General features: G+C 43.0%; 1 protein-coding gene across 1 annotated transcript; it reads left to right on the top strand.

Moving 5' to 3' along the window:
• The first annotated feature begins 57,499 nt into the window (after positions 1-57,499).
• trpv4 (transient receptor potential cation channel, subfamily V, member 4) lies at positions 57,500-134,013 on the top strand. The gene is made up of 15 exons (XM_080208105.1): positions 57,500-57,876; positions 74,879-75,051; positions 79,462-79,614; positions 88,447-88,587; positions 110,288-110,586; positions 111,788-111,967; positions 114,336-114,494; positions 116,076-116,168; positions 119,737-119,810; positions 123,359-123,524; positions 125,807-125,873; positions 126,916-127,250; positions 130,085-130,212; positions 131,695-131,819; positions 133,732-134,013. The coding sequence occupies exons 1-15, from the start codon at positions 57,500-57,502 to the stop codon at positions 133,890-133,892; spliced, it is 2,631 nt and encodes an 876-aa protein (XP_080064231.1). The 3' UTR covers positions 133,893-134,013.
• Positions 134,014-144,179: the final 10,166 nt, after the last annotated feature.

The following is a 144,179-nucleotide window of genomic DNA, read 5'->3' as shown; positions in this document are numbered from 1 at the left end:
AGGTGGAGCCTGTACTAGAAAGATGGGATACATCTGAACTGGAGGGATACCAATATCCTGGCTAGGGAGGTTTGCTAGTGTGGTTCGGGTGGGTTGAAACTAGTGTGGCAGGGGGATGGGAATTAGATCAGTAGGTCAGCAAGTGTAGAGCCTGGGAATGAACATGGGAACCAAGGCCAGGCTAGCTAAGAGGAAGAGCAGGTTGGGGGAGGTTGAACTCAATGAGCCTGGAGGTCTGGAGTGCTTCTGCTTTATTGCAAGGAGATACCGGTCAGACAGATGAACTTAGAGCTTTGATTCATGCATGGAACTTGGATGTGTTTGCGATAGCAAAGACTTGGTAAAAGGAAGGACAGGACTGGCAGTTAAATGTTCCGGGATATTGGTGTTTTCGGCGAGACAGAAGGGAAGACAAAAGCGATGGGGGAGTTGCAATACTGGTTAGCGAACATATTATATCTATACAGAGGGAGGACACCTTGGAAGAATCATGTAACAAGAAACTGTGTGTAGAATTCAGAAACAGGAAAGGGGCAGTCACTATGATGGGAGTGTACTATATGGCCTCCCAGCAGCCCACAGGAAATTGAAGAACGGATATGTAAGCAGATTCTGCAGAAAAAAAAGGATTGTTGCAGAGGGCTTCTTTAATTTTCCTCACATTGACTGGAAATCCCTTAGGGCTGGGGGTCTAGATGGTGAGGTATTTGATAAGTGTGTCCAGGAAGTTTTCTAGACCAATATGTAAATAATCCGACTAGAGAGGGGGCTATTCTGGACGTGGTACGAGGAAATGAGCCTGGCCAGGTCATCAAAGTTGCAGTGGTGGACCATGTGGTGAACAGTGACCACAATTCTGTACGTTTTCGGATACTCATGGAAAAGGACAAGTGTTGTCCTAGGATTAAAGTGGTAAATTGGGGGAAGGCTAACTACAACCAGATTATGCAGGATTTAGAGGCTGTTGTTTTGGAGAAGCTGTTTGAGGATAAATTCACATCTGACATGTGGGAGTCTTTTAAGGAACAGTTTTTCGCAGTGTAGGACAGGCATGTACCAGTGAAAAGGAAAGACAGGAAAGGCAGGATTTGGGAACCATGGATGACCAGGGAAATTGTAAATCCAGTCAAAAAGAAAATTGATGCATACATAAGGTCTAGGAAACCAAAAACAGATGAAGGACTTGGAGAATACAGGGAAAGTAGAGAAGAGTTCAAACAGGGAGTTAAGAGGGCAAAAAGGGGTCACAAAATGTCTTTGGTGAGCAGTATTAAGGAGGATCCCAAGGCATTTTATACATATAGTAGGAACAAGAGAGTAGCTGGAGAAAGAGTTGGTTCACTCACGGACAAAGGAGGGAAGTTATGAGTAGAACCAAAGAAGGTGGGTGTGATCCTTAATGAGTACTTTGCATTCGTATTCACAAAGGAAAGGGACATGTTGATTGATGGTGTCTTGGAGAGGTATATAAACCATCTAGAGTAAATCATTATGAGGGAGGAAGTGTTAAGTGTATTAAAAAATATTAAGGTAAACAAATCCCCAGGGCCAGATGGCATCTATCCCAGACTACTGAGGGAGACAAGAGAAGTAATTGCTGGGCCTCTAACAGAAATCTTTGTTTCCTCATTAGCCACAGGTGAAGTTCCAGAGGATTGGAGGATAGCCAATGCCGTCCCATTATTTAAGAAGGGTGGCAAGGATAACCCAGGTAATTATAGGGCAATGAACTTGATGTCAATGATAGTGAATTTGTTGGAGAAGATCTTAGGGATAGGATCTATACACATTTGGAACTAAATGGCCTTATTAGCGACAGACAGCATAGTTTTATATGTGGGCAGTCATGGTCTCACTAATCTGATTGAGTTTTCACAGGAGGTGATGACGATGATTGATGAGGGAAGGGCTGTGGATGTTATTATCATGGACTTTAAAGATTCAACAAGATCCCTCATGGCAGACTGGTGCAAAAGATTAAATCACATGGATCAACGGGGAACCAGCTAGATGGATTCAGAATTGACTTGGCCATAGAAGACAGAAGATAGTAGTGGGTGTTTTTCTGAATGGAGGTCGGTAACTAGTGGATTTCTGCAGGGATCAGCGCTGGGATTTCTGTTGTTTGTAATATATATGAATGACTTGGAAGAAAACATAACTGGTCTGATTACCAAGTTTGCGGATGATACCAAGATTGCTGGAATTGCGGATAGTGATGAAGATTGTCAGAGAATACAGCAGGATATAGATAAACTGGAACATTGGGTGGAGAAAAGGCAGATGGAATTTAATCCAGTCAAATGCAAAGTGATGCATTTTGGTAGATCCAATTCAGGTGGGAGTTATAAAGTAAATGGCAGAACCATCAGGAGCACAGACACACAGAGAGATCTGGGAGTACAGGTCCACAGATCCTTAAGATTTGCAGCACAGGCGGAAAAGGTGGTGAAGAAAGCATATGGCATGCTTACCTTCATTGGCCAAGGCATCGAGTATAAAAGTTGGCAAATTATGTTACAGTTATATAAAATGTTGTTTAGGCCACATTTGGAATTCTGGTTGCCACATTACCAGAAAGATGTGAAGGCTTTGGAAGGAGTACAGAAAATATTACCAGGATGCTGCCTGGTATGGAGATTGAATAAACTGGGATTGTTCCCCTGGAAAGATGGAGGCTGAGGAGCAACCTAATAGAAGTTTATAAATTATAAGGGACATAGATAAGATAAACAGTTGGAAGCTTTTTCCCAGGGCAGAAATGATAACTACAGGGGGCACAAGTTCAAGATAAGGGGGGGAAAGGTTCAGTAGAGATGTGCGGGGGAAATTTTTACATAGAGGGTAGTGAAGACCTGGAATGCACTGCCGAGTGAGGTGGTTGAGGCAGATATGTTAGCGACATTTAAGACTTGTCTTGATAGACACATGAACAGGCGGGGAATAGAAGGACCAACACTTCGTGTTGGTCTAGATAGGACAACGTGATCGGCGCAAGCTTGGTCAGCCAAAGGGCCTGTTCCTGTGCTGTACTGTTCTTTGGTTTGATCTTTGATAAGTTAAGGCCAAAGGACTGCTAAATGTTGTGTAGAATTAAAGCAATAGGATACTTTGTGTTGCAGTTATGAAAAAAGAAATGTTTGACAAAACAATCACTTGGCCTCCCCATGGTAGAGAAGATTCTATCTTCTCTGTTCCCTCTACATATGCTCACTGATCTGCTAAATATTTCCAGCATTATTTTCTTTTGCTTCTTAATTATAATTTTGTGAACACTGACTAGCAAGAAATAATTAAGTAAATCATCAGTTCTAGGCAAAATCTTTGAGATAAAAATAACAACTCAATGATGATCAGTGACTTTGCTGGTTCTGAGATGTTACATAGCAGCAAGACTTCCGATCAGTGTAATGTCAGGTTAGATTATGATGAAACCTTTATTCATCTTCCCCTTGTTTATTTGTCTGATTTCCATGGGTATTGGAATCCAATTATTGAGATTTCAACGAAAGGCTGGCACTAGACATATAGAACACAATTTTAGCTCTAAAGATTTAAGACTTAATAGATGGGCTTTGAATGAGATAAAATCTCACCCATCGATATTCAGAAACAGTCTAGAGCAGTGGTGGCCAATCTGTGGCCCAGGGGCCAGATGTGACCTATCTCAGTTCTGAGTGTGACCCACAGGAGGTTTGGTTGACTGTTGCCCATGTCCAGGGATGCCACATTCTGCTGATTTCCATGCGCGTAACTTTATGTTAAGTAAAGTGAGGTGCGTGCTGATCGCTCACAACCTTGACTGTGACAGCCGTGCGCTCCCTCTGTGTCCAAAGTGTAAATATTTTGTTTTTAGCATTTGAAGTTGATGACGATTCTCTTAATATATGAATGATTAAACATTTTCTAAAACTCGTTATGAAATATTTGACATGTATTAAATGTAACCAACCTTATCCAGGGTGGGTGGGGTCACGGTTAGTCAACCAGTCCGATTTCAATCTTGTGGCCCACTGAGATGAAGGAGGGCCACTCATGTGGCCCACTCAATACCCTAGGTTGCCATCACTGATCCAGAATGTCAGCTAAGATGCTCCAACTTGAGTTGGCTGCATTAGTCATTTGCAGTTTCATTTGGTCTTACTGTTCATTTGCTGTGTGAATGTTAGAACACTGCAGCTCACCTTAAGTAAATCAGCAGAGACAAGACTGACACGTGGAATTCCTCACTCACAGCTGCTTTGTAGAATCATTCATTTAATTTCCTGTCTATAGCACTACACTAATCCTCTCACTGATGAAGAGTCCTATTATTTCTCTACAATTATTTCCAATGTCACCCTCAGGGCTCCTTTGAAAACGCCAAGTAATTAAAGATTAATCTAACATCCTTTGGTTTATTTCAGTCAGTCACAGATAACCTTGTAATTCAGCCAAATGGCACCAACTGACAGGCTGCAGTGGGAAATGAAAAATGCTGTGTTGGTCCACTGGGGGCACTCCGTTAAATGTTAGATACAAGCACAACAGGATATTGTTGTGGCTTTTGCTCCTGGCACCTTTCAAGATCAATCAGTGCACAACTAGACGCGGGAGCTCATTAACATGGCAACTGTTCTTTATTGCTGCCTCAGTCGAACCAACGAGAAAACATGGATCCTGTGATCCCACAATGCATTGATTTGCAAAGAACAGCAAGCCAGGAGAAACATACAAAACGTACAAAACAATACATATTCCTCCCCACCTCCCCCCCCACCCCATTTAAACACATGCTTTTAAATTGACTTAAAGGGCTCCAACTTTACCAGCACTTTACCACTGCATTCGTCCATCCAGAATCAGCACATGTGTGATTGAAGGTGCCAATTGGAACTGCAGGGTTTCGGGCATGTTAAGCCACATCCACAGTCTTGTCAGAATTGCTGTAATTTTTGCAGGTAGTTTGCATATGGGGGTGCCTCAGAACGGATCTGAAACTCAGATCTGAAACACTCCCAGTTTCAAATCTGCCCAGCATTTAGAATCAAAATGGTAAAATAGGGCCCATTGTCACTCTCATCCTCCCATTCCTGCTGTATGACAGGCATCTTCTTCTTGTTACCTCAGACTGCAGGCGGCTTTTCCCCTGGTTTGCTTTTCAGATTCACAATTTTTCTTTAAGTATTGCAACATACAGCCCAATTGTTTCTCCCTCTTCCTGGTTTCTTGTGTGAAAGTTAACTCTTTTACTATAACAAGTGACCGAGGGGAAAGATGCATCTCCAGAACTTTGACGATGTCCTTGTGTTCCAGGTTTGACAGGCGGGAGATTTGCAATCCTGACTGCATTTATAAACATTTTTTCATATATTTTTCCACTGCAGGCTTTCTTCCATTTTTCAAGCACAGTGGAGGCTGTCTGCAGCCTGAATGTCTCTACGTTATTGACTTCCTGTGTTTTTTTGGGATTTTTTTTCAAACTTAAAGTTGTTTCTTGTGCCAGCCGCTTTTTCACTGCTGATTTCTTTTTAATAGCTCTTTGCTGTTATTCTTTTATGTCCCAGGTTTTAACTTTAACCTAAAGTAAACAGCACTTTTGTCTTTTTTAAAGATCTTTTGAACAGCTGCAACTCCTTTTTCTTTAACTATACTCTCCAGTTTCCTCTTTTCAAATATCTGCAGGTTTCTCTTTGCTCCAACTCTGCAGTCCCTATATTTAGTTGCCAACACTTTTCTATCTTGCAGCAGAGATTCAACATGCAGTTCAGGTTAAAATTAAAATCACCTTACTTTGGTTTCATTTTACCAGTAGTGTTACACGAAGGTCCATCACCCAATCAGTGCACAAGTAGACACGGTGGTTTTGGTGGGGGGGCAGGGGAATTAACATTGCAACTATTCTTTATTGCTCAACATTTGAACCAATGAACAACATGGATCTTGTGACCCCACAATGTATTGGCTTGCAAAACATGGCAAGCCAGACAAAATATCCAATAGATAACAAAAATGAAAGCAGGGAAGTTATACTGCGCTATAAAGCCCTGGATGGGCCACAACAATATTATTGTGCCTTATTTCAGTAAGGTGTTTGCATTGTGTTTTCTCATTTAAAAGCAGACAAAGCTGGAAATACTTAGCAGGTTAGTGAGCATCTGTAAAGAGAACAAATAGGAGTAGAGTCTCATCTACATCGGGGAGACCAAACAGAAACCAAAGCTCATAACCTCCTGGTTCCCCAGCATTGCATTTATGGGCTATACTAGTGGCATGCTGGGGAATCCCTCCAGGAAGTTTCCAAGTAAGGTTTTACCCAACAATTGTCCAAAAGGGCTAAGTTCCCTGGACAATTGCACTGGGCTGAGAACCATCCAACAGAATGATTTAGTCACTCACTTTGGATGGTTTTGTCAGTCTTACCCTGATAGTTACCCTGAAAGAGTTTGTAGGAATAAAATCACTTCTAACTACTTACAAAAACTCAGACCTAGCCTCATGCACATATTACCACCCACACCACACACAACCCTGACCCGATCTGCTCCCCTACCTCTGACCTTCCCAGTCAGAAACCCATACCCCCATCTGACATAATCTACACCTCCGCCCCCTCCTTCTCTTCTGCTGTGTGTCTTATTTCAGTGAGATATCTGCAGTGTCTTACATAGAAAATAGAAGCAGGAGTAGGCCATTCAGCCCCTTGAGTTTGCTCCACCATTCATTTTGATCATGGCTGATCATCAAATCCAATATCCTGATCCCCCTTTCCCCTTTCTCCCTCGATCCCTTTAGCCCCAAGAGCTATATGTAAATTATTCTTGAAATCACAACGTTTTGGCCTCAACTACGTTCTGTGGTAGTGAATTCCACACATTCACCACCCCTGGGTGAAGAAGTTTCTCCTCACCTCAGTCCCTTATCTTCAAACTATGACTCTCCAGTTCTGGACTGTCCCACTATTGGGTACATTCTTTCTGAATCCAACCTCTCTAATCCTGTTAGAATTTTAAAATTGATGAGATCACTCCTCATCCTTCTAAATTCCAATGAAGACAATCCTAACCGACTTAGTCTCTCTTCATATGACAGACCTGCCATCCAAGGGATCAGCCTAGTAAGCCTTCGCTGTACTCCCTCTATAGCAAGTACATCCTTCCTCAGATAAAGGTACCAAAATTGCACACAATACTCCAGATGTGGTCTCACCAACACCCTGTACAATTGCAGTAAAACAACTCTATTCCTATACTCAAAGCCTCTAGTTATGAAGGCCAACATACCATTTGCCTTCTTTATTGGCTGTTGTTCCTCCGCGCTTACTTTCAGCCACTGATGCACAAGGACACCAAGGTCTCACTGAGTACCCACCTCTCTGAATTTACACCCATTCAAATAATAATCTGTCTTTCTATTTTTGCTACCAAAGTGGATAACCTCACATTTATCCACATTATACTCCTTCTGCCACGCAGATGCCCACGCACTCAGCCTGTCTTATTTCAGTGAGATATCTGCTGTGTATCTTATTTGCGGCAATGAGAAACTTCAGTTAGGAGGATAGATTGGAGAGGTTGGGATTGTTCTCCTTGAAGAGAAGAAGGCAGAGAGGAGATTTGATAGAAATGTTCAAAATCATGAGGGGGCTAGACAGTGCAAATAGGGAGAAACAGTTCCTGCTTATAAAATAATCAAGAATAAGAGGGCACAGATTTAAGGCAATTTCCAAAAAAAGTAAATGTGATGTGAGAAATGTTTTTCAAACAGCGGTTTGGAATGCGTTTCCTGGAAGTGTGGTGGAGGCAGATTCAGTTGAGACATTCAAGGGAACATTAGATGATTACTTCAATAGAAACAATGTGCAGGGTATGGATTAAAGACAGGGAATGGTACTAAGTCATAATGCTCATTTGGAAAGCTGGTGCAGACATGATGGGCCAAATGGCCTCCTTCTGCAGTGTGACAGTTCTATGATTGTTTCATAAATTCACTAATTAAACAAATGGAGACATTTAACAACACTCCAGTAACATAATATAATATTTTCAGGAACTGTTTCAGTTCACCACTAAAAACCCAAGTACACCTGATTGAACAAGGTGTAATTTTTTGATGGAGTTTCTTACAGTGATTTGGGAGTTGAAGAGTTGATATTCTTGCTGGGTTGCACAGCTCAGCCTTTGTCAGTGCCCTGTGTGACAGAACACAACTTCAACATTTGCTCTGTGAATGGCCAGTGTCCCAAACTTGTGATCAGTTTCACAGCTGACATGATGGCCAATGGTCACATCAACCTATCCCTGTGAAAATCAGTCCATCATTGTCACTTCTTCCAATCCCAATTTGGATTACAAAGGTACCTGAAATGATTTAATAACACAATAAATTTTACTTAAAACACCAGCGTTGATCCTGTATCTTTTTGCCATTAAAAGTTTCACTCCTATATTTTTCCTTTGGTGTGATTGTAAAAATTGGGTGTTTGGGCCAATTTGGATATCCCAAACTAATATCAGACAATGCTGAATTTGTGTGAATCCAGCATTTCTCATGTATCGTAAGGATGTTGTGGCTGGTCCCTGAGTGGATTTGAAGATGGAACAGTTCTGTCCCTTTTCCTCTTTATAAGCGGGACACATGCGCGCGCACACACACACACACACACACACACGGACACAGACACACACACAGACAACACACACACACACAAATACACACACACACATACACAGACAACACATCCACACAGACATATGCACCCACACAGACAACATACACACACATACACAGACAACACACACATTCACACACAGAGACAACACACACACGTGCATACACACACATGCACACACATACAGACAACATACACAGACATGCACACACATGCAGACAACACACACACAACACAGACAACAAATTCACACAGACATACACACACACAGACAACACACACACATACACACACACAGACAGACACACATACACATAGATGCACACAGACAACACATACACATATGTGGACAACACACACACATATACACGTACAGACAACACACACACGTGCATACACACACACACACACACACACACATTATAGACCAGAAAGAATCAACAGTAGATGACAGGATGGCACAGACAACACTCTGATACCATGGTAGCCCCAAAGATTTCACGCCCGAATGATCAATTCAGGGATATGTTGCTCTGCTGGTGATACACAGTCGACTGTCTGTCCAGTTCACCATAGTAACTGACACGTGATTAAAATAATTTGGATGGAATTTTTTGGCCAAGCTTGCCCCAAGACCGGAAAATCCTGCCCAAGATCAACGGCCTTTTGAATGATCTGTGTCCTATGTCGGGCAGGACAGGAAGGTTCTGCCCTTTGTGTCTGACACAGCAATTTCTGAAATGGGCCCTTTCTGTGCCATTTGTGGGAAAGTTTCATAAACATTCTGTTGGTGGGGAGTGGGGCGGAGGATGGGGGGAGGTGGTGAGGGGGAGACTCACTTGGTGCGGGGAGACACACCAAATAAACGGAAAGCACATTAACAGCACCAAGAACATGTTTAGTATACAGAAATTTGGAGCCACCAATATGAGTAACAGGCAATTGGTCACAGCAATGGCAGGCTCTGTGTGCCAGTGGAACTATGCCCCACCAGGAAGGAGGGAGGAGAGATTAAAAAAAACAAAAAAATTCAAGTATGCTCGTTCTATTGCCATTTACTTTCTCCATTCCATTCTGTCTCAGTATTTACAGCAGCGGTAGGCAACCTATGGCCCAAGGGGTACGTGTGGCCCAGGTGGGTTCTGAGTGCAGCCTACAAAGCATTTTGTTGACTGTTGCCTATCAACAGATTTGCCTCATTTTCCTGGTATCCACCCATGTAATGTTTTTCCTACTGGTATGACTGAAGTGATATACACGTAAAGCAAGGACACATGAAGTGAGGTATGTGCTGATTACACACAACATTGACTTAGGGTGGCATGGTGGCACAGTGGTTAACACTGCTGCCTCACAGTGCCAGGGACCCAAGTTCAATTCCAGCCTTGGTCACTGTCTGTGTGCAGTTTGCATGTTCTCCCCATGTCTGTGTGGGTTTCCTCCAGGCGCTCCGGTTTTTTGTCACAGTCCAAAGATGTGCAGGTTAGGTTGATTGACCATGCTAAAATTGACCCTAGGGTCAGGGGGATTAGTAGGGTAAATGTGTGGGGTTACGAGAAAAGGGCCTGGGTAGGATTGTGGTCGGTACAGACTTGATGGGCCAAAAGGCCTCCTTCTGTACTGTAGGGATTCTATATGATTCTACGATATTATCATAGAATTGCCCATAGTTTCAGGGGGATTAATAAGATAAATATGTAGGGTTAGGGATTGTGGTCGGTGCAGCATGAAACAGACAGTCAGAGCTACCTCTGTGTCCGAACTGTAAATATATCTCTTGTTTTTGCCAGCTTTTATCAAGTTGATGATATTTCTATTAGTATATAAATAATTAAACATTTTCTATAACTCCTTATGAAATATTCGGAGTGTATTAAATGTCTTTAATCTGAATGATGGGGTCATGGTTCGTGAACAAGCCCAATTTCAATCTTGCAGCCCACTGAGATGAAGGGGCAGGGGGTGCGGGTGGGGGCATTTATGCGGTACACTCACTGGCTTAGGTTCCCCATCACTGATTTAGAGGTATTGTACTTTAAAAACCAAAGCATGATTAGCTTGAGTTTCATGTCAAGTTGAATCTTACCATTGATATCCTTTTCATCAGTTCATTCCCTTAGACTGTTCACTTTCTGCTTTGAGTGCTGTTTTCCTGTGGATGCTATTGTTTTGAGCTTAATTCCTCAGGACTTGACCTCCACACACACTCTTTTGAGCATGATCCAGTCATTTGGAGGGGGCAAAATTAGATGGTTTTCCCCTGCCTATCCCCGGCTGAAACTCATGTTTTTTTTCATTCGTCGAATCCCTACAGTGCAGAAGGAGGCCATTCAGCCCATCGAGTCTGCACTGACCACAATTCCACCCAAGCCCATTCCCATAACCCCACATATTTACCTTATTAATCCCCCTGACAGTATGGGCAATTTAGTGTGGCTGATCAACTTAAACTGCACATCTTTGGAGTGTGGGAGGAAACTGGAGCACCCGAAGGAAACCCATGCAGACACTAGGACAATGTGCAAACTCCATACAGATAGTGACCCAAGCCGGGAATCAAACCCGGGTCCCTGGCACTATGAAGCAGCAGTGTTAACCACTGTGCCACCATGCTGCTCTGAGATTATCCAAAGCAGAGAGGGCCAGCCAGGAACATTCCAGTATTTAAGGCCTAGCTAGACAATGCCTTTGTCCATACAGTAATTGTTCACCTATCAGAGCATATTAATATTCAAAGAACAAAGGTGTTAGTGGATATCCCTGAAGTTACTGCTGCAACAGTGGATTGATAATTTGGGACAAGATTTTGGGTGGAATTTTCCTGAAATTGCATAGAGTGTTGGATCAGGTGGGAAAAGTGATATGAAACTTTCCAGCTTCAAAGGCACCTTTTCCCACCTGATTTCATGGCACTCTGTGCAATTTCAGAGTGCTGGTAAGGGTCACACAGCCAGCTGGAGGGATGGGGCCTAAGCACACTGGCAACACAGAGATTCTGAAAAATGTCACCCCAATCTCCAAGTTAAATTCAAGCGCCTCCCCCATACCCTCAAGGACATTGGGACCCTCCTACAATGCTAAGATCGGGATACTGCCTCCCCTCACTTCACTGTTGTTATAACACTAAAATTCAAAGCATAAAGCTACTGGGATGGATTGGCCATTTAACTCATCTTAAAGCATGGTAACACAAAGCTTTTGGGCTTCAGTTTCAACAAATTTGCTCATTTTACTCCTTTTCATGTCTTACTCTTATCTTTTTGCTTCTGCATGCTATTTAAGTTGTAAATAAATTGATCAGGTAGTTTTAACCTGAACACAAAGATCTGAAAGGATGTTATTTTCTGTCTCCATAGATACGAGTTGGCAGTACGTATCTCCAATATTACTTTATCATGACAAACAGGGGTTTGGTCTTCACACCGTGGCCAGCAGGTACTCCTCAAGAGCTCTTCAAGACACTCCATTGTGAGTAATATTAACAATAAGTACCATTAATAATACCACCATTAAAATAAACTTGCAGCAAATTATCTTTAGTATAGATGAATGTGAGGTAATATGTTTCAAAAGGAAGAATAAGAAGGTCATATACCCCTTGGAAAATAAGTGTCTAAATTGGGTTGAGCAGCAGAGGCTTCTGAGTGGATGGATAAACAGGGGACAACCATCATCAAGTTTCATCGGTTATCCCCTTGAGTCAAAATGAATGGCTTGTAGTCAGTTGTCAGTCAACAATACATCTGTGAAATAGAATGTCACAATACTTTTAGAAACTCTGAGACATTGCACACGATTCTCCCAGCGCACTACACTGCTCGAGTAGTGCAGCAGGCCAGAAGGTATCAACAGGGGAGGGCCCGAAGCGGGATTGCGACTGGTGTCCAGCTGATCTCAAGTCTTCCAGGCCATCTCTTATAACGTAATCAGCTTCATGCTGGAAATCAGTGCCAGAAAAGGTTCCCATGAGATTAAAATTGGTCTCATAAACAGGGAAAAGGTGTGATCACCCCGCTGTTGGAGACAAAGACAATTGAGGCAGGGGCAAGGGAGTGCCCCTTGGGCAGTATTGGCCTGGCACTACCAGTTTGGCACCCTGGCAGTGCCCACTGAGCACACTGGCACAGCCCATTGGGTACTGGGCAGTGCCAAGGGAGCAAGACCAGAGCGGGCGTGGCCTACTGGGGGTGGGGCCGATCAATAGTGGCGGGGAGGGGCGCTGCACACTCTGTATTACGGTTCGGTGGGGTTGGGAGGGAAGGGGCAATCGGGGCTGGACGTGAGGAGAGGGGATCCGGATGGCCATGGGGGAGAGGGTCAGGCTGGTCATGGTGAGGTGGGTTGGGCTGGTCATAGGGGGAGGATGGTTGGGCTTGCCAGGGGAGGGGGTTACAGTTGGCCATGGTGGCTGGCAATTGTGGCTGGCCTTGGGGAGAGGGGGAGTGGTTTGGAGAGGCCAGTGATTGGGGAGATGGGTCACGGAGGTCAATGATCATGGGGTGGTTTGGGAAGCCAGTGATCATGAGGGGCAGAGTTGGGGGAGTAATTGGGAGGTTAACGATTGGGAGGCCGGTGATGGAAGGGCCAGTATGCATCATCTCCATACTGACAGATTGGCACATGCACAGTAGCCTGCTCAGCGCGTTGATGCAAGTCTTTCCAGTGGCTTCAGGCGCCACCTCTCCTTTACCAGAGTGAACCGCATTAGGGACTCTGTGATGCACAGAGTGGTGAAGATTTATTCCCCTCAGTTCACGCAAAAAAACTCTAATTTTCCGGCCCTTTGGGCACTTAGTTTTCTTTTGGGAGAATCACACCCCCCATATCCTTAACAATGTCATCAAAAGAAATCCCAAATTAAATGACTTTGAATTAAATATGTGATGTTTTCGCCTGATATCAATGAGAGGGAAGGTTGTATTTTGATTATAGGCTAACTCTTTATTATTTTTATTGATTCCATGCATTATCAGAAAAAACAAAACTGAGATCTTCAAAGCTGATGAGACCAGGGACAGGCTTTCCTTTGAGCTGTGGTACAGTGAGCCAGTCAGTGCATGAGTAAGCTTCTCCCTTCATTCCTGAGACCCTTTTTTGAATTCAACATGGATTGATGGAAGGGGATGTGTTGGCGCAGTGGTACTGTCACTAGACTTGTAATCCAGCGACACAGGATAATGCTCTGGGGACTCAGGTTTGAATCTTAAATTCTGATTCAATAAAAAGAAATCTGGAATTGAAAGTAAATGATGACCCAGGGAACTATTGTTGATGGTTGTAAAGACCCATCTAGTTCACTAATGTCGCTTGAGGGAGGGAATCTGCCATCTGCCGCCGGGGCAGCACGGTGGTACAGTGGTTGGCACTGCTGCCTCACAGCTCCAGGGGCCTGGATTTGATTCCCAGCTTGGGTGACTGTCTGTGTGGAGTTTGCACAGTCTCCCTGTATCTGTGTGGGTTTCCTCCAGGTGCTCCAGTTTCCTCCCACAGTCCAAAGATGTGTGGGTTAGGTGAATTGGCCATGCTAAATTGCCCCTTGATATCAGGGGACTAGCTAATGTAAATGCATGGGGTGAAATGGGTAGGGCTTGGGTGGGATTGTGGTCAGTGCAGATTCGATGGGCCAAATGGCCACATGCACTGTAGGATTCTATGATTCTATCCTTACTTGGTCCAGCCTACACATGATTCCAGATCCACAGCAGCAATGTGGTGGTTGACTCTTACCTGCCGTCTGAAATGGCCTAGCAAACCATTTAGTTCAAGGGCAATCAGGGATGAGCAGCAAATGCTGGCCTAGCCAGCAATGCCCACATCACATGAATAAAGGGGACATAGAATTTAGGGTAGAAATTGTGTAAAAGAGGCACTAAAAGGGGCACTAATGAAGCAGTGAGATGCCCTGTGCCTAAATGGGTAGGTGTTGGCCATTTTTTGGACATCCCAGGCCGACACTTAAGAAAGCCCTTTAAATACATAAATTTAATACATGCCTAAGACCTATTGAACTTCACCATCAAGAAATTAATTCAGATTGAAGGAGGCCTGCATGAGGCCTGTCTCGCTTAGAGTTCTTCAGCATCTGTCAACTTCAGGTATACATTTTTCTAATGAAGAAAATCATCTTGTGGAGCCAGGAGTTGTGATTGCCTCTAATCCCTCCAATGCCTCCCCCACCCCCCCTCCCCCCCAAAAAAAACATTAAATCCTCACTCTGGCTGAGAATGTTAATGAGACCCAAGGATCAATTTCTATCCATCAGTGCTTCTGAGTTCAGGTTTATACTGAATGTAATGACTCTGTGTGAAATCTTAACTCAGCACTATCAGGAGGGAAATAAAATTGCATTTATATTGCACCTAATTGCAACTCTCAAAAATACTTCAAAACACTTTGCAGGAGAATAATGTGGGTTACTGTGATCCCCCAGTAAGATAAATGATCATGTCATCTGTATTGGATATAGTTGATTGAAGGAGCTTTTTTTGTTAACTACTGCAAAAATTAGGGTGGCACAGTAGTTAGCACTGCTGCCTCACTGCGTCAGAGGCCTAGGTTTAATCTCAGGCTTGGGTGACTGTATGGAATTTCCATGTTGTCTGTGTGGATTTCCTCCGGGTGTTCCAGTTTCCTCCCACACTCCAAAGATGTGCTGGTTAGATGCATTGGCCATGCTAAATTCTCCCTCAGTTAACGCAAACAGGCGCTGGAATGTGGCAACTAGGGGATTTTCACAGTAACTTCACTGCAGTGTTAATGTAAGCCTACTTGTGACTATAGAATCATAGAATCATAGAAACCCTACAGTGCAGAAAGAGGCCATTCGGCCCATTGAGTCCACAGTGACCACAATCTCACCCAGTGCCTACCCCCAGATCCCTACATATTTACCCATTAATCCCTCTAACCTACACATCTCAGAACTCTAAGGGGCAATTTTAGGCATAGCCAATCAACCTAACCCGCACATCTTTGGACTGTGGGAAGAAACCGGAGCACCCGGAGGAAACCCACTAACAAATAAATAAACTTTAAATTCTCTTTTATTGAGTAATGTCGTCTGACCTTTAATGGTTAGGTAAGGCACTGCAACAGATAGGTGTGTTTTCAATTGAACTGCTAGTGTCCAATAATTCAGTACTGTCTCAGAACTGTAATGTCCACCTAAATGATGTGTTCAGATCCCAGAAATCTAACTTAATCTAACAATGTTGTGATTCAGAGGTGAGAACGTAACCAACTGAGAAGGGAAAAAAACAGACAAGGTGAATGTTGTAGTTAGACCAACTGATCTTTGCCATCATTAACTTTGTTAAACATCAAGGGCCATTTATAGCAAAGAAAATTCAATAGCTGTTTCATGCTCCAGGGATATTGGCTCATGAAAGCTCACTTGAGTCATGCTTCCTGCTTGCACAGTGCCATTCATTTAAAGACAAGGTTTGTTTGGAGGTTTGCGGGGAAGCCAGAGCCCAGACCATTCTACACTTTGTACCGTAGCTTAATCAAGAGGCTGGACAGTGAGATTCCAGAACTCTCACGTTGATAACGGAAATTTCAATTCCCACTCCAAGGATTTTAGAATATGATTGAGGCTGAGGGAACACTGCACTGTTGGAGGTGTGGTCTTTTGGATGGGATTTTAAACTGAGGCTTCTGCCTCTCAAGTTAATGTGAAAGATCCCATGGCACGAAGAATAAGGGTGACCTGACCAATATTTAACCTTCACCTAATATCTAAAACCCAGTCAGCTTGTCATTATTGTATATGGAGCCAGACTGTGTTTAAGTTGGTTTTGTGCTTTCTATAGTACCTTAGTGACTAACTTCATTAAAAAGTATTTCATTAGTCGTGAGGCACTTTGAACACCCTGAGGTCAAGAAATACTCTACATAAATACAGGAAATCCAATAGAATTCAGGAAAAAACATCTTTACTCTGAGTGATGAGAATGTGAAACTTGCTACCGCAATATTGAGACAAATAGCAAGGCTGCAATTAAGGAAAAGCTAGATAAGTACACGAGGGAGAAGGGAAGAGAATACGATGAGAGGGTGAGATGAGGCTCATGAAAAGTGCAAAGACTGACAAAGATTCCTGTTGGTCTCTTTCTATGCTGTAAATTCAATCTTTTTTTCTCTTTTCTCTTCAACTTTAGCCTGTTTAGCACGCTGCAGGAAAGATCGTCAAAAGCCCTCCATGATTGCCAAAGGTAATCAGATTAATTTATTGAATACTCACGTCTCCACTAGATAATCTGTTGCCCTGCCCAGGTAAGCACAGTAAGAAGTCTCACAACACCGGGTTAAAGTCCAACAAGTTTATTTGGTAGCACAAGCCACAAGCTTTTGGAGCGTTGCCCCTTCATCAGGTGAGTGGGCGTTCTGTTCACAAACAGGACATATAAAGACACAAACTCAATTTACAAAATAATGGTTGAAATGCAAGTCTTTACAGGTAATCAAGTCTTAAAGGTACAGTTCGTGATCTGTAGTCCTTTCGATATTTTATCTGCTTTCCTGCATCTTTGTAGAAACTTGATGTCTGTGTCGATATGCACGACCTTCTTGGAGACCCTGCCTACTTGGAGCCGGCAGTTTGCGGTGTGGTAGCCATGAAGTGGAGAGGACCTCCAAGAAGATTGTGCATATCGATGTAGACATCAAGTTTCTACAAAGATGCAAGAAAGCAGACAAGATGCCGAAAGGACAACAGATCATAAACTGCACCTTTAAGACTTGACGACCTATAAAGACTCGCATTTCAACCATTATTTTGTAAATTGAGTTTGTGTCTTTATATGCCCTGTTTGTGAACAGAACTCCCACTCACCTGATGAAGGGAAAGCGCTCCAAAAGCTTGTGGCTTGTGCTACCAAATAAACCTGTTGGACTTTAACCTGGTGTTGTGAGACTTCTTACTATGCTTATTCCAGTCCAACACCTTCATGTCCACACCCTGCCCAGGTCATACAGTCAATGAAATTCTCTAGATGGGAAATAGATCTGTGTGGATACTGGATGAGGAGAGGACTTAGACCAAGATTCAAACTACAGTTGAGTATATTTCTGAAGTTCTAGTTAGGCGCACAAATGAAGAATAGGATTACTTGATTATTTGATCTATTCAATTCATTATTGTCACATGTGTTAACATACAGTGAAAAGTATTGTTTCTTGCGTGCTATACAGAAAAAACATACCGTTCATAGAGAAGGAAATGAGAGAGTGCAGAATGTAGTGTTACAGTCATAGTGTAGAGAAAGATCAACTTAATGCAAGGCTTTGCAGGTTCCCTGCTGCTGTCAGACTTTTGCATTCAAAAGTCTGACAGCAGCAGGGAAGGAGCTGTTCTTGAGTCAGTTGGTACATGACCTCAGACTTTTGTATCATTTTCCTGAAGGAAGAAGGTGGTGATTAAGGTATTGAGTTACGATGGAACTGTTCACCAGCAGAATCTCTCACTGCCTTTGGGAGAGGAGGAAGAAAATTGAAATGGATTTATCTAGTAGTTGCGAAGTAAATGGGCGAGAATGATAATCACCCAAATCCATTAATATATTTAATAAAAGTAAATTACTGCGGATGCTGGAATCTGAAACCAAAAGAAAAAATGCTGGAAAATCTCAGCAGGTCTGGCAGCATCTGTAAGGAGAGTAAAGAGCTGACATTTCAGGATGACCCTTTGTCAAAGCTAAAAGGCTTAGAAAGTGGGAGATGTTTATACTGCAGGGGTGAGGGAATGAAAGATGAGTCACAGCCACAAAAACAAGGGGAAAGCCCCCCCACCACCCCACCACATCTTCATCTGTCACAGCTTACCCTCTGATTTCAGCTTCTCTGCTCTTTGGCCATTCACACCTTTTATTCTCTCTATGGACTGCCATTCGCAGCTTTTCTCCTTGTTTTTGTGGCTATGACTAATCTTTCATTCCCTCGCCCTGCAGTATAAATATCTCCTACTTTCTATGCCTTTGAATTTTGACAAAGGGCCATCTAGACTCGAAACATCAGCTCTTTTCAGTCCTTACAGATGCTGCCAGACCTGCTGAGATTTTCCAGCATTTTCTCTTTTGTTATCAGTATATTTGTTTTATTAATATACCCCACATTGGTTTCAATTTGCATTAGATTGGTGCTATGGGAATAATCCACCAAATAATGCTAATTATGGAATTTTATATTAGCGCTCTATTAAAGGGCTCTAGTGCCTAAGGGTCCTTTTATTTTGGCGGCAGCACTCCCTAACCCATGTTCCCTATGTTCTAAACACTTTTTGGATCATGTGAGAATCACATTCTACGATGATGACAACTTCAACCTTCATGACTCAAAATTCAACTACCAAATGAACAGCGACAATGAAGATTGGCTGAGGGATAGAAAGCAGAGAGTCGTGATGAGTGGTTGTTTTTCAGATTGGAAGTTTAGAAGAGGGAAGTTTAACCTGTGTTCCCTAGTAGTCAGTATTAGGATATTACAAGGCAACCTCTCCAAATTTTCCTGTCTGGCTTGCAAGGATGCCCATCGGTGTTGGGGGTGAAAAAATCTCAACCATAGGGGATGATTTAGAGCTTGCACTATTTGTCCGCAGGAATGGCAACACTCAAACTCTGGAGAGGTTTGGAAAGCACGATTTTTGCCAGCATGCTTCTGAGTTCCGATCTTCCAGCCCCCTCACTGAAGGAGTAGCATGAAATATGCTGTGGGACCACAGGTAGCTCATTAATAGCAGGTTGCTTTGCTCGAATGATGTCAAACATCTTGATTGTTTTTGGAGATGCACTCATCCAGGCAAGTGGAGAGTATCTCGTCATGTTCCTGACTTGTGTCTTGTAGATGGTGGACAGACGTGGGGAGCCAGGAGGTGAGTTACTCGTCACCCGACTCCCAGCCTCTGACCTTCTCTTGTAACCACACTCTTTATGTGGTTGGTCCAGTTTCTGGTCAATGTTAACTCCAGGATGTTGTTAGTGAGGGATTCAGCAATTGTAATATCATTGAATGTCAAGGAGAGATGGCTAGATTCTCCCTTACTGGGGATGTCATTGCCTGACATTGTGTGGCATGAATGTTACTTAACACTTACCAGCCCAAGCCTAAATATTGTTTGAGTCTTGCTGCATTTGGACATGGACTTCTTCAGTGGCTGAGGAGTTGCGAAGGTACTGAACATTGTGCAATCATCAGTGGATATCTTCTCTTTTGACCTTCATGATGGAAGGAACATCAATGATGAAGCAGCTGAAGATGGTTGGGCCTAGAATACTACCCTGAGGAACTTTTGCAGTGATGTCCTGGGACTGACATATTTGACCTCCAACAACTAAAACCATCTTCCTTTCTGCTACTAAAAGTGTTATGTACTTACACTTACAATGTATACTTATATAGTGCCTTTACTGTAATAAATGTCCCGAGGCACTTCACAGGAGCATCGTTAAACAAAATATGACATTGAGCTGAATGCATAAGAACATGTTAGGTAAGATGACAGTAAGGGGCGGCACGGTAGCACAGTGGTTAGCATTGCTGTTTCACAGCTCCAGGGGTCTGGGTTCGATTCCCAGCTTGGGTCACTGTCTGTGTGGAGTTTGCACATTCTCTTTGTGTCTGTGTGGGTTTCTTCCGGGTGCTCCGATTTCCTCCCACAGTCCAAAGATGTGCGAAGTAGATTGATTGGCCATGCTAAAATTGCCCTTAGTGTCCTGAGATGCATAAGTTAGCGGGATTAGTGGATAAATATATAGGGAAAAGGGGCTACAGTCTAGGTGAGATTGTGGTCCGTGCAGACACGATGAATTGAATGGCTTCTTTCTGTGCTGTAGGATTTCTATGATATTCTATTTCTATGACCAAAAGCTGGACCAAATAGATAAGTTTTAAGGAGCGTATTAAAGGAAGAAAGTAAGGTAGAGAAATGCACAAAGGGAGTTTCAGAGCTTAGGACCTAAGCAACTGAAAGTATGACCAACAATGGAAAATAAGGGAAATGCATAAAACCAGAATCAAAGGGGTGTGGTATTTGGGAGGATGTGCGACTGGAGGAGTGAGGCTAAAGAGGAATTTGAAAATAGGATGAAAATTTTAAAATCAGGAGACCATACAAGTCACAAAGCACAGGGTTGTTAGGTGAATGAGACTTGGTGCAAGTTAGAGTTGGTAGCTGAATTTTAGATGACCCCAAGTTTCTTTTTCTTTATTCTCTCATGGGATGTCTATATCACTGGCAAGACCAGCATTTGTTGCCCACTGCTAATTGCCATTGAACTGAATAGTTTGCTAGGCCTTTTCATAAGGCAGTTATGAATCAACCATATTTCTGTGGGTCTGGGACCACATGTGGTAGAGCATTGAAACAACCACTTTAGTTCTGTCTTTACAGAGGAAGACAAATAACTTCTCGGAAATGCTAGGGAACCAATGGTATGGTGAGAAGGGAGAACTGAAGGAAATTAGTATTACTAAAAAAAACAGTGCTGGAGAAATTGGAGATACACTTCCTGAGGGAGCATCTGGAATACACTCTGAGAGAGCATCTGGAGTACAGTTCCTGCGAAAGTATCTGGGATATAGCTACTGAGAGAACATCTGGGATACAGTTCCTGAGAGAGCACCTGGAATACAGTCTGAGAGAACATCTGGAGTACAGTTCCTGTGAGAACATCTGAAATACAGTGTGAGAGAACATCTGGGATACAGCTTCTGAGAGATCATCTGGAATACACTTGCTGAAAGAGCATCTGGGACACACTTCCTGAGAGAGTGCCTGGGATACAGTTCCTGAGAGAACATCTGGAAAACACTTCCTGAGAGAGCACCTAGGATACTGCTCCTAAAGTAGCTTCAGTAGTAATATTCAAAAGAGAATTGGATGAATATTGGAAGAAAAGAATTGACAGGATTAAAGAGAAAGAGTAGGGAATGAGATATGAAATTAACTGGATAGTTTCACTAAAAAAGCCTTGGAAGATATGCTGAACCTAACTGACCTCTTTCCATGTATACTCTCTCCTTCATCATTCCATGATTCTGACAGCACCATTGTTGTTATGCATTAAGCTTAGACCAATTATTACGAAGGAAAATTAAAAGATAGTAGAGAGCTAATGATAGGAGTGTAATTTTAAGACATCTACAAACTTAGTCTAATGAAGGCTTTTTGACTGAAGAACACACGAAAATGTTGATCCTTTATAATTTCTGGCAATGGCAGTTATTTTTAGCACAACATTACATCCTTCAGCAGGTCCTGTGAGTTTCTACGTTTACCTTGTGTAGGTTAGCTGGCTGAACAATTGACATGATTTTTGCAATAAAAATATTACAAGTCAATGAAGAAACTGAGCAACATTATATCAGTTATTACATCTCAACATAACATCTGAATCACCTACATACTTTCTAATGGATTGCTAAGGTTGGACAATAACTGTGGTCCATATCATAACTCCCACACCCAGATAATAGTTTAAAAAATGTTGTTGTACCAATGACCTGTACTTATTCTGATCAGCGTTGTTCTTTTTGAGGCTTTCATTGTTGTTGTTTTGTGTCACACTTCAGGATTTGTTCACCAATTCTCAATAGAACGGAATTTTTTAAGTCGTGTAAGATAACCTACTGATGTGAGGAAACTGTGCACCATAAGACCATAAGACATAGGAGCAGAATTAGGCTACTCGGCCCATTGAGACTGCTCCACCATTCAATCATGGCTGAAATTTTTCTCATCCCCATTCTCCTGCCTTTTCCCCATAACCCTTGATCCCCTTATTAATCAAGAACCTATCTTCATTTCTATGTTATGTTTCTTTATCAATCAACATTTCTTTAGTTTTCATTTTTAAGCCCTGCTGCTAAAAATTAGAAAGGGTAAACATTCCAGTGTGTTCTTTAGTCTTTCAAATAAGACATTAAACTGAGGCAGTGCCTGTCCTCACAGCTGGGTGTAAAAAATCCCACGGCACTATTTCAAAGAAGAAAAGTGGATTTATCTCTGGTGTTCTGGCTAATATTCATCCCTCAAACAACATCACAAAAACAGATTATCAGGTGATTTTCACATTGCTGTTTGTGGGAATTTGCTGTGTACAAATTGGTTCCTGAGATTCCCACAACAATGATTACCCTTCAAAAGTATCTCACTGGGTGTAAACTGCTTTGATTACATTTGGTGGTCATGAAGAGCTGTCTATAAAAGTTTTTGTAAATCCTTCAGTTTGCTTCATACCGACTCTACACCAGTGCATTATCGATAACAAAGAAGAGTTTCACAATTGGAGAATTATATATTTTTTCTTGATTTTAAATGATTCTTTTTAGATTCATTATGCAAGGGTACATTTCACTGATTGAATTAAGTGAATCTGATCGTAACTCTTGCTGTGTAGTTTCACCTGTTACAGATAAGAGAGAGTTTAATTTAAACAACACTAATTTCTCCTCTCACCACCTATTTGTAAGCAGAAAGGTGTTTTGATTTATTTTCCTCTTTATAAGGAGTCATGTATTTCTCTGCCCCCTTTTGGTGCAATCTAATTTTCTATTAACAAGCCCATGGCAAACCCGACTCAGGATGAAGGCAAAGGGTTAGTTTATTTGTACACATTATAAAACAGGGTTTGCAACATACGCCTCACATTTGGGTAGTAAGGACAGGTATAGAGAGAGGAACGATTTACAGTAGAGACCACAGAGAAAAGAAACTATGGTTTCATGTGGGTTCCAGTGTCCAAAGTCAAAGTTCAATGAGGTATTCCTTCATAGAGGTCAGCAGGTTGAAAACTGATGCTGGATAATTTACTTTTCCAGTGGTGTTGATTTTACAGGATGAGATAGGCACACAGAGATAAGTCTTAAATGTGATGGTACAGAATTTCCAGCAGAAGGTGGGTAGATGGGTCCAGGTGTCCAACCTGCATCAGAGCTCCTTCAGTGTAGGCTAAGCTTTTCACTTTAGCAAGACAATATTACTTGTTCCACAAGCCAAAGGCCCATGTCACATGATTTCCACCACTCCACCATCTTTGACAAGGGATACATATACATCTTCTGGATTCCACAGACTGTTAAACGTCCCAGCCATTAGGAACTGAAAGGATGATTGGAGGGGCTTTGTTTTAGCAGATGGTCCATTTATAAGAATCCTCCTCAACACAGTCCTAAATTTTCTTCCCCTTATTTTGAGGCTATGCCCCCTCGTTCTAGTTTCACCTGCCAGTGGAAATGACTTCTCTGCTTCTGACTTATCTATTCCCTTCATAATCTTATATGTTTTAGCAAATGGTCCATCTATAAGATCTCCCTTCATTCTTCTGAATTCCAATGAGCATAGTCCCAGTCTACTCAGTCTCTCCTCATAAGCCAACCCCAAATCCGAAATCAATTTAGTGAATCTCCTCTGCACCCATTCCAGTGCCAGTATATCCTTTCTCAAGTAAGGAGACCAAAACTGTACACAGTACTCACGTGTGGCCTCACCAGCACCTTATATAGCTGCAACATAACTTTGCTGTTTTTAAACTCAATCTCTCTAGCAATGAAGGACAAAATTCCATTTGCCTTCTTAATTACATGCTGCACCTGCAAACCAACTTTTTGTGATTCATACACAAGGACACCCAGGTCCCTCTGCACAGCAGCATGCTGCAGTTATTTACCATATAAATAATATCCATTTTGCTGTTATTGTTATCAAAATGGATGACCTCACATTTACCAACATTGTACCCCATCTGCCAGACCCTTGCCCACTCACTTAGACTATCTATATCCCTTTTCAGACTTTCAATGTCCTCTGCATACTTTGTTCTGCCACTCTTAGTGTCATCTGCGAATTTTGACACACTACACTTGGTTCCCAACTCCAAATCATCTATGTAAATCGTAAACAATTGCAGGCCCAACACTGATCCCTGAGGCACACTGCTAGTCACTGATTGCCAACTATAAAAACACCCATTTATCTTCATGCTTTGCTTTCGGTTAGTTAACCAATCTTCTATCCATGCTAATATATTACCCGTAACACCGTGCCCCTCTATCTTATGCAGCAGCCTTTGGTGTGGCACCTTGTCAAATGCCTTCTGGAAATCCAGATCATCACATCCACAGGTTCCCCATTGTCCACTGCACATGTAATGTTCTCAAAGAATTCCATGAAATTAGTCAAACATGACCTGCCCTTCATGAACCCATGCTGTGTCTTTCCAATGGGACAGTTAATATCCAGATGTCTCACTATTTCTTCCTTGTTGACAGATTCAAGCATTTTCCCAACTACAGAAGTTAAGCTAACTGGCCTATAGTTGCCCGTTTTTTGTCTACCTACTTTTTTAAACAGTGGCATCACATTTGCTGTTTTTCAATCTGCAGGAATCACCCCAGAGTCCAGTGAATTTTGGTAAATTACCACTAGTGCATTTGCTATTTCTCCCACCTTTTTCTATACCCTGGGATGCGTTCCATCAGGGCCAGGAGACTTGTCTACCTTTAGCCCCATTAACTTGCCCAACACTACCTCTTTTGTGATAATGATAGTTTCTAAGTCCTCACCTGCCATAGCCTTCCTGTCATCAATTTTTGACATGTTATTTGTGTCTTCCACTGTGAAGACTGACACAAAATACTTGTTCAATGCCTCAGCTGTTTTCTCATTACCAGTTATTACATCCCCCTTTTCATCCCCTAAAGGACCAATGTTTACTTTAGCCACTTTTTTTCATTTTATATATTTGTAAAAACTTTTGCTATCTGTTTTCTTATTCTGAGCTAGTTTATTCTCATAATCCATCTTACTTTTCTTTATAGCTTTTTTCGTGGCTTTCTATTGATCTTTAAAGATTTTCCAATCCTCTAGTTTCTCACTAATCTTTGCCACTTTGTATGCATTTTCTTTCAATTTGATACCCTCCTTTATTTCCTTAGATATCCATGGCTGATTATCTCTTTTTCTACAGTTCTTCCTTATCACTGGTATATACTTTTGCTGAGCAGTGTGAAAAATCACTCTGAAAGTCCTCCACTGTTCCTCAATTGTCCCACCATAAAATCTTTGGTCCCAATCTACCTAAGCTAACTCCTCCCTCATCCCATTGGAGTCTACTTTGTTTAAGCACAAGACACTGGTATTGGATTTTACTTCTCACGCTCCATCTGTATTTTAAATTCAACCATACTGTGATTGCTTCTTTCAAGAGGATCCCTAGCTGTGAGATCATTAATTATTCCTGTCCATTACACAGGACCAGATCTAGGATAGCTTGCTCCCTCGTAGGTTCCATTACATACTGTTCAAGGAAACTATCATGGATACATTCTATGAAATCCTCCTCAAGGTTGCCTTGACCGACTTGGTTTGACCAATTGACATGTAGCTTAAAATCCCCCATAATAATTGCTGTACCAGTTTTAAATTAATCAGTTATTTCTTTGTTTATTTCTCACCCCACCATGATGTTATTATTTGGTGGCCTATAGATTATGCCTATCAATGACCTTTCCTCTTTACTATTTCTAATTTTTAATTTCCACTCAAATGGATTCAACCAATTGACCCCCCCCCGCGCCCCCCGCTCCTTCTGCACAAGTTCAGTTTCATTTAGTCTATAGATGATGGTTTTTGCTCCCATTAACTTTCTTTGTCTAACTGGTTAATTAATCAATTTGGGGATGTTCTGTTTTATATGATAATGAGCTGTATCCATCATTATATATGTTTTATTAATTGTTGGGATGTGTGCGGCACTGGCTAGACCAGAATTTATTGCCCATCAATAATTGCCCTTGAGAAGGTAATGGTGAGCTGCCTTCTTGAACCGCTACAGTTATCTGGTGTGGTACACCAAAGGTCCTGTTAGGGAAGGAGTTGAAGGATTTTGACCCTGCGACAGTGAAGGAAGATGATATAAGTCCAAGTAAGGATGGTTTGTGGTTTGGAGGGAAAATTGCTGGGGTAGGGGGGAGGTTTGGGAGGCCGGGAGGGGGGAGGGGGGGTTGGGGGCGGTGGGGAGTGATTCCGTGCGTCTGCTCTCCTTGTTCTTCTAGGTGGTAGAGGTTGCAGGTTTGGGTGGTGCTGTCAAAGGCAAGTCCCTGCAATGCATATTGTAGATGATATGCTCCGCTGCCACTTTACACTGGGAGTGGAGAGGGTGAACGTTTGTGGATTGGGTGCTAATCAAATGGACTACTTTGTCTTGGGCAGTGTAAAACTTTTGGAGCGTCATTGGAGCTGCACCCATCCAAGCAAATGGAAAGTATTTCATCACAATTCATTATGGTTTGTAGATAGCAGACAGACCTTGGGGAGTCAGGAGATGAGTTACTTGCTGCAGAATTTCTAATGTATGACCTGCTTTTGAAGCCACAGAGTTATGTAATTGACCATTCTTCATGCTTTAATTCAGACTGTGAACTTGAACACCCCTTTCAACCATGGAGGAGCATCAGCGAGAAGAAACATGGCAATTTCAGAACTGCTACTGAGGCTATCCTACATTGTGCAATTGAAGTAAAATGTGAGTTAAGGCTTATTTTGTAGTAGAACAAGTAGAAAGGTACACAACATGGTTTGAGCATCAACATTCAAATCCTTCCAACACACACCAATGGCAGGCAGTAAGAGTGGGAGAAATTCCTCGTCAACCAAATGATGAAAAGAAAGTTGAAGCTTCTACCATAGCTTCAGACTATAGTGTACAATGTTGCCATAGCAACTTGGAACCCCTACATGAACTTTACTCTGGCACCAACACTGGGATCACAGGGGACAGGATAATTCTTGGGTTTGATCCCTGATCACAGGTGTGATGGAGGAATTTTCTTTTATTCGTTCATGGGATGTGGGGGTTGCTGGCTGAGCCAACAATTATTGCCCATCCCTAATTGCCCTTGAACTGAGTGGCTTGCTTAGTTTCAGAGGGCAGCTAAGAGTCAACCACATTGCTGCAGGTTTGGATCATATGTAGGCCAGACCAGGAAAAGATGGGAGATTCCCTTCCCCAAAGATCATTAGTGAACTAGGTGTGTTTTTACGACAATCAGCAATGGTTTCATGGTCATCAGTAGATTCTTAATTCCAGATATTTTTATTGGATTATTATGTTAAAAGTGCTATGCAAATGTAATTTGTCGTTAATATTTTATTATCAGGCAGAGAGAAAGAAGCATTTAGGAAGTGAAGCTTGAGGGCAGGATTTTCCAGCTGTACTTGCCCCAAACTCAAAGAATGGTGAGCCTGTGGAATTCATCACCACGGGAAATAGTTGATGCCAAAACATTGAATGTATTCAAGAGGCAGCTAGATATAGCACTTGAGGTGAATGGGATCAAAGGTTATGGGGAAAAAGCAGGATTAGGCTACTGAATTGGATAATCAGCCATGATCATGATGAATGACGGAGCAGGCTCAAAGGGCCAAATGGCCTCCGCCTGCTCCTATCTTTTATGTTTCTGTGTAAAACTGGAAAATCCCGCCCAAGGGCAACAGATCTTTGCATGATCTGTCCCCGCCCTCTATGATTCCCGTGGTGGGCAAGATAGGAAAATTCCCCTGGAATGTTGCCTATCCAGCCATATGGGGGAAAATATAACAGTACAAAATACAAAGGGAAAGGCTGGAAACACTCAGCAGGTCAGGCAGTATCTGTGGAGAGAGTGTGATGTTAGTGTACCGTTAAGAAATGTTTTTTTAAAAATCATGTTCTCTACAGCTCTCCCAGCCTCATCTGATGTCATTGTTGCTGAATTGGCTAGAGAAGTCCTTTTATTGCTCCTTACATGGCTTAAATGGGGTTTGTTTATTTTTACTTTGGGATCTTTTATGACCCTGCATTGTTAGGAGGAAGAATGAAGGCAGGTCATGTGTTTTCCTTCATAGTGAATTCAAGATTTCATTTTCTGTTTTAGCTGGCAGCAGTTTGAGTCTAGAAGGGACATCAAGCTGAAAAGAAGTGTTTCTCTCCCTCTCCCCGGTTTTTGGAAATTCAGCTCGTTAGCTGAAAACAGCTTCTTGCCCTCCTGGAATAGAAAACCTGCTGTTCTAGCTTGCCTTGAGAGTCACTGTCTCCCTGGTGTTCTGGGAAGCTGTTCTGGCTTCAAATTGTTCTGAGTGTATCCAGATGGCTGCTAGAAGTTTCAAGGCTGAAAGGTCAGGATTTCAATTCTCCAACTGAAGGACTTAATTCCAGTATCACATGAGCATTATTCTTTGCTGTGTTAAACCTGTGAAAATGGTTTTTTGTCTAAAGGAAGTTTTGTTTGATTGAAACAATTTAGATATATTTGTTAAGGGTTATACATTATTGTAGTTGTTTTGTTTTTTGTTAATAATTGATAAAAGTTATTGCTTTTTTTTACTATACATATTAGCTATATTCTTAAATAAACTTTGTTTGATAAAAGCTCTCTAATAGATCATTTGAATCATACCTGAGGTGAACCATATCATGCTTATCCTTGCCAAATTCAAAGTGCAAAATATATGATCCAGGCAGGCTACATAAAACTGTTGAGTTTCTGACCTGAACTATAACAGGAGGAACAAGAGTTAATGTTTCAGATTTCCAGCATCCTGAGCGTTTTGCTTTTCTATTACAATAGAAATGAAACAATAATCTCTCCCTCAATGTCAACAAAGTGGAGGAGCTAATCATCGACTGCAGGAAGCGTAGTGGAGAACATGCCCCTGTCAACATCAGTGGGGACGAAGTAGAAATGTTCGAGAGCTTCAAGTTTTTAGGTGTCCAGATCATCAACAACCTGTCCTGGTCCCCCATGCTGACACTATTGTTAAGAGAGCCCACCAACATATAACAAATATATCTAAATTGTTTCAATCAGTGACTCTCAAGGCAAGCTAGAACAGCAGGTTTTCTACTCCAGGAAGGCAAGAAGCTGTTTTCAGCTAACCAGCTAAATTTCCAAAAACCAGGGAGAGGGAGAGAAACACTTCTTTTCAGCTTGATGTCCCTTCTAGACTCAAACTGCTGCCAGCCAAAACAGAAAATGAAATCTCGAATTCACTATGAAGGAAAAAAATACTGTCCAAAACACATGGCCTGCCTTCAATCTTCCTCCTAACAATGCAGGGTCATAAAAGATCCCAAAGTAAAAATAAACAAACCCCATTTAAGCCATGTAAGGAGCAATAAAAGGACTTCTCTAGCCAATTCAGCAACAATGACATCAGATGAGGCTGGGAGATATGCAGAGAACATGATTTAAAAAAAAATTCTTAAAGGTACACTAACATCACACTCTTCACAGATCCTGCCTGACCTGCTGAGTATTTCCAGCTTTCCCTGTGTATTTTGTATTGTTGTATTTTCCCCCATATGGCTGGATAGGCAACATTCCAGGGGAATTTTCCTATCTTGCCCACCATGGGAATCTTAGAGGGCAGGGAGCAGATTATGCAAAGATCTACTTTCTCAGGAGACTAAGGAAATTTGGCATATCAGCTATGACTCTCACCATCTTTTACAGATGCACCATAGAAAGCATTCTTTCTAGTTGTATCACAGCTTGGTATGGCTCCTGCTCTACCCAAGACCGCGAGAAACTACAAAAGGTCGTGAATGGAGCCTAATCCATCACGCAAACCAGCCTCCCACCCATTGCTTCCTGCAGTCTAATTTCCCACTGCCTAGGCAAAGCAGCAGCATAATTAAGGATCCGATGCACCCAGGACATGCTCTCTTCCACCTTCTTCTGTTGGGAAAAAGATACAAAAGTCTGCGGTCACGTACAAACCGACTCAAGAACAGCTTCTTTTCTGCTGCCATCAGACTTTTGAATGGACTTACCTCACATTAAGTTGATCTTTCTCTACACCCTAGTTATGACTGTAACTCTACATTCTGCATGCTCTCATTTCCTTCTCTATGTACGGTATGCTTTGTCTGTAAGAAACAGTACTTTTCACTGTATACTAATACATGTGACAATAATAAATCAAATCAAAATGTGGGCTAGTTCGAAATCTACAATGGAATGCAACATGTAATTCTTTCTCAGAAGAAATGCATTCCAAATAGGGAGGGGGGTGTGGTGGTGGTAAGGGGCCAAATATTAAGTGGAGTGAGCCAATCCGGGAACGTATTGAGGAGGTTCTGACGGAACTTCTCAGTAATTTCGATCCCAGGACTGCAAGCTGGGCAATGTGCCTTTAAGAGTTAGTCAGAAACCGAGGTTTGGGATTGGGAGGTGGGAGAAAGGGAAGAAAAGGCAAAGTGAAGTGAGAAGTGGGGACAGTATCAGTTGAGGAAATAACGTGGAGTAAACGGTGGCGGGTCGGAAATGGTCGGAGATGTTTTATCATTAAATTGAAATTGGATGGGTCCAGCGCTGGCTCTATTTCTGTAGACAGGACCTGGAGTGTCAGAAATCCGCACCAAAAGTCTGAATCACCCCCTCCCTTACGGTCAAGTACAACGATCGACGAGGTAAGTTTCAGCTACAACTAAACTTTCCCCTTTTGTTTATGTCTCTTAACTCTCTCCAATTCCTATCCTCATCTGTCTCTTTCCTCTTTTCTCTTTGTCTCTCCGATTGTGTCCCTGTCCTTCCCTCTCTCGGGGTACAGACTTCTTTCTCTGGAATTGTCCTAACGCTTGCGATATAAATGCACCCTTTTGCTGTCGGTGTGTGAGGCTGGTCGGGTGCTTGAGCAGCTGGAGGATGAATGTCAGATGCTGCCTGTGCTTAAACAACCCCGGGACCTAACTTTCCGATTCGTTCCCTGCCTGTGTTCGGGGAACAGAAAGAAAATAAAACTCACAAAGTTAACATTTACATAGGGGCACCGCGCTGAGCTCCGGGAGTGGAATATAATCGACTGTGGAGGGAAATGTGTCAGTGAAAACGTTCAAGATTATCAGAGATTTTTTGCAGATCTTTCAAACAGATTGATTTCATTCATTGTCACATGTTTTAAAATACAGTGAAAAATTTTGTTTCTTGCGCACTCTGCGGATAAGGCATACCGTTCATAGGGAAGGAAAAGAGAGGGTGCAGAGTGTAGTGTTACAGTCATTGCCTATCTGTCCATTGCTCTCTATCCATTCCTTGTGTTCTGTTCTAGAGCAGGGACAAACTCAATTTAGGATGTGGAGCCCAGACGGGTAAATGGAGTTGATATACAGATCAGCCATGAACTCATTAACTAACTGCTAGCTCAAGCTTAGATGGGCTGAATGGCCTGTTTTTTACTCCCTAAGTTTCAGGGAATAAAAAAGGATCCCTAAGAGATCCTTCAGTTGCTTGTTGGGGAAGAAAGCAGAGTTGATTCACTTTGCTTCCTTATGGTTTTTAATCTTTGAAATGACACTACCAGGTAACTGGGGGGTGAGAGGGTGGGGAGGGGGAGTTGGAGCAGTGGGGATGTGGGGGGCACTGGGGGTGGGGGACCCCCATGCTGATAGATGCCAACTGGGGTTGTCCACAATGGGGCTTAGACCCTGCTGACTCGGAGATGGGAATACCACCCGTACATCAAAGGCTGGCATTTGTATTGATCAATACTTCAATCAAAGTCTTAATTACATTTTGAATAAAGTAGATATTAAGATTGACATAACTTGAGATCTGAAACAGTAGTGGTCACTTTGAAGAGAGAAGCCTTTATGGGAGTGAGTTATGGTTTGTGGACCTGGAATATAGAGGCACATTATCCTTACAAACTGCCAGGGTGGACAGTATAATTAAGTCTCTATTGCCCCCAATTTTTTGTCTTCCTTTTCTGATGGTCTGAACTTCAGATCCCACATATAAGTGTTTATTTTCTGTAAGGTGTTGCTGGGCTATTCAACTAAGGAGCAGTTTCAGAGCTGAGCTCAGCCCTGTCTTTGCCTGAGCATTTCCCAGTAGAAATCATCAGATTGCAACCAGGAGCGGGAAGTATAAGTGGTTACTCTTCTTCCTACTCCGTGGCAGCAGAGATCAATCCAGCAGCCTCTCAAAGGTCAAGATTAGCAAGGAGTTGGAATTGAACTTCTAACTTTCTTGATCTTTGAGGCTCATTTTGGCATTGAATAGTTTGTTAACCAGCTGAACCATCAGAAGAGAATTGTGGAGTTTTGCTTGCAGTCAGGAAAAGGCTAGTTCGTGGCAAGCTGGAGGATTGGGAGAACTTTAAGGTTTAGCAAAAGGCTACTAAAAATAGAATTAAAAGAAATAATTTGACTACGAAAGGAAACTAGCAGGAAATATAAACACAGATACCAAAGGCGTCTGTAAGTTTATAAGGAGGAAGAGAGTAGCCAAAGTAAATGTTAGCTCTTTAGAGGACAATACTGCTGAGGTATTAATGGGGAATACAGAGTTGGTAGAGATACTAAACCAATATTTTGCCTCTGTTTTCACGGTAGAAAATAATGAAGATTTTCCAAAAACTGTAGTTAATACAGAGGAACTTGATGCAATAACCTTCATAGGGAGAAGGTAGTGAATAAACTAAAGGCAGATAAGTGTCCAGAACTTGACGGTCTGCACCCTAGAGTATTAAAGAAGGTAGCAATAGAGATGGTGGATGCATTGGTTGTGATATTTCAAAATTCCTTGGATTCTGGTAAGGTCCCAGTAGATTGGAAACACGCTAATATGATGCCTCTAGTCAAAAAGAGGGATAGGCAAAAAGTAGGAAACTATAGGCCAGTTAGTTTGACCTCTGTGGGGGGGAAGTTGCTGGAATCAATCATTAAGAAGGAGAAGACTGACTATTTGGAATGACAGAGCTCAATCCGCTAGTGTCAACGTGGTTTTATGAAGAGTAAATCATGCTTTATAAACTTGCTTGAGTTCTTTGAGCATGTAACCAGCAAGATGGATAGTGGGGAACCTATTGATGTGGTATATCTGGATAACCAGAAGGCATTTGATAAGATGCCGCATAAAAGACAGATCCAGGAGGTGAGAACACACAGAATTGGGGGTAGAGTACAGGATTGGATTGAGGATTGGCTGACTGACAAAGCAGAAAGTTGGGATAAAGGGGTCCTTCTCTGGCTGGTGAAATGTAACTAGTAGGTGCCACAGGGATCAGTCCCTGGGTCTCAGCTGTTCACAATTTGTGTGAATGATCTGCAAGCAGGGGCAGAATATTACAGCAAATTTGCAGATAATACCAAAATAAGTGGGAAAACAGGCAGTGAAGAGGATATAAAGGTTTTACAGACAGATATAGGTAGACTCGGAAAAAAGGCCAAAATTTGGCAAATGAAATTTAATATGGGTAAGTGTGAGGTTATTAATTTTGGCAAAAAAAAATAGAAAGGCAAATTGTTACCTAAATTGAAAGCAGATTCAAAACGCATCCGGGCAGAGGGATCTGGGTGTCATTGTTCATGCATCGCAGGAAATCGGTATGCAGGTGCAGCATGTGACAAAAAAGGCAAATGGGGTGTTAGCATTTATTGCAAAAGTACTGGAGTATAAAAGTTATAAAAATAGAGAAGTGTTGTTGCAATTGTATTGGGGATTGGTGAGACCACATTTAGAACATTGTGTCCAGTTTTGGTCTCCTTATTTGAGGAAGGATGTGGTGGCATTGGAGACAGTTCAGAGCAGGTTCACCTGATTGATTCTGGGGATGTAGGGGTTGATTCCGGGGATGAAGGGGCTGATATGTGAGGAGAGATTCAACAGTTTGGGCTAGTACTTGCTGGAGATTAGAAGGATGAGAGGGGATGTGAGATATATAAAATTATGAAAGGGATTAATAAAGAAAATGTAGACCAAGGGCGGAATTTTACCGGCATGTCTGCCCAAGTTTCACACAATCCCACCCGAGGCCAACGTAGAATGCCGTTTTCTGAGCTGAATCCACCCCCGGAATCAGGGCTGGCACGCTGGTAAAATGGGTGAGATTTTACGGCTATGCTCACCCCGAGGTCAGTGGACCTTTGCAAGATCCTGTCTTGCCATCACAAGAAACATTTGGGAAAAGTACACTTCAAATATTCCACTTCTGAGGCAATCTAGAACAAGAGGTCACTGGTATAGGTTGAGAGGCAGTAGATTTAAAACTGAGATGAGGAGGAACTACTTCTCACAGAGGGCGGTGAATTTGTGAAACTCGCTGCCCCATGGCACAGTGGAGTCTGCATTGTTGAATAGTTTCAAGAAGGAGATAGATATATTTTTAATAAAAAACAGGTTGAAGAGACATGGGGAACAGGTGCGGAGGTGGATTTGAGACCAGTGAGAGATCAGCCGTGATCTGATTGAATGGCGGAGCAGGTTCAAAGGACTGAATTTACCTACTTGTGCTCCTAATTCCCGTTCCTAAACTTAGTTAAAACCGGAAGTTTTCACAGAGCAGATGGTTACTAAGTACATTTAGAGAGAGAAAGATAGCCAAGTACAGGCATTGGAAATTAAGACCTAACAACCTTTGCCTGCAACAATTGAAAGATAATTTGAGGGTTAAAATGGGGTTAAAAATGAGGAAAAATAAAAATGGATGGGTGGATAACATTTGAGATGTGGATGAGGAGAAGCTTGTTAAAAACCAGAGGAGAAGCAAGGCAATGCTGTCAGGCCCACTAAGGCCTGATGGGAAGAGACCCTTAATGTAGTAGAGGATTCCTTTTGTCTTTGCAAAGGAAGGATCTACATTTATATAGTGCCTATTATAACTTTTGGACAACCCAAAGCATTTTACAGCCAATGAAGAACTTTTGAAGTGTAGTCACTGTTATAATGTAAGAAATGCAGCAAGTTCCCACAAATAGCAATTTGATGATGACCATACATATGATTTTAGTGATGGTGATTGAGCAGTAAATATTGTCCAGTATACAGGAGAGAACTCATCTGCTCTTCATTCACATCCATCTGAGAGGACATATCCTGCAGTTATACAGGGCTTTGGTGAGACCACACCCGGAATATAGTGTGCACTTTTGGTCTCCTTATCTAAGGATGTTCTTGGTACAGAGGAAGTGCTGCTAAGGTTTACCAGACTGAATCCTGGGATGGCGGAGGACAGATCGAGTCAGTTAGGATTATATTTGCTGGAGTTTAGAAGAATAAGGGGGGAATCTTGTAGAAACCTATAAATTTCTAACAGGATTAGACAGGGTAGGTTCAAGCATGATGTTCCCGATAATGGGGGTGTCCAGAACCAAAGGTCACAGTCTGAGGATACAGGGTAAACCATTTAGGACTGAGATGAAGAGAAATTTCTTCACCCAGAGAGTGGTAAGCCTATGGAATAGTCTACCACTGAAAGTAGTTGTGGCCAAAACTTTGTAAGTTTTCAAGGAGTTAGATAGAGCTCTTGGGCTAAATGAATCAAAGGATATGAGGGGAAAACAGGAATAAGTTACTGAGTGGGATGATCAGACATCCCGCAGTGTGGGTTTGAGGGACTGAATGGCCGACTCCTGTCCCATTTTCTATGTTTCTGTGTGCTGTCAACTGAGCAGTTCAGAGCAATAGCGTGTTACTTGTGTCAATAATTACATCCTTTGTCAGTGCAGGCTCAATGGGCTGAATGGCCTCCTTCTACATTGAAGGGATTCTATGATTCTACTTCAACTGAAGTATTGTCAGTGTCCATTTTCGTTTCTTCATGTTCCTGTGAAGCACATTAGCATGTTTTACTACATGAAAAGGATGCTTTGTTACTGTTTGCTGCAATTTTGTAAATGAAATCTGCCAGTAAAAACTAAGCATGGACAGGCAGGGTTAAGCCAAATGTATTTGCCAGACATTCCCCACTGGGAATAGAGGCTGTGTGAATTGTAACACGTACAGTAGCCTCAGTCTTTACATTGGTGTTGTTCAATGTAAATGTTGGAAAATACAGCTGGAGCCTAATGAACTCCTGCTGTATGTGGAGCTTGGTTAGAACGGAGAATATTATAATTGGGGATTGCATTGGTGAAGTTTGCAAAGGATCGATCTGGCTTCTTCAAGTAATAAGGCTAGATTTTATATGACAGAAACATCCCCCTGACAGAAAAGTCATTGAGCCCACAGACCTAGAGTATGTCTGTTCCATAGTGGTAATTCATGGAGAGAAGCCTTAATAGATTCAGAGTGGGACTTCTGTCCCCGTTGGGAAGAAGCCCTGCCCTAGAAGGCAACCTGCAAATCTGATTGGTTGCCAGCCCTATAGACCCAGCACTGGCCAGCTTGATCCTGGCGTTGCTGGGTCTATAGGGCTGGTAACCAATCAGATTTGCAGGTTGCCTTCTAGGGCAGGGCTTCTTCCCAACGGGGACAGAAGTCCCACTCTGAATCTATTAAGGCTTCTCTCCGTGAATTACCACTATGGAACAGGCATACTCTAGGTCTGTGGGCTCAACAATGACTTTTCTATCAGGGGGATGTTTCTGTCATATAAAATCTAGCCTTATAACTTGAAGAAGCCAGATTGATCCTTTGTAAACTTCACCAAGGAAGGGGGAATATAGGCAGGAAGCTAGGTTTTAGATGGCAGAGAATGAGGGTTAGAGGGAATAGGACCTTGGGACGTGTGCCTCCAATGGGCATAAGAACCCCCTCAAAGAAATATCCTTGCCCACTTTCTGCCTGATTAACAGCTCATGCAGCGAAAGCTGCCGGTTGCTCATTTTGCCCGTGCTTTCCCTTGTCACACATGGCAGAGGTGGAATAAGGCCCTTAACTAACCATTAAGTGGTCAGTTAAGGGCTTCAGTAGGCCTAAGGATGCTTGACACCTTTCCCACCCATCATAATATGAGAGACAGGTCAGGGTTGATGAGAAATAAGTGGGAAGGCCACCTGTTTAATTTTACCAGCCTCATCCCAGCTACAAGTGTGCTGGTGGGAGACCGTAAAATTCAACCTACAGAGTCATTACAGCACAGAAGGAGGTCATATTGGTTCTCTGTTAAGCAATCCAATCAGTCCTATTCTCCTGCTTTATCTCCATAGTTCTGTAAGTTTATTTTCCTCAAGTGACCAACCAATTTTCAATTGAAATCATTGATTGTTTCCGTTTTGACCACGTTTGTAGGCAGCGAGTTCAAGATCATTCTCACTCGCTACATGAAAGATTCTTCCTCACGACCCTCTTCTATCCCTTGCCCAAAACTTTGAATCTGTGTCCCTTGCTGGTTGTACATTAGTTAATGGGAGCAATTTTTCTTTGCCTATCTTATCTAAACATATTGTGATATTCTACATCACTGTCAGACCTCCCCTCAAGCTCCTTTGCTTCAGGGAGAACAATTTCAACTTCTCCAGTCTAGCCTCTTAGCCAACGTATCTCATCTGGAGAAATATTCTAGTAAATCACCTCTGCTCCCTGACCAGAACTGGACAAATGCTTTAATTATGACTTTTATAAAAGTTTGGCATAACTTCCTTGCTTTTGTACTTAATATCTCAATAACCAAGGTGCCCTATACTCTCTCAAAATGTCCCATTCCTGCTAATTGCCTGGAATTAATTTGTGCCGTACCCTCTTATCCACTTCAATTGTATAGAATTCCTCATTCAAATGTTTAGTTTTGTAAATAATATACTTTAAAAGATGTAAAAATATACTTTATTTGTAAAATATCTGGAAGTACATGACAAACATTGCAAAGTGGTCATCCCACAAAGTGCAATAATATTCAGGTTTTCTATATGCACCATGTTGCACTCTGAGCTGCTTCAGTACAAACAAAGAAACATTTCAAACATTTCAAAATGATCATTATAAATGGTGCAAAGGCATTTAGGTTTCTGATTGTCTATTTGCCTAGTCAGAGCACTGAATTTGTTGAGTTAACCAGCAAATTTAACACAAAAGTGAGCCACATCTTTGTAAACCTAATGACACCTGTGTAGATGCAAGTACATAATTGAGCCTTTCTGTTTTGTTTCCTCCAAGTTGATGAACAGCAGGTTAAAAACAGCTACAACTTAACTTTGTATGGCATCTTTAATGTAGTAAGATGTCCCAGTCTACTTAAATAATCTCCTGGATGCCAACTGACTTTTTAAAATAAGACATTTATAGAAACCCTAACATCCTTTGGCTGGCAAACTGCGTGTTTATCAGCTTTGGATGGTATTTGATTGTGGTGCAAACATGTTGCTTATGCTGTTTAGAAGGTTGTTCTGCAATGTTAGCTGCAAGGCTACCTTTATTCATTTTTCTGCAGTGTGGAAACTTTGTTGTTGTGATGGCTGAAGATTGTGGTTTCCTTGGAAGTTTTCTAAGACTATGATTGTTGGTCAAAAATTGAAACTATACGGTCACTTAAAAACTGTTATTAACTGGACTAATCATACAGTGGTATCCATGACTGTATTACGTTACCGCGTGTACCAAAACAAACGATTCCATTCTTGGTAAGAGCATTCCATGGGCATCTTATCCTGAACAGATCTATGGTGCAAGAAGAGGTGTCAGAAAAGAGTGAAAGGATGACTCGGAGTTGAAGCTCTAAGTTATGAGGAGAAATTCACCCAAGTTTACTTACTTGCAATTGACCAAAGAAAATCAAGAGAGCATGTGATCTTGATTTTTAAAGAGCTGAGTGCATTGAAAAGAATTGAGTGATTTGGGAAGGTTAGGTGATTGACAGTTGCAAATGTGGAGTATTCCCCATCCCTCACAATATGGGATAAAGGTATCTCACAGGGTGCATTCCTGACTTCAACCTGAGAGTTCATGGTTTTTTTTTAATTCATTCATGGGACTTGGGTGTCACTGGCTGGCCAGCATTTATTTCACATCCCTAGTTGCTCTTGGGAAGGTGGTGGTGAGCTGCCGTTTTGAATCGCTGCAGTTCATGTTCTGTGGGTTGACCCACAATGCCGTTAGGGAGGGAATGCCAGGATTTTGACCCAGCGACTACAAGGGAATGGCGATATATTTCCAAGTCAGGATGGTGAGTGGCTTGGAGGGGAACTTGCAGGTGGTGGTGTTCCCATTTATCTGCTGCCCTTGTCCTTCTAGATGGAAGTGGTCGTGGGTTTGGAAGGTGCAGTCTAAGGATCTTTGGTGAATTGCTGCAGTGCATCTTGTAGATAGTACACACTGATGCTACTGAGTGTCGGTGGAGGAGGGATTGAATGTTTGTAGATGTGGTGCCAATCAAGCATGCTGTTTTGTCCCTGCATGGTGTCAAGCTTCTTGAGTGTTGTTGGAGCTGCACCCATCAAGGCAAGTGGGGAGTATTCCATCACACTCCTGACTAGTGCCTTGTAGATGGTGGATGGGCTCTGGGGAGCCAGGAGATGAGTTACTTGCTGCAGTATTCCTAGCTTCTGATCTGTTGTAGCCACTGTGTTTATGTGGTAAACCCAGTTGAGTTTCTGGCTAATGGTAACTCCAAGGATGTTGACAGTGGGGGATTCAGTGATGGTTACGCCATTGAATGTTAAGGGGCAGTGGTTAGCGTTCTCACACATTCAAACAACTGGTTACAAATAGCGTGGAGGAATGGGTATCCTCCTGATCGGGTTTTATAACTCCTGTCGGTCTGAGGTTTCAACTTTCATTGAAATTACATCGACTGATCAGGGAAATCCCCAAGGAAGTCCTGGGCATGAATGTACTTTTTAAAAAAGCTTTAATGGTAGGTCTTTACTCCTAAAGAGGCAACCTCTTGGTAAGATTCCCTCTTCTATATACAGAAAGGATTGGCAGACTGGGTCTTTTGAAAAAAAAGGCTGAGGTGGTGACCTAATAAGGGTCTTTAAAATGATGAAATATTTTGATAGAGTGGATTGAGAGAGAATTTCTCCTCTTATGGAGAAAAGCATAACTAGAGGCCATTAGTATAAAGTAGTCACCAAGAAATCCAACAAGGAATTCAGGAGAAAGTTATTTACCCAAAGAGTGGGGTGGCACGGTGGCACAGTGGTTAGCACTGCTGCCTCACAGTGCCAGGGACCTGGGTTCAATTCCCAGCTTGGGTCACTGTCTATCTGGAGTTTGCAAATTCTCCTCATGTCTGCATGGGTTTCCTCCAGCCGCTCCAGTTTCTTCCCACCGTCCAAAGATGTGCCGGTTCGGTGGATTGGCCATGCTAAATTGCCCCTTGGTGTCAGGGGGACTAGCGAGGGTAAATGCTGGGGTTATGGGGATAGGGCCTGGGTGGGATTGTGTTCAGTGCAAACTTGATGGGCTGAATGGCCTCCTTCTGCACTGTAGGATGCTATGATTCTTTCTATGAGTGGTGTAAATGTGGAACTTGCTACCACAGAAAGTGTTTGAAGTGAATAATACAAATGCATTGAATGTGAAGCTAGGTAAGCATACACGGGAGAAGGAAACTAGAAGATTACAATGATAGATTTAGATAAGAAAAGATGGGAGGAAGCTCTAGTGGAGCATAAACACTGACATGGATTGGTTCTGGCTGAATGGCCTGTTTCTTTGCCTTATATCCTATGTTAAAAGAAATGCTGTCATATGCCTGCTGCTAGACTCCTAAATCTGATAGGATTTATAATCATCTGGAGGGAAATAAATCGATTAGGGATGGTCAACACGGTTTTGTGAAGGGTAGGTCGTGCCTCACAAACCTTATCGACCTTTTTGAAAAGGTGACCAAAGAGGTGGATAAGGGTAAGGCAGTTGATGTGGTGTATATGGATTTTAGCAAAGCGTTTGATAAGGTTCCCCATGGAAGGCTATTGCAGAAAATGCAGATGCGTGGGATCGAGGGTGATTTGGCAGTTTGGATCAGGAATTGGCTAGCTGATAGAAGACGGAGGGTGGTGGTTGATGGGAAATACTCAATCTGGAGTTCAGTTACAAGTGGTGTACCTCAAGGATCTGTCTTGGGGCCACTGCTGTTTGTCATTTTTATAAATGACCTAGATGAGGGTGTAGAAGGATGGATTAGTAAATTTGCTGATGACACCAAAGTTGGAGGAGTTATAGACAGTGAGGATGGATGTTACAGTTTGCAGAGGGACATAGATAAGCTGCAGAGCTGGGCCAAGAGGTGGCAGATGGAGTTTAATACGGAAAAGTGTGAGGTGATTCACTTTGGTAAGAGTAACAAGAGTACAAAATATAGGGCTAATGGAAGGACTCTTAGTAGTGTTGACGAGCAGAGAGATCTCGGGGTACGTGTGCATAGCTCCCTGAAAGTTGGCACCCAGGTTGATAAGGTTGTTAAGAAGGCGTATGGTGTGTTGCCTTTTATTGGTAGAGGGATTAAATTTCAGAGCTGTGAGGTCATGTTACAACTGTACAAAACTCTGGTGCTGCCGCACTTGGAGTATTGCGTACAGTTCTGGTTGCCGCATTATAAGAAAGATGTGGAGGCATTGGAAAGGGTGCAGAGGAGGTTTACCAGGATGTTGCCTTGTATGGTGGGAAGGTCTTATGAGGAAAGGCTGAGGGACTTGAGGTTATTTTCATTAGAGAGAAGAAGGTAACGAGGTGACCTGATTGAGGCATACAAAATGATCAAAGGATTGGATAGGGTGGACAGTGAGAGCCTTTTACCTCGGATGGTGATGGCTAACACAAGGGGACATAGTTTTAAATTAAGGGGTGGTAATTATAGGACGGATGTCGGAGGTAGGTTCTTTACTCAGAGGGTAGTAGGGTCGTGGAATGCCCTGCCTGCAGCAGTTGCGGACTCGCCAACTTTAAGGGCGTTCAAATGGTCAGTGGATAGGCATATGGATAACACTGGAATAGTTAAGGTTAGAGGGTCATTAGATTGGTTCCACTGGTCGGTGCAGCATGGAGGGCCGAAGGGCCTGTACTGCGCTGTAATGTTCTATGTTCTATGTAACTGCTCTACTTAGAACTTGGACTCAGCAGGAGATCCCAAGAAGACAATGGAAATGCTTTAGGGATGTCTTCCCATGTCTCTGAAGAGGTCAAATGTCCCCGCCAACTCATAGATGTCCCTGGCTTTGGAGAAGGAGAAGGAGAATGGAGAAGGTTCATTTTGGGAGGCAGCGGACACACAAGATACTTTGTCAGGAACATGCAGAGGTGAAATTGAGGCACTGGCAGGAGCACACAAACCTCTCAACCACCCATCTACTCAACCTTTCAAGCACTACCTGCCACGCATTGGGCTCATTGGCCTTCTCAGGACCCATCAAACCACGGTGGAAACAAGTCATCCTCAATCTCAAGGACTTGCCTCAGAGAAGAAGATGATAAAGGAAGTTCTTATTGTGACGTTCTCACTTTGTGGTGGGCTCTCATGGAGAGATTGTGAAGATATTGATGTGAGTTTTAAAAATGCTCAAATCTCATCATTGTTACTGTTTAGGTTGATGAATGAAGAATAGAAGAGGCAGCATAGAGGTGCAGGACAGGGAGGAAGAACATGGCTCCAGTAATGTGTTTCTCTTTCTAAGCATGTTACTGACAATGTAACTTGCGTGTCCGATGCCTCTTAAAATGAATTTTCTCCATTTTGGTCAGTCACAAGCCAGGGGCATCTATGAGTTAGCGGTTACATTTGACCTCTTTAGAGATATTGTAAAGACATCCCTAAAGCATTTCCAGTGTTTTCGTGGGTATCTCCTGTTGCGACCAAGTTCGAAGTAGAGAAGTTACTCCAGGAGTCTGGCATCAGGCATGTGACAGCATTTCTTTTAACATAGAATTACATAGGATATAAGGCACATGAAGTTGAAATTCTCTCTTTAGGAGATTCCTGATGCTGAGGCTTTGTATTTAAAGTTCAGGTTAGCTATGAAGCTGAAGGAGAATAAGTCAAAGGTTCTAGTTGCAGAGAGGAGAGAGATTCTGCAGCTTCTGCTGTGTGTACCCATTACAGGGTTGGCCTGAAGTAACTATGTGGAGTCTAGATGATAGGTCTCGCACTGTTGTGTTACTCTCAAAGAAAGTGCACACTTAAACCCTAATGAGTAGCTCTGGGAGGCTGCTTGTGCTCTAGATTTTACTTAATAACACAGTAAACAGTGCTTTGGGATAAGTTCCAAACAAGGGTATAACATGTCCTTTCATTCTCCTCTTTTACTGAAGGTGCTGAATCAAATACCTTGTGCAGCTTGATTTTCCTCATGTTCAGTCTGAACATTGAGCACTGGCAGGTTATGTGACAACTGAGATAGAAAGTGGGATTTTGTGACCTTGCTCATCCTGAAACTCTAAAATCCCGTTTGAGGTCAACAAACTTTTCCAATGTCCATCCCTCGCTTGTTCTGATTCCCGAGGCAGTAAAATTCTGGCTACTGTTATGTTATCATGTAAATTGTCATTAGTGCTGCTTTGTAACTAGCTACTAGGGGATTACAAGAAGACCCTCACTGCTGTATCTCCCTCTCTGATCTTTGTCTACCATGAAGAAGCAGGAATTTGAGAGGATCCCCATTCTGCATCTCTGTGCTCTCCCCATATCCCCAATTTTGTCTCACTTTGTGCCAACACCCCCCCCTCCCCACCCATTTAATATCACTTTGTCCCCATGCCCCCACCACTACTCTGGGTCCTCGGCTCCCCCCAGGGCCAACAAATTAACTTGCCTGAAAAAGCTGGAACAAAACTGCAAGGAAATTCTGAACTTTAAGAGCAGTGCTTGGCAACAGAGTTATGTACAGTGCAGGATGGAGCTGTGTAATTACGGCAGTCTACATTCCTGATAACTCTCTGGGTATCATGTACACTGAGCTTTCCAGCTTTTAATCGCTCTTCACTTGTCATGCCAATTTTTTTTCTTTGAAACATAAATATTGGTTTTAGATTAGTTTTGGTGCAATGCTGTCATACAGACTTAGACACAGCTACTTCTGAGCAAATGCAAACCTCACTTTGAGTCAATATATTTGTAAAACAAATGAGAGGCTTGAGCATGAGAGAGGGAGGAACGTAACATTGTGGTGATTTCAGAATGTATGTGATGGGCTCTCAAGCTGACTTGATGTACAGAACTGATATAATAATTCCAATTACAGGGCAAGGTAAGGCTCAGATATATACCAAAAACCCCCACAAATCGAAGTGACAAAGGCCTAATTACAGATTGCACCCCATGAGACAGTGTTTCAAGAGGAGTAACCAACCACATAACCATGGGGCAGTGTTTCAAGAGAAGCAACCACATAAGAAGAATGGCCACTTGTGTATGGGATATCAGAGAGCAATTGCTGATCATAAAACTGTGGCCTTGCGTAAGTCTGCATCCTCAGGATAACTGATGGGTAAATTGAAGAGAAGCTTGAAGCAGTAAACAAAACAAAAAGACTCTACCAGGCAATCTCAGTACGTGGTACGTGCGGAGCTGGAATACTTCTTCAAAGATGTGGTTATTCCTAGAGCTCTAGTTATATTGTAATTGAAAGATTTGAGATTATCTTTAGCTACTTGTCTGGGTGTGGCCACCACTGGCTTCAGCTGAAGAAATATCTTGACCCACATAAAGGGGTCACACCCTTGCCCAACAGAAATGCAGCCTTCTCTGAAATAGCCTCCAGATGCTGCATCCTTTAATAATCCCACTTTTTTTTGTTTCTTTGGTGTGTGTGCTGGGGATAGAAGACTACATCAAATGTTAATACCACAACAGCACACTCAGTATCCTGCCTGACATGTGGCTGCAGTTTCACATGAGAGACTGTTCTGTAAATGATACATCCCTTGTCATTAATCTTCTGGACTATCCTCAACCTCTCTGTGCTTAGAGCTGCAAATAACACCCGGGCACAGGGAAATTAAGCTTGCCTCAAATGGTTTTGTCTTTAAAACAACTTGCTTTGTGTCCCTTCACGGCTCAGTTAAATAATCTCACTAAGCCCAGGATTGATTTTAAAAAGGTACCGGCTATGATTTTAAAGTTAAGTAAAGTTTTATTTATTAGTCACAAGTAGGCTTACATTCATGCAGCAATGAAGTTACTGTGAAAATCCCATAGTTGCCACACTCCCGTGCCTGTTTAGGTACACTGAGGGAGAATTTAGCATGGCCAATTCACGTAACCAGCACAGCCTTGGACTGTGGGAGGAAACCAGAGGAAACCCATGCAGACTTTGGGAGAATGTGCAAACTCCACACAGACAGTGACCCATGGCCACTGTGCGTCACTAACTACTAACCACTGTGCCACCATGCCACCCCATTTGATGGTCTCTGACCTGTGCTAAGTTAGGTGATCAATTGGGCCAGATGCTACACTTAAGCTTTAGCCCTCCTGGGCTTGTAGAGTGCCAATGTTACTTGTTAGCTAGTATCGCTACTTGAGAAATACATGTCTCTGGATGATGGGATCAGACTGGATTCTGATCCTCTTGGTCCAAACTCATATGTGAAGATGGGCCATAGTAAACCAGGGTAATTGGTTACCTCCCTGGTCTGTATAGTACACTGCTCCAGCACTGATTTAGACCCAATGGAAGAGTCCTGACAATCATTTTTAAACTAGAAACAATGTCTGAATATTATTTTTTTGGAGAGTCTCCCTCTTCACTGTCACACTTCTGGTAGCAGTTTATCATAGATGCTATTGAAGCTCGTGAACAAAGTTCCCAGTGGTGGTGGAACAGCACTTAGCCCCAGTGAATGTTGCTCATGCTCAGGCTATAGGAGATCCTGATCAATCCAAATTTACACAGTCATATATTTCCAAATTTCCTCATCAACAGAGCATCTATAATCATTTTTCCTTACTGCTCTTTCTCATTCTACAGTCTTACTGTCTTTGGGTGACTTCTGTTCATTTCTTCCTCACTCTCTTTCTCCTTCATCTTGTGCTGTCTCTGCTCCTTCAGTAACTCTTAAGCTTATGGATTTTTACTCTTCCCTTTGTTACTGCTGTGGCAGAGGACAGTTTCACTGTTTCCTTTGAACAGCCCCATTGCTGATTTTCACATATTGTGTTGCAACACTCTGGTGTCCTGAATCAAGTTTAAGAGCTTCTGATCACAGCATGGAGCTTTGGTGTACAGAAGGATGGTGTCTGGTGATGGTGGAAGAGACTAAGTAAATCACAGCCATTGTTGCTTGCATGTTGTTCATTTCATCGTTCTTGGATTCGTTTGAATGAAAATGTCTGTTCACAGAATTTCACACAGGTGCCACTTATGCTAACTGGTGTGAGAGAAAATTGAACTGAGACAAGGAACAAGGTTACAAAAGATCTTCAGCTTGTTCCAAGACATTTTCTATATAGAAGAGGAATAGAATTTCTTGGGAATATTCTTGCCTCTTTTCTGAAGGCACTGACTTGTGCTGGGTTATGTTTCCCTGAGTGGCAAATGTTCTCTGATTGCTCACGTTCATGTGAGAATCTAGATCAGTAAGTGTTGGCAGGTTATTTGTTGATGGAAGTAACTGCCAAGCCTCCTCCTGTGATTATAACAATGTTGTTAAATCTAGCAGTCATTCTGTATCAGCAATCTTGTGGTGAAGAAGCAGTAAATAGTGGCATTAATTAATAGAGGACTATTGGCCATGAATACTCTGTGTTCCGCTTTAATATCCATCTTGGTTGAAACTCTCGTCCAAAGGACAGGATCCTATTAGTAGGATTAGAAGATTAGAGATACTCCTTTGACAGCACCTTACAAATCTGCAACCTTTACTACCTGGATTGGATGTGAGCCAAAAGAAATGTGGCAGAGCAGAAGAAAAGGGGACATGTCCTCTCTCTCTGTCCCATCCCAAACACCTAGGGGACAGGGGAACAGATGCATGGGAACACCACCAGCTGCAGGTTCCTCCCCAAGTCACACAGCATCCTGACCTGCAACTGTATATTCACTGTCGCTGGGTATAAATCCTAAAACTCCCTTCCTTACTGGAATGTGAGTGTACATACACCATGTAGACTGCTGCAATAGTTCAAGAAGGCAGCGACCACCATCTTTTCAAGGGCGATTTAAGGATGGGCAATAAATACTGGCCTAGCCAGCAACACCTACATCCCATGAACAATTTTTAAAAAATCTACTTTATATACACAGTGAAGTTTGAATCCATAATCTTCAACACAAACTGAGTTATCTGCAAGTGTATGCTACTGACACACTGAGTGCTTGACTGTTCCAGTTTCTAACAACACCTTCATCCCAATGACTTTAAAGCTAAAATCTTTACAAATGAGATTGTTCTGAAGAGGAGTCATTTGTAACTCAAAACATCTGTTTATCTCTCCACAGACACTGCAGTTTTTCCAGCTCTCTCTGTTTTCCTTTAAGAATTCAGCATCCACAGTATTTTTGCTTATATTTATAAAGGGATTATTGGCTCCCAGGCTGTAACAGTGACTCTCAGCAACTGGTTGATATGAGTGGGAAGGAGAGGAGTGAAGCACTCTGCTTGAAATGAATTGTAAACTTAATCAGCAGCCCGGGCCAGGACTGAGAAGGCTCACCTCTGGTGCTTATTACCAGAGTGAGCTGAGTGCATCTTTGCTGAAACAGAAATCTCTCTCAAACTGCAACAAGGAACAATCCCCAGTCACACTAGGTTTGAAAGGTTCTAAACAATGTTGATGTATGAAGTAGCCATGGGAGTATATTACACTGACAGTATCCTTTCCCGGTACAGGAACAATACTACCTTTAACATTATAAAACGAATACATAATCTTATGACAAAGGTAGTATCCCACGTCTTTCAGAATGTGGGAGGAAAGGGGAGCACTGGGAAGAAACCTATGCAGACACAGGGAGAATGTGCTAACTCCGCACAGACAGTCACCCAAGCCAGGAATCGACCCCAGGTCCCTGGCACTGTGAGGCAGCACTGCTAACCACTGTGCAACCATGCCATCATAACTAGACCAGGTGAGAGCTTGTTTGCTATTCCAGCATTTGGGCACCTAGCTTCGCCCAGTCCTGTCTTTATTCAATGACCAAGAACTTGCCCTTTCCATTAGAAATCACTGGATAGTGTTTGGCAGTTGGAAATCTGACTGATTTTATCCCTGTTTAACCAAGAAAACAGAGCAGTTATAGCTCCCTTACTGCTACCCAGATTGTGGTCCAATTCCTCAGCACTAACCAGGCACTAAATCCAGGATCTTCCTGTTCCATACAGCACAGTACAAAACCAGACATTGTAACTCATCTTTCTAAAAATCCAAGTTCACAGAGAGGATGTAGTTATAATCTTATGAAAAATAACTGCATCCTCTCTGTGAACTTGGATTTTTAGAAAGATGAGTTACAATGTCTGGTTTTGTACTGTGCTGTATGGAACAGGAAGATCCTGGATTTAGTGCCTGGTTAGTGCTGAGGAATTGGACCACAATCTGGGTAGCAGTAAGGGAGCTATAACTGCTCTGTTTTCTTGGTTAAACAGGGATAAAATCAGTCAGATTTCCAACTGCCAAACACTATCCAGTGATTTCTAATGGAAAGGGCAAGTTCTTGGTCATTGAATAAAGACAGGACTGGGTGAAGCTAGGTGCCCAAATGCTGGAATAGCAAACAAGCTCTCACCTGGTCTAGTTATGATGGCATGGTTGCACAGTGGTTAGCAGTGCTGCCTCAGAGCGCCAGGGACCTGGGTTTGACTCCTGGCTTGGGTGACTGTCTGTGCGGAGTTAGCACATTCTCCCTGTGTCTGCATAGGTTTCTTCCCTGTGCTCCCCTTTCCTCCCACATTCTGAAAGACGTGCTGGTTAGGTACATTGACCTGAACAGGCATCGGACTGTGGCAACTTGGGGAATTTCACAGTAACTTAATTGCAATGTTAATATAAGCCTTACTTGTGACTAATAAACAAACTTTAACTATGAAGAATGATACGGTGGGCGGGATTTTACAGACTCGCTCGTCCCAAAACTGTAAAATCCCTGTCTGAGGCGAACGGACCTTCCCATGGTCTGCCCCTTGACCACTCTGATTCTCGTCGCGGGTGGGATGGTAAATTCCGGCCAGTGTCAGAGGGCAGCCTCCACTAGGGAAGCATCCTCTATGCAAAGGAGTCAATATGTAGAAGTGAGGAGATTAGTTAAAAGAAAAGTGTCCTTCTATGCACTTTCCTTTCTGTCAAATGGCCCTTTAAGAAGGAGCTGATTGATGAGGGAGAAGATGATCATCAATTGCTTTGAAACCTAGAATCTAAAATGTAAATTAATAGTACGTTGTCAGGAAGTGTGGAAGTACAAAACCGACAAGACTGTGACCATCAATTCTCTTGTACCGGACAACTAAAATGAAGTAGTAAGTGTGCTTGTTTGGGAACTTTTAATTGAAGAACACTAATTTCATAGGACTCCTGTCTGACTTTTCTCAATTATAACTTACTGAAAATCACTATCATTTATTTCTGCTTCAAAAGAAAAAGTATTTAAAAATGTATTGGAAGAAGGAGTTGAAAGAAAATTCCCTATTCCAGAACTGAGGCATATAGTTCAGGGAATTCTTGTTCTGCGGACAGTCTGCTATGTAGCAAATGAGCTTTCTGCATGCTTACCCTGCTCTCTGACCATCACTGTGTCGAAACCATGACTTTTTGCATTTTTTTAAATTGCTTGCCAGGATGTAAAAACTCTGGTGATCTTTACCCTTCTCCTCTTCCGAAAACCTGCAGGCTTTTAAAACTCACAAAACTATTGCTTTTTAATGTGTCTCCACTTCTCTGAATCTTGATGAGGTACTCTGCTAATTGCCTTATTTATTTATTTTTTATTCATTTGTGGGATGTGAGTGTCACTGGCTGGCCATCATTTATTGCCCATCCCTAGTTGCCAGAGGGCAGTTGAGAATTAATCACGCTGCTTGACTCTGGAATCACTTGTAGGTCAGACCGGGTAAGGATGTCAGATTTCCTTCCCTAAAGGACATAAGTGAACAAGATGGACAATGGATGATGGTTCCATGGTCATCAATAGATTCTTAAATCCAGATTTTTTTCCCCATCATTCAAAATAGAAAACACGGTAGAATTGTTAAACAGGTATTTGGAGAAAAAGTGAATGAATGGTTTCATGGTTCAGATCAGCAACGATCAAATCAGGTGAAAAAACAGGCTCAAGAGACTGAATGGCCTCCTCCTGTGCTTCTGAAATGTACTTTGCTGTTTTTTAGATCCAAGTTAAAATTTCCCCTTCAGACACGTACTTATCTGGAGACTTGGCAGCAATTCCACAGTCTATGTTGGTAGGAGGAGGGGAAATAGAATATGTGTCAAAGAGGTGTTTGCAGTTAACCATGCCATGTGGCCAGTAGCTATGACAACCTGGGATTTGTGGGTCATGAGGCTGGTTGTCTCTTGGTGGAAAGATGAATAAAGCCGATCTCTTGTGTGTAGCGGTGTTCTTGGCAAATTAAGGCTTGTGTTTATTTAAGTTGGATGTCCATTCCAGTGTCCTCACAGCTCCCCCGTTGTTAGTCTGAATTTGCTATTTTTTTTCTTACCAAGTTCAAATCCAGAGGGTAGGAGATGATTTGAATTTTGATACTGATGAAAGTGGATCAGATACCTCAATATCTAAAACCTTTACATTGTGACACAGAATTAGGTGAATAAGTGGACAATTTATTTTCAGTTTTTATGTTTTGTAGTTTTCTACATATTTTTTTAAATCCACTAAAATTAAAAGGGCCTGGTGTTTCAAAAATGGATAGATGGCAACTTTACTGATATAATAAAAAGTCTCACAACACCAGGCTAAAGCCTAGCATGTTTATTTGGTATCACGAGCTTTCAGAGTGCTGCTCCTTGATGACGGTCATGATGTGGAGATGCTGGCGTTGGACTGGGGTAAACACAGTAAGAAGTCTCAAAACACCAAGTTAAGTCCAACAGGTTAATTTGGTAGCAAAAGCCACTAGCTTTCAGAGCGCTGGCTGCCCCTTCGTCAGGTGAGTGGGAGTTCTAATCACAAACAGGCCATATAAAGACACAAACTCAATTTACAGAATAATGGTTGGAATGCAAGTTTTTACTCACATTCCAACCATTCTTTTGTAAATTGATTTTGTGTCTTTATGTGCCCTGTTTATGAACAGACCTCCCAGTTACCTGATGAAGGAACAGCACTCTGAAAGCTTGTGGCTTTTGCTACCAAATAAGCCTGTTGGACTTTAACTTGGTGTTTTGAGACTTCTTACCTTGATGAAGGAGCAGTGCTTCGAAAACTCGTGATACCAAATAAACCTATTGGATTTTAACCTAGTGTTGTGAGATTTTTTACTGTGCCCACCCCAGTCCAATGTTGATGTCTCCACATCATCACTGACATAAAGTAATCTTTCTCCATCCAGTCTTGTTTTCAGTTGTGTTTGCTCTCCTCTCAACAATCAAAAGGCAGATAGACAGGAATAAAAATCAAGCTTCTCAATGACTTCATCTTTCAGTGTTCTTATTTTAGGATTAGTTTGAAAAAAGAAAGGAGAAGGGTTACCAGACCCGCTAATCTGATGTTGCTGTAATATCATAACTTGTACAATATGTAATCTTAGATTCCTGATATAAAGATAAAGTTGCCATAGGCCCAGGTGACCATAGGCTACTCTCCCCTTTTGAGAGGGAGAGCTAACTGGTGGTGATTTAACCTGAGGATCACCACACCTGAGGCGAAGGTCAAGATTGAGAAGGCAGGGCCTTCACCAGTACAGAAATTGACCCTGCGCTGTTGGCTTCGCTCCACATCAACAACCAGCCATCTAGTCAACTGAGCTATTCCAGGTATAACTACGACAAAATAGCATGGAATGAAGACTCTGCTCCCAATACTGTAAGGACAAAATATTCAAACTTTTTTGAGTGGCTACAAATGAACACATTTCCTGATATCCTTGTCTGAATTTATGAAAGGCAGTGTTAATAAGAAAATAGTATAGAGAATATAAATTATTACATGGCTACCTATCTAGCATATTCGTAATATAACAAATACAGATTTTATGATTTATGTAACACCTTTCACTACCTCAGAACTCCCCAAAGCATATTATAACCAATGAAATAATCTGAAGTCTATTCACTATGATAATGTTGAGAATTGCAGCAATCCACGCAAGCAGCAATGAACACCCTGATTTTTCTGTGTTGCAAGTTGGGGGATATATGTTAGCCCGGACAGCGGGAGACCGCCCCTATTTTTCTACGATTCGTGCTGTGGGATCTTTTGCGTTCAGCTGTGAGTGCAGACAGGCCCTCACTGTACCATCCCATCGAAAAGACAGTGCCTCCGACGGTGTAGCACTCCCTCAGTACTGCCAGTGTCAGTCTGGATTATGTACTCAAGAGCCTGGAGTGGGATTTGAACCCACAGCTGACTGACTCAGAGACAAGAGTGCTATCTAGTGAGGTGAGGCTGACATCCATAAGGCCATAAGATGTAGAAGCAGAAGTAGGTCATTCAGCCCATCGAGTCAGCTCTGCCATTCAATGAGATCGTGACTGATCTGCTAATTCTCAATTCCACTTTCTCACCTTACCCCTTGATTATAAGACCATGAGATGTATATGAGCATTCAGAGCTCTTAAGATCTTGTACTTGTAATATCCAGTGTTTATCTGATTGTCAGAAATCAGATAATCCTAATGAATCCTCTGTGACCCTCTTTGTGGTTCCAGTTTGGAAACTTTGCACTGGAAGGGACTGTAGGATTTATTGGGGTTGTGCTTGTGACTTCAGGATTACTTTGAGAGACTGTGTTGGAATTCAGATTTTGTTTTTGCACTGCTCGAAAATGATCATGTAGTGTGAAGTTTTTCCTTTTTGGTCTTTCTGGAAGGGAAGGGCTCAGCAGTCTTTCCAGAATATTCCAGCACTCCTGAAACTGAGTTTTATAGGGATAAACAAACCCTAAGTGGATATGACACGGTTATAATGTTCTACTTGGTTCGGCAAAACCTGGTATAGCCCTGAAATGGTTGACAGCTCAATCATGCCTCAAGGTGAATGCAGGCACGCACTTAAGCTACGGGTCTACACAATGTCTATCACACTCGAGGTCTGCCTTTCTCTATTTGAACCAAGTGGACATTTTCCACACCTGAGGCAATGAGTGTCATAGAGTCATAGAGGTTTATAGCACGGAAACAGGTCCTTCTGCCCAACTTGTCTATGCTGTCCAGTTTTTACCACAAAGCTAGTCCCAATTGCCCGCATTTGGCCCATATCCGACTATACCCATCTTAACCCATGTAACTGTGAGCATATTTCATTTCTCAAAATTGGTATCTGTTTGAAAACCAACAATTGCACAGTATTAATTGCTTTTATTCAACTGACAACATAATGAATGTTGGGTGGCACAGTGGTCAGCACTGCTGCCTCACAGAGCCAGGGACCCAGGTTCGATTCCCGGCTTGGGTTACTGTCTGTGTGGAGTTTACATTTTCTTCTCGTGTCTGCGTGGGTTTCTTCTGGGTGCTCTGGTTTCCTTCCACAGGCCAAAGGTGTGTGGGTTAGGTTGATTGGCCATGCTAAATTGCCCCCTAGAGTCACGGGGCACTAGCGAGGGCAAATACGTGGAGCTACGGGGATAGGGGCTGGCCAGGATTGTAATTGGTGCAGACACGATGGGCCGAGTGGCCTCCTTCTGCAATGTAGGATTCTATGATATAACCAAATGAGTCTTTATCCAAAACTAACTGATGTTTCAAATAACTTTGGGAATTATTGCCTCATGAACATGAAAACATGTGTATAAAGCAGGATTAGCATTCCTGCAACATGGATACAAGTCATGAATAAAATATGATTTTATTAATGTTACTAGAACACATTTTAAAACATAATATGGAGCATTTTTGTGTTGTATGCCTTTTTCAGTTCTTTGTTATACTTAAAATTTTAAGAACTGTTAATTCTTAAACAGTACCCTTCTCTTGTATTTGAATAAGTTACCTTTGAAAAGGGAGCATTGTTGCATTCTTGTAAGTGCCTTATTATGTTTGAGCGTGATTTCATAAAAGGGCTAGAAACATTAAGAACATTATGTCAGAACAAAAAAGGTCTTGCTGGAATGCCAGTAGTTAAAAGAAATGTTCCCTAGTTCCTTTATGGATCTGGCTCCATGGCAATAACAATGCTGTCACCAGGATGCCAATGTGACTGTTGCCAGGGCAAGAGTAGGCCTGTCATCAGGCAATGCCTGGGGCTACAGCAGTAGCTAATCTGTCACCAGGACATTGCAACAATAACCACTGACTTACTTCAGTTGTACCTCAATAGCTATAAAGTTCTTTAGATCGTCGTGAGGTTGTCAAAAGGTACCCCATAAATACAAGTTATTCTTTCATTAGAGTAGGAATAGGCCGCCTTCATTCCCTGGTGGGCCAAAAAGGCCTTATTTTCCCCAGTGCAAGTCTCCCAAATTTCTCAGTTGAAATAACTTGCCATTAAATGTCCACCTGACCTCCAACCCTTTGCTTAGTTCGTGCGAGAGATGGCGAATATTGTTATTCAATCCAAAGGGTTTTTCACGAACCCAACAATGCCTCCACTTTCAATAAGGAACAAAATGCAGCCTGGGGGTTTGGTGGGTGTGGGTGGGTTGTTTGGGGCGGGAGGGGGAGAGTGGTGTGTGTGTGTGTGTGTGTGTGTGTGTGTGTGTGTGTGTGTGTGTGTGTGTGTGTGTGTGTTCCAAAGATGTGCAGGTTAGGTTGATTGGCCATACTAAATTGTCCTTCACTGTCCCAAGATATTTAGGTAAAGGGGATTAGTGGAGTAAATATGTGGGTTTACAGGGATAGGGCCTAGGTAAGATGTTCTGCTGGAGTGTTGATGTAGACTCGATGGGTCGAATAGTCTCTTCCTGCACTGCTGGAACTTTTGCAGTCTTTATACATGGCCTGTTATGTTAGAGTATGATGACCTGGCTAAGCTCAACTTTCTCAGCAGAGACTGTTGTCCAACGAGGGGCATACACGCGATGGGTCGTACGAGGGCTGCTCTTGGATGTTCGAGAATAGCCTAGTACTTCATGTCGTTAGTGTGTGCTTAAACTGGACCAGCTGATGGGCAACACAACAGCTCAGTGACTATCACTGTTTGCTGTGCAGACACATGGATTTCAGCCAGTGTCTGTGGGAGTTTGCGCATTCTCCCCGTGCTTGCGTGTGTTTTTTCCGGGTGCTCCGGTTTCCTCCCACACCCCAAAGATGTGCTATTAGGCTGATTGGAGGTAAAAAATTGTCCCTAAATTAGTTTCCCTCAATGTGGAATGCCATAAGCATAGATAAGAGTCATGGGTGGAGAGGGGACTGGTAATGTTAAAATGGCAGTGCGGGCTCGTTGGGTCAAAGGGCCTGTTTCCCGGGCTGTTTTTGTTCTTTGTTTATATGACTGACTGAAGCATTTTATCCTGGTTCCACTTCAATCAACATGCTCATTTTACCAACTTTCACAAAGTATCTACAGCACAGAGACAGGCCAATCGGCCCAATAGCTCCATGCTGGTGTACACACAAACCTACTATCACCACACTCCTCCCATCCCACTCCCACCCCTTCTTCTTCTTACCCCATCCACATACCTTTCTATTCTTTTCTCCTTTATATGTATCTAACTCCTTGTATACACCTACGCTAATCACCTCAGTTAATCCATGTGGCAGCAAGTTCCACATCCTAAACACTCTGTGTGGAAAGAATTTTAGTTTCAAAAAACAGTTGGATTTATTTGTGACTATCTGATCGTTGTGGTCCCCAGCTCTGGTCTGTTCCTCAAGTGGAAACATCTTCTCTATATTAACCCCATCAAACCATTTCCTATTCATAAAGATCTGTATCAGGTCAGCCTTCAGGCCGCTTTTTCACTAAGAGAAAACAGTGTCACTTTTTCAATCCTAGATAAATATATTTCTGAGTCATTTCAACACAAGTCTTTTTTGCTTGAAGAGTGAGCAAACATTTATGACACCTATCTCATCTAAGCCATGCCTTAGTTGCTTGCATTCGTGCCTCTGAGATGCAAGGTTCTGGGTTCAAGTCCCCCTACAGGATTTGAGTATAAAAACCAAAGCTAAGATGATAAAGGGGGGGCGGTTTGGAACGGAGTTGAGGAGGAACTTCTTCACTCAAAGGGTGGTGAATCTCTGGAATTCTCTGCCCGTTGAAGTGGTGGAGGCTACCTCGCTAAATATTTTTAAGATGCAGGTTGATGGGTTTTTGATAAGAGAGGGGATTAAGGGTTATGGGGAGAGGGCGGGAATGCGGAACTGAGCCACGACAGATCAGCCATGATCTTATTGAATGGCGGGGCAGGCTCGAAGGGCTAGTTGGCCTACTCCTGCTCCTATTTCTTATGTTCTTATAGCACCACCATCTCCCCCACAACCTGCGGCACATTTCCAACAGCAGGACTGTCTTGCTGTTGGCTGCAGGTGGGATCAACCAGTCCTGCCGAAGTTAATGGCCATTTGCATTCTTCACCGGCTTTGTTGTGGGGTGGGGGGAACTGGAAGATCACGCCAGTGGGAAGAGCTAGAAAATCCTACCTGAACATGAGGAAAGTACTAGGCCCTGTTTGTGCTGTCGGAGATGCCGTCTATTTCAGATGAGAAGTTAAAACCAAGACCCTATTTGCATCCTTGGGCTGTTAAAGATCGAGTGATGCCATTTTGAAGAAGAGCAGGGGACATTTCGCCAGCTTTTATTTTTATTTGTAATATTTTTCCCTCAAGCAACGTCACAAAACAGGTTAACTGGTTATTGTCACATTGTTATTTGTGAGAGTTTGTTGTTAGGCAAATTCGCTGCAGCGCTTCATACATTACGGGCGGGATTCTCCAGTTGCGCCCACCCCAAAACTGGAGAATCCCGCTGAGGTCAATGCGTGTTCCGTTCTCTGCCCACTATGATTCCCGTGGTGAGCAGGACGGGAGAATTCCCTCCTACAACAGTGACTGCACTTCAAAAAAAGTACTTCATTGGCTGTGATGCACATTGAGATGTCTTGTGATCATGAAAGGCACTATATAAATGCAAGTCTTTCTTTCGTTTTACCATTAAGGTTTACTTTGCAATAATGGCCGAGACTGAAGCTAAGGATTCTGGGAAACAGAACAGCAGCAGCATGGAGAACCTGACTGAAGATGGCTTCCCTCTGTCTTCACTGGCCAACCTATTTGAGAATGATGAGAGCTGTGCTGCTGCTGAAGTGCCTCGGTCAGGCACCCGGGAAAATGGCGACAGCAATAAACAGAACCTGAGGTCAAAATTCCAAGGAGCGTTTAAAAATCGGATGCCAAATCCGATAGACCTTTTGGAGTCCTCCATCTATGACTCATCCATGCCCAGTATGGCCCCTGCCCCTAAAAAGGCTCCCATGGATTCGCTTTTTGACTATGGGTCCTACCGGCAGGGTAGTGATGACAAGCGGAAAAAGAAGAAACCAGCTAAAGAGTGAGTATGGCAGAATTCACACAAAATGTAACTTTGCACAAGAGCTAGTAATACTGTTACACGTAGAATCAGCAAGGGTAGAGACAGCTATATACAGATTAGCCTCTTCCTCTTGGTACCATGCTCTAAGAGCGCATTGGCAGCTATGGGCTTCGTCCATGGTTATCCTTGCCAAAGTAATGCAGTGGTTTATCATTGCCTTCTGCAGTAAGACTGACCAGGAAACACTCTGGCCCGTACCACCTCCCATCAAGTGTCTGGAAGGCTTTTACAGGCCAGTACCTATTTGGCCACATTACAATTGCCCTTTGTGTAACCATCACATCTCGAAATGGGACTGGAACTCAAAAATCCTGGCCTACAGGTAGAGATGCTAAGCACTGCACCACAAGACCTCCTACATGGATTAACAGTCAACTAGAAATGTGTTGTGTAAGGCAGCCATTGTCCATTCTTTTGGAGTTGGATATCAGATGCTCATGTCACAACCAGTGAGTGGGACATTTTGATTAATTAAAGATGTGAGACTCCCCAATACAAAAACACAAGTCTCCTCATACACAAGATGAGTCCTTGAATCTTGATGTAATCTAAGCCTCCTGTACAAAAATCAAATCTGTAAGGCAAAAAACTTCAAAGCTCAGTACAAAAATAATCCAAGCTCCCGAGACAAAATTACAAGCTTACGTAGGATGTTCAGCACAGAAATAGGCCATTTGAACCAATGGTTTGTGCCAGCGTTTTTGCGGCACGTGAGCCTCCTCTCATCCTCCTTCAGCTAATCCTATCAATTTATTCCATTCCTTTCTCTTTCATTCTGTGTGTCTCGCTTCCCTTCATGTAAAAATAAACTGAGTTCTTCATACATAAAATTACATGACTTCCTATACGCAAAAGGTTCATGTTCTTTTCTTTGGTCGCTTGGAAATGTGCAAGCTTCAGTCTCAGCCCTTGGAATCACCAGAGCTTGGATCACTTGTAAAGGTCAATTCCTGATTAATCTAAATCCACAAATCAGGAAGCAGCCTGTCCAATCTACAAGGCTTGAGGATTATAACGAACCGAGTTTAAGAATAAATCAAATCAGCCTTTGCTTGTAAGCAGGTAAAGACCAAAGGTGTCATTCTTGGCTCGGTAGTAAAGTTCTATCTACGTCTGAGTCACAAGTTGTGCATTCAAGTTCCAACCTGGAGATTTGTGCACATACTCTAGACTGACACTCCACTGTAGGACTGAGGGAGTGCTACATTGTCAGAGGTGGCATCTTTTGGATGAAACATTAAACTAGGACCTTTTCAGCTGGGCATAAAAAATTCCACAGCACTATTTGGTGAAGACCAGGGGAGTAACCTGATCAATGTTTAACCCTCAAGCAACATTACTGCAACAAATTATCTCAACATTTATCTCCAATAATCATTGGTGACTTTAGTCCATTTGTAGATTGGGAGAGTCAGATTGGCAAAGATAGTCTAGAAAATGAGTTCATTGAGTGTATTTGGGATACATTGTTAGAGCAGTGCAGTTCATCGCCAGCCAGGCAGCAGGCTGGTGATAGAATTAAAATGGTAAAATAGGACCCTATGACTCTAAGTGCTGGGCGGACTTAAAATTGGGAGTGTTTCAGATCGACTTTTAGACCTGTTCTCAGATGCCCCCAGTTCTCTCTGCTTGAAAAATAGCAGCGATTCTGAAAAGCACTGCAGAAACCTGTGGGTGGGGCTTAACACATACAAAATCCTGCTGCTCTGATTGGAGCCTTCAACTGCACATGTGCAGTAAAACAAAATTTGAAAAATGCTCCCCTGCCACGTTGCTCCCAGGCTGGATAATGCCTCCCCTCACCCCACAGACATTGCCCCACCTCCACAACATAACTGACCCCCTTATCCCCCCACACCTCCGCTACTCAGACTGATCACAGCTCCTTGCCCCCCTTCACCCCAACCAATTGCATGCAAAGTGGCAGCGGACTCCCCCACCAATCGCACACAGAGTGCTGCGGAGCCTCCTGCCCTTGCCCCCCCCCCCACCTCCCTCTCCCTCACAGAGCCATCTGACCCGCTTCCCTCCCCCCACCAGAGAGCCATCGGACCCACCTCCCTCCCTACACACACACACACACACACACACACACACACACACACACACACACACACACACACACACACACACACACACACACACACACGCAACTGATCCAAGTCAGAGAGTTGCCAGAAACTCTGAACCTACCTCTGCCAGTAAGTTTGGGCGTGCAGCCCATTAAGTCAATTTAAATGCTTGCAAATACATTTAAATTGACGTTGTGCCCATTTTGGGTGCGTTCCTGATGGCAGCCATTTTCAACCATTGGTAAAGGGGGAGTGGATGCAAAGGTGGGTGTGGATCATGCTATTCACATCAAGCCGACTTTACTAAGTTTTTGTGCCCAAACACAGGCGCAACTGGATGATAAAATCGGGCCCTTAGAGTCATAAATGTATAAGATGGAAATAGGCCCTTTGGCTCAACTTGACCATGCTGTCCAGTTTTTAACCATTAAGCTAGTCCCAATTGCGTCCATTTGGCCCACATCCCTCTATACCCATCTGACCCATGTAATGATCTAAATGCTTTTTAAAAGACTTGTTCCAAATACTGTGTGAAAAAATTGCCCCTCAGGATCCTTTTGTATCTCTTCCCTCTTGCCTTAAACATATGCCCTGTAATTTTAAGACTCCCCTACCTCTGGGAAAGGATGTTGACTATCTACCTCATCTATGCCCCTCATTATTTTGTAGGGCTCTATAAGATCACCCCTAAGTCTCCTGTACTCCAGGGGAAAAATGTCCCAGTCTATCCAGCCTTCCCTTATAGCTCAAACCATCAAGAGCCAGTAACATCCTAGTAAATCTTTTCTGCCTCTTTCTAATTTAATAATATCCTTTCTATAATAGGTTGACCAGAACTGTACACAGTATTCCAAGTGTGGCCTTACCAATGTCTTCTACAACTTCAGCAAAACATCCCAACTCCTGTATTCAATGTTCCGACTAATGAAACCAAGCATGCCGAATGCCTTCTTCACCACCCTGTCCACCTGTGACTCCACTTTCAAGAAACTATGAACCTGTACCCCTAGATCCCATTGTTCTATAATTCTCCCCAGTGCCTTACCATTAACTGAGCAAGTCCTGGCCTGGTTCAGTCTACCAAAATGCATCACTTTATATTTATCTAAATTGAACTCCATCTGCCATTCATCAGCCCACTGGCCCAACTGATCAAGATCCCATTGCAATCCTAGATAACCTTCTTCACTGTCCACAATGCCACCAATCTTGGTATCATCTGCAAACTTACTAGCCATGCCTCCTAAAGTCTCACCCAAATCATTAATGTAAATGACAAATAACAGTGGACCCCAGCACTGATCCCTGAGACACACCGCTGATCACAGGTCTCCAGTTTGAAAAACAACCCTCTACAACCACCTTCTGTCTTCTGTCATAAAGCCAATTTTGTATCCAATTGGCTACTTCACCCTGGATCCAGTCAGATTTAACCTTGTGCAACAACCTACCATGCAGTACCTTGTCAAAGGCTTTCTAAAGTCCATGTAGACAACATTAACTGCACTGCTGTCATATACCTTCTTGGTTACCCTTAAAAAAACTCAATCAAATTTCCACTCACAAAGCCATGCTGACTGTCCTTTCCTCTCAAGTGTCTGTAGATCCTATCTCTCAGAATACCTTTGAACAACTTACCCACTACAGACGTTCGGCTCACCGGCCTATAGTTCCCAGATTTTTCCCTGCAGCCCTTCTTAAACAAAGGCGCAGCCTTTGCCACCCTCCAATCTTCAGGTGCTGAACCTATGGCTGTCAATGATTCAAATATCTCTGCTAGGAGACCCACAATTTCCTCCTTAGTCTCCCACAACGTCCTGGGATACACTTAATCAGGTCCCGGAGATTTATTTACCTTGATGCGCTTTAAGACTTTTCTGCAACATATATACTCTTCAAGATATCACTATTTATTTCCCCAAGTTTCCTAATATCCATGCTTTTCTTAACAGTAAATACTGTTGAAAAATATTCATTTAGAATCTCACCCATTTCTTGTGGATCTGCACATAGATGACCTGTTGATCCTTAAGCAGCCCTATTCTCTCCCTAGTTACTTTTTTGCCCTTTATTTATTTGTAGAAGCTCTTTGAATTCTCCTTTGCCTTATCTGAGCAATCTCGTGCCTTCTTTTTGCCCACCTGATTTCTCTCTTAACTCTACTCCAACGCCCTCTATACTCTTCAAGGGATCCACTTGATCCCAGCTGCCTATGCATGTCACGTGCCTCTTTTTTCTTCTTGACCAGGGCCTAAATATCCCGAGTCATCCAGGGCTCCCTTTTTCTACCAGCCTTGCCCTTCACTCTAAAAGAAATATGCTTATTCTGAACCCTGTTTAACACACTTTTGAAAGCCTCCCACTTTGTCTGCCAACAGATTCCCCCAATCAACTTTTGAAAGTTCCTGTCTAATACAGGATAGGCCTTGCCCCAATTTAGAATTTTAACTTTTAGGCCAGACCTATCATTCTCCATAGCTCTCTTAAAACTAATGAGACAAGTTTAATTAATACCTTATAGAAAAGGAATCTCTAGGTGACAGTGACCATAACACAATAGAATTTCACATTCAGCTTGAAGGTGAGAAGTGTGCAGCTAACACTAGTGTTTTAAACCTAAACAAATAGGATATGAAGGCACAGTTGGCTAAATTGAACTGGGAAACTAGGTTAGAAGGTAAGAAAATTAGAGATGCAAAAGCAGACTTTTGAGGAGCTATGTTATAACTCTCAGCAAAAATTATTCCAGTGAGAGAGAAGGATCCTTTGAGAAGGATTGTGGCTAAATAAGAGGTTAGTGACAGGCCAAAAGATTGGACAGATTTTAAGAACTAGCAAAAAGTGACAAACAAAAGGGGGAGAAATTAGAATGAGAGAAAGATAGCTAGAAACATAAAAACAGATGGTAAGAGTTTCTACAAATATTTAAATAGGAGAAAAGTAACTAAGCATGTGTTGGTCCTCTATTTAGAGAGTGAATCTGGGGAATTAATAATGGAAAACAAGAAAATAGCAGAAATGCTGAAATTTTGTGTCTGTCTCCACTGTAAAAGACTGAAAACTTCCCAAAAATACTTCAAAATCAAGAGGTGGAGAGATTGAACGTTTGCGGATGGGTTAGCAATCAAGCAACTGCTTTGTCCTGGATGGTGTGAAGATTCTTGTGTATTATTGGAGCTGCATCCATCCAAGCAAGTGGAGAGTGTTCCATCACACTCCTGACTTGTGCCTTGTAGATGGTGGAGGGTCAGGAGGCGAGATACTTGCTGTAGGATTTCTAGCCCCTGACCTGCTCTGGTAGCCACAGTATTGATATGGCTAGTTCAATTCAGTTTCTGGTCAGTGGTAACCCCCAGGATATATACTGCTGGGCATCTTCAAAAAAGGAGGGAAAAGAAAATTGTGATTGATAAGTTACAATATTTCACAATGGAGGAATTTCCTGGCTGTTCACACTGGTGAGATTCTCTGCTCCCGTCCATGGTGTACCCCCTGCCGGGGGTTTCACAGCGGCTTGGGATGGGAAATCCCATTGACAGAAGGTCCTGTTGCCGGCAAATGGCATGCCACCCCCCACCACATCGTGGGGAGACCAGAAAATCCCCCTGACATCTTCCCATTTTGAGGTGTGTTAGATTGTAGAATGATCCTGCTGAACTTGATGCTCCTTTAAAATTGTTATGAAAATAACTGATGATGAGGGTAATAAGGCAAGCAGGGAGAAGGAGGAAAACTCGGCCAAGAAGAGATGGAAAGTTGGTTTGTAGTGGGGGATGCAGAGAGAAACTTTGATTTGAGGGAAAGGAATATGTTGAGGAGGAAGGGATGGTAAAGACTGTTTAAATAGGGTATTGGGCTCTGCTGTAAGTGCCAGAGTGGTTTATATACATACATCTGTAGGAGTATATAACAAATATGGAGGCATTGGAAACGTTGCCAACATATATAAAGTGTTTCCATTTGGTTTACTGGGGAATTTGAGACCGTCCAAAAATGTTTATTTTATCGCCTGTGAGGTTCAAAGTTTAGCTCAGGGTTAAACAGACGCTGCTGGGTTCAGTCTGAGCAGGTAACCGCGGAGGGAGATCTGTAGTTTGACTCAGTGGAAGGAGACTCTTCTCTGCGTTATTATGTGTTTCACGAGCTTGAAGCCACTGTCTGCCACAGAGGAGATGCTGCTATCAGTGAATTAAGCAGTCTGTTCAAGGCCATGAAACACATAGCCCAGACTGAGTGTCCAATGCAATACATAGAAACCAGGAGCAGGAGTAGGCCACTTGGCCCTTTGAGCCTGCTCTGCCATTCATTATGATCATAGCTGACCATCAAATTCAGTATCCTGATCTCTCCTTCCCCCTATATTCCTTGATCCCTTTAGTCCCAAGAACTATACCTAATTCCTTCTTGAAATCACACAATGTTTTGGCCTCAACTACATTCTGTGATGGTGAATTCCACATATTCACTACCCTCTGGGTAAAGAAATTTCTCCTCACCTCAGTCCTAAAAAGTTTATCCCTTTATCCTCAAACAATGATTCCTACTTCTACACTCCCCCAACATTGGAAACATTCTTTCCGAATCTACCCTGTCTAACCCTGTTAGAATTTTATAAGTTTCCGTGAGATCCCCTCTCACTCTTCTAAACTCCAATGAATATAATCCTAACCAACTTAGTCTCTCCTCATATGACAGACCTGCCATCCCAGGAATCAGAGGGTGTCCTCCTTTATCAGAGGGGCTGTCTTTAGAATGAGACGTTACACCACAACCCCATCATCCCTGAAAACAATCCCATGATAATACTCAAAGAGATTACAGACTTCTCTGTGTCTTAGCCAGCATTTACCCATCTTGTAACAACACCAGAACAAATTACTTGGCAGTGGTCTCTTCAGAATCTTAATAGGAAAAACATATCTAATAGGTATTTTCCTGAGGTTACTTTTACATGACATTCTTGAGTAAAAGAAACTTGTATTTATATAGCGTCTTTCATGACCTCAGGGCATCCCAACTGACTTTACAGCCAGTGAAGGATAGTCATTGAAGTGTAGTCATTGTTGTCATGTAGGAGTCCTGCTCATTGTCCTGGCTAACATTTACCCATCACATCATTCGGACTCACTAAATAAGTTAAATAACCAGACAAGTACTCACTGACAATTTGCTTGATGGAATACAGCTTGACAGGCTACACACTACGTATCACATGGCATAATGTTGCTGTCGGTATAAACCAAACAACAGCTGTTGGTATTATAATATATAATAGGCACAATATTCCTTTGGGTAAAATATCTAGAATTATTGATGGTTATCAGTGTTTGAAACTAGAAATGTTCCAATGATAAACCACAAGCACACAGCTTGATAGTTTCTCATTTTTGCTAGTTATGTTATGCCTAACGGATCAAATTTTTGATCTTATGCAAGTGCTTAGCCTCATTAACGTTCTCATAAATGTAGTTTATGAGTTTATTCAAGGTAGGGGAGCAAGGTGATGGGGCCTGTCAGGTTCAGAAATCCTGAGCAACAAAGCCCTGGGGTTTTGAGGATGAGGTGGTGCTGGGGGCGAGTGGCTCACAAAGAGGGAGGAGATGTAAAGGGAAAAAGCAGGGAGTTCAGCTGTGGTGGAAAGTTCATAGTTATCTTTCTGCTTGCTAGATAAATTATCAATGACCTTCGTAAGGTCGGAAATGGGGATGTATGCTGATGACTGCACACTGTTCAGCACTATTCAAAACCCCTCAGATACTGAAGCAGTTCATTTCCAAATGCAGCAAGACCTGGACAATATCCAGGTTTGGATTGACAAGTAGCAAATAACACACAAGAGCCAGGCAATGACCATCTCTAATAAGAGAGGATCTAGCCATCGCCCCTTGACATTCATTGGCTTTACCATTGCTGAATCCCCACTATCAACATCCCCGGGGGGGGATGGGGGTCACCATTGAACAGAAACTGAACTGGTCTAGCCATATAAATATTGCGGCCACAACAATTCGCTTGCTAACTCTCCAAAGGCTGTCCACAAGAGTGTGATGAAATACTCACCACTGGATGTGTGCAGCTCCAAAAACACTGAAGATGCTCGACATCCAGGACACCATCCGCTTGATTGGTATCCTTTCCACAAACATTCAACCTTTCCAACACTGAAGAACAGTGACAGCAGTGTGTACCATCTACAAGATGCACTGCAGCAACTCACCAAGGCTCCTTAGGCAGCACCTTCCAAACTCACCACCACTACCATCTAAAAGGACAAGAGCAGCAAATACCTGGGAATACCACTTGGATGTTCCCCTCCAAGTAACTCACCATCCTAACTTGGAAATATGTCATCGTTTCTTCATTGTAGCTGGGTCAAAATCCTGGAACTGTCTCTAACAACGCTGTGGGCATACCTACACCTCAGGGAGTGTAGTGGTTCAAGAGGGCAGCTCCCCATCACCTTCTCAAGGACAACTTGGGATCAGCAATAAATGCTGGCCGGCCAGGGATGCCCACATCCCGTATATCAATAATAAAATAATGAACAAGAAGTGTAGAAATGTCATGATGACTGAAAGCTATCTGAATTGTTTATGACAGTAGAAATATTATTGAATTGAATTGATTTATTAAGCCAATGCAAATGCAGAAACAGGAGCCCAAACTGAACTATATTGTATTACAGACACAGAAATAATTGGATGAATTGGGATAATTTTTCATCTTTAGGTCTCCTGCTCCAGATCTTAATGTGCTGATGATTCAAATCAAAGGGCCAGAATTTGTTGTAAAGGGGCATCTGTTGATGTCTGCTGTTAGTTAGACTTGCCTCTGCACCTTTTAACTCAAAACCTTTTTTGCTCATGAAGTTTCTGGGAGCATGATAATAGTTCAGCAAAGGGAATAAGGAATCTGGAACTTCAGTCAAACTGATGAGGTTTAAGGATTAGGAAATAAATGTAGAAAGAATTGAGAAGGATGGTGAATTAGAGGGGATGAATCAAATCAGGTTCAAGAAGAGAAATGGAGGGAATGTAAATTTAGATTAAGAGAGAGAAAAAAGATGCACAAAGTAAAAGGAAGTAATTTTTAAAATAGAAAATCTGACATTTTTGCACCCCCTAAAAGGTTCAAAACCTGAAGGGATGCAATTACAAATTTGTAATATTTCATTTTTAGTGCTAAAGATGTTGTTTGGCAATCATTAACACTTATCAAGTCGCTAAAAGATTTCTTATGCATAAAAGGACAAGTCTTAACTTTCTGCAGTGAGCTTAAAGGGTAAATAAAAACAGGTTCCTGCAAAAAGGGAAAGTTAAGGACGAGATGCCATTTTTGTAAAGCTAACAACAATATAGCGCAACCCGACAGCAACTTTTGGATACTCACCTATATCCGTGTATCTAGTCCTCAGCTGAAGTACCATTTACTCACAAATAATGGTGAATATTATTACCTTGCTGATAATTTGACAGAACATTTTCGCCTGTGTTCTACCACATCCTTTCTGGAATTCAATCTATTTATTGTCCTTCTGGTCTAATTCCCAGGGACAAGATCTATCTCTGCAATCTCCGCTGCTCTCACATCCTCTCCATACCCTTCTGCCCTTTGACTTGGGTCTATTGTGCTTTTTGCCTTCCTTTACCCACCATTCCCGATAGAATGCTATGCTGAAGAATAATGTTTGGATGAGCACTTGTAATATCATAATATTCATGGATATGGGGCAAGTGCAGGAAAATGGGGTTAGTGTGCCTTTAGTGGTAGATATTGTTGATGCAGACGGAATGGACCATAGGGCCTTGTCTGAGCTGTACAACTTTATGACCCTATGCTCCAGAACATCTTATTAAACAAATTGGGTGGGTCTTTTCAACCCTTCCTGCCAGTGGGATTCTCAGCTGCAGGATGGATGAGCCACGCAAGATGCCACAGACATTGGTGGTCAATGATGAACCACCTCTACCATTAGAAAACATGCCTCAGGGGGGACTGGAAGATCCTGCCCATTATGTCTGCATGTCTTTCTCCCCCTTTTTCTTAAAAGACATCCTTGGAACCAAACCATCATTCAGCCCTCTAATTTCTCCCTCTCTGGGCCAGTTCATTATTTTTATTTTGAACAGCCTTGTTTTTTCTTTCAACATCAAAGGAGCTATATAAAGACGAGTTGTCCTTCCTTTGTGTGCATGTGAGTTGTGTCTGTGAGAGACAGATACGTTTCCTGGAAAAGGATTTAACAATTTGAGGACTTCATATTTCCATCTTGCTGATTACACAAGAGTGATCCCTTTTCCCACAGAAATGAGTTAATTAGAGGAATTCAATCCAATGACTGGCACTGGTCACAAAAAAATCCACTAAGTGTCATTTGGCTCTTTTTTAAGAAAAAAAAATGTTGTCTTGTAGATGAATGCAACCTATGTGAGGTGATGTTTGAATACGTTGCTCACACATACATGTGGTTGGGACTGAATATTTTTCCTTCCTTAATTCCAACAGAGCAAGACATTTTCTTGCTGTGCTGTGTGGTGGGACCTCTTTCTTGAACTTGTGGTTATGAAGTCGCAGTCTGTGCACCTGAACAGTGGTTCTTCAGAGTCTTTGTGCTTTTAAGACTGAATACTTTGAATGGTGAATAGGGTTCTGTTACATCTGTTCTTTTTGCCAGAGCAGAGTGTAATCATTGAGGAAGCCCTGGATGATCCCATTCTGAAAAAAAAGGGACCTCTTTAAGAGCAGCGAATATTCCCCACAGTGTCTGAATTAATTTTAAAATTTGCAAAGATTTCTGTTGAATGTGATCTCCACATTCTTTCAGACAGTGGTAGGCACTTAAAAGGATGCTGTCTTCGTGGAAGTGTTTGACAATGACATTGAAATTGGACTGTGTGCAATTTGTAATGAACATGCCAAATCCTGCAAGTGGGGGAGTTATGTATCCACTACAATAATAAAAATGTTAACCATCTACTTTAAAACACTCATTACTAAAATTCCACAGTTTGTGTTCAGCCTCATTAATCCAATTGATGTCATTGAACTTGTGTGTTTGGAAACAATTAAAGCAAAAGGATACTTTTCCCGAGAGATGCTACTCTTTTAAAATTAATGCTACTAATTTGAACCTTTCAACAATGACTCACATTTATATACTGCTAAGACGTAGCAAAAGTTATTTAAGACACATCACAGGAGCGATTATTGAACAGAATTTGACACCAAGCTGCAGAAGGAGAAATTAAGGCAGATCACCAGATACATGGTTGAAGAGGTATGTTTTTAAAGAGGTTATTAACGGAGGAAAGAGAGATTAATGAAGGAAATTCCAGAACCTGGGGCGTAGGCAGCTGAAGGCATGGCCATCAATGGTAGAGTGATGAAAATCTAAGATGCAAGAAGCCAGAATTAGAGGAGCGTGGATTTTCTGGAGGATTGAGGTTTACCAAATTATTAGAGATCCTTCTTTACCTCTGCCTTTACATCTTTCCCTTAGTTTTCCTGGGAGCAGTGACTCATACTGAGATACTTTCAACAGCTTGTTAAACTGGTCATCCTTGATGAATGAATAAGACAGTGGGAGGGCATTACAGCTGAGCTGCCCTTAGTTATTATCAAAACACATACATTCCAACGTTGGTCATGGGACAGCAATCGAGTAAGATTTTTTCCTTCATTACTCAGGGACAATGAGGCAATTTGTAATGCTGCACTAAGATGCATGAAGTCAGTAATCTCTGGGATAATCCCAATGAATGAATGGTGTTGACCATGTTTGGTTGTGTATAATCCTGTATTGCTAAGTGGGGCTGGTGGAGATCAGTGAGGGGTGGAGATGTTCTGGAAGGTACATTTGTACATTAAGCATCCATGGACAATACATCTTAAGTAACTATAATCTCCTGAAACTTGCTTGACCACTATATGGCTTCAGACAACCTGAATTTCCTTTCCGTACTATCTCGTGCATTGCTTAGAAGCTTTCGATGTGGTTTTTGTCACTGCCTGCAAAGTTTAAATTCACATTTCCAATAAATTATGTATCGCTCAGGCTGTTAGTGCCCACAGATCCTGGTGTTCACCAACTGCACATTTTTGTCTTCATAAAACCTACTCAAACCCTCTAGAACATAGAACATAGAACATAGAACATTACAGCGCAGAACAGGCCCTTCGGCCCACGATGTTGCGCCGACCAGCTACAAAAACAATGACCCACTAGCCTATACCAATCCCTTTTCGTCCATAAACCTATCCAGAGATCTCTTAAACGCCCCCAAACTAGACGCATTTACAACCGCAGCAGGCAGGGCATTCCAATCCCTCACCACCCGCTGGGTAAAGAACCTACCCCTGACATCCGTCCTGTAGCTACCCCCCCTTAATTTAAAGCCATGCCCCCTCGTGCTAGCTTTCTCCATCCGAGGAAAAAGGCTATCACTATCCACCCTATCTAAACCTCTAATCATCTTATATGTTTCAATAAGATCCCCTCTTAGCCGCCTTCTTTCCAACGAAAACAACCCTAAATCCCTCAGTCTCTCCTCATAGGACCTCCCCACCATACCAGGCAACATCCTAGTAAACCTCCTCTGCACCCTCTCCAACGCCTCCACATCCTTCTTGTAATGCGGGGACCAGAACTGCACACAGTACTCCAAGTGCGGCCGCACTAGAGTAGTGTACAGTTGCAACATTACACTGCGACTCCTAAATTCAATCCCCCTACCAATAAACGCCAAGACACCGTACGCCTTCTTAACAACCTCTAATCCAACCAAATGGTTGAATGTTCTCCTGATCTCTCCTATGATTCAGAATGCATCCCTTGATCTATTTCTATTATGTGTGAATTTTACTTATGTTTAAAGCACAATATAAAATAAGTTGTTAGCCTAATTTAGGATTTTCAAATCTTCACACTCTCAAAATTCAAACTTGGCAAAATTTGCCAAGCCTTCCTTCAAACCCGCAACGGTGACTACCAAGAAGGTTGAGGGGAACAGATACAGGGGAACACCACCACCGACAAGTTCTCTGAACAACGCACCCTCCTGACTTGGAAATCCATCTCTGTATTTTCACTGTGAATGGGTCAAAATCCTGGAATTCCCTCCCTACCAACAGCGTGGGTATACCTAAACCAGGTGGGCAGCTGAGGTTCAAGAAGGCAACTCATCACTAACCTCTCCCAGGGAATTAGGGATAGGTAACAAATGCTGGCCTTGTCAATGATGCCCAGATATCAGGAAAGAGTAAAAGAAAATCAAATGTGAAATATAATGACAAATGTGCCTTTGCCTGATCTTCACTAACTGGATTGACAGGGTTGAAGAGACATATGTCACCAACATCTGCAGTTCAGACATGCCCATCTTAGAAAGTTGGGGAGGAATTTCAGATTTTCCTGAACTTTATTCACTAGTTTTACCTGGGGCCTGGACACTTGGCTAGGGGCTTCCCTATCATGGGTAAAATACTTGTGATGGAAGGAGGAGGTCCTTAAGAGGCCATTAATTAAGCACAAGGGTAAAAATTGGCCCATGGGTAAGTTAGCTGTCTGACCCCTTCATCATGGGTCAAATACCCATGAGGGTAGGCAAGGAAAGGGCAGGGTGCCCAATTTTATGCCCCATGTTTGCCATCATTGAAGGTCATAAAATTCAGTCCATGAAGTGAGTAATGTTTAGACTCTGATTCTATCATTCACCTCTCATTTTCTGGAGAAACTCTCAGCACCAAACATCATCCATCAAGTGAATGGAAAAATGTTAAAACCACCTTATTAAGAATATTTAATTAGTATCATTAATGATTTATCTATAAAGTTTAAGGTTAAAACCCCCAGTGGCAGTGAACTCCTTATCAGGTAGCAGAATTTCAGACGGTGATTGGAAAAATTGGATTAATGTGTGGAGCTGGCCATTCAGCCCCTTCAACCTGTTCTGCCATTCAGTTCAATCACAGCTGAGAAGCCCTCAGTTCCATTTGTATGAAGGAAGATGTTTTGGGGGAAGAGCCTGGGAAGAGAGGATGGACTTAAAAATAGTCATATAACACATAGAAACAATCATCAAAGCCAACTAACAGTTGGGTTTAACAAATTCCTACCCGGATATTGTTAATTATTGTTTCTGTCTGCCCTATGACTGTATTTCCCTTTTAACATGAACTTTTCACTTTGATGGTATTCTGAACAAAATGTCTGAAGAGCAACTTTTACTTTCTGCAAGATTGTGAATTATTGAGGATAAGTGCCATGCAAACAGATCTCTGCTCTTCCCATCGACTCCTGCCCTTCAGGTGATCAAGAAGGCGAATAGAATGTTGGCCTTTATAGCGAGGGGGATAGAATATAAAAGCAGGGAGGTCATGCTGCAACTGTACAGGGCACTGGTGAGACCGCAACTGGAGTACTGTGTGCAGTTTTGGTCCCCGTATTTGCGAAAGGATATATTAGCCTTGGAGGGAGTACAGAGAAGGTTCACCAGGCTGATACTGGAGATGAGGGGGTTAGCTTATGAAGAGAGATTGAATAGACTGGGTCTGTACGAGTTTAGAAGGCTGAGGGGGGATCTTATAGAGACTTACAAGATAATGAAGGAGCTAGATAGGGTGGAGGTAGAGAGATTCTTCCCGCTTAGAAAAGATAGCAGAACTAGAGGGCACAGCCTCAAAATAAGGTGGGGGGGGGAGCGCAGTTTAGAACGGAGTTGAGGAGGAACTTCTTCAGTCAAAGGGTGGTCAATCTCTAGAATTCTCTGCCCTTTGAAGTGGTGGAGGCTACCTCGTTGAATATATTTAAGTCACGGGTAGATAGATTTCTGATAGACAAGGGAATTAACGGTTATGGGGAGAAAGCGGGAAAGTGGCACTGATTCACTTCACATCAGCCATGATCTTATTGAATGGCGGGGCAGGCTCAAAGTGCTAGATGGCCTACTCCTGCTCCTATTTCTTATGTTCTTGTGTTCTTCCTAGCTCTGCATTTCCTCCAACCAGTTGGAGCACACAGAGAGCGGATCCTCAAACCTCTTCATGGAATAAAAGCATTCACTTGTTAAACACCAAAAGTTTGTTAGACATCACCACTGGTAACTAATGGTGGCAATGTTCCTGTAGATGGAGTGACATGGCTTTCATAATGTTATAAGTCTCCCATTAAAGCTAAGTGGACTTTGTAACACTGAAGAGTAAGGGGGAGAGAGAGAGAATGAGTGCACTGCTTAGTGTATCTTGATGTGCTTCTTCCCTCCTGAAAGTGCTGAGCCTCCTTGAAATAAGGTGCTATTGGTTTCTTTTGTTCTCTGACCCTTTACCCATGTTTGCATTAATCATGCACGAGTGAATATCCCAGCTGGCTGCTTGACCATACTCAAATCATAATCCTGTTTTTCAGCAATATTTCAGCAAACTCAATTGAGTACATGACAAATTATTTCCAGAAGCAGGCCATTTGAACCATATGAATGTGTCCCCCTCCAATCTCCTCTTGTCCTTCTTCATCCAACCCCATCAACATACCCTTCTATATGTCTCTCCCTCAGGTCCTTATCCTGGATTCCCCTTGAATACATCCATCCTAATCACCTAAGACACTCCTTGTTGATAGCCAGTTTCAAACTCTAATCGGGCCCTGGATAAAGAAGCCACTCCTGAATTCCTATTTGATTTATAAATGACTATCTTATATTTTTGACCCCTAGTTCTGGTCTCTTCCATAAGTGGAAACATCCTCTCTACAGCTACCTCATCAAACCCTATCATAATCCTGATGATCTCTGTTAGATGACCCTTCAACCTTCTTTTCTAAAGAAAGGAGCCCCAGCTTGTTCAGTCATTATTGGGATCTGCCATGGAAAAGTTCCCCCCATGAAGCTTGGAAGTATAACATAAAAAAAATGACAAATCTGGATTCAATTAAGAGAATCATAGAATCCTGATAATGCAGAAGGAGGCCATTCAGTCCATCGAGTCTACACCCGTTCTCTGAAAGAGCATCTTACCCAGGTCTGCCCTATACCCTTAACCACTCTCAGTTATCATGGTGAATCCACCTAACCTATAACTTGGGACACTAAGGGGAAATTTATCATGGCCAATTCACTTAACCAGCACAACATTGGACGGTGAAGGAAACTAGAGCACCTGGAGGGAACCCATACAGATGTGCGGAGAACATGCAAACTCCACCCAAACAGTGACCCAAACCATATCCCTGGAGCTGTGAGGCAACAGTGCTAATTACTGTGCTACTGTGGCAATGACCTAATGTTGGAAACAGAGCTGATTAATGATTTCAAAAGGAAATTGGATGGGCACTTGAGGAAATTAAGCTTAGTTTATTTTGGCTTACTGGGATGGAGCAGGGGAATGGGCCTGATTGGATTGCTATACAAAGTAGACGCGATGGTCTGATTGGCCTTTGTGCTGTAACGACTCCTATTGTATTGTATTGGCTCTTGTGTGACTCTTACTCGGAAAAAAGAACAAGCAGCTTTGATGCAAGGCAGCAGAATTGATTCTTTGAAGTGAATTCTCAGGATGGTGCTAAAGCTGATTAATGAGACACAATAGAGATTTATCCTTCCTTTAACTTGAACTGAGAGTGATGCTGACACTCTCCAAATTATACATTCCTCACCTCGATGTTACCCTCCCCCCCTCAACAAAATAAAGTTACCACACATACAGCCTGAAGGGATAGATGAACGTTCAGAAAATTTTCAGCTAATGAGCTAACAACTCTATTACATTAATTTTGACTAAGTATCCTTTAAGGATAAGGTGCACTTTGAATTGGTGACCTAAAACATACTTCAGTTTTGAAGCCTTTTTCTCCCTGTAAAACTCCACCTCATGTTCTTTTCTTCTTTTTCTTCCAGTAAAAACAGTCCAAAAGTAAAGGCCCCGGCACCTGAACCACCGCCAGTTCTGAAGGTCTTTAACAGGGCCCTCCTGTTTGATGTTGTGTCTCAAGGGTCTGTTGCTGGACTGGATGGCTTGCTTGTTTTTCTACTAAGTCAAAAGAAACGTCTGACGGATGAGGAATTTCGAGGTAATGTGAAAATCCAGATGTAGAGGACTTGTACTCAGTGCCACTGAATTTGCAATCACTGTTAGACTTCAGTAAACTCTGATTGTTTAGGTAACCAGACATGTTCATTCCAGTGTTCCCACCTTACTCCCACTTGAAGACTATCATTTACCTTAAAGCTTACCAACATCTGGAGATAAAATTAATCTCTGGCATGTAACACGAAAGAAGGTATAATGCGAAGAGAGAATATTTCTTTTGTAAGGTGAGTGTAATAGATTGTAAATGCTTGTGATAAAAGAACCCCTTTACTACACCCAGTCTACATAAGGAATCAGAATTTAAAAAAAATTAGTGTCACAAGGTAGGCTTACATTAACACTGTAATGAAGTTACTGTGAAAGCCCCCTAGTCACCACACTCCTGCACCTGTTCAGGTACATTGAGGGAGAATTTAGCATGGCCAGTGCACCTAACCAGTGTGTCTTTCAGACTGTGGAAGGAAACTGGAGCACTGGGAGGAAACCCACGCAGACACAAGGAGAACATGCAGATTTCGCACAGACAGTCACCAAGCCAGGAATCAAACCTGGGTCCCTGGTGCTGTCAGGCATTGTTTCACTGGAGGTTAATTGTATGTTACCTTTTGTTACAGAGGGACTGCAGTGTAAGAGTAAAGAAGTTTTATTGTAATTGGTGGGGATAGAACTTCGAGATGAGATAGGCAGTACTCTTTGTAGTTCTGGTCTCCTTACTTGAGGAAATTTTATATTTGTCTTGAGTCAGGGTGGGTGAAATGGAAATCATGAGACTGATGGATAGAATGAGTGAATTGTTCTTTGAGTTGAAATGGAGTAGACTTGCCCTAGATTCTCTAAATTTTGGAAGAATGAGAGATGGTCTCAGTGGTCACATTCTTCAGAATAAAGAGTCAGCCATTTAGGTGAGATGAGGAGAAATTTCTTCATTCAAAGGTTTGTGACTCCTTGGAATTCTCTAACCTAGAGGGCTGGGGATGTTCAGTCATTGAGTGTATTCCATAGAATTTTCAACACCAAAGGGAAGAAAGGGATACAGGAGTTAGGATGGGAAGACAAATTCAGGTAGACCACCCATATTGAGTAATGGAGCAGTCTCAAAGGGCCAAAATAGCCCACCCCTGCTCTCATTTCTTATGTTGATTTCTCCCCAAAGAGAGAGAGAGAGAAGAAAATTCAGAGTGAGGGCAAGCCGTGAGTAACCACTGCAAAGGAAAAATGGCGAATGCTGTGTTTCTGAAATAAAAACAGAAGATATTGGCAGGAAACAGCAGGTCAGTGAACATCTGAAAGACAAAAGCATGTTAGCATTTCACGTGAGGCCACCTATTTTGTGGAGGATTATTTTTTTCTTTCGGATGCTGACTGACCCACTGTGTATTTCCAGCATTTTCAATATTTTTAGCTTGGTTAGAAATGGAATTGCATAAGTTTGGGAATAACAAGTATCTCACCTCGAGATTCTCAGCTTATGGGGAAATGATTCCCTCTCAAATTTACCTTGAGACACTGAGCAATCTTTAGGTATCTTTACTTAGCTGGCCAACATTCGCCATGAGAGTCTCATGAAGGACAGGGAGGAGAGAGTGCCAGAGGCAGAACCCACTCTCTGTCCGGGTAACAATGAATGCCCAACTGGTAAAGATGAAACACTACCTCGCCAACTCCAAGAAGGGTGGCTTCTTGTTGCCAGTGGGTGTAGCAAACCTCAGATGTACAGTCAGGGTTTTCTAATCAGTTTTGTGGTAAATCTGTTCCCTGTAATTTTCCTACCCTATTATTTAAGACTGTGTTAGGGGTGTGGATGTTACTGAAAGGATGATAGGAGCCATTTTTTTGAGATTTATTCATGAGATGGGCCAGCATTTATTGACCATCCCTGAGGGCATTTAAGAGTCAACCACATTGCTGTGGATCTGGAGTCACATGTAGGCCAGACCAGATAAAGACATTAGTAAACCAGATAGGTTTTTACGGCAATTGATAGTGGTTTCATGGTTATCGTTAGGCTTTTAATTCCAGATTTTTATTCAAGTTTCACCATCTCCTGTGGTGGGATTCGAACCCGGGTCGCCAGAACATTACCCCGGGTCTCTGGATTACTAGTCCAGCGACAATACTACTGCACCACTGACTCCTCTGTGTGCCATTGTCCTAATTGTGTTTGGATTTTCTGGAATTCTGTGGTATTCCATAGTCTGTCTTGCTGGGTTGTAATGTGTGCTGAATTATCTTATGTCATGCGTTGTTTCATCTTACAATGTTTTCTATGATATAGAACATTTACGATATAGCACATTTTCCGAGGTTTAATATTGAATATTTGAGGAGGATTGGAAAGAGAAATTCAGATTCAGTTGCAGTGTGTTGTACAGAGCAGGAATCATTCAGGGTTGCAGAGGAGAAAGACAGGTGATGATTGCTCAGTAGTTTCAGTGAACTAATGGGTGGTTTGCCCCTGGACTGTTCAAAAAGATTAAACCAACGAAAGGAACCAACCATGAGTCTATAGATGATAGATTCAACCCGAAATCTAAACAACAGTCCATACAATACAGTATCACGTCACAGTCTGAAAGACGTGCTGGTTAGGTGCATTGCCCACGCTAAATTCTCCTTCCGTGTACCCAAACAGGCAGCAGAGAGGCGGCAACTAGGACATTTTCTCAGTTAGTTCACTGCAGTGTTACTGTAAGCACGACAGATCAGCCATGATCTTATTGAATGGCGGGGCAGGCTCGAAGGGCTAATTGGCCTACTCCTGCTCCTATTTCTTATGTTATGTTCTTGTGACACCAATAAACTTTAAACAAATTTTTAGAATTCAAAATCAGCCATGGGATTGTTTGTGAAGTTATAGAATAAAAGGTCAACTCAGAATCTATGGATTAAAGGATAAGCCTAGAACACGAAGAAAAATCAGCTCAGCACCTATAAAATATAAAATAATGCCTTAATCTATAGAATATGATGAACTGAGTGAAGTCTAGTAGAATCTATTGAGTACAATATAACACATTAACTTATATAGTACAAGGTGACCCATGACTACAGGATTATTCATAAATCTGGAGGATGCATAAGAATGGCAACAGTTTTTAATTCCTTAGTTCCTGAGGCAATTATTGACCCCAAATAAGGGGTGATCAAAAAAAGGCAAACTTTTTATGACGTTGGGTGTTATTTTAGGCAAAACATGTACATACATTGCCTAAAATACATACATTTTTATGAGTTAGTTCTTGGCTACCTGAGGTACCATTTTGTATCTCTGTTTGGCCACATTTTGGGCAGTTAATGCTAATGTGCATGAGCCACAGGAATGTTGGCATGGAAACCAAACATTTTCACCTAAGACCCAATGGTTGTTGGAAAAGTCGCCTGAAAGTCAAGATGATCAGATAATGGGATGGCCTTTGAAAGTCCTGCGGTGAACTGGCCCACTTCCCAGGGTTATCATCATTTACACAATCCCAAGATTGAATAGAGGACAGGATAAGTGTGGGGTGAGATGGGAGGAATGTGAACGCCAAGGTTTGTTGCATGATGAATTGTTGTTTAAAAAACAAAGCACTTTACTAGCAATAACTGCGCATCATGGGGCGTAGAGTTAAAAATCAACAATAAATTATTTTTAACGTTAAAATTCAGTTTCTCTGGGCCTTCTTTTCCCCTTGGAATCAGGAGGGGGGGGGCACTCCTGCCTCTACATCCAGTCTACCGTGAAGCTCGGTTCTGACAGGGTCAGACTTTTAATGATCCTAGCACTGGCTCTGCCAGTGTCTGGGCTGTGGGTGAGAATGGAAATGGGACATCACGGAAATGGTCAGATTGGTAGCCATTGCTATGACTGCCACCCCTGTGTGGTCCAAAGGGAAAAAGAAGAGGTTCTTCATTTCCAAAGTGACCAGGGCAAATAGAGAGCTGGGATCTGGGATAGGGCAGTGAAAGGTTTGTGATTGAAATGTTATTGCTGGTTTTGTTTTTGTCCCAACTTTCAGAATTTTTTCCTATCAGATAAAAGAGTTTCGGTGCCCCTGTTCCCATGAGGCAGGTCACCATCAGAGAATTCCTAATAGATGCCGCCCCCCCATGAAAATCTTGGAAACTCGAAAGACGAGCTCTTAACAAACTCCCGAAAGATCTCAACATGCCCAAATAATGAGGCTGGCGACTACACTTCCCCACCTACTACCCCACCACCCCTCCTCCCATCCTCAGAAAAGTCAGCTGAGTTCAGAAGGAAAGTGGCAGACTGGCGCCATGTTTCCTTCTGCTGTCCCGCCATTCCATCCCGATACGCATTGGGAATATCTGTTTACTGCAACATACACAGTGTAGCAGCACATTGAGAGTTGAGAATAACAGCTCTTTGTCTTTCTCTTATTCCCAGAACCCTCAACAGGGAAGACATGTTTGCCGAAAGCACTGTTAAACCTAACCAATGGGAAGAATGATACCATTCCGGTGATGCTCGAGATTGCAGAGAAAACAGGAAACCTTCGAGAATTTGTTAACGCACCATTCCGTGATGTTTACTATAGAGGTGAGAAGGCAGCGGTGGACAACGTTATCTGTTGTAGTTTAATTTAATGCAGTTTTTTAAACTTTGTGGGATTAGACAGCTCCCAGCCAGTAGCTGGTGGGAATAATGAATTGAGGTAGCTCATGTGATTGCTAAAATGGATCCCTGCCTCTTCATTTTCTCTTTAGTGCAGTTTTGCGTACATTGACCGCTCTTTGGTAGCCCTGGGTGGCTATTACATACATGAGGTTAATCAGTGAGTATCCGTAGGCTATTTCACGGTGGAGGCATCACAGTTGAGGCTGATCCTATGCACACTTAAGACTTGAAACTTCACCTGCCATTTTATCCTGGATGGCAAAGTACTCAAGGAGTCCTGGAAGGATTGTGGATTTATGGACATCAGGTGACCACATGCCTGCAATATCTGGCAGGAAGACCAGAAGCTGGAACTCTGGTTAATTAACCCCCATTATAACCAACAACACTGAGGCCAATTATAAAATTCCAACTGCTACCCAGTGGCAGGCACAGTGGTTAGCACTGCTGTCTCACAGCTCCAGGGTCCTGGGTTCGAATCCCGGCTTGGGTCACTGTCTGTGTGAAGTTTGTGCGTTCTCCACATGTGGGTTTCCTCGGGTGCTCCAGTTTCTCCTCTCAGTCCAAAGATGTGTGGGTCAGGTGCTTTGGCCATGCTAAATTGGCCCTTAGTGTGCCTTGGGATAAGTGGGTTAGAGGGATTAGCACGGTAAATATATGGGGTTACGGGGATAAGGCCTGGGTAGGATTGTTGTCGGTGCAGACCTGATGGGCCGAATGGCCGCCTCCTGCACTGTAGGGTTTCTATGTCACCCTAACTGCGGTCAGGTAACTCCACACGGTTTATGGATTAAACCATGGATCTTCCTGCTCCATATTTAAAAGTTAAAGTTTATTTATTAGTCACAAGTAGGCTTACATTAACACTGCAGTGAAGTTACTGTGAAATTCCTCTAGTCGCTACACTATGGCGCCTGTTCGCATATACTGAGAGAAAATTTAGCATGACCAATTCACTTAACCAGCATGCCTTTCAAAGTGTATGAGGAAACTGGAGCACCCGGAGGAAACCCACACAGACACAAGGAGAACATGCAAACTCTATACAGACAGTGACCCAAGCTGGGAATCGAAACCAGCTCCCTGGCGCTGTGAAGCAGCAGTGGTAACCGCTGTGCTACTGTGCCATCCTATAGCCATCAATGGTCCATGTTAGAAGGTCACATGAGAGTATTCTGGGTAAAATCTCTAATCCCCAATCATCTTTTCCCACATTAAAATCATAAAACAAGATGTCCAGGAATGAAAAGGCAGGTTCCTGATAGGACTTCATCACAGTTCAGGAATCCTCAAAGGCAGATTCCTCCTGTTGTTGTAACTGAACCCTAAATGCTCATTTTATATTCACATTGATAACTTTAGCAGAGGCCGTCTTTACCCTTCTGTTTTCCCTTAAAGAAAATCTATAAATAACAGCTAGAAAATTAGGTTATAAATTTGAAACAGCAATGCGCCCAGTGGATTATTTATTATTGCATTGATGTGGAATACTTGTGGTATAAACACTGGGTGGAAGATGTGGATTGAGCCTGAGGGGAGGAATTTCAGAACAGGCCCCAGTGCAGCATTTCTATGATAGAAAGCCACCGTCCAGTAGTTTTGAGGTAGAGATGAGACAGTGAACCATGTTCCCCAGCACTTGACATCGATCAGCATCAAATCTTGCCCTCTCCCTAAATAATGGAAGGCTTGCTCAGTGAAGGGCATCCGTGACTTGACATTCACCTCAGAACATTTAACATAAAGTTGATGCTGTGTCAGGAGAGGTGGGGGATGGGGAGGAGGTGGTAGAATGCTGTAATTTACTGCCAGTTAAAACCCTACAATTTCTTGTGGTTTTGTTGCTTTGGAGTAATGAGAACCATCAGGGTGGGACACTAAACAGGATGGGGGTGGGGGAGAAATCATTTTGATCTTGATTTAGTGTCTAAAATCATAGAATCCTACAGTGCAGAAGGAGGCCATTTGGCCTATCAAATCTGCATTGACCATAGCCAATCCAGGCCCTATCCCCAAAATCCCATGCATTTACCTTAGCTAGTCTCCCTGACACTAAGGGACAATTTAGCATGGCTAATCCACTTAACCCACACATTTTAGGACTGTGGGAGGAAACCCCAGCATCCGAAGGAAACCTTTGCAGACATGGGGAGAACATGCAAACTCCAAACAGCCAGGGACCCAACCTGGGAATCGAACCCAGGTCCCCGATGTTGTGAGGCAGCAGTGTGCCACCATGCCGCCCCCGGGTGATACTGATTCAGTGTCTGTTTTCTGTTTTCTTCCATTTCCATGGACTTCACTGGATGATCCTGAAGTAATGAGGCAGGCTGATAGGCTAGCTGACTGTGGGGAGCATCACAGCTGGGCCTAATCTTTACCTCAGCCATGCAGCTGCTGTATAGCAATTCCTTCCAAATAATTTTAGTTAGAAGCTTATACCTTCTCCCCGTCCATCTGCAACGCTGTGTTCAAATACAAATTAAAGAAGGGAGATAATTTTCTGACCCACCATGCTACCCAATCCTTTTGACTTTTTCTGAGTGCCTGATGAGAAGGGAGCCCATGGAAAGAAGATGAAGTCTTTGTCAGTACTTCACCGGGGGGGTCAGCAAACCCAAGACTAAAGTCATGGTTTATTGGGCAGCAGTGATCCCCATGTTCCTGTATGCTTCAGAGACTTGGACAATCTGCACCAGGCACCTCATAGCACCGGTGAAGTACACCAGTGGGTGCCTTCGCAACATCTTCCAAATCTGGAGGCAAAAAAGGTGCCCGCTCCCAAATCAACTTGCCCAGCACCAAGCGCTAACCACTCAAAACCATCCCTGCTGGGTCGGACATGGCATTCATCTGCCTGCTAGCAAACTCCTGAAGCAACTGCTCTACTTGGAACTCAGTCGCATGAGGACAGCGGGAACATTTTAAGGATCTCTTCAAAGCATCCCTGAAGAGGTCAGATATTTCCTGTTGATTCGTGGGAAACCCTGGGTTGTGACCGAGCAAAATGGAGGTTAATTTAGGAAGACAGTGAACACATTGAGGAACATAGAACATAGAACCCTACAGTGCAGAAAGAGGCCCTTCGGCTCATCGAGTCTGCACCAACCACAATCCCACCCAGGCCCTACCCCATATCCCTACATATTATTACCCACTAAATCCCTCTAACCTACACATCCCAGGATACTAAGGGGCAATTTTAGCATGGCCAATCAACCTTACCCACACATCTTTGGACTGTGGGAGGAAACCCACACAGACACGAGGACAATGTGCAAACTCCACACAGAAAGTGACCCGAGCCAGGAATCGAACCCAGGTCCCTAGAGCACTGAAGCAGCAGTGCTAACCACTGTCCTACTGTGCCCCCCATCATCGCGGAACATGTAAAGGTGAAATCGAGTATCAGAAAGACCTCTCAAATCCCAAATAATTCATCTCGCCAACCCTTCCAACACTACCTGACCTCTATGTGCAGATCATAGATTGGATTTATCAGCTATTCGAAACCCAGTTCAACAGAGTGGAAACAAGTTATCCTCGACTCTGAGGGACTGCCTAAGACAGGGAAGAAGCAGAAGTGTCAACTGTGATTAAATATTCAAATTTTGACCCACAGTTAATAATCCAGAGATGAGGATACTATTCACTGAGCCACTGCCAACACACCAAGAGGTCATAATGTGATTTAATACACTTAAACATGACCAGCTCTTACCATATCTCATACACTGAATCCCAGGATTGTCCCTCAGGATATCTTTTGTGTAGGCTTACCAAAAGGATTCCCATTCACGGAAATGTGAGGTGGAATTTTGCTATCCCGTTGTGAGGGCAGGACTGTAAAATGTGGTGAGATGTTCAAATGTCCGTTGGCAGCCTTGGGCTCACTGTTTGTGTGGAGTCTGCTTCTCGGCCTTTTGGCTAAGATCAAGTGTAGTGTTGACATGCTGCGCTTTGTTGAAGTCATTGGGTTGTAATTTAGCTTCATTTGAAGCAATTTTTTAAAGTGGCACCTCGGCCTTTTGGCTAAGATGCAAATGAGATCAAGCCTTGGAGGAGGAGCTACACCTACTCCAATCAGCTTGGATCACGTCGATCAAGCCCAAGACAGGAGGTGAGAGCCCTGTCTTGTCAGTTTGGATCGGGTATGTCATAACCTGCTGGGACTCTGAATTGGCTTTAATTTGACTTGATTGGATTGGAATAAAGTAAACAAAAAAAAAAGTCCATTGACTGTAAAATCCCGCTGGCGTAAAATTCCACCCGTGAAGTTTCACCTTGACGGTTCAGAGGAAATTTGTAAGTTATTTACAGAAAACATGGCCTAACTCGAGTTTGAAAGTTAAGACACATCCCTGAGATAATTGAAGTGTAAATTTTTTTTTGCATTTAGATCAACAGAATAGTTTTTTTGGGTTTATTGAAATATACAGTCAATGTAAATATGAGGTTGTAAAAGCATTCAGAATATCCTGTTATTAAAAAAAGCAGACAGTCATCTTCAATGTTTCTTGAAGCTGAAAACTTTTTTTTCTCAAATTTATTTTCAACTGTAGCAAAGTTGAAGAAAATGGTTTACGAGGTTCACTAAAAGCAGAGGTTTTATTGCAATAATTAATAGCCCTCTGCACATTCCCTGAGTCCTCAATTAGCCCGATATTTAAAAATGGTTGATCTGATTTTGCTCCATGAATGTATCCTTTCAAATTGATATAGATACGTATATTTTTAAAATATTCATACATGGGATGTGAAGGTTTGCTTGGCCATTTAAGAGTCAACTACATTGCTGTGGGTCTGGAGTCACAGACATGCCAGACCAGGTAATCATAGAATCCCTACAGTGCAGAAGGAGGCCATTCAGCCCATTTGAGTGTACACTGATCACAATCCCATCCAGACCCTACTCCCATAACCCCACATATTTACCCTGCCTAATCTCCCTGACACTAAGGGGCAATTTAGCATGGCCAGTCAACCTAACCTGCACGTTTTTGGGCTGCGGGAGGAAACTGGAGCACCCGGAGGAAACCCACGTGGACACAAGGAGATTGTGCAAACTCCACACAGACAGTCACCCAAGCCAGGAATTGAACCCAGGTCTCTGGCGCTGCAAGGCAGCAGTGCTGCTAACCACTGTGCCGCCTCTGGTAAGGACGGCAGATTTTTTTTTGTGACCTCAGGATCCCAAAATGCTTTACAGGAAATGAAATACTTTCGGAAGTGTAGTCATTGTTGTAATGGAGGAAACGTGGCAGCGAGAGTTGCCAACTCTGGCTGGATGTAGTCTGGGAGATGTTGGCAGATGTCACATCATGGAAAGCCAGTAGTGTGGCATGAGTAAGTTTTCAGCAAGTGCGAGAGAACAAAACAAATCTCTAGATAAAGTTTCCTATTGTGAATATCCCTGTTTGGACAGAGGAAAATATATCTCTTCCATACAGAGTTGACTTGAGAAGTCACTTAAGACACAGATTAAAGTGGAACTGTAGCAGGAGCTCATTGTAAAAGTTAAATGGGGAACTTTTTCTGCAATTTAGAGTGTAAGTTACCCACTGAAATCATTGTTGTGTTTACTTTGATTATTACCGTTTTAAAACTTCAAATCTTATCATGTGATCCTTTTAGCCATTCACTGGAAATTCAAATATCCTTTTAAAAGTTTTACATCTCCGCAGGGTTCGTAACAGAATGCACAGTGGTTAGCACCACTGCCTCACAGCATCAGGAACCTGGGTTCAATTCCCGGCCTTGAGTCACTGTCTGTGGAGTCTGCATGTTCTCCTCATGTCTGCATGGGTTTCCTCTGGGTGCTCTGGTTTCCTCACACAGTCTGAAAGACATGTGGTTAGGTGCATTGGCCATGGTAAATTCTCCCTCATTGTGCTTGAACAGGCGCCAGAGTGTGACGACTGGGGTATTTTCACAGTAACATTATTGTAGTGTTAATGTAAACCTACTTGTGACACTAATAAATAAACTTTAAACTTAAATGTAACAAATATACTTATATAGACCAGGATTTTTTGATTGCACGGTTTCCTTTCCTGCCATCTGTAGTGTTGGCATGAACGCATTGCTGATGTTACTAGTTGCCTGCAGCCACTTAATACTCCAAGGGGTTGATTGGAGATGGAACTTCCGCCCAGTTCCAATAGTGCCAGAAGTTGCAATGGGCAGGACCGGAACTGCAAGTAGTTTCCAGAGTCTTAAGTCTCAGAAGTCCAGGACTAGGTGTGTGGGGGTCTCAGGGCAGGAAGGGGATATTAGACCTGGTGCTGGATAGAGCAACTTGTGGCAGGGTGAGGGTACTAGTGGAGAGGGCAGGAGGCAGGAAGTACCTGCAGGGACCAGACTCTTAGGAAGGAGGGGGTCTGTTAGATGTTGAAAGGCTGTCGATAGAGGTGCCACCCCACACCCCTCATTCCCACCCGAGGCCCCTGGACCCCTTCTCAGGTACACTTTCTGGGCTTTGGGTGTCCGGCATTCCAGTCTGCCTCCCACTGCCCCTGGACTCCTCCCACCAGCCTGAACTCGAGGTTGGATGGGAAACAGCCCCTAAGAAATCATTAACTTGGCACTTGAGGGCCTCTATTAGGGCAATTGTGTAAATGTGAGGGGTGGTCAGGGCTGGTGGGAAGGCTGTCTGAAGAATGTTACTGCCCCCCTCCCCACAACATAAACCCCCTGACAAAGGAATGTAAAATCCTGCCCAGCTCACCAGAATTGTGTTGGGTTTCTGTTGGTTTTGAAGCTTTCCTCAACACTCCTGCTTCATTGATAAGAGAATGTATTGCCCATATTGAGAATTTATTATCTAAGCTTTGCTGCTATCAACAAATAAGTTTTTTTTTTGTGTGCTGAATTTTACCCCAAACCGGAGTGTGGAATCAGCCAGACTCGCAGCTTGAGTGTGTGCGCAGCAGCTGGAGCCTGACTGCACGTTGCAGCACAGCGATGGATGAGATTGTACGACTCTCCACTTGATTTCCCAGTCTCACAAGTTGAATTTCAACCATTTTAAAAGGCACAATTTGCTGTTGCTTTATTTGTTTCCTGTTGATGCAGTTCTACATTTCAATGCACATTTCACTATTTTTCTACACTTCAAAAGGTACTCAATCAGCTGTTAAGTGTTTTGCGATTTACAGACATTGTGAAAGGAGTATAAAAATGCATGGCTTGCTTTCTTTGAGAGAGATTTGCCAATCACACTGCCATAGGGAAGGTGGGAAAGGGAGAAGTTTTCCAAACTGCCCCAGATGCCCAGCAATTGAAGATTACTCAGCAGGTCTGACAGCATCTGTGGAGAGAGAATAAAACCAACATTTCAAGACTGCATGACCCTTCATCAGAGCTGAACACAAAGAAAATTTTCCAATAATAGCATCCCCCCCCCCCCGCCCACCCCAACTTTAGTATAAATCTCATCTAAAGGGAACGTAAATTGTGATGATAAAGGAGGACAAAGATGCCAAAAGTGTCTGTTAAGAGATCGGAATGTGTTCCGACATGAGGGGTTTAAAAAAAAGTCTTTGAACATCTGAAAAGATTTGATTTGGGTAGAACAACAATTCAGCTGAAAATTAATTCAATTGGCTAATGAAAAACTTTACAATTGGCCAAGGAAAGGCAGGGATTTGCATCTGGGCGGCTCAAGGTTGAAAATGATTTGATAGAACCTCAAGGAATTTGCCTTATCAGATTTGTAGTTCTACAAAGGGGCAATGCAGAATTGTCTCCTCGGAGGGAACAAACAATTCGCACTAGTATTCTTATTTCCCCTTTCATTGGTGTTCCATTTTCAAGTACACAGGAATAATTCAGACTAGTTTTATTATTTCCCAATTTTACTGGTGGTGCAACGACAATAATATTTCCCTCAGTAACAATGAAACAAAGGAGATAGTCATTGACTTCAGGAAACTTAGTGGAGGACATGACCTTGTCTATATCAACAGGGATGAAGTCGAAATGGTCAAGAGCTTCAAGTTTCTAGGTGTCTAGGTCACCAACAATCTGACTTGGTACCTCCACATTGACGCTATAGTTAAGAAAGCCCATCAGTGTCTCTACTTTCTTAGGAGGCTAAGAAAATTTGGCATGTCCGCTACAACTATCACCAACTTTTACAGATGCACCATAGGAAGCATCCGTTCTGGTTGCATCACAGCTTGGTATAGCTCCTGCTCTGTCCAAGACTGCAAAAAATTACAAAGGGTTGTGAATGAAGCCCAGTCCATCATGCAAACCAGCCTCCCATTCATTGATTCTGTCTATACTTCCCATTGCCTTGGAAAAGCAGCCAGCGTAATCAAGTACCCCACACATCCTGTACTTACTCTCTTCCACCTTCTTCTGTGGGGGAAAAAGATAGAAAAGTTTGAGCTCATGTACCAACTGACTCAAGAACTGCTTCTTCGCTGCTGCCATCAGACTTTTGAAAGGACCTACCTTATATTAAGTTGATCTTTCTCTACATGCTAGCTATGACTGTAACACTACATTCTGCACCCTCTCCTTTCCTTCTCTGTGAACGGTATGCTTTGTATAGCATGCATAAAACAATACTTTTCGCTGTATACTAATACATGTGACAATAATAAATTAAGTCAAATCAAATCAAAATGTATACAAGACCAATTTGGACCAACATTCTAATTTCCCCTTTTTAGTGTTTTGTTTTTCCTTAGGGTTCTTTTTAATGATAAAATAGGGTCTGACATCATTTTTTCCCTCTTGTCTTAGGTCAGACCGCGCTGCACATTGCGATTGAACGGCGGTGCAAACACTATGTGGAACTGCTGGTTGAAAAGGGAGCTGACGTCCACGCCCAGGCCAGAGGCAAGTTCTTCCAGCCTAAAGACGAAGGAGGATACTTCTATTTTGGTAAGAAGATGCTGCACTCCCTCATTTGAAACTCTCAGTTCAGTTTGGTTGCTCTGTCAGACTGAGAGTGGGAAGCAAGACTGAGAGAGGGTAGAAAGGTGATTTCCCCAAACACCCCCAGTTTTTTTTTAAGCTTAACGTTTATTTTGTTAGTGTCACAAATAGGCTTACATTAACACTGCAATGAAGTTACTGTGAAAATCCCCTAGTTGCCACACTCCGGCGCCTGTTCGGTACACCGAAGGAGAATTTAGCATGGCCAGTGCACCTAACCAGCACATCTTTTGGACTGCGGGAGGAAACCCATGCAGGCACAGGGAGAATGTGCAGACTCTGCACAGACAGTCACCCAAACTGGGAATTGAACTATGGTCCCTGGAGCTGTGAGGAAGCAGTGCGAACCACTGTGCTGCCCTCATGAGTCTCCAAGCCTTGACAGAGAGTCTGGCTTAGATCAACGTCCACTCAGCTGACTGGAGGCCATCATTTGAGAAAATAAATAAAGGTATAAATTACAAATAAATGACTGCTAGAAAATGCTGGGTGCAAACAGAAAAATATTTTGGTGGTTTCAATGGGGCAGTGGGATCGCACCATTATCTTGAGCAAGTTTTGAATGCGTTCCAGATTATCATGATGAAACCTCCTCTCACCAGGCTGTGACAATGTTCAATACTTACAATCTAGTTCCAAGTTATCGTTGGCCCACACCATAAAACCAGCACCAGCCTTGCAGTTGCATTCAGTTGGCAACCACTCCAGTCCTTGAGCACAGAACCTAAGTTGACGTTCCAGTGCAGTACTGTGGGGGTGCGCACTGTGTATGTGACACTAAAGGGACATCCTGTCTGTCTATTCAGGTCAATGTGGAAAATCCCATGAAAAAAGTCAAAGCGGAAATAGAATTTTTTTGCAGTCGCAGTCAACATAGCACAAATCAGCGACTAACTGGCCATTTATCGCATTACTGTTTGATAGAACTTGGCATGCATGACATGGTTATCATGTTTATCTACATAGTAGTAGTCACTGCATTTTGAAGTAATTAATTGCATCGGCATTTTCAATGCTTCTGAACTGTGTTACGTAAATTCAGTACTTTCTTTTTTGCATGTTTTGACCACAGTGGACTCAGATGAGAAGTACATTGGTAGATAAAGGTTCATTGGCAATAGCTGTACCTGCACCGACAGCAGTGTGTATTTAACAGCTGAAGCAATGTATTCCTTTTCTCATGAGTTTGGGTAGATTTGGTAGAGAAGGGGTTTTGCTATGGTAAGGTCAGAATTCACTCTTTGGCTCAATTATTAGTCCAAGCCTCTCATTTACTAGTCCAGTAACATAACCACGTCACGATCTGAGCCTTCCTCTGGAATTCTTTGCTCCTGGGGATACATACCTCATGTTCAAAGTCTCCGAAGTTGAAAGGTGCTGGGGGGGAGAAATGTTTGGACAGATCTAATACAGATAGAAAATATACAGTAAATGGCAGAACCCTTAAGCGTATTGATAGGCAGAGGGATCTGGATGTACAGGTACACTGAAAGTGGCAATGCAGGTGGAGAAGCTAGTCAAGAAGGCATTCGGCATGCTTGCCTTCATCAGCTGGGGCATTGAGCTTAAAAATTGGCAAGTTGTGTTGCAGCTTTATAGAACCTTAGTTAGGCCGCACTTGGAGTATAGTGTTCAATTCTGGTCGCCACACTGCCAGAAGGATGTTGAGGCTTTGGAGAGGGTACAGAAAAGATATACCAAAATTTTGCCTGGTACGGAGGACGTTAGCTATGAGGAGAGGTTGGAGAAACTTGGTTTGTTCTCACTGGAACGATGGAGGTTGAGGGGCGACCTGATAGACCTGCTAGAACTCTACAAGATTATGAGAGGCAGGGACAGAGTGGATAGTCAGAAGCTTTTTCCCAGAGTACAAGAATCAGATACTAGGGGGCATAGGTTTAAGGTGCGAGGGGCAAGGTTTAAAGAAAACGAACGAGTTAGGTTTTTTTACACAGAGGGTGGTGGGTGCCTGGAACTTGTTGCCAGGAGAGATAGTGGAAGTGGATACGGTAGTGACTTAAGGGATGTCTTGACAAATACACGAATAGGATGGGAATAGAGGGATATGGTCCCTGTTTTTCGTTAAGTCGAGCAGCATGGTCGGTGTAGGCTTGAGGGTCGAAGGGTTTCTGTTCTGTAATTTTCTTTGTTTAATGCTAACAATTGACTGTGCAGCCGATGATGCATTGCACTATTTTGAGTGAAGATGAGCTACAGCTACCTGGAAGATCTCGCTGTCAATGCCCAGCCTGTGATGGGTTATAGGTCCATATATATGAGCTTAGTAGTTAGAGTTCTAATCATTGTACCCCTCCCACCCCGACATATGCCGAGATGTATACTGTGTGAGGATGAGATCCAACTCGTTGTGAAGGTTCCCATGGTCAAATAGCACGCTGACATTCGTGATCAAGACTTGTAAATGAAGAATGGCCACCTGGTACGAGAATGATGCCAATGAAGCTGTGCTCCTACAAGGAGTCAACCTGCATTGCTGGAGGGTAGGTGGGAGGGTGAGATTTAGGGAGAGGAATTTTACTGTAAATCTCTGCTTTCTGAAGCACTACAACACTGAGCTGCCCTTTAGTATATGTATTTTTGTTGCCTTTGTTGGTACATCAGTATTTCAACAAACAGCTAACGAAACAATTGACGGGAAATTACGACACTACCATGAGATGCTTTTATTGTGAGCAATCGCAATATAAGAATGTGAGCATTTCCTGGTAGATTTTGCCAAAAGCACTCTCAGTTCTGGCAGGAAAATAGTGCACATTGTGGAAAACTTCATATAGTCACAAGGCAGGTGGATTGAAGCTTGAAGCAGTACCTACCAGATTTTCATGGGTTGGATTTTACAGGGGGTACCTGATTGCTCCCCCCACCCCTTGCCCTGGCACCTTGTTGACCAGAAATTCAGTGATATTGTGCTGGGGTAGCCTTATTAGGGTCAGAGTGGAACTTCCATCAAGGACAGTTGCATTAGGGAGGCCAAGGTGGGGGAGTGAGGGGAGGGGAATACATTCTTAGAAGGGAGAGTGACCCTAATGGGCACAGGGAATGTTCCCAAAGCAGATCCCCCTTTTCCTACCCAATAGCAGCCTGCACTGTCAAACCTGCCAGGCTGCTCACCTTGCCCCTGCCTTACCTCACAGGCGAAATAGGGTCATAGAGGTTTACAGCATGGAAACAGTGTAAGAGGCAGTTATTTGGCCCTTAAAAGCTTCAATAGGGCTGGCTGATGCATTACTTGCTGCCTGTAAAATGGGAGATTGGTCAGGTAACATAAGAACATAAGAAATAGGAGCAGGAGTAGGCCATCTAGCCCTTCGAGCCTGCCCCGCCATTCAATAAGATCATGGCTGATCTGTCGTGGCTCAGTTCCACTTTCCCGCCCTCTCCCCATAACCCTTAATCCCCTCTCTTATCAAAAACCCATCAACCCGTGTCTTAAAAATATTTAGCGAGGCAGCCTCCACCACTTCAACGGGCAGAGAATTCCAGAGATTCACCACCCTTTGAGTGAAGAAGTTCCTCCTCAACTCCGTTCTAAACCGCTCCCCCCTTTATCTTGAGGCTGTGCCCCCTAGTCCTACTGTCTTTTTTGAGCGGGAAGAGTCTCTCCACCTCTATCCTATCCATCCCATTCATCATCTTATACGTCTCAATGAGATCTCCCCTCATTCTTCTAAACTCTAACGAGTACAAGCCTAGTTTATTCAGCCTCTCCTCATAGCTCAACCCCCTCAACTCCGGTATCAGCCTAGTAAACCTCCTCTGCACTCCCTCCAAGGCCAAAATATCTTTGCGCAGGTGCGGCGCCCAAAACTGCACACAGTACTCCAGCTGCGGCCTCACCAATGCCCTATACAGCTGCAGCAAGACCTCCCTACTTTTATATTCAATCCCCCTCGCTATGAAGGCCAGCATCCCATTCGCCTTCCTGACCACATGCTGCACCTGCAAGCTGGGTTTTTGCGACTCATGCACAAGGACCCCAAGGTCCCTCTGCACCGTCGCCTGCTGCAGTTTTTCGCCACGTAAGTAATAGTCCTTCCTACTATTATTCCTACCAAAGTGGACCACCTCACACTTGCCAACATTAAATTCCATTTGCCATTTCCTGGCCCATTCGCCCAGCCTATCTAGATCCTTCTGCAGACTCTCCACACCCTCCGCACAATTTGCTGTTCCCCCAATCAGGTGTTGTGAGACTTCTTACTGTGTCCACCCCAATCCAACACTGACATCTCCACATCATGTAATATGGGAGACAGGCCAGGGGAGTGCAGGAAAGTGGGGGCTGGCCACTTGCTTTATTTTATGAGCCCCTGGCCTTCAAACACATTGGTGGGGAACTGAAATGCAACCTCAGGAGTAATTTACTGTGGATATGTTATGTTCCCATTTCTTGGGTTGAGATAGATCCCGCGTGGGATCTTCTGGCCGCACAGGCTCCAAGACGTGATTGGAACATGGCAAGAGACTGAGTATGAGCGGTCTGCAGACAGGGCAGAAGACAAACAATGCCAAGGAGCATGGAGGAGTCCAACACCAACTGGCACAGGTATTGTGCAGAGCTTGGAGCCCATCCCATCTAGCATCAAGGTGGTGATCAACTCGATTAGCAAACTTATAAACCCAACGACAATGACCAATGTCTTAGTTTCTATTGCAATACAAGCAATGTCTCGAATTGCATTGAAAGCTCAGACATGGGCCACACATACTCAGCATACTGCCAACTTTAAACTGCTGCCAATATGGTTATAGATAACAGTGTTAAAAGAGAGTTTCAGGGTGTCACTGTCAACCAGTTATCTGATCCCCTGGTTGGTAGGATTCCCAGGTGGCTCAAATGTAGCTGACACAATGATCTGTTGCATTATTATTATAGCTGCTGCCAGTGCACTGACCTGCATTATTCAGTACCTATGGTCACACACCAACTAAACATTGAGAGAGTGAAATTCTGACTGTGGAGCATCTGAGTTAACATGCAACACCATCAAAGCTTGTAGAACCATTGAATCTGTACAGTGCAGAAAGAGGCCATCTTGCCCATCGAGTCTGTAACAATTCTCCAAAACAGCATCACACCTAGGCCCTCCCCACCACCATATCTCATAGCCTGTGCATTTACCATGGCTAATCCATCTAATCTGCACATCTTTGGACTGTGGGAGGAAACTGGAGCATCTGGAGGCAACACACACACACAGACATAGAACATAGAACATAGAACATAGAACATTACAGCGCAGAACAGGCCCTTCGGCCCACGATGTTGCGCCGACCAGTTACAAAAACAATGACCCACTAGCCTATACCAATCCCTTTTCGTCCATAAACCTATCCAGAGATCTCTTAAATGCCCCCAAACTAGACGCATTTACAACTGCAGCAGGCAGGGCATTCCAATCCCTCACCACCCGCTGGGTAAAGAACCTACCCCTGACATCCGTCCTGTAGCTACCCCCCCTTAATTTAAAGCCATGCCCCCTCGTGCTAGCTTTCTCCATCCGAGGAAAAAGGCTATCACTATCCACCCTATCTAAACCTCTAATCATCTTATATGTTTCAATAAGATCCCCTCTTAGCCGCCTTCTTTCCAACGAAAACAACCCTAGATCCCTCAGTCTCTCCTCATAGGACCTCCCCACCATACCAGGCAACATCCTAGTAAACCTCCTCTGCACCCTCTCCAACGCCTCCACATCCTTCTTGTAATGCGGGGACCAGAACTGCACACAGTACTCCAAGTGCGGCCGCACTAGAGTAGTGTACAGTTGCAACATTACACTGCGACTCCTAAATTCAATCCCCCTACCAATAAACGCCAAGACACCGTACGCCTTCTTGACAACCTTATCTACTTGATTCCCGACTTTCAGGGATCTATGTACACACACACCTAGATCCCTCTGTTCATCCACACTATTCAAAGTCCTCCCGTTAGCCCTATACTCAACACATCTGTTGCTCCTACCAAAGTGAATTACCTCACACTTCTCCGCATTAAATTCCATCCGCCACCTCTCGGCCCAGCTCTGCAACCTATCTAAGTCTCCCTGCAGACTATGACACCCTTCCTCACAATCTACCACACCTCCAACTTTGGTGTCATCAGCAAATTTACTAATCCACCCAACTATACCCTCATCCAGATCATTAATAAAAATTACAAACAACAGTGGCCCCAAAACAGATCCCTGAGGCACACCACTCGTAACTGCACTCCATGATGAATATTTACCATCCACCACCACCCTCTGTCTCCTATCTGATAGCCAATTCCTGATCCAACTTCCTAGATTACCCACAATCCCATACATCTGCATTTTCTGCAGAAGCCTACCATGGTGAACCTTATCGAACGCCTTACTAAAATCCATGTATACCACGTCAACTGCCTTACCCCCATCCACCTCTTTGGTCACCTTCTCAAAAAACTCAAGGTTAGTAAGGCACGACCTACCTGCTACAAAACCATGCTGACTATTTCTAATCAATTCATTACACTCCAAATAACTATAAATCCTATCCCTAATAATTTTTTCTAAAACCTTGCCCACAACAGAAGTAAGACTCACCGGTCTATAATTCCCGGCAAAGTCTCTGTTCCCCTTCTTAAACAATGGGACAACATTCGCTATCCTCCAATCCTCCGGGACTACACCAGAGACCAATGACGACCTGAAGATCTGAGCCAGAGGCTCTGCAATCACCTCTCTAGCCTCCCAGAGAATCCTAGGGTAGATCCCATCCGGACCAGGGGACTTATCTATTTTCAGCCCCTCAAGTATTTCCAGCACATCCTCTTTATCAAACGTAATACTGTCTATTTTACACCCCTGCAACCCAATGTCCTCCTCAGCTATATTCATGTCCCCCTGCGTGAACACCGAAGAGAAATATTGGTTCAATACTTCTCCAATCTCCTCCGGTTCCACACACAACTTCCCCCTGCTGTCTGTAACTGGCCCTAATCTTGCCCTGACCAACCTTCTGTTCTTGACATACTTATAGAACGCCTTAGGATTCTCCTTAATCCTATCAGCCAAAGTCTTCTCATGTCCTCTTTTAGCCCTTCTCAACTCACTCTTCAACTCCCTCCTAGCCAATCTAAAGCTTTCTAGTGCACTATCTGAGCCCTCCAATCTCATCCGAACATAAGCCTCCTTTTTCTTTTTAACCATCGACTCAACTCTTTTAGTGCACCACGGTTCCCTAGATCTACCAAATCCACCATGCCTGACAGGGACATACCTATCAAGGACTCGCAGTAGCTGCTCCTTGAAAAAATTCCACATTTCAGATGTTCCCAGTCCCTGTAATCCCCTAATCCAATCCATGCTTCCTAATTCACTCCTGATAGCCTCATATGGGGAGAATGTGCAAACCCCACACAGACAGTCACCCAAGGCCAAAATCAAACCTGGGTTCCTGGTGCTGTGAGGCAGCAGTGATAACCACTGTGCCATCGTGCTGCCCTAAATCTGAATCCAAGCTAAATCTCTTATCCTAAATCTAACCCCCCCTGGTTATTGGCCTTGGTTGAGAGGTCTATCTCCCTGTCCATTCTATCCAACAAAAAATGTAAGTTCAGAGATGCAATGATTAGAATAGAATGAATCAAGTATTCAATCACAAACAAAAGCAGAAAATGCTGGAAAACCTCAACAGGTCTGACAGCATCTGTGGAGAGAGAATAGAGAAAGAGTCAAGACGACCCTTCATCACACCACACCAGCTGGACATTGAAGGAGTGGAATTCTGAGCATCTGAGTTAACGTGCAACACTGACAAAGCTCTTAGAACCATAGAATCCTTACAGTGTGGAAAGAGGCCATCCGGGACATTCAGCCTATGCCGACTCTCCAAAACAGCATCTTACCCTCTCCCCTCCGCCATGTTATTGTAACCCTGTGCATTTACCATGGCTAATCCGTCTAATTTGCACGTCTTTGCACAGTCCTTTTAGAACTGAGGTGAGGAGAAGTTTCTTCACCCAGAGGGTGGTAAATGTGTGGAATTCACTACCACAGAAAGTGGTTGAGGCCAAAACGTTGTGTGATTTCAAAAGAAAAATAGATATAGCCCTTGGGGCTAAAGGGATCGAGGGAAAGGTGGGATCAGGATGTTGACTTTGATCAGCCATGATCAAAACGAATGACGGATCAGGCTCAAAGGGCCGACTCCTGCTTCTATTTCATAGAGTATCATAGAACCATACAGTGCAGAAAGAGGCCCTTCATCCCATCGAGTCTGCACCGAACATAATCCCACCCAGGCCCTACCCCCATATCCCTACACATTATACCCACTAATCCCTCTAACCTGTGCATCCCTGGACACTAAGGGGCAATTTCTTAGCATTGCCAATCAACCTAACCCCGCACATCTTTGGACTGTGGGAGGAAACCGGAGTACCCGGAGGAAGCCCGTGCAGGCATGAGGAGAATGTGTAAACTCCACACAGGCAGTGACCGGAGCCGAGAATCGAACCCAGGACCCTGGAGCTGTGAAGCAGCAGTGCTAACCACTGTGCTAATGTGCTGCCCATATTTGTTTATGTTCCTATGTCCTCATGTTGCCAGTAACAAAACACCAGTTCTTACCAGTATTTCAAAGTTGAATATCTATCATCTTTTTCTTTTTCTCTCTCTCTCTCTCTCTCTCCACCCCCCCCCCCCCCGCCCCCCCCACCACTAGCCCCATACTGTTCTAATTTACAGTCTCTGTTTCCAGTATTACCAAAATCACTAAGTCTAAAAAAAATCAGCAACATTCCGTGTTTGGGAGTTGTAATAAATTGCTGCCAGTTTAGCAGGGGGTGCAGTTTCAGGGAAAAGGAAGCTTAAAATAAAGTCACCGTAAAGAACAGACTATTCATAGTAATGGCACAACCTTAGCTGGATGTGTCTGAAAATGTATGAAAGAAGCAGTGTCTCAGAAGCTGGACTTGTGTTTTCCTCCTGCCCAAGTTCTGAGGTAAATGTGTGTTTTGAAAGTACCTTCCTCGGGGTGTGGCTTCCTGGCTCGCCTACCCTGTATTGGTGCTGTTGGCTTGCTGACAGTCTGTGTTTTTGTGCCTTCTGTTTATTCCGTCCTCCTTCCACTGGATTTGCTGAGCTGGTCACTGATGAGGGTGAGGGCGGACCCGTGAGGAAAGCCTTGCTAATCGTTTAGTCAGGGCATAATAACCTCTTGTTGAGTTCCTTTCCTTTAGCTTTCTATCTGGCTCAACTTCAAAGTGAAAGAAAAAAGCTTCGTGTAAACAGTATCCAACCCTGGATCTTTACCAGAAATGCATTTCTATTTGTAAAATCTTTAGCTTCTCTGAATTTTCAGAAACCACACCAGGAATGGTGCAATGACTCCACAATTACTGAATCAATCTAGACCAGTGATTCTCAGAGTCTGGCCCATGAACCACTGGTAGTCCTCCAGGTGGCCTGTGGGCTAGTCTAAAATGCAAGTCACTGACGTGCAATGCCATGTTAGAGGCCATTCTAGAAAACAGGCCGGACCCCTCACTACATGTCACATTGCAAAATCAGACCACTTCCGAATCTTGCATGGTTGTCATTAATGAGAGCAGCAACGATATAGTTTAACAAACAATATCATTCATTGATTAGGGTAATTATCAGACATCCTGTGATGAGGTGATAGTGTCCCTACCTCTGAACTGGAATCTCTAGGTTCAGATCTGACGTCAGGACTTGATGGCTTTGGAAGGTGTGTTCTTAACATGATCAAACAGGCTGATTATCGGCTGTAAATCTTTCCAGTGTACCTGATAGCAGGCGGTACGTGTGGGAGAGTTTCTCAATCAGCCATACTGCAGAAGGCAAACCACTGCGGTACTTTGCCAAGCGTAATTGTGGACCAATCCAATGGAAGCCATGGTCACCAATGCCCTCTTAGGGTACTATGGTGCCTGGAGAAGAAGGTGAAGTGTAGGTGTAAGAGTAAGTATTAATTTCTCAAAGAAAGATTATTGTAATAATTTTGTAATACATATTGAACGTTTCAAATAAGCAGCCTCTATTAATATTATGGAAATGTCTATAATATACTTTTGTTTCTGGCACACATAAATAATTTACTTAAATTTAATTTAGTAAATAATGCACAGATTTATTACATTTAGTAGTGAGAAAGCCATGAAATATTTATAGTTTCCATCAGTTCTTACTAATTCTTATGAGATTTCTTGTGATGGTGATAGGTGAGGTAGGAATGGGAGGTGAGCTGTGGGGTCCTTTGCACTGGCTGAATGTCCCATGGACCAAAATGTTTGAGAAGCACTGACCATTTTGAGCATTGAATGAGGGGTGGTGGGGGCGGGTTGGTCACAGGTTTAAAACTAAGAAATGAGGGCAGGGGTTAGAAGAAGCTTTTGTCCCCTGAGATTAATGTAGAACAGGCTCACTGCAAAAGCCAACTGGCCATTTCAAAAAGCAGCTGAATTGAACTCCACTGGGATTGGAAGTTATGGAGATAAGACTGAGATCCTCTATTACTTCATGGGAAGCAGATTTGATGGACTGAATGTCCTCGTTCTGTTCTATTCTGTGATTCTGATGGTGCTCTGATGATGTTATTCATGGCGTGTAGGTGGCCAGAGGGAAATCTGCAGATATACAGATGGATATTGTGTATTTTGTTGATTTGGGTCCAGAAATCAGTGATTATTTCGAGAGAACATACCCTCTGCTGAGGAAATGGATTGAGCCAAGTTCACAATAAAGTGGATCGCACACATTCTTTGGAAAGAGTAAGCCTAGGCAGCATTTATACAGACCAAGATTCCTGAAGTTCGAAATCACGGGAGACCAACAAACTGCACAAGTTCATGAGAACACCATCACCTCAAGGTCTCCCTCCAAGTTACACAACATCCTTACTTCACTGGACATATAGCTTGGGGAACAGAGACTTTGCCGGGAATTATAGACCGGTGAGTCTTACTTCTGTTGTGGGCAAGGTTTTAGAAAAAATTATTAGGGATAGGATTTATAGTTATTTGGAGTGTAATGAATTGATTAGAAATAGTCAGCATGGTTTTGTAGCAGGTAGGTCGTGCCTTACTAACCTTATTGAGTTTTTTGAGAAGGTGACCAAAGAGGTGGATGGGGGTAAGGCAGTTGACGTGGTATACATGGATTTTAGTAAGGCGTTCGATAAGGTTCACCATGGTAGGCTTCTGCAGAAAATGCAGATGTATGGGATTGTGGGTAATCTAGGAAGTTGGATCAGGAATTGGCTATCAGATAGGAGACAGAGGGTGGTGGTGGATGGTAAATATTCATCATGGAGTGCAGTTACGAGTGGTGTGCCTCAGGGATCTGTTTTGGGGCCACTGTTGTTTGTAATTTTTATTAATGATCTGGATGAGGGTATAGTTGGGTGGATTAGTAAATTTGCTGATGACACCAAAGTTGGAGGTGTGGTAGATTGTGAGGAAGGGTGTCATAGTCTGCAGGGAGACTTAGATAGGTTGCAGAGCTGGGCCGAGAGGTGGCGGATGGAATTTAATGCGGAGAAGTGTGAGGTAATTCACTTTGGTAGGAGCAACAGATGTGTCGAGTATAGGGCTAACGGGAGGACTTTGAATAGTGTGGATGAACAGAGGGATCTAGGTGTGTGTGTACATAGATCCCTGAAAGTTGGGAATCAAGTAGATAAGGTTGTCAAGAAGGCGTACGGTGTCTTGGCGTTTATTGGTAGGGGGATTGAATTTAGGAGTCGCAGTGTAATGTTGCAACTGTACACTACTCTAGTGCGGCCGCACTTGGAGTACTGTGTGCAGTTCTGGTCCCCGCATTACAAGAAGGATGTGGAGGCGTTGGAGAGGGTGCAGAGGAGGTTTACTAGGATGTTGCCTGGTATGGTGGGGAGGTCCTATGAGGAGAGACTGAGGGATCTAGGGTTGTTTTCGTTGGGAAGAAGGCGGCTAAGAGGGGATCTTATTGAAACATATAAGATGATTAGGGGTTTAGATAGGGTGGATAGTGATAGCCTTTTTCCTCGGATGGAGAAAGCTAGCACGAGGGGGCATGACTTTAAATTAAGGGGGGTAGCTACAGGACGGATGTCAGGGGTAGGTTCTTTACCCAGCGGGTGGTGAGGGATTGGAATGCCCTGCCTGCTGCAGTTGTAGATGCGTCTAGTTTGGGGGCGTTTAAGAGATCTCTGGATAGGTTTATGGACGAAAAGGGATTGGTATAGGCTAGTGGGTCATTGTTTTTGTAACTGGTCGGCGCAACATCGTGGGCCGAAGGGCCTGTTCTGCGCTGTAATGTTCTATGTTCTATGTTCTATGTTCTATGATATATGTAGATTTATTTGTCATTCCTTCCTGAATTTCAGGGCAAATCTCTTGTGTATTTTTTCATTTAAGGCTTCTGTAATAAGTGAACCATTCTTCTTATAATCTTGAGAAGATGGGGTGGTGACAGAATTACTCTCCTCAGTGGAGCTTTCATTTGATAACTTCTTGTTTTAGATTTTGTCTCATTAAGCCCCCTTATGTAGATAACCTGGACTAAATAATGCTCAATACTCATTTGGATCAACTTTGTGAAAGTGACAACTGTTGACATTCTGAATTGGGGCAGTTTTTTTGTTCCCAGTAAAATTGGTTGCATGATTAGGATTCCATACAAAGACAGAGTCTCACCATCAGACTCAAGACTTCCTCAAATAGCAGATCTGTTGGATCTTGCACCATACATCACTGCTTTCTGTGAATTGACGGAATCAGTGTCCTCTCAGAAATGTTTGCCACATTTTTCCCAAGTCCATAACTGGATAACAAGCAGGGCAGTGCAGTTTAAGGAATGGGATCACAGCTTAAGTTCTGATATATGGAAGTATATAGACAAGAATAAAGAGAATGGTTCCTCATCCCTGGAACCATTCATATGTTGGAGAGGGGTTTGGATAGTTCTTCTGGGAGGAGAGAAAGCTGAAAAGAGATTTGATAGAGGCATTCACAATCATGAGGGTCTGGACAGGACAGACAAGGAGAAACTTCCCTCTCGTGAAAGGATCAAGAAGGAGCAAGCAAAGACGACATGAGGAAAAGTGGCTAAGGTCTGGAATGAATGACCTGAGAGTCTGGTTGTGGCATGATCAATCGAAACATCCAAGAAATGGAATTGGACTGTTATTTGAAAAGGAAGAATGAGCAGGGTATTAGGGAGAAAGGAACTAGGTGAATTGCTCATTCAGAGAACTGGTGCTGGTTTGATGGGCTGAATGGTCTCCTTCTGCACCATAGCAGTTCTTTGCTCAGCACAGAATCTTTGTAGTAGCCATAAAACCAACCATTTCTGCATTTTGAGGCATGGTTGTCAGTGAAATAGCAATCTGTCCTATATTTTATCAACTTTCACAGCAGAAGTTTTGAATCCAGCGTTCTGTCAAATGCCTTGGGATAATATTTCGAGAAATAATCAGCATGTTCCATACAATTTTGTTTCCATTCATTTTAATTTAAAATCATGGGTAGGAGTTGCACTTATCCTAATATGAAGCCCTGTCAGTCAAGGCCCTTGCGAGAAAAATGGTCCAGAACTTCCGATCTCCAGATGATCATACCCTGGGAGTATCCCTGAAGATGCATGGGGAGATCCCCCTCGGAACTGAGTACACTGGAATTGCTCTGGAAGTTTGGCTTCTGTTGGACAATTCCCTTCTGAAACTCCGATTTAAAGTTGGAGACTTTTCCAACTTACTTAGCAGGTTAGTTATCCAAGAAAAGTTAGAAAGATTAAAAACAGTTCTAACTCCTGGATAACTATACTACTGACTGGTCCTCCCCCATTATGGTCCTCCCCCATTATGGTCCTCCCCCCCCCCCCCCCGCAATCCCCACCGACTTCTTGACTACCCTCCACTAACCTGATTATATCCCTCACCCACCTACCTGCCATCCCTACCCCCTCACCCACTCGCTGTATACACTTACCACTGCTCTGTAGCTTCTCAAAGCGGCTTTGGGACATTTACTTACTGGAATTTAATAATTCATTTTTGTGACATTGGTGTCACTGGCTGGCCAGCATTTATTGCCTTCCCTAGTTGCCCAATGGCAGTTGAGAGTCAGCCACATTGTTGTGAATCTGGAGAGGATCCAGACCAGGTAAGGACAACAGTAATGAACCAAATGGGTTTTTCCGACAATCGACAAGGGTTTCACAGTCATCAGTAGATTTTTAATTCCAGATGTTTTTGTTGAATTCTAATTCCATCATATGTCGTGGCAGGATTCAAACCCGCTTCTCCAGAACATTAGCTGGATTTCTAGATTAATAGACTCACGATAATACTACTAGGCCATCGCCTCCCCAGCAACTACTGCCATACCAGGGGGACATACCAAGGGGGCATGGCATGGCATCGTCCTACACTCCTGTGCAAGGGGAAAGGACCCCCTTGTCTACATTTCTGAGGAAGCCTGCTTCTGAACTCCGGCAAGAAAGGTGGAGCTTTGGTGTAAGGACAGCATTGTGAGTGGACTGCTAATCCAATGGCGATTGTCAATCCTCAAAAGATTTGGCTGATTTTGTGCCTGGTTCATTTGAAAAACATTCTGGACACCCTATTCTGAAAATGGATTGGTTCTAAACCAGAGATGACAACCCCATGTATTGCGTTCTGTGAGAGTATATGGGAAATGCAGAGGGACCAGTAAATTTAGATCAAAGGATTCTAAATCTTATTTTAGATCTTATTGAGCCTTGAAGCAGCAAAACGCAGACTCTGACATCTTAATGTGGGCTGATGAGGGTTGGGGGCATGATTGGGGAGTCAGGGCAAGTAAACTGCATTTCTAACCTGATTAGCGTGTTTGCCTGGTGAGAGTACTGTTCTAATACTGTAATAATAACATTTTATATTGCTATTAATAAAGGGTCTAAACCAAGCTAAATCTTAACTATAAATAACATGGAAGAATCATATCCCACAGGTGGAGAATATCCTTTCAGCCCATAGTGACTAGGCCACCTCTTTGAGAGGCAACATGCAGTTATGTTGCTCTTCATTGCAAGAGGATTTGAATGTAGGGGCAAGGATGTGTTATTGCAGCTGTACAGAGCCTTGGTGAGACTACACCTGGAGTACTATGTGCAGTTTTGGTCTCCTTAGCAAGGAACGGATATACTCACCAAAGAGGCAGTGCAGTGAAGGCTCACCAAACTGATTCCTGGGATGGCAGGAATGTCTGATGAAGAGAGATTGAGTTGATTGGGCCTGTATTCACTGGAATTTAAAAGAATGAGAGGGGATCTCATTGAAACATATACAATTCTGACAGGCCGGATGCAGGGATGATGTTTCCTCTGGGGCTGGGCCTAGAACAAGGGATCACAGTCTCAGGATATAGAGTTGGCTATTTAGGATTGAGATGAGGATAAGCTTTTTCACTCAGAGAGCGGTGAACCTGTGGATTTCTCTACCAAAGATGACTGTGGAGGCCAGGTCACAGAATATACTTCAGAAGGAATGATATAGATTTCTAGATTCTGAAGGTGTCAAGGGATATGGGGAGAGTGTTAGAGTATAGCATTGAGATAGGTGATCAGTCATGATTATGTTGAACAGTGGAGCAGGCTTGAAGGGCTGAATGGCCTACTCCTGCTCCTATTTTCTATATTTCCATGGTTCTATCCAATTCATCCCTCTCCCCTCTTCTTTCCCCGCAGCGCTTCATATATTCCAATAACCAATCGCCTTTTGAAAATGATTATTGAATCTGCTCCTGCGATTCTTCCAGCAATGCCTTCCAGATCATAACAACTCGCTACAGAAAAAAATCTTATTGCCCCCCTCGTTCTCTTGACGATTATCTTAAATCAGTGAGTTTTAAAGTTTATTTATTCATGTCACAGGACGGCTTACATTAACACTGCAATGAAGTTACTGTGTAAATCCCCTAGTCATCACAGTCTGGCTCTTGCTCAGATACACTGAGGGAGAATTCAACATGGCCAAAGCACCTAACCAGCACATCCTTTGGACTGTGGGAGGAAACTGGAGCACCCAGAGGAAACCCATGCAGACATGGGGAGAATGCGCAGACTCCACACAGACAGTGACCCAAGCTGGGAATTGAACCCGGGTCCTCAGCGCTGTGAAGCAGCAGTGCTAACCACTGTGCCACCAGAGTTACTGACCTTCAGTTTCTGCTTATTTATCAAAAGATTTTGTAATTTTAAGTTCTTCTTTTAAATCTCCCCATAACCTTCTCAGCGCTAAGAAGAACAACTGCAGCTGCTCTTATCTCTCCATGTCGCTGAGGTCCCCCGTTCCAATTATAATTCTAGTAAATCTTATCTGCGCCTTCTCAAAGACTGACATCCTCCGTAAAGCATGTTCCCAGATTGGACACTAGTTAAGGCCTAACCAATGATTTCTAAAGGTTTAACATGCTTTGCCTCCATTTAAGCATCTTCTATAAAGAGCCTTAACTGCTTGTCCTGGCATTTTTTCTGCTTTTTGTCTCTTAACCATTTTTGTATCTATGCTTTGAGTGTTGCGTAACAAGATGCATACACACATGAACCCTTTGACCCATGGGCTTCTTTTACTGACAAGTCTATTTTATAATAAATTCAATTGATTGATCGGACCTTCTTTCACTGGCAGCCTGTTTGGGGACTAGCTAATTATTAAACTGGTTCATACAATCCCATCAAATCCCTATAGTGCAGAAGAAGGCCATTTGGCCCATTGAGTCTGCACCTACCACAATCCCTCTATCCCTGTAGCCCCACATATATACCCTGCTAGTCCCCCTGACACTAAGTGGCAATTTAGCCTGGCCAATTAACCTGATCCACACATCTTTGGACTGTGGGAGGAAACTTGAGCACTCGGAGGAAACCCATGCAGACATGGGGAGAATGTACAAACTCTGCACAGACAGGGACCCAAGGCCGGAATTGAACCTGGGACCCTGGTGCTATGAGGCAGCAGTGCTAACCACTGAGCCACCTTTATTGATTAGGAAGTAATTTACAAAACAAAATCTTTGAGCTTAAACAATTTCTTTCTAAATGCTAAAAATCCAATTTCTATTTGTAATTCTGTAAAAGTAATCACTGTACTTTTGTAACCATCTGCTTTACACCTTTAGCCTCATGACACACAATTGGCCAACCTCTCACAGTTGTCCTTGTACATAAATCAGACACAATGCCCCACACTCATGAGCTTGAGACACACACAGCCCGGAGTGAAATGGCTATAAGGAGATATCTTTGTGACTGATGTTACATGAAGTTTTATGTGGTACCTACTCCTGAGATACTGGTCTTGTGCTGTTGGGTTTCCTCCAGAGCACCCAGAAGAAACCCACACAGACACAAGGAGGATGTGCAGACTCCACACAGACAGTGACCCAAGCTGGGAATTGAACCCAGGTCCCCAGTGCTGTGAAGTAGCAGTGCTAACCACTGTGCCACCAGGGTTACTGGCTTCATAATTTTACAAAAAGACAGTTACTGGGAATGCCAGCTTTTTTAAAGGTTTCTCAGCGGCTAACATTGTGTCTGCCGAGTTTAATGTTGGGTGTTGCCTCCAGGTACAGAAATCCTGACACTCCACAAACCCATTTCAAAAAATGTGTTTTTTGTTCCTGTTACTATTCCTGGGGTCTCACCATGTCTTTCCTCTCGATTTTAATAAGAAAACATTTATAATTTCAGGCACTTTTGCATTTTACCAATGCTGCCCAGTTTCGAACTGGTTTAATCAGCAAATGCACATTTTAGCTTGTACAGAGATTGGTATAAAAAGTAACAGAAGACCTCTTCCAATAAGAGGGGTGAGATACTTCCCCACCAAGACTCTGTGTTTGTCACAGATTTTTTCATATATTTGTATGATATAGAGAAGCTGGTATGGTGTACTGTGTGTGTTGTGTCAGAAGATAATAATGGTCAAGAAAGGCCATTCAACCCATCTAAATTCATCTTTCCAGAAATATCCTTAAGTCCTTTGCTGCATCCAGATCATTCCAGTTTCCCCTCGCATCACTTTAGTTGTGGATTTATTCTCCAAGTGGATCGTGTGAAGAAGAATTTCCCATTGGTGTTGCGTAACAAGATGCACACAGACATTTTTCTGTGTGTGAGAGAATGACCCGTTATGCCTGCCTGGTACATTGTAGCTTATAGAGTTTGATTGTTTATGTCGTGGGTGTAATAAATTTGAGTGCTCAGAATTTTTTTATTGTTATGGGGGAATTCAACTTGCGTTGGTACTCTCAATATCTTCTCTTAAGATCTGTCTCTTAGCAACTGCTTCCTGTTCCATTATCCTGCTCAGAAGAAAATTGTAGTTTGAACTTAATGGGGTAAATAACAGATTGTTAATTTGATATCTGGCACAGTGCCATTGATCAAACTGAAGGCAGTGGGTGATGTGAGGTTGTATAATTAACTGTAAATAATTGACACACTTTTTTCTCAACTGTCTGCATGGCCAGTAAAAGCTCCGATTGAACAGTATGGGTCACTACAGGCTTTGAATAATAATATGAAGCGACATTGAGTTTGGAGTGTTGTTGCAAAGCAATATGATGCCAGGATTTGATCCTCCTGCCTGAATGACACTGCTATGAGGAATCTCGGTGTTTCAACATGGAGGGCAAGTAAAATGCAGGAGGGAGCTGGGCTATAGTTATAATTCACTGTATGGATGCCTGAAAAGCAGCGCCAGAACTTAAGAAATAGTTAGTGATCCACCAGTCAGTATGCTTATGGTTAACCTTCTACCTCGACTCCCCATGTCCATGTCCCATTTTCCTGTGGACTGCATCTCCAAGTTTATCAATCTCTGTCTTGAATCTACTCATCACTTGAACACCTAAAGCTTTCTGGGTAACAGCATGACAAAAATTCATAATCCTCTGAGGGAAGAAATTTCTATTCATGTCAGTTCTAAATGGTCAACCCTTTATGTGAAAATTCAGGAGTTTTGTATAGAGAGGCTTTCTCTGTCCATTGAGGTGGAAGCCATGCCTAATGAAAGATGGAAAGCTTTCTCTTGTCATGTTCATCAGTCACTTTAAAATTAAGGATTTCACGACACACTTTCCCCAAATGATAGCCAAAACTTTTAAATGATCAGAGCAGAGTTGATTTGCAATTTGGGAGTACTATTAGTTCTGAATATGTAATCCAGCCACTCCAAATTAAATAGGGTAGGGTCACTCTGGTAGCCACAAGTCCCTAATAGTGAGACTGTATAATTAGGAGTATGCATCGCTTCTTGGCCTTTTGGCTAAGATCAAGCGTGGCACAGTTAGCACTGTTGCCTCAGCACGAGGGATCTGGGTTCAATTCCCAGCTTGGGTCACTGTGTGTGCAGATCTGCATGGGTTTCCTCTGGATGCTCTGGTTTCTCCCACAGTGTGAAAAATAAAGTCAAAGTTTATTTATTAGTCACGAATAGCCTTACATTAACACTGCAATGAAGTTACTGTGAACGACCCCAGCTGCCCACTCCGGCATTACTTCAGGTACACTCAGGGAGAATTTAGTATGGCCAGTGCACCTAACCAACACATCTTTCGGACTGTGGGAGGAAACTAGAACACCTGGAGGAAACCCACACAGACATGGGGAGAATGTGCAAACCCCACACAGACATGACCGGAAGCTGGAATTGATCCTGGGTCCCTGGCACTGTGAGGCAGAGTGCTAACCGCTGTTCCACTCTGTGTGCTGGTTAGGTGCATTGGCCACGCTATATTCTCCCTTTCGCTATATGTACCCGAATAGGCGCTGGCGTGTGGAGACTAGGGGATTTTCACAGTAACTTCATTACAGTGTTAATGTAAGTCTGCTTGTGACACTAATAAATAAACTTAAAGCATAGCATCAAGTGTGAGATCAGATACAATGCCTGCCTTTGTCAGCTTGGATCTTTTATGTCTCTTGTATTGGGACCATGAATTGGATTTTGGTTTGTATGTTGGAACAAGCGAGGAGATGGATTAAGGGCTTGCCTTGCCCATTCTGTGCATTGACTTTGTAACTTTGAAAAGGAATGTAGAGATAGGAACAAGGAAGAAGCTGCCTGCAGATCACTTTTCCAGCCATATTCCAGCAAACAGAGACAGCTCGGATGATCATACAAAATGTTATCAACAAAGTTTAAAAATGTATTTTTGGCATATGGAAAACTAGGAAGAATTTTTTAAAGTTAGAGTGAGGAGGAGCCTCTGCTAATATGCCTGGGATCAAGGTGATCATTTTTCCTACATATTCCTATATCATAAAGATTTCTCTGTAGCTATCCCATTATGTTTGCCAGGAAATATTGCTCTTGGATCTGGATCTGTATTTGAGAAAGCGAGATATCTACTGGGATCCTTTGATTGGATTGGAATTGTTCCTAAATAATATGTTTATTGATGCTTATAGTATCATAGCATCATAGAATCATAGAATTCTACGGTGCAGAATAGCCATTCAGCCCATTGAGTTCTCACTGATTCTCTAACAGAGCATCTCACCCAGGCCCTAGCCACACAACCCCGTGCTTTTACCCCCATTAATCCCCTTTAACCTACACACCTTGGGACACTAAGGAGTATTTTTTGCATGGCCGATTCACCTAACTTGCACATCTTTGGATTGTGGGAGGAAACTGGAGCACCCGAGGAAACCCACGCAGAGACGGGGAGAACATGCAAACTCCACACAAACAGGCTGGGATGTTATTAGTTTGATTTTTTTTTTAACCTCCCAAATTTTCTCAATTGTAACCATTAAGACATCTCATTGTATTCATTTTGATATGGTTGGGCAATGAAGTGATTAGTTCACAGATTCTGCTCTGAATTTTATGATAGTAATCATTCCCTCTTTCAGCTCATAAGTAATGGTTTTTAAGTTCCCACCCTCCAAAGGCAAGGATGCATTCTGAATGACAGCAACATGACCACATGCTGCCCTCCCACACTATAGCCAAATGAGCTGTAGGTCCCATTGGTAGGGTCCAGACCAAGAAGGTGAGCTGAGGAGTGGGGGAAGGCAAAGCATTGTCTTCCTGGTCAGGAGGAGAGACATGGACAAACTTTTCTATGGTGGGTAGGAGATTCTAACTCTGTCAGCCAGAGCTGCAGCCATTGTGACCCTAACACAGGCCATGTGTAAATGTGGAGCCCTCCTACTGATGTTACAAGCAGGATCGGTGCTGGAATACCCAATCCAAGGGTTTTCAATCCCTGATGTCCACTCGGCTGGACCCGTCGGATAGTCAGAAGTCTGACCTTCCTCCTCAGAAGCCATGAGAATGAATGCTTTGAGACTTCCAAGTTGGGAAGATTAACTTTGTTCTGGTAACTAACCCTTGCTGTAACTGTCCTGGGAATGGCCAAAGTGGAAATGCCTTTGATACGCCAGTGCTGAAGGTGTCAGAAAATTATCAGAGTCTCCCTCCTAAAAAAACCTCATCACATTCTCCCCAAAAGCTCATCAATGTCCCAAAGAATGATCAGCCTCCTCAGAAAATCATCAGAACTCCCTGAAAAAACTCATCAGTCCTCTCCCACAAAATTAAGCAATGTTTTTTTCTCGACCTCCATTAACTGTGTCTGTGGCCTTTATTTCCTCAGGTGAATTACCCCTTTCCCTGGCTGCCTGTACTAACCAGCCTGACATCGTTAACTACCTCACTGAGAACCCAGACAAGATCGTGGACCTCCGAAGACAGGATTCACGGGGAAACACGGTGCTGCATGCCTTGGTCGCCATTGCCGATAACACCAGGGAGAATACCAAGTTTTTGACTAAAATGTATGACTTGTTCCTCATCAAATGCGCCAAGATGTACCCGGACTGCAGCCTGGAGGCCATTTTGAACAATGATGGGCTGTCGCCACTCAAGATGGCAGCGAAGCTTGGCAAGATTGGGGCAAGTGAATAGATTCTTATTTGAGGTGGTTGTTTAAGATTATTTTGTGTATGGGTGACATTTCCCTAAATATCTGTCTGAAATCAAGTGCGTTAAGAGAATGGTTTGTGTTGGGCTGGCAGTTATATGACAGCCTATGAAAAGGACCCAATCTGTCTGTATAACCTAAGTAAAAATGTAGGTGGGACATTGGATTTGCAAACTGTCCATCCAGTGGTGGGGGAGGGTCTTTGTAGTATAATGTTCAGCGAGACATGACTAAATTGGGACCTGACCCCACTTTTTTTTTTGGTTGGGTAGGCAAAAATCTGTTTGGGCACATTGCTTCAAAACTTAAGCCATATCTGCGTCTGCACCAACTGTGGTGTGGTGTTAGCAATGTGGCCTCCAAGTCTGAAGTTTGTGGGTTCATGTCCCATTCCAATGCAGCTGTTGAGATGTGTTGTTAAACCAAAATCCCATTTGACCTCTCAGGTGAATATAAAAGATCCAGTGGAATTATTCAAAGAGCAGGGAGGTTCTTCCTGGATACAGTTCAATATTTTTCCACCGGCCAATATCATTGTCGCACTGCTATTTTTCTTGGATCTTGCTGTACACAGATTGGCTGCTACACTTCCTGTATTATAACAGTGACAACACCTCAACGGTATGGGCACAATCGTATAACCTAGTCCTGCCTGACTGGCAGCAAGGCAAGGTGGTAAAATCGGGCAGGAGGCGAAAATCAGGGTCACCCGGTTTTCTGCCTCCGTCAATCATACCAGCCCTGTTTTGCTGGCAAAATATCAATGACATGTTTTGCAATAGCGCCCCTATAGCTCAGCAGCCAGCTTCCCCAGCAAGCATAGGCTCCACCACCACCCCCCCACCGCCCGCCACCGCCCCTGCCGCTGCCTTCACCACCTTCACCCTCACCTTGCTGGTGACAATTGCATCCTGGCATTTTATCATAAGACTGCATTTTCAAACTCATCCAGAAAACAAGTCTGAAACCCTCCCGTTTTCTTGCTCGTTCAGGACTCAGAATCTTTTTCGTAAAATTCCGCCCTACATCTTTGAAAAGTGATTTCAGACATCCTTTGGGAAATGCTACAGTAAGATTGCCTAACACACACTTCCCAAAACCTTCTGGACTTTTAAAATCTAATGGTTATTAAATCTGACAGTGTTTAATGTTCCAGCCTCATCTTTCTGACAGGTTTTTCAGCACATTATCAGGAGAGAGATAAAGGACGAAAGCGCTCGTCACCTTTCCCGCAAATTTCGAGACTGGGCATATGGGCCGGTATACTCCTCGCTTTATGATCTGTCAGCGATAGACACATGCGGTGAGGAGGTGTCGCTGCTGGAGATCCTGGTCTACAATGGAAAGATAGAGGTAACTGAACCAATTTCCTCCCCTCTCTCCTGTAGTGTTGATTTCTCTTTCGGATATGGCTCTACATATGCCCTGTATCCACCCAAACCACCTGCAAAGATGGCCATTTTTCACACGTGAGCCCTCACAAGTAAATGTCAGCGAACTATTCAACCGTGGAGGCCAAACAAAATGACCTTCTCACCCAACATTCACACAGATACAATTCTTCGCCAGTAATTAGGGCCATAAACATTTATGGTGCTGAATGAGGCCATTCGGCCCATTGTATTAGTGCCAGCTTCCTACAATTTTTACTCAGCTGGACACATTGGCCCCAAAGACCTGCAATTTTCCTTCTCTTAACATAAGAACATAAGAAATAGGAGCAGGAGTAGGCCATCTAGCCCTTCGAGCCTGCCCCGCCATTCAATAAGATCATGGCTGATCTGTTGTGGCTCAGTTCCACTTTCCCGCCCTCTCCCCATAACCCTTAATCCCCTCTCTTATCAAGAACCCATCAACCCGCTTCTTAAAAATATTTAGCGAGGCAGCCTCCACCACTTCAACGGGCAGAGAATTCCAGAGATTCACCACCCTTTGAGTGAAGAAGTTCCTCCTCAACTCTGTTCTAAACCGCCTCCCCTTTATCTTGAGGCTGTGCCCCCTAGTCCTACTGTCTTTTTTGAGCGGGAAGAGTCTCTCCACCTCTATCCTATCCATCCCATTCATCATCTTATACGTCTCAATGAGATCTCCCCTCATTCTTCTAAACTCTAACGAGTACAAGCCTAGTTTATTCAGCCTCTCCTCATAGCTCAATCCCCTCAATTCCAGTATCAGCCTAGTAAACCTCCTCTACACTCCCTCCAGGGCCAAAATATCCTTGCGCAGGTGCGGCGCCCAAAACTGCACACAGTACTCCAGCTGCGGCCTCACCAATGCCCTATACAGCTGCAGCAAGACCTCCCTACTTTTATATTCAATCCCCCTCGCTATGAAGGCCAGCATCCCATTCGCCTTCCTGACCACCTGCTGCACCTGCAAGCTGGGTTTTTGCGACTCATGCACAAGGATCCCGAGGTCCCTCTGCACCGTCGCCTGCTGCAGTTTTTCGCCACGTAAGTAATAGTCCTTCCTACCATTCTTCCTACCAAAGTGGACCACCTCACACTTGCCAACATTAAATTCCATTTGCCATTTCCTGGCCCATTCGCCCAGCCTATCTAGATCCTTCTGCAGACTCTCCACACCCTCCGCACAATTTGCCTTTCCCCCAATCTTGGTGTCATCAGCAAATTTCGACACCCTGCACTCGGTTCCCTCCTCCAGATCATCTATATAAATGGTAAATAGCTGGTAAATTCTCTTCAGGTGCTCACCTTTTAAAAGCCTTGATTGAACCTGTCTCCACCATACTCAGGCAATGAATTCCATTCCAGACCCTAACCACTCGCTGTGTGAAAAGGGCTTATCCTCACGTTGCCTTTAGTTCTTTTGCTATTAAATGGATATCTTCTTGCTCTGATCTTTTGGCCAGTGAGAACAGTTTCTCTCTCTGCTCCATCTAGATTGTTGATGAACTCTTTTATCATATCACCTCTCAATATCCTTTTTCCCAAGGATTCTCCAAATTGTCTATGTAACTGAAGTCTCTCATCCTTACAGCCATTCTCCTAAACCCTTCGTAGTCTTTTCTGTATCCTGTCTAAAAGTCTTATACCTGGATTTGGACCTGATAAGAGGAATCTTGAGGGAAGGGAAGGGGGTACTTCTTTATGCTTTTTCCCTTCCCAATACCATGTCCCATGATCAGGCACCAATTGCCTTTTTTGAACAAGGGTGTAACACTTGCATTTCTCCAAGCCTCTGGCACCACCTCTGTGTCTGTCTCCTGGGAGGTCAGCTTCAGAACTGACAGCACGTATGTATAAACATTCAGTTCCTTAATCAGGACTGAGGTCAAACCAGCATCTGGGGACATATCTGCAAAGAATTATTCAATGAAATGGCTGTCTGCATAAACCCTCTCAATAGAAAGGGCTGCAATTTTTATGAAAGTTAGTAAATCACATTAAGGTGTATTATCATTACCAATGGTATTGTTTTGGTGAAGATAACTTGTACTGCCCCTGTTTTCCTGTCTCCATTAGCAGAGCTTGTTGGTGGATAATTGTATGCTCCAAAATTCCTTTCCTAAACCTCTGTGCCTCCCAACTCTCTTTCCTTCGTGTAAGATGCACCTTAAAACCAAGCTGTTTGCCTGTCCTAGTATCCCCCGACAAGATTCAACACCATGTTGTGTTTGATAATTCTCTTGTCACGTGCCTTGTGAAGTTTGCTACATTCAAGGTGCTATACAAATGCAAGTTGTTGTTGTCTTTTGTAGAATCGTTATGAAATGTTGGCTGTGGAACCCATTAATGAATTATTTCGTGACAAGTGGAAGAAGTTTGCAGCTGTGTCCTTCTATCTCAGTGTTATCTCCTATATCACCGCCATGGTCATATTTACTCTCATTGCATATTACAGGCCATCGGAAGGGAAAGTAAGTGTGAGCTGGAGTTTGTCTATCAATTAGTGACCTGTCGGTTCTAATGTGCACTCAAATTTTGCTCAGAGTGAGTGCCAAATTCATTTAAGTATGTGGGCCCTTTTAATTTTGTTGCACCAATGTACTCACACATTAACTTAAAGGGTCTGACCTGTGGGCTACTGCATGGCATAGAGGGAATGTGTTCTCTGTTACCTGGTACATAACATCTCTCTTTTCTCTGTGGGTCTATTTATTTTGGATCTGCAATCTATTGTCCAGTAGGCTGGTGGAAACAGATTCAGAGGTGAATCAGCTTTCTGGTGGAAAAGGAAACATTTGCAGTGCTATCCAGAAAGAGTCAGCACAGGAATGATGGGCTGAGTAGCCTCCTTCTGTGTTCTATGATCTATCTGGACTTATAACATATGTTATACATGGACAGGTTGACTGGTCACGAACAGAGACAAGATCCACGGGTATCTCCATCTGTTATTCTCCCCTCTCTCCTTTTGGGGAGGCTTCATGGCGTCCGCTGAACATTTAACTGTCTATTTGCTGCCCAGACCAGGAATTGAGCAGAGTGGCGAATTGAACTTAAGCCTATCATGTTATTAAAGGGCTGATGTTATGCTGCAGCTGAAACTTAGCTTTTGCTGCCTAGCCCTTGGTACAAAGTGACCTAATAGCACATTGAGCTGGCTGCTTGCAATTTCCTATAGCCACCTTATCGAAACAATCTTTCATTGCTGCCTGTGTAGCTTTGCCTTGATGGCGATAGCAAGGCTGATAAAGAGAATTTGTAAAATCTAGCCAGCAACTCAAATTTAAAAGAGTGTGCATACTTAGAAGTAATATGAGGACAAACATTGTTTCCTCTTTGACAAAGGTTCAAAATGAATGTTAAAACTTTGCATTAGTGATCCAGTATTAGCAAATGTACCACCTCATTTACCTCTACAATACAGCAACGTTTAAATAAAATAATCATTGGTCACAGCATTTCTGGTTGGCATTCATTGCCAACCCTTATTGCCCTTGAACTGAATCAACCTCATTGCTCTGGATCTGGAGGCATATGCAGGCTGGATGGTATTTCCTTCCCTAAACAGCATTAGTGACCCAAATGGGTTTTTACAACAATGGTTTCATGGTCATCCTTCAATTCCAGATACTTATTGAATTCAAATTCCACCATCTGCTGTGGTGGGATTGAAACCCAGATCCCTACAGCATCACCCTGGGTCTCTGGATTACTAGTCCAGCGACATGACCACTACAACACTGCCTCTCCTATTAGACAGGCCATGCCACATGCCACTTTCCTCAGGGCACTGCAGAAAGGGGATAAGAGGTTCAGCCATCCTGGGCCCACCCTCCGGGTTTGGTTTCACACACCGACCACAGATGTGTGGCCATCATTATTAGCTGTGGTGGGTGGGCAGATTGCAGATAGAAGGGAAAAATTAAGGGAAAGAAATTATAACACAGTTCTTGCCCCACCCCTTCACTGACTCTCTGCAGCTGATTCAGGCTGGAGTCCTGCTCCACCACTCACTGTAGCTTCTATAATTCTCTCCTTCAAATGTCTTGCAGCCTCCTTATCCATATAACACCACCTACGACTACCTACGATTGGCTGGAGAAATGATCACCGTCATCACCGCCATCTTCTTTTTCTTCACAAATGTAAGCAGAGAAAAATAATTTGTAAAATAATTCAGTAGCAGCAAAGGGATTAGTTAAATCCAGTGGGAGGACAGAAGGTCTTCCAAGCAATGCTGTTGTTGTGTTGCTCTGCAGAAGAGTCTTTTCGAACTTGAAACATTCTCTGTTTCTCTCTCCACAGATGCTGTGAGACCTGCTGAGATTTTTCAGCATTTTCTGCTTTTGAAGTCTTTAATTATATTGTTGAGGATTTAGTTGGCTTTAATAAAGATAATTGTTCATGGATTTGGGTAAGGGTGTGCATGGTGCCCTAGAGTGACTTGCAGTGACCTACAGGGCAGGCGGAACATAAATATTGCAATATTGTGTGGGGTGCTGAGTGAAAACCTAGACTTGCCCAGCAGCTGGGTAGGGAAAATTAGAGGGTGAATTATTCTGAGTGATTGTCCCAAGGGTGACACAGTGGTTAGCACTGCTGCCTCACAGCACCAGGGACCCGGGTTCAATTCCTGCTCGGGTCACTGTCTGTGTGGGCTTTGCATGTTCTCCCCGTGTCTGCTTGGGTTTCCTCTGGGTGCTCCGGTTTCGTCCCACAGTCCAAAGATGTGCAGGTTAAGTTGATTGGCCAGGTTAAATTGTTCCTTAGTGTCAGGGGGACTAGCAGTGTAAATGGGGTATAGGACCTGGCTGGGATTGTGGTCGGTGCAGACTCCAAGGGCCAAATGGCCTCCTTCTGCACTGTAGAGATTCTATGATTCATACACCTGCTTGGAACTGACTTCAAGGGGACATTGACAAAGATGTGTGAAGAAGCTGTACCTTCTCTCAACTTTGGATGGTATGTGATGAAGGGAAAATGGGGAAAAGAGAAGAAAGAGAGAATTCTACCCTGTCAATAGCTGCAAAAATCAAGAGTGGAATTTTCCAGTCCCACCCACTGTCCAGGAGCAGCCCTTTGGCCCATCGAGTCTGCACCAACAAAAATACACTAAATTTACTCTAACCCGCTTTCCAACATTTGACCCATAGCCTTGAATGTTGTGACTTTTTAAGTGCTCATCCACGTACTTTTTAAAACTGAGGTTTCTCATCTCTACTGTCCTCCCACAGAGTGCATTCCAGACTTCCACCATCCTCTGGGTGAAAAATCTTTCCTCAAATCCCCTCTAAACCTCTGCTTCTCACCGTAGAATTATTCTCCTGGTTATTAACCCTTCAACTAAAGGGAACAACTGCTTCCTATCTACCCTATCCATACCCCTCATAATCTTATACACCTCAATCAAGTCTCCCCTCAGCCTTCTCTACTCTAAATAAAACAACCCCAGCCTATCCAGCCTCTCTTCATAGCTCAAACGCTCCATCCCAGGCAACATCCTGGTGAATCTCCTCTGCATCCTCTCCAGTGCAATCACATCCTTCCTATAGTGAGGTGGCCAGAACTACACACACAACTCCAGCTGTGGCCTAACTAAAGTCTTATACAGCTCCAAAATAAACTCCTTGGTTAACTTCATGAACAATAAAGGACCCAGCACTGATCCCTGTGCCACGCCACTGGACACAAACAGCCTTCCACCACCACCGTCTGTCTCCTTCCAATAGGCCAGTTTTGGATCCAACACATCGAATTAGCCTGGATGCCATGTGTTTTTACCTTCTTCATCATTCTCTCATGTAGGAACTTGTCTCTCAAACAGCAGGAATCATCATGGCTGGGGCAGATAATTTGATGGACCAGGAAAAGGCCTGTTGAGCTTATCTGGGAATTTCCATTCCCATGGCAGGCGAGACTGGAAAATCCCATCCCAGGGATAACCCATTCAGTTTATGAAGATGGTTTTACTATGTTGTGTTTCAGGTCTCCATGCCATTCCTTGGCAAATGGGAGGTGAATCAGATATGCCCCAGGCCTCTGGTGCTGCAGTTCCAAAACCAATCCTTGAGAGCCATGCAAGACCTGGTGGGATGACTTGGTGTCTGATTTTCATCATACTCTGTCAGGAAATAATCTGGTCTCCACTTGCCCTTCCCTTGTACTGAAATCCCCTCCACTCTGGAGAGCTTGGGAGAGAGAAGGAGAATAGGCTCACCCGCTGTTGATGCAAGGGCTGATGAACTTAATGCATGAAGGTCTCCATACCTCACCTGATGGAATTCTTTTGTTCCTGGGATAGAGTGGACAGATACAGGGGTGTGGATCCACAGGCTGAGCGCTAAGACTGATTTTTGCCTCTCCCTAAATCCAGGAGTGATTGGCTTGAAATTCCAGTGGAAATGATCTAACTTAGCAAAGTTCCAGGGGTCAACCTGGGACCTCCCTTCTTGGATAACTCAGTTTTGAGTGTTCCTCCATTCAGGAATTTCCCTGAAGCAGGAAATAAAGAACGATTTCCTGTCAGTGCATGGAATTGAAATTATTTTACAGCTTTGCAAATATACATTTATAAATATACCAGAACCTTTCTATAGCACCATCATCAGTGACTTTATTCTAAACATATAATGCTGAATATTGTGAAGTAAAGATGAGAAAATAGAAAGAACCACAGGATATTTCTCACTGTTTGTTGAAGAACACTTTGTATGTTTTTGTATAAATGTATGAATTTATTTGCTTTAAAACACAGGCCAATGTTGCAGAACGTATTGGATCAATGAGGCAGTTGAGACGTTCAGAGTTGAAAAGAGGAAGGGGTAGAAAATGACCTTGTTTCTCCAGTATCCTCCCTTCCTGTACTTGACTGATCCACGCTGGGATAGGATTCCCCAGACCCTGCTGATGCTATCGTTATTTTGTTCATGTGACCATGCGTGCACTTAACAGTGAATCTGTAGCAGCTTACCGAGCAAGTCAGCCTTCACTTAACAACTGCGTGTGTAGCTTCCAACAAGAGTTGCTGAAGTGTGATACCGGGCAGATGAATCCTGCAAACAACTTGTAGTTCTTCCAATGCCACGTTTAACCAGGGGTTTTAAACAGCAGTGTGACAAAAGCAATTTGATTCTCCAAGATCCCGATCTGATTCCAGAGTGTGGAGGTGCCAGTGTTGGACTGAGGTGGACACAGTAAGAAATCTCACAACACCAGATTAAGGTCCAACAGGTTTATTTGGAATCACAAGCTTTTGGAGCGTTGCTCCTTCATCAGGTGAGTAGAGTCCTGTTGGACTTTTAACCTGGTGTTGTAAGATTTCTTACTGATTCCAGGATGATTGCAGAGTATGATGAAAATCAGACACCAGGTCATCCCACTAGGTCTTGCATGGCTCACAGGGATTGGTTTTGGAACTGCAGCACCTGAGGCCTGAGGCCTGGGCGGGATACAGATTGCTGTAGCTGCCTGTCTCATGCTCTCTGCTATAGTCTAGTCTGTACCTGGGAGGCTCTTGAGGGAGTGGACCAATTCACATGGAGCTTTCTGAGATCGGTGGAAAGCAGGGGAAGTTATTAAAGTAGCATTCAGACATTCAAGAGAGAATCCAAGGTTGGTATTGGGGAATCCGATAACTATGAAGAAAAGTAAAAAATGTATGAAATATGCCCAATCTATGAAAAAACTAATGAAAATCTTTTTTCCATTCCAAAGGTGAAAGATTTATTTCTGAAGAAATGTCCAGGAGTGAATTCCATGTTCATTGATGGATCTTTCCAGTTGCTTTAGTAAGACCTACATTGTTTCCCTAAAAGTTAAATTAAAATTCAGATTATAAAGTGCTCACTTTACAAACTAATTTTGCCAGAATATTGTCTTACATCTACAATGAGATTATGGTCCAGAATGCTTTAACCTATATACAAGATTTTACAGCACTTTGGTCTAGTTCAGAGAGACCTGTATTTATTTGTGTTGTGAATCAAAGCCTGAAATTCAGCACATAACTTTTGGAAGGAATTATGTAATGTTTACAGTGGGACCACCCTTCCAAATTAATCGTTCCTCAGTCAAACCATTTTAAGTCAACCAAAAGTTAATGATGTTTCACATCTGCTCATAAGCAAATACACCCTTGGATGAATCAGAGCAGAACCAACTTCATCACTACAGTTGGCAAGTTTATGGGTAGATCAGTCTGCAGAGACAGAGAAGGGTTCTAATCTTGTTTAATGCTAACTCCTCATGTAAGCAAATCTCAATTTATTACTGTCAAATGATTAGGGTCACACCCTGGTCTTACCTTTACCCCCCCCTCCATCCCTTTATTTTCATTTTATTTCATTTTTAACTATTCTCTATCTTTTATTTCTTTATTGTCTTTCTTTATTTTTCTTTCCGCCCCCACTCTCTCCCCCCTGTTTTATCCCTCTTTCTTTACCTTTTCTCCCTCTTTGCTTCCCCTTTCCTCCTTTTCTCAATTATATCTCTCTCCTACCCATCTCCTCCTCCCTCCACATCTTTTTCTGTCACAGCTTATCCTCTGATTTCAGCTTGTCTGCTCTTTGGCCATTCACACCTTTTATTCTGTCTGTGGACTGCCATTAACAGCCTTTTCCCTTGTTTTTGTGGCAATGACTCATTTTTGTTACTAGAGAGGCGGTGCTCGACAGACTGGAGGGACTGATTGTGGACAAGTCCCCAGGACCGGATGGAATGCATCTGGGTGTTCTGAAAGAAATGGTGGAGGTGATAGTGGATGCCTTGGTGGTTATTTTCCAGACGTCGTTGGATTCCGGGGAAGTGCCGGAAGATTGGAAAGCGGCTAATGTTACGCCGTTGTTTAAAAAGGGTGCCAGGCAAAAGGCAGGGAATTATAGGCCGGTTAGTTTAACGTCTGTTGTAGGTAAAATGTTAGAATCCGTCATCAAGGAGGAAATAGCGAGGCATCATGAAGGGAATTGCTTGATAGAGCAGACGCAGCACGGTTTCATTAAAGGGAAGTCGTGTCTGACAAATTTATTGGAGTTCTGAGGATGTGTCTACGGCAGTGGATAGAGGAGAGCCGGTGGATGTGGTCTTTCTTGATTTTCAGAAGGCGTTTGACAAGGTACCTCAAGAGGTTATTGCAGAAGGTAAGGGGGCATGGAGCTGGGGGTAGGGTGTTAGCGTGGATAGAGGACTGGTTGTCAAATAGGAGGCAGAGTGGGGGTCAATGGGTGCTATTCGGATTGGCGGTTGGTGACTAGTGGAGTGCCCCAGGGGTCGGTGCTGGGGCCTCAGCTATTTACCATTTATATAGATGATCTGGAGGAGGGAACCGAGTGTATGGTGTCGAAATTTGCTGATGACAGCAAGATTGGTGGGACAGCAAATTGCGCAGAGGGTGTGGAGAGTCTGCAGAAGGATCTAGATAGGCTGGGCGAATGGGCCAGGAAATGGCAAATGGAATTTAATGTTGGCAAGTGCGAGGTGGTCCACTTTGGTAGGAATAATGGTAGGAAGGACTATTACTTACGTGGTGAAAAACTGCAGCAGGCGACGGTGCAGAGGGACCTCGGGGTCCTTGTGCATGAGTCACAAAAACCCAGCCTGCAGGTGCAGCAGGTGGTCAGGAAGGCGAATGGGATGCTGGCCTTCATAGCAAGGGGGATTGAATATAAAAGTAGGGAGGTCTTGCTGTGGCTGTATAGGGCATTGGTGAGGCCGCAGCTGGAGTACTGTGTGCAGTTTTGGTTGCCGTACTTACGCAAGGATATTTTGGCCTTGGAGGGAGTGCAGAGGAGATTTACTAGGCTGATGCCGGAGTTGAGGGGGTTGAGCTATGAGGAGAGGCTGAATAAACTAGGCTTGTACTCGTTAGAGTTTAGAAGAATGAGGGGAGATCTCATTGAGACATATAAGATGATGAATGGGATGGATAGGATAGAGGTGGAGAGACTCTTCCCGCTCAGAAAGGACAGTAGGACTAGGGGGCACAGCCTCAAGATAAAAGGGGGGCGGTTTAGAACGGAGTTGAGGAGGAACTTCTTCACTCAAAGGGTGGTGAATCTCTGGAATTCTCTGCCCGTTGAGGTGGTGGAGGCTGCCTCGCTAAATATTTTTAAGACGCGGGTTGATGGGTTTTTGATAAGCGAGGGGATTAAGGGTTATGGGGAGAGGGCGGGAATGTGGAACTGAGCCACGACAGATCAGCCATGATCTTATTGAATGGCGGGGCAGGCTCGAAGGGCTAGATGGCCTACTCCTGCTCCTATTTCTTATGTTCTTATGTTCATTCCCTCACCCTGCAGTATTAATACCTCCCACTTTCTATGCCTTTCAGCTTTGACAAAGGGTCTTCTGGACTCGAAACATCAGTTCTTTTCTCTCCTTACAGATGCTGCCAGACCTGCTGAGATTTTCCAGCATTTTCTCTTTTGGCATTAGGGTCACATTGTTGAGTCCTGGAGGTGCCAGTGAGGGGTGGTTGTTGGGTGCATGATGAGGGGTGGAAGAAAAAAAGATGGCCAATGGGCTGCCTTGTAAGTATTTTGCTGAAATATGTTTCCTTTCATTGACTGGGCGCGGGGCACAGTCTGTGCTGTGATGGAGCCTGTACAGTTTCCTATTTAAGTGTTGCCTTAGAGCCCCTTCTGTTGATGTCTGGGGAGCATGTGGCCCTGCTTCCACCATTTTAAGAGCATGTATTTACCTTTTGCCCCAGTTGCCCTTGCAGTCCAGAAAACAGACAGGGAGGGGCCATGGTTAAATGAGAACTTGTGAAAACTGGGCCAAGGTGGACAATGTAGGTCAGTAGCTAATAATGTAGAGATACATGATTGAGATACAGAATTGGGAGGGGTATAGTATTGCAAGGGTGCTCAAGATTTGTCTTCTTGGGCAATATTCATATGCAACATGAATGTTTGGGAACTTCTCAAACCATATTACTGTTAATTCATGTTTATGTTAATCTATTGGTACTAACAGATCAGCAATTTCATACTAACCAATTTAGGATTCATCCATAAATAAGATAATGATGTTATAAACAACACTTCTCGTAACGCTAACCTCACAAATTCAAACAAGGCAAGCCAGTATGTAAGAAACACACGTTCAAATAGGACTGGCTTTCAGGGTCAAAGGTCAAGGCTCAGGGGTCACATGTTGCTCAACCACACTCCTGCTGTATTGGGTGAGAGAAACATATGGAAAAGAGCGCGTTACTGAGGTCTTACCTCTCAGTTCACCCATCCAGAGTAGAATGGTTCTGAGAGGGTGGGCCATTATTCAGTCTCTATTACATTTACCCTTTTGTTGACCGAGACACTGTAATGCTCCTGTGTTGCAGTTTTATTTATTCCATCCTGGTGTTGGTGTCGGCGGGACTGTACTTGGCTGGTGAGGAATCCTATCTTGCTGTAATGGTGTTTGCTCTGGTCTTAGGCTGGATAAACACACTGTACTTCACTAGAGGCCTGAAGCTAACAGGGACCTACAGCATCATGATACAGAAGGTGAGTGTATCTTTGGAGCACATACGTTTTCAGGGAAAAGACCAGTAGACTCGACAAGCCTGACTCAACCTCTTACTTTCTAAAAATATATCCAATCTCCCCTTGAACACCATGTGTTGGCCCATTTACCCATTACCACATCACATCAATCTGCCATCCTTTGTGTAAGAAAGTAACACATAGGCTCACTCCTAATTTTTTAATTATTAACTTGTGATCCCCTCAATCGTGAAAAGTTCCATGGCATCATCTTGCGGTATCCATTTGTCATCTGATGAAGATTAGCCCAACTTTCTTGGGGGAGTCCAGAACAAGGGGGCAGCAACCTTAAAATTGGAGCTAGGCCATTCAAGGGTGATGTCAGGAAGAACCACCTTCAGGCAAAGAGGAGTGGGATTTGGATCCCATCCCACCAAAAAAAAACCTGTAGTGGTTGGGTCAGTAGAAAATATCAACACTGTGAATGGTAGCTGTTTTGTTAGGTGCAGGGTATTATGGAATATGGAAACAAAGTGGCTAAGCGGAGTTAAGATGTAGATCAACCATAAAGAACAAGAACAAAGAACAATACAGCAGAGGAACAAACCCTAATTAAATGGCAGAATAGGCTCAATGGGCTGAATGGCCTCCTCCTCTACCTATTTTCCTTAACTCTTTCCCATAATTTAGATTCTGACACTTGAAATCAATATTTGTTCCCCAAAAACCTACTTTATTTATAAAATTTGTAAGACTGTAAACAATATAGCCTAAGGGCAAAGAAAGCTTTTCACATTTAAAAATATTTTTAAAAATATTAAAAAATTTAAAAATACATTGCAATGGAATTCAAGTAAAGTTAATTTATTAGTCACAAGGCTTAATTAACACTGCAATAAAATTATTGTGAAATTGCCCTAGTCACCACACTCCAGCACCTGTTCAGGTCAATGTATTTTACCAGCACGCCTTTTGGAATATGGGAGGAAATCGGCGCGCCTGGAGGAAACCCACTCAGACATGGGGAGAACATGCAGACTCCACGTAGATAGTGACCCAAGCTGAGAATCAAACCCAGATCCCTGGCACTGTGAAGCAGTGCTGCTAACCACTGCGCTACTGTGCCACCCCAACTTTTTTTCATACAGCATGTTCCTCACCGAGCTGCCTCAAAGCTGTTTCAATATTCTTGATATTCGCAAAGTATGTTTAATGTCAGGAATGACATAACAATTAGGAGCAGGAGTGGGCAATTCAGCCCCTTGAGCCTGCTCTGCCATTCAGTAAGATCATGGCTGATCTCATCTCAGCCTCAACTCCATCTTCCTGCCCATTCTCCAGGTGCGGTCTCATTGTACTGTTGCAGCGACACTTATACCCTATTCCTTTAACTATGAATGCCAAAATTCCAATTGCTTTCCTTAATACATGCATTCCAGTTTTCATGAACGAGGACATCCAGATCCCTCTACACCGAAGCACCCCGAACAAAGTCTCTCTCTGTTTAAATAAGGGGTGGGTTTTTCCGGTCTCACTCTCCTTGAAACCGGAAAATTCTGCCCGAGATAAATGGATCTTTCCATGGTCCACCCCTCACCCGTTGTACAGAAGGGCACTACCACTGCCAATCGTTCAGGATTGAACTGGAGGCTCTGGGAACTAAAGGCTAATCTCAGGGATGTACTTGTGTCAACCCAGGGAAAAATTTATAAGGATATTAAAAAAGAAGATTTTAAGCAGGAGTATGGGGAGGGTGGTCGGAGGCAAGAGGGCATGAGATGCCCCTCCAGAAGTATGTCCAGGCACAGTTAACAACCATAACTGTTGCGTTAGATATGGAGTAGGATTCAGGATTCTTGAACTGATGATTTAAGGGCCGGTGTCTAATGTATGTCAACATAACGTGTCTGTTGGTGCATTGGTATGAGGAAAGAGCTGAAGGTGAAAATATAGATAGGAAGGATAAAGAGATTGAATTGCTCGCAATATGCATTCTTTGTCTGGCACAGAATCAATATGTCCCCAAAGAGAATTAAGCTTATCAAGGTCACACTTAGCAGAGACTTGTGTGAAAGATTCCAATCTCAGTATTGAAAAATAGTCCGGCAGGGGAACCTTTATTGCTTGTTTCAGCATTTATAAGATCTCGTAGCTCTGCTGACACCTGTAGCAAACTCCAGGAACTGCAGACACATTGACAGAATGATACACAGGAGAACATCAATGCAGTTTCATTGTCATTTAATCTGTTCAATTCCATTGGACAGTTCAGTCTTCTGACAAGATGTCCGTTTTTTTTTCAGATCCTGGTTAAAGATCTTTTCCGGTTCCTCCTGGTTTACGTGTTGTTCATGATTGGCTTCACATCAGGTTTGTATTGTGAAAAGTTTAAAGGTTTTTTTAACTGGTCACGAGTAGGATTACATTAACACTGCAAAGAAGTTACTGTGAAAATCCCCTAGTCGCCACACTTCACCACCTGTTCAGGTACACTGAGGGAGAATTTAGCACGGCCAATGCACCTAACCAGCACGTCTTTCAGACCGTGGGAGGAAACCGGAGGAAACCCACGCAGACACAGGGAGAACATGCAGACTCCACACAGACAGTGACCCAAGCCAGGAATCGAACCCGGGTCCATGGCGCTGTGTGGCAGCAGTGCTAGCCACTATGCCACTGTGCTGCCCATCATCTTACTGTAAATATTGGCAAGGGTATAACTATGTTTAAAACAATAGTCAGAGTGGGGGCTTTGGAAGGGTACAAACCAAATGAAACACATTACATCAAATATGTAGTATTAAGTGGTGTAGGAGGACATGGCTTTGTACTCACAATTTGTCACATGTTAAGTTCACAAACTGAACTGTGGCGTTGTAGGGAATGACAGTGATTAGCTATAGTTACTCTGGGATTATTTTGCACACTTCCTGGGATCAGTTTATACTGGCAGATGTAAAGATAAAGTCACCATAGTCCCAGATGACCAAAGGTTACTCTTCCCTTTAAGAGGGGGAGCTGACTGGTAGTGATTTAACCTGAGGATCACTGCACCTCAGGCAAGGGGCAAGGCTGAGAAAAGTAGGGCCTTCATAAAATACCACAGCCAGTATGGGAATTGAAACTAGGCTGTTGGCATTGTTCTGCATCACTAACCAGCTGTCCAGCCAACTGAGCTAACTCACTCCCCTGCAGTTGTAACAGTGCAGGTACTCTATTCTAATTGCAACAGGAAGTATAGGAGAGATTAAAAAAAGGAAAGTAAAACAAATCTTTCCTCCAAAATCACTTTATTAAAGTTGTTTGCAAAACAAATTTATGGAAGCAAGGATTAAAATTGCACCTTTCTGTTGTTAAATGTGAGGAAATGTTATACATTTTAATTGTGTAATATCTCGAATTTCCATTCCAGCCCTGGTCTCACTGTTGATGACCTGTCCCAGTGATGATATTACACTACAAACCTGTGATATAACATCTGACTCACCGAATTGCACAAGTTCAACATACCCCATTTGTAGAGACAACTTATCGTTCAGCAAGTTCCTGCTGGAGCTTTTCCGGCTCACCATCGGAATGGGAGACCTGGATGTTATCAACAATGCCAAGTACCCCATCGTCTTTGTCATTCTCCTGGTCTCCTACATTATTCTAACTTTTGTGCTCCTGCTAAACATGTTAATTGCCTTGATGGGTGAAACTGTGGGGCAAGTCTCAAAGAAGAGCAAGCAAATCTGGAGACTGCAGGTAAGAGTGACTAGTGGTGAGTCTGCAAGTCTGACTGAATATTCCATAACCATACTGAAAAGTTTCAACAAGCCCAACCAATCCCTGTCAGTATTTACTCAACACTCAACACTAAAGCTGCAAATCTTGAGGAAATCATTAACTCCTTGATAACAGTATTTTTTGTGTGAATAGCTAATGTGAAAAAAGCAGGATTAGAACATGGAGCTGGGAGAGACTGAGAGCTGTCCAATCATCTTATTCCACCTTTAATTCGAGATGTTTCAAACTGCAGCTTTTCCAAAGAGATTTTTTTATTATTCGCCCTCACCCTCTGGAGAAAGCCACAGGAATAATCATCACCATCACCCAATTTACCCTCCTTTACACTTCAGTGCTGCATTGAGGAGAACAATGTCGTGTTGATCCCTGTAGCTGCTCTCTCATTGTTCACACTTCTGCCTTGTGTGTTGAGTTGTTCTCTGTTCAATTATGTGAATCTGTTTACTATTATTGCTCAGTGTGGTTGATTGTTTACTTTTCCCTGTGTCCACACCCAAGCTTAACCAAACAGTAGAAAGAGCTGGAAGCTGGAGCTGAAGCAGACATTTTAAAGCATTGTGAAGAAAACTTGTCATACATGTAAAGTTAGTGTCATCTCTGCTTAGATCCGAGAATGCACTAATGTTCTGTATCAGGCGCCTGATAAGGTGGATCCAGAGTCTTGGACATTGGAGCTAACCAACAAGAAGGAATAAAAAAATGGCAAAATGCTGCTGACTGTTATCAGCCAATGTAATCCCTATGACAGACTGTAGCCTCATCTCCCTCACTCTCGCCAGTTTCCCTGGCAGCCTGGAGACTCTGAACATCACATCCTACGTCGCCAGGTGTGGGTAACCCATTGAATCCCATTCGTGATGGGGATTGGGAATTGCAATTCTTCCCCATGAACGAGAAAGAGTTATGTGTCAATCCTTTCTGTGTCCGGGCCAGGTGAGGTTTCCCATGTTGAGTCAAATTAAGCTGCAGGCTCCACTCCTGGTGGTGCCCTTTTGTCAATTCCTTTAAGTTTCAGCTTTGCAACCATATGAGGAGATATGCAACCATTGACATTGTTCTCCTCAATACAGCACTGAAATGTAAAGGAGGGTAAATTGGGTGATGGTGATGATTATTCCTGCGACTCCCTCCAGAGGGTGAGGGCAAATAATAAAAAAACTCTTTGGAAAAGCTGTGGTAAGAGCACTCCATCTCCTGTACTACAACAGTGATAATATTCTGGCACGTAGTCTGGTTGTTTTTTCCTATTCACTCGTGGGATGTGGACACTGCTGACAAGGCCAGCATTCATTTCCTAATGCCTAACATTGTTTCTGTAGCTGTTTGAGCAACCGAGTGGCTTGCTAGACCATTTCAGGTGACAGTTAAGAGTCACCTAAATTGCTGTGGCTTGAGAGTTGTATATTATTTTATTCTTTCAGGGATATGTGTCGCTATTGCCCATCTCTAGTTGCCCTTGTTCAGAGGGCAGTTGAGAATCAACCACATTGTTGTGGCTCTGGAGTCGCATGTAGTCAGACTGGGTGAGGACGGCAGATTTCCTTCTCCAGAGGACAGTAGTGAACCAGATGGATTTTTACAACAATCGACAATAGTTTCACAGTCACCAAGTTCAACCATCTGCCATGGCGGGATTCGAACCGGAGTCCCCAGAACATTAGCTGAGTTTCTGGATTAACAGTCTAGCGATAGTATCACTAGGCCATCTCCTCCCTTAATCTCCTCGACTTAATAGAGGTTTATAAGATGATGAGGGGGATAGATAAAGTGGACGTGCAGAGACTATTTCCTCGGGTGGATGTAGCTGTTACTAGGAGGCATAACTATAAGGTTCATGATGGGAGATATAGGAGGGATGTCCGAGGTAGATTCTTCACTCAGAGAGTGGTTGGGGTGTGAAATGCACTGCCTGCTGTGATAGTGGAGTTGGACACTTTAGGAACTTTCAAGCAGTTATTGGATAAGCACATGGAGCACACCAGGATGATAGGGAGTGGGATAGCTTGATCTTGGGTTTGGACATAGCTCGGCACAATATTGAGGGCTGAAGGGCCTGTACTGTGCTGTAATGTTCTATGTTCCCCACAGACCAGACTCAGTAAGAGTGATAGATTTCCTTCCCTAAAAACAATTTAAGAGCCAGATCCAGCAGCTTATTAAAGCTGTCATTATTGATACTAGTTTTTAGCCCAGATTTAATTAATCAATAGAATTTAAATTCCTTAGGTGCCGTGGTGGGATTTGAACTTGTGTGTCCAAGTCACTTGGATACCAGTCCAATTGAATCACTGCTATAGATATTGTATAAAAACAAGTTATTTCTTTCACACACAGCTTACACCCAGTGGCCACTGATGCTCACTTTGCTGCCTGAATCCTGATTCCACTGCCCCCCATGCCCCCGTCAATTATTCATTTAAAGAGATAACAGAAAAGAGAGTTTAGTGAGAATCGGAAGCAAGAAGCAAAGGATGAAAGGAGGAGGAAAAGCATTAAAAGGAGAGGGAGAAAGTGATGTGAAGGAGGAGAGGAAGGAAAGAGTAGTGAAGGTGAAAAGCAGAAATAGAGGAGGCGTGAAATAGAAGTGACGGAAAGGGAAAGAAAAAGACTGAAGTAAAGAGAAGAGTGAGACAGAAATGGAGAATGGAGAAGCAAAGGTGGAGAAGCAGTTGTAGATCTATGTGACCACTTGACTGTGGTACATGGACCCAATCTCCTTTTGCAAGAGGTTGGATATAAAACAGGTACAACTCATTGTTGAAATAATATCTAATACTTATTGCTGTAAACAGTGGGCCACAACAATACTGGATATCGAGAGATCGTTCCCAGTGTTTCTAAGAAAAGCATTTCGTTCAGGAGAGATGGTTACCGTGGGAATTAATTCTGATGGAACCCCTGACCGGAGATGGTGCTTTCGGTAAGAAAAGAGATAAGGATATTCTTTTCCTTCTTTATGCTTGAGCTAGTTTTGTTGTGAACACTTATGCAATTGCAGTGACTGGCACAGAGACACCATGGCTGATTCATCTCAATTCTTGGTGCCAGTTAGTGCCAGAAGCCGCTGTAAATTTGACCACCTCAAGGAGTGGCAAAAAACACATCTCACTGTCAACTAACAATCCAGCTCACTGCCCCAGAAAGGACCCAAGCTGGGCATGCTGCCAAAACAAAATGCCAGAAAATACAGCAAATATGTCTGCAACTAAAGGACTAGGTTACATGTTGGGTGGCAATCCTTTGTCATAACCGAGGAATGGTTTTACTGAATTTTGTTACAAACTTCACATACGGTTGTGCTCATCAATAGTAGTTGACTTTCTCTTAGGTTTCATATAACCTCAAAGGGGACTAAAATATGCAGAGGATTGAACTTGTGAGAAGGGATGAAACTTCAAATCAATTTCGAGTAGTTGGGTTGAATAATGCGTCTGACTTTTTCATTAAAGTAATGTTACAGTTGACCTAGACTGTTAGGAATGGTGTAATCTTACACTCTGTTTGTACTGTTCTCCTGGGGCAGAAAATCATTACTTTTGAGGTGACTTTATCTTTCAAATGTGAACCACAGACATGATTCACCATTAGAAATGATTAGAGATTATATTAGCAGCAGTGGAAGCATCTCTTTTAACTTCTGTGCCCTTGGGCAGGGCTTATGCCCCCACATGGGGGTGAGTATGGAGTTGGTGAACATGGAAATTTGCACTGCCAGCTAGCATGATGGTTAACTGTGTTTTACCCTGGGTGGGAAAGGTGGCCAAAGGGCTATTTGTCCCCAAGTGGTGAGTAGTTGATTAAGGACATTTAATGGCCTGTTAAAGCCTATTGGGTGAGAAGAATTGGAGAGTTTCAGTCAGTTTACAGGCCCCCACCTGAGTTTTAGGAAGTAAACCATCTGCCTGGAGTAGACCTCATGGAGGCATTTTTAATTTTTTAATTTAAAACTTTTATATTATGCAATGTGGGCATCTCTCTCTCTCTCTCTCTCTCTCTCTTATCTTCCTCTCTGACCATGTTGGACGCATCCTATTCACCCTCCAACTTCAAGAGCCCGCCCACTGTCCCTATTTGAGTGTCAAACCCACTGATTGGCCAGTCTGGGGAAAATCACTTCCACGTGACCAATCCCAGTTTGACACCGATGTGTCAAAAAAACACATCCCCTCGGGCCTACCCACATTGTGGTGTTGGGCAGATTCTCAACGCAGAGTCCGCTGTGACAGAAACTGACCCACTGAGCAAGGCCCGGCTTCAAATAAGGGGTTTGTTGTCATGATCACTTGTCCTTTCACCCATCTCCAATCTCCCCCCCATCTCTCTCTCCCCCCCCCCCCCCCCCCCCACCTCCACCATTCCACTAACAGTAACCATGACACCTCTCTCTCCACGTATATTCCAGGGTGGACGAGGTCAACTGGTCTCATTGGAACCAAAATGTTGGAATTATTAATGAAGACCCGGGAAGGAACGACACTTACCAATACGATGCTGGTTTTACCCACACCATTGGGCGCCTACGTCGAGGTGAGGAGCTGAGTTTACACTTACAAGGGAACCACGTATGTAACAAGTACAGTGAAACCTGCAAGTTATGGCAACTTTGAGACTGGAAACAGCTGTTCGAGATAATCAATAAGATTTTGTTAAATTAGGAGTTCTTTTCCCAGTATCCATAGTGGCAGAGAACCCAGTCTATCCTGGGGCAAACCAGTAGAAACATCCACCTCCAGAGTGGTTTCTTTGCCTCTCTTCATGCTGAGTAAACTGCTTCACGTTTCACTAAAGCTACAAAACCTGTCACCTCACACTGACCTTAGGAGAATTTGGGGGTATGAAGGGAGCAAACTGCTTGGGCAAAGTGGGCCCGACTCAGTGAAAGTTCCAGATACAGCAGCTGAACAATAAACCATGTTCCATCTTTCTGTTTTAAAAGGTGCATTTGGCCCACAGTTCATAGTTTGTGAGCGTCCTTGTGTTTCTGAGCGACTTATTCGCCACCAGGTTCTTTGGGGATTTTTTTATTCATTCATGGGACATGGGTGTTGCTGGCTGGGCCAGAATTTATTGACCATCCCTAGTTGCCTGAGGGCAGTTAAGATTCAACCACATTGCTGTGGTTCTGGAGTCACATGTAGGCCAGACTAGGTAAGGACGGCAGATTTCCTTTCTCTAAAGGACATTAGTGAACCAGATGGGCTTTTTCAACAATGGTTTCATGGTCATCAATAGATTCTTAATTCCAGATTTTTTTTTTAATTGAATTTAAATTCCACCATCTGCTGCGGCAGGATTCGAACACGGGTCCCCAGAACATTAGCTGAGTTTCTGGATTAATAGTCTGATGATAGTACCACTAGGCCATCGCCTCCCAATAAATATCTCTCAATAAATATCAGCTTTATTTTGGAGAAGTATTTGTTTTAATACACAGCATAGAGTCTCATGTCCTACCGCCTAACCTGGAGAATGAACTTATGCCAAAGATATAATTTCCAGGAGGCACCCAAAAAAAGTTTATAGAAAACCTCAAAATTCCAAAATCAACATTGAATAATTCTCTCATGTGACTAAACTGGGAATGAAAACGAAGACCTTGATTTTTTTTCTTCGGGGTCAAGGTGTCCAGCATTAAGGGTGGCACGTGGTCCATTTCAGCTGTAAAGGGGCAGAAAATTTTGGACAATAATAACATTTGTTATTATTTTATATTATGATTTTATTATTTTATATAGCCACTTTAATGTCTCAAGCCACTTTACAAGGACAAACTGTTGTATAATCAATGACAAGTTTTCGAAAAGGTTTCAAAGTCTATTGGCCTACAAATAGTCTGTCAGTCTCTACCCTGTGTCATTGAGATTGCCTGAAACTTTGGAATACCATCCTAGATCACTGGCACGTTCTTGTCCTGCTTGTTAAAAATATGCACCAGAAATCTAGATCTGGAGGAGAAATCCCTAATCTGACCCTACTAACTCATTATCCAGGCTGTAGTTTATTTACAAATACGCTTCTGATGAATATCAAATGAAAAATGAAAATAACATGGACTGCAGTGTTTCGAGAAGGCAGCGCACTACCACCTTCTCGAGGGCAATTAGGGATGAGCAATAAATGCTGGCCTGGCCTGTGACACCTACTTCCATGAATGAATAAAAATAAAATGCACCTCCTAGAATCTGAGCTGCTTTCTCTAATAAATTATGAAAAATTGGACTTGCAGTCTTAACCATAGCAAAGTTAAAAAGAAAAAGAAACTTGTGCTCCTAAACCATAGCTGAATCTGAAGTTCAACATTGGTAAAACATTGAGTAAACCTGTCTTCTCTCGCCTGTAAAGTGAGCGTTTTGTGGTGGGCCGTCACATTGTTAATTGGCCTCTTCAATTACTAAGTGCCGAGACATGTTCTATTTCTATTCTCATTTCTATTCCACAGACCGCTGGTCAACTGTGGTGCCACGTGTTGTGGAGTTAAACAAGAGTTCCCGTCCCGATGATTACGTGGTGGGAATGGAACACATTGCAATGGAAAGGAAATATGGATATGGCAATTTGCAGCAATATAGCCACCGGAAGAAGGATGACACACACTTTTAATTTATGTTATTTGATGGATGCTGGAAGTCAAATCAAAACCAAGTAGAGGTTCTTACAGGGGAATGTTTATTATTAAGGGTTAGCGCTACAAGACGCACACTGTCCCTTGTAGGGATCTGTACACACGACATGACAGTTCAGTGTTACGTGACAGTTCAAAGCTGGTGCCATCAAAGAACAGATTATCTCGGAGATATTCGTTACCCACTTCGCCTGTTGTGAAGTTCTTTTCCACACTGCTTTCCTGCAGTAACATCTGCCTGGGATCAAAGGCACCAAATGTCTCCCCCTCCCTTCCTCCGCCCAGTGCCAACCTTCCCCACTCCACCCCACAACCGGACTATCACACAAGTGTGATAACGGTGCAGCTATAAGTTCATGGAATGGAATTACCACAAGGTTCCCCAATTTCGCAACTTGGATAGAAGAATGGGAGAAACTCTGGGGAGGTTCCACTAACAACGGGCATTTCAGCCAAAACTCTGGGGTTTCAGCTGGATTATTTGAATAAAATCGCTGCTGTATGCTTTTATAATGCTTAGTACAGATTTTAAAGAGTGTCTTTTAGTCATACACTTGCTTTAAATTTGGTCCCTCAGCCATTGCGGAGATCATTCAAAAAATTATATTTACTGTAGTTACATGTGATTTGAGATGAGAGAGAATCTTGTGACAAGAAGCAGGAAATCACATTCTGTTGTGCCGGAATCTGATATTTATTTATTTTTATCCTTGCCTTTTACGTTTCTTAATTATTTGGGCCCGGATTTCATCAGGGTGAGGGCATCTTAAAGGTAGGGTATGGGATATGTTCTGTCTCAGATATGCCATGTGCCATATATAGCACAGTTAGAAAGGACCTGGTGTCAAAACTGTGACAGTTTCTTCCACACTCGAGGGGACTGAGGAAGAATTATCTTAACCCCAGTCTGTGCTAATGTTACTTTTGGCTTGTCAGTGGTACAGGAATGGTGGTAAGTGCTACATTTGCAGTATCAAGAACTAGAGTAGGGTTGCAAAATAAATATGTCCATGACTACCAGACATCTCGAAGAGCTTTAAAAGCCAATTATGTACTTCTTGAAGTCTAGTTGCTGTTTTAATGTAGAAAAAGCAACTATCAATTTGTGCCTAGCAAACTCCCAGAAAGAATCATGTAGTAATGACCAGACAATGTGTTTTTATGATGCTAGTTGAAGGCTAGGTATTGGCTTATGGATCAGAATTTTCCACGCTGCAAATGGATGCATGACTGACCCAAACTAGTGTGAAAATGTGTGCGAAAATGTTGGGCAGGTGGCCTGATGTGATAGTGACACATGACATATCACTGTTGGTGGGCACGCACGCCTGCCAACAATTAAAGTTCCAATCGGCTGGGAATTTGAGTGGTCCATATGCTTTCCCTCTTGCTGCACAGGCCAATCAGACAGGTGGCCTTCATGTTTTTGCATCATTTTCGAGCCAGGGTGGGATAAAATGCCCAGAAGACATTTGAAGATTGAGAAGTCAGGAGGATTGCTATCAGTGGTCTCTGGCATTTTTTGTGTGCAAATATCCTTTGAATAATACTGCATCTCCCCAAGGTAGCTTCACAGCAGATACAGCCTTCAGGGAGATTGCTTTAAACCACTAGCCTGCACCCTCACTTGTCTCAGTATCTTCACATTCGCCCAAGCAGGCAGATTGTAACCTCGGTTTTGCATCTCATCTGAGAAACAACGACTCCTGCAGTGCAGTATTCCTTCAGTACTGCGCTGGAGTGTCAAGGATTGATTTGTGTACTCAAGCCTTGGGATGGGGCTTGAATCTGGAACCTTGTGATTCAGAGCTGACAATGTTACCAACTGAACCATAGCTGACACAAAGGCAGAAATGTCCACATTGCTGTGTGCCAATGCAGTTAGATCCCTCCACAGGTGAATTATTGAAGCAACTGCTTCAGGTCCTGTAACAGGAGATCAAAAGCAAAGTGAACCAGCTGTCTGACTTTCTGTGACTGTAAAGGTGACAGATAGCTAGTCAGTTTGGAACTCCTGCCTTTAAATCCAGAGGGACAAATTAGGAGCTTTTAATCTTGATATTCATCCAGAGTAAATAATCATGCTCAATTATCCCTGTCAGTGACCTGGATATTCAGAACTAATTAGACTAAATTAACCTTTGCACACACTGCTATTGTCCAGTTCCTTTCTGCTGAATTTTGTTTTATTCTTTCATGAGATGTGGGTGTTGCTAACAAGTCCAACATTTGTTCCCCATGAACTGTGTGACTTGCTGGAGCATTTCGGAGGGCAGTTAAGAATCAATCACATTGCTATGTGTCTGGAATCACAAGTAGACCATACTGGGTAAAGCTGGCAGATTTCCTGAACAAAGCAGCTGGGTTTTTGTAACAGCTGTCCTGGTCACCATTACTGAGACCAACTTCACATATTTTATTAATTAAATTTAAATTCAACCAGCTGCCACAATGGGATTTGAACCCGTAACCCAGACCATTAGCCTAGGCCTTTGGATCGTCAGCTCAGAGACATTCCCACTACCCCACCATCTCACTGTCTTGTGAACACCAACAACCTCCTTAATTGGAGCTCTCCTCCCTTTACATTGCCATTGCTTGAGATACTAAATATTTTGCTTTAACTTTCTTTTAAATTTTAATCTTTTCTCAGAGTTGCAAAGCCAATTCACAGAGTGGACGGAACAAAACCTCAATCCATCTCCTTGCTTGCTCCAAAATCAAAATTCAAATTGAAATTGAATCCAATTCAAGGTCCCAATAGAGAGACAAATAAGATCCAAGCTGACAAGAACAGGCATTAAACCTGATCTCACTCTTAGCCAAGATGATTTGTCTTAACTCTTTAAATTTTTTTTACTCCATCCTTAAAGTTACAAAGCCAACATTCAGAGTGGACTGGGTAAACCCAACTCCATTCCTTGCTACTCCAAAAACAAAATTCAAAATCCAATTGAATCCAATTCATGGATCCACAAGACAAACAAGGTCCAGCCTGACAAGATAAAGCACGTACCCCATCTTGGGATTGATCTGAGGCTTGATCTTAACAAAACGTTTATCTTAATTTTTTTTAAATGAATTTTTTCTCTATCCTTAAAGTAACCAAGCCTACACTCAGAGTAGACGGGATAAACCCAAATTCATTCCTTGCTTGCTCCAAAAACCAAATTCAAAAGCCAATTGAATCCAATTCATGGCCCCCACAGGCAAGGCAAACAAGATCTTTTGGATGCAGCCAAGCTGTATTGAGTATACCCGGATCATCCAGTTAGCCTCCATTTGCAGACAGGGTGGAATTGCTGCTGTATTTGACCCAGAACAAGTACAGCGAAAAGTATGACTGGTTCTATCATCTACCCTGAATCTATTCTCAACAAAGACAATCAAATTGAAATGTATCCTCAGGAAAGTAATAAGATATCGTGGCATGTTACACAGGAGGAAATCACCAACTATGTATAAATTTGCATATAATATAAAACATGATGATAGCTAAATATTATGGTACTGAACTCTTGCTCATATGATCCACGGTTTAGCAGTTGTCAAACCATTACACGGTCTAACGCACAACATATTCTTCTGCTGTTGAGGTGCAGTTGTTTATTAACAGATAAATGTTTCTGGGCCACTGTTTATGGAGGTGATGCCCATCTTTAGCTGGTGCAGCAAATAATTTACCTGTCTGATTTTCATTACCTATGGATTTCAGGCAGATTCTTTATAGGGTGAATAATTCACTGTGCCTCAATGTTGCACATGTAGCCAAATTTAACCACTTCCACCAACTGTAAATGGGGTTATAACGGCCATTGAATTGGCATATTGTGACCTAGCATTTACAACGGCAGGACAGGCACTATCTTGAGTTTGGAGCCTGAGAAGGGCAACTGGAATCCCTGCCTGTTTCTATGGGAAACCACTTGTAATATGCACATCAGGATCCTGTAATTGCAATTGCCAGTTTTGAGGTAAAAATGGGTCAGGTGTGTCCATTCAGTGCTCTGTTCATCCGATGCTGATGTTAATCAACCTTAAAGGGACCACAGGAGGTTGCTCAAACATAGGCGACAGAAATTTGTAATTTTTTCGTGGGGCCAGAAGGCCCAGGAATGCCCGCAGAGGGTGTGACGGTCTGTCCATTCACTCCTGGTGTGCACAAAAGTTAAAATTGGCCTCTAATGTCGGTCTTTAAGCTAAGATCAAGCATCAGATCTAGCCCAAGATAGGTGCAATGCTTTATCTCATCAGCTGGGATCTTGTTTGCCTCTCTTGTGGGGATTTTGAATTGGATTCAATTTGAATTTGATTTTTGGAATAAGCAAGGAATGGATTCTGGTTTGCCGGGTCCACTCTGAGCACTGGCTTTGTAACTTTAAGGATGGAGTAAAACATTTTTAAGAATGTCTCAAATCCAGAGATCTCAATTGCTGTAACTTGGGCTATTCTGTGTTAAGTGCCGTTTCTAAGGGAATTTTGCAGGCAATCGAGTGAATTTTTAACATACGGATACTGTAAAGAAAAAAATCCAACATGAAATAACTACCTTTTTCATTTCTTATCCTCGACATTTTGAAGACTAATGTGTAAAGTATGCTGGACCAAGATCAACGTAGTCTGATAGGTAAACACAGGGGTCAATGTAGTTGCCAGAGTGGGGAGCACTGACCCCCGCCCCAAGCTTTGACAGAAATTGTTACTCGTTGCATTTTTTGGGCATTGCAAGTAAAAATGATTGGGAGTTTTTTTTTATCAGGTGGCCACAAGGATGGTAGAAAAGGTCTGCACCGGGATCATGGTTGAATCCATCAGCAGGATTCTGTCCGAATTGGTGGTTTTTTTTTTAATGGCTTTTTTTTAATCCTATTAGTCCCTTGAATGACTAATGAAACGTGATTCTGAAATCAGAAGCCTTTACAATTCTAGCTGTTACTGGGGTATTATCCTTCTGCTGCATGATGTCTTGGTCTGCAATTTCCATTTTCAGAACCCACAGGTTATGTATTCACAGTGAGGTGTGATTTGTATTCCACTGTTAATGGAGCTGCAACAAAAATCAACACTATTATTTCTGAAATTACCTCAAAGGCACAAGAGTTGATTATATAGTGGCATCTAAAAAAGGGCACATAATCTAGTCCCTGGTAATAACTGGGAGAGAGGAAAAGGAATGGATTGTTCTCGAGAAGCAAGTTTCCTTTACACCCAGAGATGGACTTGCAATGAAACATATCATACCTAGGCACAGAGGTTCCCTAATCAGTTTCCTTCCTGTCGGATGGCCCACAAAGTGATACCTGGTTATGTTGTTTTACTTAATGTTTACAGCGCAGAAAAAATGCCATTCAGCTCAACAGGTCCATTCTGCTGTTTATGCTCCACATAAGTCTGCTCTCACCCCTTTTCCATCATACTTCTTGAAACAGCGTCACACAGACTCTGAATGTTAACTATGTTTCTCCCCCCCACAGATGCTGCCAGACTTGCTGAGTTTTTCCAGCATTTGCTGTTTTCATTCCTGGATTCCCATCTGTATGGCGCTGGTAATCGTCCTACCCAGAGAAGGTTGTTGTTAGAATCTCCTACTCTCGCTTTGATGAATCATTAGGGCAGCAAGGTGGTTAGCACTTCTACCTCACAGCTCCGGGAACCTGGGTTTGATTCCTGGCTTGGGTCACTATCTGTGTGAAGTTTGCACATTCTCCCCGTGTTCCCTCTGGGAGCTCCAGTTTCCTCCCACAGTCCAAAGATAAGTGGGTTAGATGCGTTGGCTATGCTAAATTACCCCTCAATGGCCCGGGATGCATAAGGTAGAGGGATTAGTGGAGTAAATATGTGGGGTTATAGGAAGATGGCCTGGCTGGTACTTCTATCAGTGTAGACTTGATGGGCCAAATGGCCGCCTTCTGCACGGTAGGGTTTCTATGATTAGCTGGTGGTCTGAAATCTTAGATTTGTTGTTTAGAATCAAATGTTGGATAAACAAAATCAAAGCTGCTGTTTTTGTGGGGTTGAGGGGTGTGAAGGAGAGTGGAGTCCCCCAATTCCTTATTTTAGCTTTTCCAGCCAACTCTGGGAACACCCTTGTGAATCTCTGTTCCACCTTATTCATTGTAGAGAAGTGGAAGGGTACAGCACAGAGAAACTTAATCCTTTGAAAGGGAATCAGATTGTCCCTGCCCACTAGCCTCCTGCTCCCATCAATAGCACAGAGTGGCGTGGGGAGGAGGGTGAGTAATGGATTTTTCCCTCCAGCTGCTTTTCTGTAGAAAATCACTTTGTACTTTGCCCCAAAGCAGTGAAGCTTAGTGATTGGGAATCACCACGTGAACCCATGCTGGGCACAGCCTGCTATACCAGATTGCTAGAGCTCAAATTATGTTTATAACACAATCTATCACTAGCAGCTGATACTGTATTGGTATAATGATTTAATAAGACACCTTACATCATGCTGTTGGTTTGTTAAGCTGCAAGTCAGTAAGGTGTCAGACTATGTTATGTACTTCCTTGTCAGATTTTGCAGCAAGAACAACATTCCCATTTGCTTGTAAAATAATATTCCTGTCCCCCCCCCACACTTTCTCACTAACTCACTTGAACTTAGAGAATGAAGAGTCTAAATAATCATTAATTAGTCTAACCCTGCAATCAATTTTCAGCATCTTGGATTTTACTGAAGTTTTGGACAAAATAACTGTTGACCATTTTAAATGGTATCATGGAGATTATAGGCCATTTCTGAAAATAACCAATATCATCCAATCACTGGGGTGAGGGCAAGGTAACAGAAGTGATTGAATGAAGATCATAATTCCAACCTTGAAGCAAAAAGCTGATAAACTCAACAGCCTGCAAGTAACCGACTCCTCATTCTTTCCAAACCATTCTTTACTACTCCCTTGTTTTTTTTTGATGTGCACCCTTCGACTTCAACCTCAATCAGCTCTTCCAGTCTGTACCAATAGGCATTCTCGACTCTCTTTAAGGAGTAAGTTCCTTGTGAATCTCCATTGTATCTTTCCAATTCTCTATAATGAAAAAGGTGGAACAGAGATTCACTAAAACGTCCTCAGAGTTGAAGGGTTACTAGCCCATGGCCAGACATGAGAACTTGGGGTTTTTGAAATGTTGATCTGATTCAGATCTTTCAAACTTTGGTTGAAGAAATTAAAGAGTGATAAATTGTTCCCACTTGTCGTCGAGGTGATAACTGGAAGCAGAAATTTAAGATAATCTCAAAGAAAGTTAAAGGGGAAATTACAAAGGAATTCTTCACATGGAGGGTGACCAGAATGAGGGATTATCTTTTAACAGCCATTGTAGAAGCAGAGATTCACAACATCTTTTGAGAAGGAATTAGATTGAGCCTCAGGAAAAGAGCGATATTAAAGTATTCAGGGAGTGAAGAGGATATTAGACCATTTGGAGAAGGACACTTGTGACTACTTTGAGTGATATTCCACGGTCCACATAGCAGTAGCAGTTTTCACAGTCCAGATGAGTAAATGTTAGAAAATCTCAGCAAGTCTGGCAGCATCTGTAAAGAGAGCAAAGAGCTGACGTTTCGAATTCAGATGACTTTTTTCATAACTAGACAGTTTTCACAGTGTTAGCTGGAGAAAATCATCAATGATAATAAAACAACGCATTTTCCTGGTCAGGTTCAGATTAATGCGCAAAAAAATGTTTCCAGCCATATCCTTCATCCAATGTTTTCTGCTTGTAAACCAATTTATATGTTTTGTATATTTTACCTTACCTATCAATGAATTTTAAATGTTGACATTGTGTTATATAGATATTCAAACCAATAATATAAAATATTTAAAATGTGTTGCACTGCACTGTAGGTGAATATTGAGGCAAAGTGTTAAGTTTATATATAGATATTTACAAAAGTGCCTGTCACAGCCAAAGCTCATGTTGGACTATTTAAAGGGAAATTGCAGCTTTTGACCACCTTTACAACACAAAAGGCATATCCAGTATTTATGATATTGATTTGCATTGTTCGCCCCCTGTGGTGGCCCATATGTTACCCAGCGTATACAAGGTGTGACAGATCAGGCCCCATGTTCAATCCCTCTGCTTCCAGCTGTGGTCGCAGAGGTGCTAAGGCTGATCCTGATCCAGTGACTCCTGTGGCAAATTGCACGTGTGGATGCTAGTGCAAAGAAATTGAGACATGGCTCTGAGGTCGTGTGCAGTTGATAATCTCCAGGTTTGCATGGGTGGATTTGCCATCATTTGCAGACATGTATTCCAATGTGGGTCTTTGAGGGTGTAGGGGGTGGGGGGGGGGGGGGGGGGGTTGCGAGGGTAAAGGGCAGGTGTGGAGGAGAGCGGACAGCTCAATTCCTCTATTTCCCCAAATATGTCTTGACATCAATGTGTCATTAATTCTGATATTTTACATCATGTAACGTGATGATAGGGCAGGCTTATTGTATGGCTAATTGCGAGAAATCAGGGAATTTAAAAGCTGGCAGATAAAGCCACTGACAGATTTGCTTGCTGGAAATATTTCTGTTTATGCAGCATTGGCAAAACCTCAAGATGAGCCACAAAACTAACAGCCACATATAATTGAGTTGGAGAGGACAAAAATAAACTGTTTAGGTCAACAGATTAAGGAACTATCAGTTAAGAAGCTTTCCTGCCCCTCCCCCTCCCCGAGAACAGTCACTGATTGATGTGGAGAAGTTTTGTTTAAATATGGAAAGATAGCTAATTAGTACCAGAAATAAGGTACAAAGCAATCTGTTTTTAGCTGCAATTTCTGTTGATTCAGATTCTCACTGCTTGAGTTAGCTGGGGAGGGGGGTGTGGGCTGTGGTGCATGAGGACTGATCTGCATATAAATGTGAAGTTGGTTCAAACCTGAAGTCTCCCTTAGGCCAGTTCTGGAAGTGTGCTTTCTGATCTAAACTGAGATATGCCAAGTGATTAGTGTCCATTTTTATAACATATTGCTGATGTTAAAAACCATCCTTGTAAATTCAGTGAATTACTGCTCACTCAGTGATGGTGAGCACGTTTTATGCTCCAGTTTTTAAACAAGGTTTCTAATAAAGTATTTTTTTCCATGTTTGATTCCTCACCCCATGTTTCTGTGCATTATAATAGGAGAAAATTACACACCAAGTGCAAAGTGAGACTACATTGGCAGTGATCAGGTAGGAGTTGTGATTAAATACTCTGCGATACTGAGTAATTGGAATGAAACTGCAACGAATAGGGCCCATGTATTCCTTGCCTGGGGAACTGGGCAGTGGGGTCAGGGCACGGCTACAATCTCTGCTGCTGTATGACTCAGTGCCCAGGGCTTTCTCCTGGTTTCTGAGGACCAACTACAGGCTGATGTTTCTTTGGAAAGAAAATAAAGACTCATCTGTCGGGTCCACATTGCCTTGTTAAGCTGCTGATTGAAGCAAGGGTCTCATGCCAGACGCAGAATAACAAAAGGTTGATGGGGAAGGCCAGGAATCCCATCTTCCGCCTCATTTACAGTCTAAAACTGGGTCAAAGCCAACTGTACATCCACATTAGAGGATTAGCGAAATATGCTTAACCAAGGCACTCCAGGGATGGATATCAGGTCCTTGAGCATTGAGAAGGGCCAAATGACATGTTCAGCCTGAGCCACCAGAATCAGCAGGAAGGAGGGAACCATGGAGAAAAATCAGAGTGTTAAAAAGTTTAATTCTTTAATTTTTAAATACACTTATGGGATGTGGGTGGTGTTGGCTATGTCAGAAAATTTTGCCCATTCCTAATTACCCTTGAGACAGTGGTGGTGAGCTGCCTTCTTGAACAGTTACAGTCCACGTGATGTAGGTACACCCACAGTGCTATAAGGGAGAAAGTTCTAAGATTTTGACAGCGACAATGAAGCAATGGCAATATGTTAACAAGTCAGGATGGGGAATGGCTTGGAGGGGAGCTTCAGGTAGTGGTGTTTCCCTTCTTCTAAATGTTAAGTAGCCCTGGTGAGTTCCTGCAGGTGCATCTTGTAGATGATACATATACACTGTTGCTAATGTGCATAGGTGATAGAAAAGTGAATATTTGTGGATGGGATGCCAATCAAGTGGGCTGCTTTGTCTTGCATGGTGTGAAGCTTCTTGAGTGTTATTGAAACTGAATCCATCCAGACAAGTGGAGAGTATACAGCAGTTAGCGTTGCTGCCTCACAGCACCACAGACCCGAGTTCAATTCTGGTCGTGGGTGACTGTGTGGAGTTTGCACATTCTCCATG

The sequence above is a fragment of the Carcharhinus amblyrhynchos genome, chromosome 20 (genome assembly GCF_965287045.1).
Source record: "Carcharhinus amblyrhynchos chromosome 20, sCarAmb.v2.hapA, whole genome shotgun sequence".
Taxonomy (NCBI): Eukaryota; Metazoa; Chordata; class Chondrichthyes; order Carcharhiniformes; family Carcharhinidae; genus Carcharhinus; species Carcharhinus amblyrhynchos.
The sequence above is the reverse complement of the archived record's forward strand: the minus strand, read 5'-3'. Positions and strand labels throughout refer to the sequence as shown.

What these genes read in the sequence shown, in the direction of transcription:
- trpv4 (XM_080208105.1), top strand. Translation starts at nt 57,500, where the DNA reads ATGGCCGAGACTGAAGCTAAGGATTCTGGGAAACAGAACAGCAGCAGC. An exon ending in ACAGGCCATCGGAAGGGAAA is followed by an intron (nt 114,495 to 116,075) that starts GTAAGTGTGAGC and finishes AATGTCTTGCAG; the next exon opens with CCTCCTTATCCATATAACAC. An exon ending in GGATCTTTCCAGTTGCTTTA is followed by an intron (nt 119,811 to 123,358) that starts GTAAGACCTACA and finishes CCTGTGTTGCAG; the next exon opens with TTTTATTTATTCCATCCTGG.